Source organism: Podarcis pityusensis (genome assembly GCF_964106645.2).
Source record: "Podarcis pityusensis genome assembly, chromosome: 3".
Taxonomy (NCBI): domain Eukaryota; kingdom Metazoa; phylum Chordata; class Lepidosauria; order Squamata; family Lacertidae; genus Podarcis; species Podarcis pityusensis.
Window position 1 is genome coordinate 58,560,914 of NC_138026.1, and position 106,483 is coordinate 58,667,396.

At 40.3% G+C, this 106,483-nt stretch overlaps 2 protein-coding genes and 2 long non-coding RNA genes across 14 annotated transcripts; 2 read left to right on the top strand and 2 right to left on the bottom strand.

Moving 5' to 3' along the window:
- Positions 1-4,716: 4,716 nt before the first annotated feature.
- LOC308473900 lies at positions 4,717-17,102 on the top strand. Of its 3 annotated transcripts, XR_013984373.1 has the most exons (5): positions 4,717-4,877; positions 6,603-6,719; positions 12,288-12,461; positions 13,666-13,861; positions 16,966-17,074. It is a non-coding gene; the product is annotated as an uncharacterized lncRNA (long non-coding RNA). The 3 variants fall into 3 exon arrangements; XR_013984372.1 differs by lacking the exon at positions 13,666-13,861 and having other exon boundaries at positions 16,966-17,102; XR_013984374.1 differs by lacking the exons at positions 13,666-13,861; positions 16,966-17,074 and having other exon boundaries at positions 12,288-13,276.
- On the bottom strand, positions 7,625-88,186 carry EPB41L2 (erythrocyte membrane protein band 4.1 like 2). 9 transcript variants are annotated; one of them, XM_080999550.1, is made up of 22 exons: positions 88,028-88,133; positions 68,640-68,722; positions 65,515-65,966; positions 63,313-63,516; positions 51,387-51,491; positions 48,890-48,932; positions 46,205-46,280; positions 45,201-45,419; positions 42,261-42,348; positions 40,185-40,337; positions 37,245-37,342; positions 32,710-32,882; positions 31,845-32,014; positions 25,845-25,907; positions 23,471-23,617; positions 17,822-17,875; positions 17,075-17,620; positions 15,013-15,135; positions 14,544-14,636; positions 13,737-13,817; positions 10,660-10,765; positions 7,625-8,806 (listed from the first exon to the last, which is right to left on the bottom strand). In XM_080999550.1, the coding sequence occupies exons 3-21, from the start codon at positions 65,950-65,952 to the stop codon at positions 10,661-10,663; spliced, it is 2,979 nt and encodes a 992-aa protein (XP_080855676.1). In that variant the 5' UTR covers positions 65,953-65,966; positions 68,640-68,722; positions 88,028-88,133; the 3' UTR covers positions 7,625-8,806; position 10,660. The 9 variants fall into 9 exon arrangements, with proteins under 9 accessions (XP_080855676.1, XP_080855675.1, XP_080855674.1 ...); XM_080999549.1 differs by lacking the exon at positions 68,640-68,722 and having other exon boundaries at positions 88,028-88,186; XM_080999548.1 differs by lacking the exons at positions 68,640-68,722; positions 88,028-88,133 and adding an exon at positions 87,932-87,951.
- On the bottom strand, positions 28,985-30,709 carry LOC308473017 (uncharacterized protein; the record flags this gene model as incomplete). The annotated part of the gene is made up of 1 exon (XM_080998265.1): positions 28,985-30,709. A coding segment is annotated over one exon (789 nt), but the record flags the coding sequence as incomplete, so codon positions are not given.
- A 62-nt stretch (positions 88,187-88,248) lies between the features above and the next one.
- Positions 88,249-93,741, top strand: LOC308473923. Its single transcript, XR_013984406.1, has 4 exons — positions 88,249-89,115; positions 90,894-91,009; positions 92,511-92,602; positions 93,656-93,741. It is a non-coding gene; the product is annotated as an uncharacterized lncRNA (long non-coding RNA).
- The last annotated feature ends 12,742 nt before the right edge of the window (positions 93,742-106,483 follow it).

A 106,483-nucleotide genomic window follows, 5' to 3' on the forward strand; every position in this document is an offset into this window, starting at 1 on the left:
ATAAATGACTCATTGGATCAGCTTCACAGGAAAATGGACATGATAAATGCGAAAGTGGATGTTTCAGTTGTTGAGGTTGACCTGAATGCAGGGAGTATGGACAATACCAATACAGAAACCACCCAAGGATTGATGCAGGAACCTATTTTGATGTGGCAGGCTGTGGAGGAGGTCAGGGAGGGAGCTGTTGCTGCTGAGGGTAGAGTGACACAACTGGAGAGAAAGAGAAAGAGAGCCCCAGCCCTACAGAGGCAATTTGATGAACATAAGTTGACGCTTGCTATGACTGAACTTAAAGAAAAACAGACGAATTTGAGGACCTTTGGTGGACATGCCCAAGGATTAAGACACTCTGGGAGATGATTCATAACAAAATTAAAAAGGGATTTAAATATACCCTTTTGAAGAAACCAGCGGCCTTTCTCCTGGGCATGGTCGGCCAATTGGTGTTAAAGAAGGATAGAATTTGTTTCGTGTATGCAACAATAGCAGCAAGAATACTCATTGTGAAGTACTGGAAGACACAAGATTTATCCATTCGGGAAGAATGGCAGATGAAGTTGATGGACTATATGGAATTGGCGGAAACGACTGGCAGAAATCCGAGACCAGGGAGAAGAGCTGGTGGAAGAAGACTGGAAAAAGTTTAAGACTATTTATAGAAACACTGTAAAAATATTGAATGTTAGAAAAATGTTGGAATGAAGTTATATGGCTTTAGTAGAAATGTTATAAGGAATCAAGTATAAATGGATTAATAGTGTATTAAAGGGAAAATAAGGCTAGAATATGTTAAAATAATTATAGGATAGAAAACAGAGGAAGATGGAAAGGAATTGCTGAAATAATTAATAGAAGTGGAAAACAAAAAGGGAGGTGTGAGGAGGTCATGGAAATAAGGGAATGAAAGATAAGACATTGAAATTAGTTCTGTGTTTGAAATGGTTTGTGTTTTGCTTTGTTAGTTTTATGTTTTTCTCTTTTTTCTTTTTTTGTTCTTCTTTTTTGTCTTTCTGTTTTGTTGTGTTTAAATGGTTGAAAATTAATAAATATTATTTTTTTAAAAAATAATGATTACCTACTGCCATATAAGTATGCCTGCTTTATTTACTATGTAATTTTAGAACTTGCCACTGACCCGTCTTACTGTGCTAATGTATTATTTGTTTGTAGTGTTAAATTGCTTGTTGGTACTGAATTATTTTTCTGGTGCTGCTGTGTGCATTTACTACTGTATGCTAAGATAACAAACTGGCAGCGTGGAAGCTCCCATATGGACACCCTAGATAACAACAACAGACAACACTTGTCCTAAAAGTTAACAAAGCCCTAAGCACAGCATGCTTTCTTAATGATTCTTTGAAAGTGAAGGGCAGTCATTTTTAGTTTCGACCAATACGGAGTTCTTTATCGGATTTGGGGTGGATAAAATACTACACTATCCAAAAATAAAATCAATGTTATTGCCAAATCAGAAGGCCAAAGTAAACAGGAGAAATCTGTTTCATAGCATGGACTTTCTGCACCAAGCAATGGAAGAATGTCAGATCATCTGTTATATGGCTGACTCAAACACACCAGCTTTTCACACTAATGTGGTGCTGTATTTTGTTGATGACCCACATTTCTTCCCTGCCAACTGGTATCACTCTCTTGTTTACTCTAGCTCAGTCTCAGGAAACCAATGGATTACCCCACACAGTTGTGGATTGAAATGTGAGGAGGTTTCATGCCTTACCCAAACTCCACTGCAAAATCTAAAATTATTCTGAGCCCTGCAAACACCATCATTTCTGCAAACACCCGCTCTTCTTATATCACACACATCTTAGAGAGGCCACTGAGGAAATGGTTGGATGCTCAGTTTTTCTTCATTTCATTTTTTTTTTAAGCCTGAAATTTCTGTTGGCGGAACAATGCACTCTGAACATGTGCAGAGGTACTCTCAGTGTACGATTGTTCCACTGGTCCATAGTTGAACCCTGGCTTTTGAGAGTGCTGAGCGCTGACTGAACATTATGCAGTGGGGGGTGTTTCCCCTGTACAGGGCACCGAGCTAAATGGGGCTCATAATTATAATATTTATATGAGTGCCTGCTGAGAAGATTCATAAAGGCAACTGTACTAAGAGGAATTATTGTGAAAATAAGAATTTTTGAGGGGAGGGGAGGGAATTTTGTCCTTGCTCAGGGAGCCATATTACCTAAGTCCATCCGTGCTTTATCTTCATGTAACTGAAATTCAGAGGGTTGCATCCAATGCTCGGTGTGTGTTCAGCTCCCCTGGTGCAATAGCACTTCTGTTTCCTCTTCTTCCCCTGCCCATCCCCTCATACTGCTCCAAAGGGCCCCAATCATTCACAGGACTGCAAGGGGAGAAGCGGTTCTGTTGCGGGTGCAGAAGTCCATTGTGGCAGCCAAGCTGCAGTGTTGGATACCACCCACAATATCCCAACTTTCTTATTAAAATCTCATAAAAAGGAAGGACAAATGCTTCCCCGCAGTTTGTTAATCTTTCCTGTTCACTGTTGGTATTGGTCCTTGTGCCCATGTTGTCATTTGATGACACTCATTCATTTTCTGGCCTTGTCTCCTCTGCCACCACCATTTTCATGATCCAACACCTTTGCTACATACTTCTGAGCATTGTTCACTCAGTCGAGGATGCAACAACAATGTTGTTGTTTAGTCATTTAGTCGTGCCCGACTCTTCGTGACTCCATGGACCAGAGCACGCCAGGTACTCCTGTCTTCCACTGCCTCCCGCAGTTTGGTCAGACTCATGCTGGTAGCTTCGAGAACACTATCCAACCATCTCGTCCTCTGTCGTCCCCTTTTCCTTGTGCCCTCCATCTTTCCCAACATCAGGGTCTTTTCCAGGGAGTCTTCTCTTCTCATGAGGTGGCCAAAGTATTGGAGTCTCAGCTTCAGGATCTGTCCTTCCAGTGAGCACTCAGGGCTGATTTCCTTAAGAATGCATACGTTTGATCTTCTTGCAGTCCATGGGACTCTCAATAGTCTCCTCCAGCACCATAATTCAAAAGCATCAATTCTTCGGCGATCAGCCTTCTTTATGGTCTCTCCAGCTCTCACTTCCATACATCACTACTGGGAAAACCATAGCTTTTACTATACGGACCTTTGTCAGCAAGGTGATGTCTCTGCTTTTTAAGATGCTGTCTAGGTTTGTCATTGCTTTTCTCCCAAGAAGCAGGTGTATTTTAATTTCGTGGCTGCTGTCACCATCTGCAGTGATCATGGAGCCCAAGAAACAACAATAGAAGAAGCCAAATAGACTATTATCCACATAGTACTTTACAGAGTAATTTAAGAAAGCAGGGTGCTGCTCACTCAGAGAGCGTAAGTTATACGTAGATCAGTGTATATATGTGCATATGTTTGTTCAGTCCTAGCCCTCTTTATTAATATTCCCTCTGCAGCTTCCAGTGTCACATTCTGTGTTGTTCCAGGGCTTCCCCAACCTGCCAGAGATTTTTCTTTTTTGGGTGGGTGTGGGTTATTGCTTCTGTCTGCAGGTTTTCACAGCTGGATCAGAGCCATCTGCAGATGGAAGGAGTCTTTCTGTTAGCCGGAGGCTAACTCTAGACAGAGTTGAGTGTGAGGGTAGGAAGAAAGAGACAAATGCAGCAGCAGCAGCAGCAGAGAGAGGGATAACAAGATGAACATGAGTAAATACAGTGGTGTATCCTCAGGCTTCATTTAGGTTGCAGGCGAGGCTTGAGTATCACAGAAAGCAGGTTTTGAGAAATGCTTTGAATAAAGGAGGATTCAGGAAAGTGTTCGGGAAAGGGGATTTTGTGTATAAAGGAGTAGCTTGCCACCAACATTCATACACATGAGAATTCAGGTCCAATGCATCAAATCTATCACTTCTAAGTCTTCTATACATTCATTTGTGTGATCAGGAAGGGCATTATTCCTGACATGGCCGGATTGTTTTGTATTCTACAGTCTGAGAATTGGCAAAGAATTGATCTCAGCTTAGTAAGCAGGAGCACAATTGATGTGATGATTTTTAATAGTTGCTCGTCTGCAACTGGACTTAACTGTCAGGGGTCCTTTACAAAATATAGACACCAGCTTGCATCATTTCTCATTGGCAAAGAGCCTTTAACTAGGAGACTAGAGGAATTTAGAGGATGGGACACAAGAGATTTTATCCTGGGGTGAGGAACCTGCTGCCCTCCAGTTGTTGCTGGATTCCAACTCCCTGACCATTAGCTGGAGACCAGCACCAAACCTTAAACTCACATCCTTGATAATATTCTAGGGCTGCAAGATCCCCACACTTTGGGAACCATGGGAGAGACAGACATTCTCCCCACTTTCCTGTGCATCATGCAAAGCAAATTTAACACAACGCAAGTGCGGAAGAATAAAACAGAAATGCCTGAAATCCTTTATATATCATCTCTTAGCCTCCTGGCATGCAGGTGTTTCAAATAAAGAGTTGACTAGAGAAATGATAAAAGCCCCTCTTATTCTCAGTTTCGCTGCAGTCAAAGCCGTTATGTGCCATTTCAATCTGCCCTTCTAAACTTTGCAGCCGAGTTAGCTCTGTTAACGTGGTGGCCCTCACATTAGAAATCACAGGCTTGTGCAAACAAAGCAAAGTCCAGAAGGAAAAGAAGTTAATATGGGCCGAGCAAAGGCCATGCGGCAGGAGCAACAAAATACAGAGGAGAACAAGGTACACAGCTACACAAAGCCTACTTGCGATGGGTCAGGCTGTGGTGTACACCCTGACAGCTTTTGTCAGGGAGCTGCCTGGATGGCTTCTCTTCATGGGAATTTTCCTGCCAGTGATTCTGCTCCTGCTCCTGCTCATTGCCTACCTGAGGGTTATGCTACGACAGGGTGAGTCAGCCACTACAGGGCTCTGAAAGGTGGGCAGGTAGGCAGAACTAATAATAAAGCAGAACGCTCTGAATTTAACCTATATAGTAATTAGGACTAGTTGTTCCTTCGAAACAACACCTAATCTCCTGCTGTACTGTAAGAAACTGATATTATCCTCAGTGCACTTCCCCAGGCAAAGGCCAGTAAATATATTTGATTGTGTAATTGGCAGTATTGAAAGGGTACTGGTGGGTGGGATACAGCACTGCTTCAGAACCAGTCCCCCCCCCACCAAAAAAAATCAAATAGAGCTGAACAGATCTGAGCATCAAGCAGTAAGACAATGGCAAGCAATAGCTGTGTGTGCGTGTGTGTGTGTGTGTGTGTGTGTGTGTGTGTGTGTGTGTTTTTAATAAGAAAGGAACAGGATTTCTATGTCTTGGGTCTCCCACTCAGCCTGGCTTGATTTTGTCCAGCTCTATTTCAAGTTTGACACACAATTTTATCGATGCATTTGAAATGAAATTGCTTTGGGAAAGTCCATAAATCAGCACCGAAAGCTATCCGGCTCTTGCCCAATTTCACTGTTGCATTTAGATATGGTTATTTCTTTCTTTCTTGTGCTTACATATCACTCCTCAGGAGGCCCCCACAAAGTGGTTCCCCGAAGGTTATGACAACAATAAGCATCCGGTTTTTTTAATTACAGAAGAAGGTAAAAGGCAGCTTGCTTAGACAAACCTGTTACTCTTTCTTGTTCCCTCAGCGCAAGATGGTCCTTCAGAGGGCCTTGGGGGTGGCAGTTGGGGGAGGGCCGATCTGGGAGCTAGATGGTGACAGTTTCTCCTTAGAGCGCAGTGATCAAGGTCTTTGTCCTAGGCAGTGAATCCTGTGAGTTTGCAAAGTTGGGATTTATTTATTTATATGCCCTGATTTCTTATCACTTGACGCTTGCTTAGATTGAATTTCATTTGCCATTTTAGTATCTAGTCACCCAGCATGGAAAGATCTCTTACAAGAGCTCCTTACAATTCCCTTTTGTTTCTGCCATTCTGATAAATTGTGTGTCATCAGCAAGCTTGGTTACTTCACTGCTCACTCTTAACTCCAGGCCACTGATGAAGTTAAAAAGCAGCTTCTGTTGGTTCAAATGGCATCACTGCCGTTGGCTTACTGCAACACATTATACATAGGGTTGCCTCTGAAGACAGTTCAGAAACTTCAACTGGTGTAGAATTTGGCAGCCTGGTTGCTCACCAGCCAAGACTGTTTGAGCCATGGGGGCTCAAACCTACCATGGGGGTAGGCAGGATTTTTGGGGGGGGGGGCAGGACCAATGTGACTGGTCAGTTGGTTAAGTATTTCTATTGTTTTACTGCCCCCCCCCGGGCTGCATCCATGCATATAACACCAATCCTGGCCAAAGTGCACTGGCTGCCAATTAGTTTTCGGGCCCAATTCAAAGTGCTGGTGCTCAGGACCACCGTACCTCAAGAACTAGCGTATTAACTGACCGAGACCCCCTGCGGTTATTATCTCAGGCCCTTCTTTGTGTGCCTCCTCCTTGAGAACGCCAGAGGGCGGGGTATAAATAAATTTATAATAGTATGAAATGTATTTTTCATTTGTGTATAAAAAAAATGAACACAAGCATGAAGCTCTACTGCTGAGAGGAAAATTTTATCTTGCTGGTCGCCTTTCAGCAGCTGCTGCAAACTAACACTGTGTGCTTATCCTTTTCAGTGGACCAGGAGCTCTACATAATGCATAATCCCCCTGATGCTGCTGCCATTGAAGCCTATGCCAAATACTACAAACGGGGAAACGGTAAAAGGAAACCAAGATCATCCTAAGAAATTGGTAACTTCCAGATACATAGTTTAACATTGGCTATTTACTCCAGAAGTTTAATAGCTGTTTAATGTTATGCAAAAACTGGGGGTAGATGTGCGAGGGAAGTTGAAACAATTTGTTCTTTTAAAAAGGTATAAATGAATGGGCTTGTTATCTAAAAATTGGATTTTAACTTTATATTAGGAATCAAAATAATTAACAGCAGAAAATGTTTTCATGCAAAAATAATTGTGCACAAAATGGAAAACTGGACTTTTCTTCCATTTCTCTACCACTTACAAAAATCTCTCTGCAGTCACAAATGTTGGAAATACAGTGAAATGTTGTTCTTGTACAAGAGAGTATAATACTGCTTGTACCTGATGACATTATTTAGACCTAATGCATTTCTTAGGGTTTGTATAGGGTTTTGTGTTTGTTTTGGAAATTGCAGATTTGCAACACTTTCAACTAAAGCAAAGAGGTTTGGTAGGAACCTTGTACTCAAAATGAATTGAAATTTGCTGGCGAAAGACAGTTCTTCTTGCTACTGAGATTTCGTCTATGATGTGATTATGGCATTGCTGCATTGAAGAACACTTGCTAATGGCATTACAGTAGCAAGATTGTTCTACGATTCTCTGTTGGGGACGCTGTAGTAGTGGAGTTTCAGGGAGCAGTTGGGGAGTTGGGCAACTTGACCTCTAGGAGGACATTCAGTTAACAGCATGACTCTTCCCCACTGGGCTGGATAGGCAGGGGGAACAAAACCAGGGTGCCTCTTGCTATAGGAATGTTATTAGGTTACATAAAATCAAGTTTTGTTTTAAAGACATCCCACCCTCCTGAAATGCTTTCAACCATGTTGAGAAAGAGGCTCAAAACTGATTTATTTATTTTTTGAGGTGTCAAAATACAAATGTGCTGAAACATTTAGAGAATAAACAAACTTTATTTTATAACAGTATTACAGAAAGCAAAATATCACTTAATACAACTTCAAGCTGCTATAAATTTAATATGGCATCTTAACTATACACAAGGTGAACAGTGAAGTACGTGGGAAAGAGACAGTTAGCAGGTTTTCATATAGACCTCCTCAGTGACTAGCAGCCTCACTCAGCAGTTGGTTCCCATACTACTTACAATGGGTCCTTGGCTGCCCCCCAGTCCCTCAATGTCCTGAAAACCTGTACAAGTTCATCAGGCGAACTACTTAAAGACAACTGCTCAACAGACGTGTCAGTTATAACAGGTAGACAATGAGTTATGTAATGCAAGCATCCTGCACATGTATTCATATAATCAAAGTGTTTGACATTTAACATGTTAAGAGAAAAGCACTAAGGTTTTAAGCTGCCTGGATTATCTTTGCCAGAAGGGAAGAGAGCAAAGTCCTTCCTATCCTGTCTGGAATGTTGCAGACCAAAGTGTCCACAAAGAAATTGAACAATGGCACTGAAGTGCAGAGAAGTTACTAAAACAGTGCTCAGTCAGTAGAAACATCTTTATAACTATCTCTTCTATAGTATACCAGCACCAGTTCCCTCCAGAAAGTGGGAGATCCTCAGAACAGACTATAAGGAGTTTGTACAACATCCATACAAATTTTAATTTATTTTCCCCACCAGGTCATAGGAAAGCTTTGTGTTTTCTTTTAATACAAGATAATGTATTTCTTATATTATTTGATGTTTTATTTACCTGAATAATCTGAAAAAAGCTGTTATCCCATTAAGAGGCTTTATTTGGAAACATTTTGAAAAGATTTAGTGAAAGATTCTTTCCTTCCTGCACTTGCTAAAGTGAAAAGTGCTTACTAAATATTTTTGTTCACTTTCATGCAATCAAGAAATCAGTTATATAAAATGTCAGGGAAACGTGGAAAAAATAATAAATCTCTAAACCTCATAAAAAGCCAAGAATGTTAAGAAGTGGTTATAAAAATAAAAGACATATATGGTAAAGGACCAGAGAAGATAAGTTTTGGTGTCGGCAGTTTGTTCTGGAAATGTCTGGTCATTGTCACCAGGCTGGTGAAGTCAGTGAAGTAGCGGTGGGGACACCGACTTGAATGATCAAAGTTCTTCGGTCACAAATCAGTCTTCAGAATTCTAAAGGAAGGCAAGCAGTTTAATGTCATTCTTTACATTTAGTCACAGATTTTGAATACTATTAAAAACACTCTCAACCATATTACAGCTTTCTTCGTGTAATGTTCCTTTTTCAAGTCAGTCACATGCTACATTTTTCTTATTTTAAGTGGCATCAGACCTCCCTCTTCAGAAGAGCAGTTTTCCTTCATTTTTCAAGGAGGTAGCTAAGGAACAAACTCTCTCTCTCTCTCTCTCTCTCTCTCTCATAATGCAAATAGCTCCTAATGCATCACCATTAGCATTCAAAAGGCCTACAGTCTCAGCCATGCCTTTCTGCTTTCCCTTTGTGCTCTTCTTCCGAACAAAACTCCAAACTGGAAGGTCCAAAACATTATACCCTAGATCTGATTCCAGACAGAATCACAAAAGATGCATTTATTTGTGGTAAAGAACATTCAAATAGGGGTTCCAGGTGCTTGGTAGCAGCAGCCAGGGCAGTCTTACAATGGCTGTGCTCTTTCCTTTCAGGTCGGGGACAGAGGGTGGCGCTAGGGGAGGAATTGTCGTCGCGGAACCCCTTGGGTCTGTGGAGTGCCACAGGGTACAATCCTCTCCCCGATGCCTTTTAATATCTTTCTGCGCCCGCTTGCCCAACTTGTTCAGAGCTTCGGGCTGGGCTGTCATCAATACACTGATGATACCCAACTTTATCTGCTGATGGATGGCCATTCTGACTCAGCCCCAGACACACTGACCAGATGTTTGGATGCGGTGGCTGGATGGCTGCGTGGGAGCCAGTTGAAGTTAAATCCTTCGAAGACAGAGGTCCTCTGGTTGGGTTGGGACGACATGGGGTTGGAGCGCCAACTCCCATCCCTTGCAGGGGCACAATTAGTACCAGCACCTTCAGTCAAGAGTCTGGGCGTAACCTTCGACGCCTCCCTCTCCATGGAGGCACAGGTCGCAGCTACAGCAAAAGCGGTATTTTTCCATCTCCGCCATGGCAAGCAGTTGGTCCCTTACCTTTCCTGCCCTGATCTTGCCACTGTGAGCCATGTGATGATTACCTCCAGGCTCAATTATTGTAATTCACTTTATGCAGGCTGGCCCAGAAACTCCAGGGGGTGCAGAATGCCACAGCGAGGCTCCTTACTGGGTCCTCGCCATGGGATCACATTCATCCAGTGCTACACCAGCTGTACTGGCTCCCAGTGGACTATAGGGCCAGGTTTAAGGTGCCGGTTTTAACCTTTAAAGTCCTATACGGCCTAGGACCCTCATACCTACAGGACGGCCTCTCCTGGTATGTCCTGTGGAGGACCTTACGGTCCACAAATAACACCTTGGCAGTCCCAGGCCTCAAGGAGGTTAGGCTGGCCTCGACCAGGGCAAGGGCCTTTTCGGCCCTGCCCCAGTCTGGTGGAACGCTCTGCCGCAAGGGACCAGGGCCCTGCGGGATTTGACATCTTTCTGCAGGGCCTGAAAGATGGAGCTGTTCCACCAGGTCTTTGGCCCAGATCCAGTCTGGGACCTTTTTTACAAGACCTTGCATGTAAAGGGCCCCTCTAACCCTTCTCACTGGCTCATATGATCAGCACAAATAGCTGGGCCTGGTAAACACTTAATGTTCCCAACCCCATAGTTATAGTTTTAATTTGTGGGTTGCCATCTGATTTTATTCAGATTGTAATCTGATTTTAAGCTGTATTTCAACCGATTGTTTGATCTTATGTTTTAATGTATTATATATTTGATGTTAGCCGCCCTGAGCCCAGTCTTGGCCGGGGAGGGCGGGATATAAATAAAATTTATTATTATTATTAACCTGGGAGGATAATAGTTTTGTATCGGGTCTTGTCTCAGGCTCTTACCTTATTCTCCTCCTTCCGGAAGATCTGTTTCCTTATGTACCACAACTCTTGTTACAGACATGTCAGGATGCTGTTCTTTGGCTTCTTTAATGGCTTGTGCCAATGCCTACATAAGTATCAAAAAGGACCCATTAAATAAAAATTATGAGGTAGTTTGGCCAGTAATGACTACCCTTCCTGGACTGGTTTTGTTCAGAAGTGACAACTGAACAGAGGAAGAATGCTGCTCCTCCATTACTGAGACAGCCAAATAAAAAGCCTAGAGAGGCTACTGGGTATTTTAAGTTATGAGCTGTAAACTATGTTTTGGTATCTTACATATTTATCTAAAGCATTTAGATCCTCCTTTTCTGGCAAACCTCACAAAGCAGTTTTTCACCAAAACATTAAGAAAGCACTAATAATAAAAACTCCAGAAAAGGTAAGAAACAGAAAAACTTTTTAAAGCACACCACATCTTTATATTGATCCACATAGTGAGCTATTTGGATCAATATAATATCTAGACAGGAATGTTTTATTGCTGCAACGACATACAAGCATTAGGAGTCCGTCTAGATCAGACCAAATGACCATCTATTTCAGTATCCTGTTCTCACAGTAGCTAATCAGATGTCTATGGGAAGCCCATAAGCAGGACATTAGCGCAACAACGTTCTCCACCACAACAACTGGCATACTGCTTCCAATACTAGAGGAGGTATTCAACACCCATCTCACTTAGCTATGTCTTAACTTCGTTAGGTTCATTAATTTCAATGGATCTGTTATGAGTAAAACTTAGCTGAATACAACCCTGGAGAAGGTTCATAATCATCATGGCTAGTAGCCACTGACAAGTCTTCTCTAACCCTCTTTCAAAGCCATCCAAGTTGGTGGCCATTACTACATCCTGTGGTACTAACTGTGACAATTTAACAATGTGTCGTGTGTATCACTTCCTTCTGTTTATCCCAAATCTTCCAACATTCAGCTTCATTAAATAACCCCAAGTTCTAGTATTATGAGAAAGGGACAGGAACTTATCTCTATTCATCTTTTCTGCCCTATACATAATTTTATCCCCCTCTATCATGTTTTATTTTCAAACCCTTTCCTAATTCCCCTCAACATGGAATCTGACTTTTCTTCACAGCTGCCACACACTAGGTTGACATTTTCATCAAGTTGTCCACCACAACGCCAAGACCTCTTTCCTGGTGGGCTGCCACTGGTGCAGTCGCAATCAGAGTAAGCGTGGAATTAGGTTTTTGTGTGTGTGTGCAACACTTTACACATGCTTTTATTTTAGCCTTGTGTTGATGCAGTGACAGGAGGCTCATTTGTGGGCACAGGTCCTTTGATATTTGGCATATATCTTGCACACAATGTTGGAAGATACCAATTCAGGTAAGAAAACCAGCTACAAGACACTGACCAGTAGCAAACCTAATTGCCAAGAACAGTAGCTTATGTATTCACCGGTGACTGAGTACATAAGACCACAGCAACACTAATGTAGGGTGGAGAGGGTGAAATTTGCTGAGGGGAATCAGTGGGCAAAGAGGATGGTGCTTAATGTTTCCCTCATTCATCAATTCTGCTTTCAAATGCCCTAACTGGCTTTTAAAATCCCCTCCTTCCCACAGAAAACCAGCTGGACTCAGAAAAGAAACCCAAACCAAGCGAAAATGACCAAGGATGGAGAAAACAATCAGTGGGCACCAGATTCCCCATCAAGTCTCCTTGACAACTGATTCTCACCCCCACCACTACCACAGTTGCTACAGCAATTGTAGGATTGGGAATATATGTTTCGCAAGGTAATGGATAGTTCTGCCAGGAGGCACCTGTCAGCTTCCTTCCACACCTTGTTGATGTGGGATGTGGAAAGTGTAAGCACTGGGCAATTAGCAACTTTTCCCTAAAGATCTTTTCAAAACACAGTTCAGAGGTAAACAAACTGAGTGGCGATTTTGCCTTGACAGATGCACACTGGAAACTCAAGACATAAACCAGAATAAATAGCGATCAGTTTTTAAATATATAACCTTTAGGGCTTAACAATAAATGGCTAAGTATATACATGCACTATTTTGCTTTCCCTATACTTTATTTAGTACTTGAGGATGGAAGAGTTATTCTTCAGAATACAGAGAAATAAAATTGAAAACAAGATCGGATAGGCAAGAAAAAAACTGGTTTTAAGAAATAATGCTTTCAAGGTTCCTAGATACGGTTTCAGCTTTGACAAATACTTTATTTCTAAGCTGTATTGAACATCATTTAGATTATATAATGAAGAATGACATATCAGGGTTGTTCAAATTGAATAATTCAGGGGTTCAAATATGAAAAATAAAAATATTTTATTCTTATCAAGTGTATTTTCCATTTTAAAGGGTTACTACAGATCCTAATTTTACTGAAATAATGCTGGAATTTACATCTGAATACGAGCACATGTTTTACATAAATTTAAAACTCAGACATTTACAAAGCTGAACAAGATCTTGTGTTACAAACAGATGCATACAATCTATCTCTAAAAAGTTTACTTTAAGGCTTTATAATATTTATCCTAAGGGGAATATACTGAGATATGAATTTTATTAAAGCAATTCTGTTGTCTGACCTTTCCAGATTCCCCAGCTGTATGTTTTTTGTTTTTTATTTTAGCATGTGCTGGGACAGACATCCCTCATGCCTAATGCTAAACAGCTCTGTCATTTAATTTCAGGCTTCAAGGAGAGATTGAACTTGTCACAAGCCACTTGCTACAGGCACATCAAAATCTGAAATTAAATTTACTCAGAGTCCTTGGTACATTACAATTAAGAAATGAAAATTAAATCCCTGTTCTGTTAAATTGTGAACCTACCATCAATTAAGAATCAGTGCAGCACCACATAGTAAAAACGGCAGATTATAATTACAGTAATTCAGTGATGGTTAGCGATTTGCATCATGAGGTGGCTGAGTTTTAAAAATATTGTTCGTGTTCTTATAATAGAACATTTTTGACAGGGGGAAAACCTCAACTGCCTTATGAGGGGCAAAATATTGGAAAGCAGAATATGATGTGTTCTGTCTCTCACCTGGTCGTGGTCAAGGTCTGCATCGCCAGTGATAACAATCCGCTTTTCAATTCTGGTTTCTGACACACCACCTTTTACTGTCTAAAGATTTCAAGAACAAGAAATGTTTTACTTAATCCTCCAATGTAAGTAGCAGCTTGTAACTGAACACAGGAAAGGCAGAAAACCTTTTTCTAGTTCTTCTAATGTTTACAGTTTAGTAACAATTCTTAAGATAAAAAAACACAGCACATTAAGGCCTTAAGACTTATTTCTATACTTTCATTATTCATATGTGTAACAGGAAAAACCACATCTGCAGCACAAAACTCAACGTTCTTCTTCACTATCTGGAAATTCCAGTACCACTCAATCAAATGTGGGTCACAATTTAAACTCAGTAAAATACAAATACGATCAACAATACTAAAAGAATATATGAAAGCCCCACCAGCACAAAATAATCAGCAGCATAAATCCATTATGCACTGCAACCTAGAGTAGCATCGAAAGACAAGGGGGGAGAGGGTTGAACAGATGGTACTAAATGGTAACGGTGTCCATGCCTTCATTTAGGATAGTCAAAACTGCTCTAAACATACTTAAAATAAATCATCCTAGGTTAAATATAATGAAAGTTCAAGGTTCCAGAAAATAAGAGAGTCACAAAATCTTGAATTCTGAATGTTTCATTAGTACATATATAATGTGCCCAGAAACTTGGAATAATATAACATTTCACAGCCGATTTTGATTAAGAGCAGTCTACTTCTGTCCTGTTTTGTTAAAACAGATGAGAACAGCAAACCTCACTGTTTTTCTTTTTACCTTTGTGATGTGTGTGGTTGTGGTTGTAGAAAGAGATTCTGAAGTGATCGTCTGTGCACTCAACAGCACACCAGCATCACCACTGCCATCAAACTGCACCATCAAGAAGAAAGAGCAATAGTCAATTTTGACAAAACAGGGAAGCCAAACTAGCAGCCTTCTTTTTAAAAAAAGTTGCCTGTTTTAGAAATGAAGACGTCAAGTGCAGTAGACAATTCTGGAACACACAATGTACTAAATGTCATTTAACATGATTCAGTCATTATTAACCCCTTCTCAGGCAGGTGAGGTCAAGATGGCATCTGAATGATGTTCTCAGATAAAGAAGTCCATTAGTTCATTGTCCTAGTATAAGCAGTGTATGTATATAGATATTATTTCCACAAGGAGATACGGCAACTTTTCCTCTCCCAACAAGCTTACAATATTGTATCCCAAAAAGGCATTCTAAATTATACAACACCTGTACCTGGGGAGATTCATATGTGATCGTTTTAGTTTCTGTCTGAACAATTGGTACTTCCTTGGTGGATATTTCAGTTCTCTGTGAAGCATCTGAAATGGTCACCATCTCAGTTTTAACCACTGGAGGCTAGTGTTTAGAAAGACACAGAAGAGTATGAATTTTGAAGTACATGGTATACAGCAGTCTATGAACTGGCTTCAGGCAACAAGATCCCAGATTCACTTTTTAAACATTCCTTAGAAGAACTTCTAAACCCAAGTCTGAAAATCATGAACACACAAGAAATGTTAAGTGTTCTGTCTACTAAATATAAGAAAGCACTTGAAAATCACCATAGTATATTTCCTATGCTAGATAGGAATATAAATTTAAATCAGTAGCATATATAAAAGTGGTTAATAAATTAACATACAATCAGATTGGTAAGATTTAAAGCTTTTAAAATATCAGGGTATACGAGCGATCTATACAGTGGTGAGCCCATGGCCAATCACAGCTTTCCATTGTTTGAACCCATAGCTTACATCTGATTTAAAAGCTGGCTTTTTTAAACTTCATGCACATAATATATACTCACTGTAGGTGAGCCACAAATGGCCACAGCATTTATGTGTTTCTGTCTTGTACACCATGTTAACAAGATATGTAACTACTTCAAACTTTATAGTTTGAGCAAGTACATCATAAAATTCTTCTGAAACAGCCCTTACGAACAGTTTGAATCATTATTTATTAAGCTTGTCAATATATCTTCAATGATCTCGTTGGTATGACCTACCCTTATAGAGCCAATAGATGTCACCCCAAAACCAACTCCATACACTAATTCCTGAGTGTCACAAACTTGCTACAACTCCTTATATGGCAATGTTTAATAAAATGCATAAATGCATTTTGAGACAGTTTAAAACTTGACAAATCCTGCCAATGCGGACAAGATTGACCTAGATGGCCCTGACCATCATTACGAATCTTCTGTTTCCATATTTAATAACCTTGGGGGTGGAAATGCCCTCAGCCACTCCAGTATAACTATGGTGCTCCACACACATTTCTCTAGCTGGATGAGGAATTGCACATGCAAGTGGCTCTGGGAATCCTCCTCCAGTCCAGCTGCTATGTGCACCATTCTGGTCTTTTTGAAACACACACACAACGACGACAACAGCAGCAGCAGCAGCAGCAGCAGCAGCAGCAGCACAGATCAGCTTTGGGGGGGATGGATGGATGGAGGCAGAATGGGTTTAGTCTTTCCTTCCAGAAATATCAGCTGATTAACACAGCTGCTGTGCTCCCAAGTTGCTGTTTGCCAGGACCACACACACACACACACACACACACACACACACACTTGGATTGGAACCTTTAACCTGTGCTTCATTTACCATCTCTCAGGCTCTTCATTATGCTGCATGTTCTTAGAGAAAATAAATTTGATTTAGCATCTACTGAGTAAGTTCATGCCTCTCGAGGACTACAAGTGGCTAGCATAAAATAATAACTATCTGCAAAGGACTTTGGTTAAGAGTAGTAAATATGGTATGTGTGTCTCATGGTGATTTATAGAATGCACCAACTGTGCGTTCCTACAAATTCTGGCTATTTGTGTTTTAGTATTTAGATAGGAGGTTTCATAAAATAGGTAGGGTTTTTCAATTAAAAAAATACTTGGGTTTTAAGACTATTACATCAAATGCATAAAATGCGTTTTCATCTCATGCCCAAGAAAGGTAACATCACAATTCCAATTAAAACTTATCGAAGGATAATAAAAATCAAACTAGACAGGACAAGACTCAAACAAATTAACACATGCAAAACAAACAGAACATGAGAAAGTAAAAAGATGGCATAATCCCAGGCAAGTTCGCTCTTCTGGGTAACCAAACTAGTAAAAAATTCAGAAGCCTTAACCAAAGGCAGAATTTGACTACACATCCATTTTCCACTTTCCAGATCTGAATCTTTATGAAAACCTGAAGAGGACAGAGAAGAAGAAAGGCAGAGATATTGAACCCTAGGACGATGTGCCTGATAAAGGATCCCTTACTCTTCTACCATTTACCTCGGAGCAACAAATTATTTGCTGTGAAACATCAATGTCACTATGCGATGCCTCTCCATTTACTTTGAGCTGCTCTTCCACCCTCTCTTCTTTCAGGGCTTGCTTATCCAGTTTTGCCGGGTGTCCCTCTCCGGGTGTCTTGGTGGATACTTCATTCGCCTGGACCAATGTTTCTGTCACTGGTGTGTGCGTAACTGTTACTTGAACTGGACTGGCTTCTTGTGAAATTTCTGCACACACTGTTGCCTGTGCATTGTGTTCTCCCTCCTCTATAACTTCATTTTCTTCTATTTCTTCTTTTATGGCACCCTGAGTCATCCGTTGGTGTGGCTGATATTCTCCTACTTCATCTTCACTCTCACTACTGCTGCTACTTGATGACAGTGATGAAGAATCCTTCTTTGATAGGTGCTCCATCTTCTGAGTTTGCCCACCACCAGAGACAAGTTGTGTTTTGCCTCTGTTGGTATCGGCAGTGACTACTGTCTCTTCTATCCCAACCTCTGCCTGCTTCTTCTCCACTACGTTCAGAGTCTCATGCGAACTCTGCACAAAACAAATGGATGAGGAAAAACAAAAAGTAGAAAACATGAATAAATAAAATAGTGAACATAAAACTATGTGATGGGTGGTTCAGGTCACATGAAGAACAAAGATGACTGTAATGGTTAAATGAAAAAAGGAAGGAAGGAAGAATGAAGATTCTGAAATGTCAAAGCTCAATGGACTATGGCAAAATAGTAGAACCTTAATCGTTCTGCTGGCTCCAATGGAAGGCTCTTCTGTTTGGGGAGTAAATTTCTGTGAAACAAGAAGCAACCAGAAGACAAACATAAATACAAGTTTCAACATCTCTTGACACAAACATCTGATTTTATCATTTCACAAACAGCACAGAGGGACTGATTGCACACTCACACATGTACAGCACAATTTGTTAAATTAGCACAGATCAAGTGCACAGCAATAAGCACACTGAAAATATGCAATATTTTTTAGTCCAGAGTGCTGTAAAACTTTCTACTTATGAAAGCTCCAAAGTTGGCATTTGGTAAATCTGGATTCTTTAGGGGGTTTTATTTCACTTGATTTATCTGAACAGGATACATCTCTATTTGAAACTTGCACTCTCTTGGCTTGGGACAGGTTAAACTCTGAAATAAATATTCTACTTTAATAACTATCATCATCATCATCATCATTATATTTGTAAAACAATGTTATGAAGTGCCAAACAAGGCTAACATTAACTGGCCAGCTATGTTCATGTACATGCAGATTTTTCTAACAAACCTAATGTATATTAGCGAATACTGACACCCTTGAAAGGGCTGCTACAAGTTCTGCCAGATGTTCCTATTTCACAGATATTAAGTATCTGAACTCACATACATTTCCTTGTTTTAGACCCTTGATTAGCTGGGCACCTTTGAGGATATATGAAATTTGCCTGTACATATGTAATATCTCAAATGGAGAAGTGTGTTTGGCATATAAGCATGTAAGGAACAGCATTTTAAAAGCCCATACTGTCATATGATCCTCAAGGAAATAGTACTGTGCCACTTGTTATGACCTAGAGTCAGGACAAACTGACGTATGTAGATCTTAAAAGCTAAGAGATGACACACATACACATACACACAAGGGACAGTACAAAAAAGTGAAAGGAAAAATGTAACAGTACCATTACTATAATAATTAATCCTATGACAGCAGCTGTGATTTAATTTTGGTTTCAAATTAAAGTTTAAGACTAGATTTATCTATGGCTGCCAGATAATTTCAATTATAAATGGAACAGAAAAACAATATATAGTACTATTTCTTTTGAAGATCTATGTCTACAAAACATTTAGAATGGGCAAGATAAGCTTTTAGCTTGCGCTTGCCTTTCATTTTTTCATTCAAAATAATTTTACTTCTAACTTTTAAAAAAGCGCAATGGTGCAATATGTAACTCTCCGTTCCCACTTCCTGCATGGAGTTGGCACTTCTACATGCAAGTCACTGGTAAAACCAATTCATGCAGGCATTTTGCATACACACCAGCCATTTCAAATAGCTTTATTTTAGGCTCTGCATTTTTCTCTATCCTAATTTCATCTTACAATCTTTTAATCACTGGGACACAATTTCATCTGACATGAAACCCCACTGTCTTCATATATAGTTTTATGGTGGAAAAAGTAAATGTGGAAAAGCACCTCAGGCAGCTGAGAGAAGGGCGAGGCAGAAAGCTTTTCAGAAGGTACATTATCTTTCACAACAGTGCCCTCTGCTGTCCACAAGGTAGCTGAAGTGAAGGCAGATTTCATGCTAGTGGAAAAACCCTCCTTACTAAATAAAATTGATGCTATCTCCTCTTCTAGGCTCTAGACAAGTTAGAAAATGGAAAGTAACGAATTAAACAGCAGAAGACAAAACAGCAGTGACCTACAAAATAAAGGAAAGCATCAGGCAAGAAAAGAAAAAGGACAGGAAAGGAAAAAAAGCACACAAACACAAGAAAAAGTACATTCAAATGTGTTTCCCTACAAGGTACAGCTCCATCTATTTTCATAATACTCTTTTTTTAACCCATTACGGATAGGATTTGAAGATGATCAAGGGGTTTCCCTGGCTTCCCACGCCCCCCCCCCATACTGCAGATCATGGCATCTTCCTAAATCCATTTCTGTAGGGCAACAGACCCTCTCAAAATGTGTGTGATGAAGCAGGTGGGGTGGCTAGAGTAGGATAAGAAATTCGAGGATTTTAGCAGAGCTGCCTTGGATAATTGGAAGGGCTTTCTGGCTCACGCAAGACATCTCTGGATCTAACCCATCCATCGAGAAAATTGTGCAACTCTGTTCTCACAATCTTGCTCCTTCCTGAAACGTCCATTATTAAGTTGAAACCTACATGTACCCTCATGTGCAAACCTATTATGTATCGTGGCCATTAAAACTAGCTTATATTTCAAACTTTTATTTTCAGGCTTTTGTGCAATCCATTTTTTTCTTCATTAATATTCCATTTTCCCTAGGACATTAATTATGAAAGGAAGGTTAGGCAAGATAGCACATTTAAAGCTGAACTATAAAATGTGTGCAATAAACCCAAATTATAACTCAAATGTGGGCTAAATGATTTTGTGAGCTTACTTGGAGGAATTGTTGATTGTCAAAGCACATGGCTGTGAAGGCAAACACTCATTTTATAATATAAATTTATGCTGAAGTGCAATTTGGCGCACAGGAATGTTGAAAAGAGGAGAAGTGCCCTCCACTTTTCAGTATCAATTGCTGCCTATAAAGCTACTTTTGTAGAAAACTCCCACCCACCCCAATCTATGTACATGAAGAGTTTCATACAGTCCAAAAGTCAGTAACAGTTGATCCCACAAGGCACCATGATTTTCTTTTCTGGCTGTTAAAATCCAGCACCTTCCACTGAGTAATATTCACAATAGTTACTGATAATGGCTTGTATTTAAAGCAGTGCTAGTGAAGTTCTGCTGGTGCCATGGAACCTCTGTTTCCTTCGCTCGCATGCTCACAAAATCTTCTCTATAGGGTCCCTCTGCCCTCCAGAGCTGATTCTGAGGACACATGGGGGGCTGCAGGGGTGAGAATGGGAAAGTTCCATTCCACTAGTGCAAGTCTCTTGGATAGCGGCTAATATTTCCGCAGTCTAAATGTTTCATTTGTGTCCTACTACTCTGCCCCTGCAACAGTGAAGAACTTAAGGAAACAATTTATTAGTACTACTATTATGTCAAAACATAGCACTATTCTTAAATAGGCTGCTAGCTCTAACATGTTCAGAATGCGTACAAAAAATTGATGGGGAAAAGAAGGAAAAAAGCAAGACAGTGATGCATACTTAAACCTGTAGCATAGTCCTGAATCTGAAGGAACTAATACAACCTTTCAAGAAATGACTAATTTCACTGATAAAATTTAAACTCTCTAGTACACAGGTATTATATAAATTGGCAAGGGCACTGCAACTATAATAACACTACTGTTATTCTCACTAATTTGAAGTGGATTATCAATTTCTTGCTCAGCTTGCCATGTATTTTGCTTATACAGTACCAACTATTGGAAACTTAAAACTGTGGCGTATTTCTTATTCTATTAACTAGTTATTATTGACAAGATGTCCTTGGACAAAGACATGCAACACATTAAGAAATATGAAATTGGCTCCCTATGCTGTGCTAGGGAACAGTGGTATGAAAACTTAACTGAAGGTAACACCAAAGGATGCACATCCCTCTTTGAGGCTGAATTTGGAGAAAAGTCAAGCTCTATTCAAAAAGCACAAATCTGCCACTGCATAGGGTATATGACAGATACACCTTGAACTGGCACCTGAGCTTATAATATTCGATATGCGTATCAGGCAACATCATTTAAAGCCTTATTTCTTAATACACAAAAAAGAATACAGCCTTATCAACAGCTAAATACCCTTTGGAACAAGAGAAGGCTCTATTTAGGAGGATCCCATTCTTTGACATTACTGATCTGCAGAACAGTTTTAATTGATGTCAATATACATTCGGAGAAATATAGTTGAGTCTTCATTTTCAAATAGCTTGAGTGTGGCACATTCGCTAGCTAATCCATTTTGTATTTTACTTTATATTTTACTGATGTTGGCTATGCTGAGCACATTTGATGAAAAGGCAGAATACAAATTTAATAAACTGCAGAAGAGATAACAGCCACAGTAAACAGCGAACACGACAGGCAGAATGCTAAAAGAAACAAATACATCCACGCAGTGCTTTTTATGCTAGGACAACTGGCATAAAAACAGGCAGAGAATTCCTGTGTCACTGGCATAATCAACAATGCTTTCTGCACAGACATCTGGTATACACTATCATGCATGGAGTACTCTCTGAATTATCTCTCCCCAAGTACACAGGATGGGAAATGCTACAGGTTCAGCTCTTCAGTGGACCCATGTCTATGTACTGGGTATTATTTGTGCTAAACAGAGATTAAAAACCACACATATGGTTGGGTCATTAAATACTGAAAAGCCCAAAAGTTGTTTTATTTTTAAGGCAAAAGCATTTTATGATGGAGTCTAGTCATGTCAGTGAGTTACTCTGGAGACACTGATTTCAGAATCTGTCTCAATAGAGATAAAAACCACAAATAAATGTTCTGAAGTAAATACCTGGCCTACTGGCTCATTCTGGATTTCCGTAATTAATCTGTGTTGTTTGTATGGAAATGGTTCACAAAGCAACCTAAGAGGTAAACTTCAAAAGTGCTGAACAAAAAGTGCATTTCATTCCTGAAAGCATGCCATACATTGGCACATCTATGGCATTTGGTTTTCTTTTTTTAAAGGACACACACATTGAAAACTGTAAATAGAAGACTGGAGCTTACTGATACTGGAATTTAAATCCTATTAACATTCTCAATACTATATAAATACATTTGAATGTCATTTTAGCATTATACATTTTATGATAATGGCCAAGTTGAATTTTCTGAATCTGCTTTTTAGTTGCCTGACAGAGGTTCACTCAAAATGCATTAGGCATAACACCACTAAATTGGAGTGCATTCAAGAATAACTTTTTCTGTAGTACCTTTTTTGGAGGGAGGGTTGTGAATTGTTTTTCCCTTACCCCTTTTCCTCCTGTTGAAGTACTTCCGCCTCCAAATTACTGTAAATGGTGAGGCAACGAAACGACTTAGGGACTTGGAGTGAATATACTTGGAGCTGCACTGTAAACTGACATTCCACACTCTTTATCTAAAACTCTCAAATTATATTATTAATAAGTACAGTGGTGCCTCGCAAGACGAAATTAATTCGTTCTGCGAGTTTTTCGTCTTGCGAGTTTTTTCGTCTTGCGAAGCACAGTTTCAATTTTTTCAAAAAAATCTTCAAAAACCTCAAAAAAGGCTACCACACTGCGTGCTATGTTGCTCCCCGAAGTCAAGTCGCAACTGCACTTCTTCAAGCAATGCACCCTGTATTACTGTAACGGTTTTAAGAAAAAGGAAACAAACTTGCAAGACGTTTCCGTCTTGCGAAGCAAGCCCATAGGGAAATTTGTCTCGCGAAGCAACTCCAAAAATGAAAAACTCTTTCGTCTTGCGAGTTTTTCGTCTTGAGAGGCATTCGTCTTGCGAGGTACCACTGTACTTCATTCTTGCTTTATCAACCTAAAAAGTAATGTAGTTACTTTGAAATTTTTGCAAACAGAAAGCAACAGATGCACACAATGTTAATGTGTTAGCAGCAAACAAATATCACATTAGCAACAAAGAAACACCCCATATCTTCCTTGTTAATACTGAAACACAATGTATAGTTTAACTATTTCCTTAATTTTGTGGCTATGCATGCTGACAAGGGTCTTCAGTGACATACCCCTTGTGTCTGTAGAGACAGAGGTGTGATACGCCGCTTTTCCCATTCATTAGGGCGTGGCTCAGGAGTGGATTCCATAAAATTGCGCTTGAGTTCACTAATGCTAGCCTGATGCTTCAGTAATTCATCCTGGGTCTTATCCAGGTCCTAAGCAACGTGTAATGTAAAAAAGGTAGGACAACATGTGACAAACATAAACCATTTTTTTAAAAAAAACACCATGAAAAGTGCCTGGGATATCCAGATTGAGTAATTTACTTATTTAAAGTATTCTCTTTTCTTACTATGTTATTATGTGCTTTTTCTTTTCTTAATCTTTACAGTATTATCAAATTGAGCTACAAGGCAGTTTCTGAGATGTAGAACACTTAGTCACAGAGCAAATGTTTATTTTTGTCACTATAAGAGCAAAATACCCATAATTATGACGCACTCCCTAAAAGTGAAGACCAGGCCACCCAGTCTCTAGATGAAAAGCAGGGTTTGCCTTCACCCCAATAATATCCAGGATAAACATGCCATCTTTTGCCCACAAAAGTACATGGCACTATATACTGTGAGAGGATGGGGATCAAGCATTCTATTAATGTACACTTAGCTTTGAGAGCATAGTTTGCCCGCTCCCCACCACCATGGACACCAGTGACTCTCACGTGAGAAGATGGTAGGTAAAGAATTGTGGCTTCAACTGTTTCTGTGTTGCAAAGTACAGCAACCATGAGCTTACCCACTCTGTAGGGAAAAGCAGTACAACACACAGGAAATGCTGCGTGACCAGAAATAATTTAGGCATCTTGCTTTATAATTTATTTAAACAAACATAGTGAAAGCTTGCACTTCCCAATTCTCCAGCTACAATTCTCTGAAGTTCCTTTGAAGCAGTTTGTCATTCTTAAGACATGGGTGTGGGTCGGTCGGTCGGTCTCTCTCTCTCTCTCTCTCTCTCTCTCTCTCTCTCTGTGTGTGTGTGTGTGCTGGGGCTAGAATCCACGCTGCAACTAATTTTCAAACCACATCTGAAGGCACCATAAAATAATATGCCATTATGCCCAATGACATAATTCAATCATGCTGAAAGCTGGCTTTCAGATATAACCTTGTACTAGAGGGGCAATAAGATAGCATGCATATCAAGAAGAGGGAAGGAAGAAAAAGAGTGTCTGGAATATTGGGTTGGGAAGCAGGCTCTGGGATAGAAGAAACACTGGCAAGGGGAGAGAGATAAGTGACAAGGACAGCATGGAGGAAGGACATTTTTCCATAGTCTGTTGGGGGAGGAGGACAACTGGAGGTTTTTCGTGTTGGCATTTAATTAGCCAAAATATTGCCCTCCAGACTTCCATGTGTATGGCACTATGAGCTTTGAAAGTGTAAAAGCAGCAAAAACTTCCAAGGGGTACAACTAGTACCTTTAGTAACAATCTAAGTAACAAAAAAAAAAACACAACCAATTGGTAGAGATTTATCACAGTTTGAGTCAATAGAGTATTTTCAAAAAGAATGTTGGGTTGAGACCAGGCACATTTCTTGGATTTGTTCAATGCAACGTTATGCAGTACACTTTACAGTGTTTTAGTAAAATTATACAAAGTATGTATTTAGTTATCGGAAGCTGCCAAAAAGCAACATAACATATTAGTAAGGTTACTGTAAATCTGAAGATTTTAATGTAATGTTTTTGCATGTATACAAATAATTGACATCATCTAAATCTAACAGTGCAAATAGCCCAATTTGGATGACAAAGCTTGCACTTCTGGATCCAGAGTTTTGTTACTTTGAATGACTGTTTGGATGTAATAGATAAACAATGTTTACTCAATATGGCTGCCAAAAGAATCTACCATTCATAATTTCATTCCAAAGGCAATATAGTGCCTCCTGGTATCACAACAAATAAAGCACGAATTACTTCACGGTGTAAGTATTATTTTACTATAGAATTAGATTCTCTAGGATTCCAGGAAGAGAACAAAGAACTTCCTGGTTCTAATTTTACTGCATCATTTTTTAAATAGCATTCATTGCCTCACATTTCCAGTTATGCATAGGAAATGGAAAAGGAAACATGCATTTGAATTCTAGATGGTGCATCCTCAACCATTTTGGCAAGTCTTTAAAAAACCAATTTCCTCCAAATATTAACATCTAAACAGGGCTATAAGTTCTACTTGCCATTCCAATATGTATTAACAGCTGCATACTTAAATTCATTCACTTACAATGACTAAGATTGGTTTTCAACATGCATGTCCAAGTCGAACACCCCCATGCATTTCATGCACTGTGCCTAGAACAGCCTGCAAGTGACCTCCAATCTCATGCAGCCTGGCAGCCCATGAGGACAGAAAAGTACTCCTTAGATTATACAAACCTCCAACATTAAATTGCTATGTCTGACATAAATATTTTCCCCATCTATTCTCAAGGAAAAGGTCTGTAAAATTAAAGCACACACAAAAGAAGACACGGAAAAACAACAACCCATGATCATCAACACAACAAAAAAGTGTTTAAAAGTTCAATAAACGGGGCTTTTAAAATAAAACAGGGGTAGCCACTATGCAAACATAATCAACGGCAGCCTCAAGCACTGATAATAGCAGGCAACAACCAGGTGTAATTGAAAATATCCACCTCCTTGCGAATTTCCTCCTCTTCTATCTCTGCCTATGTAGAGGAACCACCCAGAGGTCAGCAAAAGAAAACACTCATTAGTGTAGACACTGAAGTAGCACATGGTCTTTTGTTTAGAAATACTACAAACAATGTGCTCTATTTACAAACCTTTATTGTTTTTGCCTCGGATGCTGCTCAAGTTATTAAACCACTGCAGTCTTCCACCTACAACACTGTAGAAATGGCTGAAGTAATTTTTGGTATAGGTGAAATGGAAAATGGAAGATTTGTCTGTCTCTCTACAACCATTGTGTTCGCTTATTTTTCTCCACAGTTTGAAATAATTTTTTTAAATCTGAAGGTGAAGAGATCAGCTTGAATTCTGAACACTGAAGAAGAGCGATTGCAATACCAACACAGAATATATCTGTAGTACATTCTTACTGTTAAAAACTATACAGGGGAAATTACATTTGTATTGTTAAATGCTGAAAGATACCACGAGCTTTATTTGAATGGTTTGTTTTATGCTTTTCGGGATATCACATAAAAATATATATTGCAGACTTCAGGTATAACATTAAACCATCGTTTTGGGCTCTGTGAATGAGCCAAATGCTTGTGCACTCCCTTCTCCTCCCCACACACTCCAGTTTAATAACTTGCTCTTTAGTTCAAACTAAAGTTTGCTGTTACTTACAAACCATCAGGATTATAAATCACAGTTTGTAGATGAATGCTAGTTCTTGTTTGGAGGGAAAGCACAAACCACAGTTCAGTGCTCTGGATGCAACAGAAAATTATGGTTTGCACTAAAGAGGAAGTAACAAACCCAAGTGAAGCATAAGATGAGAAGAGGAAATGCAGTACATGAGCAGAAGCTTTGTTCATGTAGTATCGAATTATGGCTTGGTGTTATAGGTTAGCTAACTAAGAGTGACTTGCAAGAGGCATCTGAAATACAATTTTAATCAAAGTATTTATGTCCCCACAAAATAAAAATGAATCAATATATGAATTGCCAGATATTAAACCAACCTCTGTTGGTTTAAGATCATTGTTTTAATAACTATTTTACTTTTATCACACACATCTCTTACTAGTAACTATATGAAAGGGAAAGTATAGTGTGTACCAAATACATTATCAGGATATATTTATCCCAGTCCCACCTTTATCTGAGGTTTTTGGAATTCTTGCTGCAATGTAGTATCAAAAGTGTTTAATCGATTAAATGAGCAAATAGTCACCATAATAAACAAATTGGCATATTAGATTACACTGAAATTAGGGATACAAGTATCGCACTGAACACAGCTGTATATAGCTGTCTGGCCCAGTCCTGTCTGTGTCTGGTTGGCAACAGGTCTCCAGGTTCTCAGTGCAGTTATGCACGCTATTTTGGGGTTTCTATAAATGTTTCCCATCTTGCTGTCTGACTTTCTTCAGAAACTGTACAATCATTTCTGTCTGATATATATTTACAATTCTGGTATTATCAACCACAGGCAGCTAGCTCACCGCAAGGATTTCCCTGCTTGAGAGGCTACAATTTTCTGCTTTAAATCTTCATAGTATGCTTTTTTAAAATACTGCAATTGCATCTGCCCTATGGAATGCAGACAGTGTTACCCAGTCAAAGCATATGGACATAGTCAAGAGGTTTAACTTATCAACATTAACATTAAAGTATAGCTTTTTAAAAATCCATGCATATATAAATTGCATTCAAAGTAATCCTGACAATTTTAGCCAAGTAGGAGTATGCTAGACTAAGGTAGATTAAGATAATTTTGTACCTGACAATGTTAAAATTGTACTGGTTAAAATTCAAGACCCTCGTTAAAAACTAAAACAAAAAAACTTCTCTCTCCACCCTCTCTACCTACTACCCAAAAAGCTAAACTGAATTTCAGAACTGACACATGGTCAAGTTCAGATGTGATGAGAAACAATGATTTTATTGAACATATATAAGCCTTTGGCTTCCTATTCTCTCAATTAACCACAATTTATCATTATGCCCAAACCCTAAACTATTATTAACCCTAACTCAGACCTTGGAGCCGAAATTGCATGCCTGATGCACTTTTCTACTGCAGATTTTATGCAGAACTGAACACACTAGTAAGCAACGGCCCCAAATTTCAATCACTTAATTTTTTTCCAACTATATCATTTACAGGTTTCTTTCAGTACATGCATGCACTGAAAAGGTACCACAAAGAGTTTATTGATTGAGCTATGTACTTTTTTCACCCACAAATCTTAAAATATTGGGGCACTTTCCTCCCTTCCCATTAAAATCTGATCTGGTGATGCAGATAAAAGTACTCCGAAAGTTTCATTTTTTAAAAATAATCATTGGGGCAAAAAAATGCTTTTTTTGTTCCAGCTTATGTTAATACATTGGAAAAAAATTTAAATCTCATTTAAAGAGAAAAAAACTGACATTTTTTTACATCAGAACTTTTGGCCGTGGAATATTTTACTTCACTGGAATGTAGGTTGGAGTAGAAAAGGCACCACTTAAAACATTTTGTTAAGTTTTAGTATACATCTGGGTTACTAGTTCATGGAAATAAGCCAGCAAACCATGGTTTGAAGTTCATTTGCTTCTTTTCTACTATAGTTTACTAACTTGGTTGGGATGTACCACCACTTAATCGTAGCTACCAAAAAAATGGAAATGAATGCTTCCAATATCTCTGTGGGTGTAGCAAATGACAAGCACACAAGTTCAAGGCTCACATACTTATTCTCAAAATGATAAACAGTTGCTGAACTTGTTCCTTGAACAAGGAATTTCAAGTACTTGTCAGTGCTAGAGAAGAACTAAAAAGTAGGAGAAGAATATGGATTATGGGAAGGCAATTAAGAAATCATTTTCTTCCCCTCAATAAATGCTAAGCTGTGCTGCAAAGTACTGTGTCTAACAGTTAGCTGATATTTTTGGCAGATCCCATGTGAGCGTACCTATCCAGGAGTGTACCTAAGGGTTAATGTTGGCCCATGCCAACCGTGTAGGCTGAGGCTTAGAATCTGCCTGCCCATCTGCATGCTCCCTGGGCCATTCCTCCACTGCTCTGGGCGGCCAAGCAAACACACAGGCTCCTCTGACAAGGGCACAAGGTACAGCGGGGGTGGGGTATACTTATCCTTGCCATGGGGGGAAAGGAGCCTGAGATTGCCTCTGATCATATCCAGAAATGTGTGGACTCAGTGGGTTCTGACAGACATTTTGTAAGGAACAGCACCTCCATATGAGGGATGTACACAGGGCTGTTGTGAGATCGCTGTATCCCTTTTTCAGAATGGCTGCAGTGAAACTGTACACAGCTCTTCGCAAAGATAGTACACTGGAACCTTGGGTCCTGAATGGCTTAGTTGCGGAACAAATCTGCTCCCAAATGCCACAAACCCAGAAATAACTGTTCTGGTTTGCGAACGTTTTTTGGAAGCCGAACATCCGATGCTGCTTCCGCTTGAGTGCAGGATTTTTGAACGGTTTCGAGAGTCAAATGGACTCCCGGAACAGATTAAGTTCAAGAACCTAGGTACCGCTGTATAGAGCACCTAACTATGGTCTCTCAATACCACTGGGATATAAGCAGTATATGTATGAGAAGGTCCTTAAAAGGACCGTATGAAGTGAAAAAATTGTGAATGCTTTTTAAAAACACTAGATTTTATGAAGATAGATGCGTAAATATCTGCAGAAGGAATTCTTTTTTTAAAAAAAAAAAAGGGAGTCTGCAGCCTCATGCTGAAAGGATGAAGGTTGAACTTCTCTCTTAGTACACCCAAACAAATCTACAGGCAAGTGGCAATTTAGACAACAAAGTTACACACCTCCTCTTCCTCAGCTTTGTCTTTTAGAGCAGTGTCATTAGAGGTGGTCAGAGAAATTGCCTTAGGCTCCAGGTAGCAGAGGGACAGAGCAACAGGAAGGGACAATGTGAGTGAGAAAGGAATAGAGTGGATGGTACAGAGAAGCAGCACAAAGATGAGGAAGAAGGAGGGAATGAATGAGGGAGAAGTAATGGGAATATAATGCTGAATATAAGGTGGGAGGAACGAGATGCAAACTTCTGGAAGGCTAGGAAAGCTAATGTAACCATTCTCATCAAGCAGAGAAGGGAAATTGAAAGGAAAAGGTTTGCTTGCACTAACTGGAAAATGAGACACAGAATCTTCATGATCAGTATTTTTATGAGCAGCTCTCTCTATAGCAAGAGGGAGACAATGGTCAGCCACCAAAATATCCATAAGTTCCAAGTGATTAGTTGGGAACTTCTGTTCATTTATACCATGAACTGGTGTTTCTTTCACAGGGCTGCAGACTATGGTATCTGGGGGTGTATACATGGGTTTACCAAGATGATCATCCTCTGAAATGTCTGAAAATATATCCATTTCAGGGATAGCAGGTAGGTTTTGGGAACAAAATGAATAAGAATGATTGGGAAGTGAAAGCTGATGTGTGTATGTTGACTGGAGGAGGGGGAGAGTCCAGTCCCAGATGCAGATGAGAGACCATGATATAAATGCACATTTGAGGGGCAGAAGGAATGCACAAAAGAGGGAGGAGGGAAGAAACTTGTTAGTGAGAACATTTATTCAGAAGTAGGGACAGCACTACCATTACAATATGGATGCCACAAACATTCATTAGCCCCAATTGTATTCAAATACAACAACATATAATCCAAATACCTGGATTATATCAACTCAAAAAAAATTTTTATTTTTATTTTTGCCACCTTGTAAGGCTGTGAAGAATTCTGTAGTTTGGAACTGTAGTAGTGCAGTCACAATAGATGAAAGCAGACAGACATTCAAAGCTTCTACAGAAGGTGGGCAGGGGAGAGACATCAGCATGAGGACAATGTTTCCAACTACAGGTTTTCCTTTGAAAGGGCTAAATTTAAAAGTGTAACCGTCAAAATACAAATATTCCACAGATAATTCAGTGGATTACAACCTTAAAAAAAAAAAGATTGAATCAAATCTCAAAGTATTCTTAGTAAGGTGATTCAACGCTGTGTGTGCCAGAAAAAGCTCAAATTAATGTATGTTTATAACCTGTCAATATGGAAATGAAAAGAAAGTTTAAATGTCCATATCTCACATTGATTCACCTCACATTATAAAATAAATTTCCTAGTATTGTGCTTCAAGCACACAAATGATAAAAGCTAGTATAAAACATGTGTGTTACACTTAATTATGTTTTCTTCTGCACAGAGTTATTCATAGAAGATGGCAGCTGTGGTTGCATAATGTAACTATAGGTAGCACAAGTATGAATAAATCATAAAATGAATTATATATGCAAATTGATTTCACTTTCACACAACTGAATGGAGCTAGTTGCAGGGAGTTCTGAAGCAAATATATTAGCTCTGCTCCAGAGCAGCTTATTACCAAATAAGATGCCCTTGGGCAAGATTGCAGGATTTTACCTGCTCTTTCCACAACTAGGAGGTGATGAACACAATCCGTCTCTTTTTGGTGCCAGGTACACTAATCTAGGGAAGAGTTACTGCCTTCTAGAAAAACTGCTCTTTAGCAGCTTTCACCAGTTTATATGGGTGCCTTAAGACCTGCCCCTATATAGGTGGGTCATCCTGTGCAAAAAAAACCAGCCACAAAATTATTAGCTGAAGTGCAGCTCCACTAATGCAGCAGTTGGTTTTAATACATTTCCAAAATCAATTATTTCCACAAAGCTGAAAAACATCAGCAATCTTACCTTTCCATCTCCTAATTGTGGCATTTTACTTATGCCTCCATCCTCATCTCTACCTTCCCCATCTTTTGATTTGAACTGTCCGGAAGCTTCAAAGATCCTATCACCAGCAGGCCCCATAGCTGTAGCAGAAAAGTCCTTAAGCAGGCTCTGGTCTGCAATACCCACTGGAGCTACAAAAAAATAGGTTTAGTTAATTCAACTATGTTTGAGAGAAATATTCCACAGTACCTTGCTCTTTATGAGACAAGTATTGTCTATTGTTTAAGGTTCCAGTGTATTCTGTTTTTAGTCAGAAAATCAACAGAAAAAAAACTGGGTACAGTAAACAGTTTGGGTGAAAAAAACTTTGGAACATTTTTAAATATAGTGACTAAATGTTAAAGAAAGTGATTTGTTTGTTTGTTTGTTATAGAAAGTTGTGAGGTGCTAAAGGTCAGCTATAAAGGTATATTGGCAAATGATAACATCAAACAAATATCACCGAACAATTTTCATACATTCAGGAATGAGGAGATAAATCAAAAGATCACGCATAATGTTAATGCTATATTGACAATATTTAGTATCCACCAGGAGGAGGGGCTCTAAGACAAAGCAGCTGTGGTGTTGTAAAAATGAGACACATTCTGATAACTCAGGTCTATGAATGTGTTTCGATACAAAAATGTTTCAATATCTTAAATTCCATCCTGGTACATAAACATAATGGTTTTATACCCTCTGTAAGTGCTGGCCCTAAATGCTTTACTAAGCACTATACACTAAGTTCAAATAAGAAGTTTATCTGAATATTCAGTTTTGATTTCTCTGAAGAACCTATGTGTGGCACATATTAGGAGTTTACTAGTTTTGGTTAGACTCTTACCACCATCAAGACTCCTGGAAACACGTTTGCTTGAGGTCCGTTCAAAGTACGGAGCAGGTCTGTCTATGAGAGTGCTAGCCTGCCGTGTCTGTGCTTGAGTACGCCCACTGTAGCGGAACTTGGAGCCTAGTGTCAGGAACTTGGCCTTGGCAGGCTGCTCTGGAGATACAAGTCTATAACCCCCAAAAGAAAAAGGAAACAAGTCACCATATTCAAAGGTATTTCAAAACTATAAAAAGATCCATATTCCAAAAGCATGTCAGATACCTGCTCAGGCATTGTTGCTCTTAGAGCAATGTGGGAGCAGGGCCAAATAAGCAGCCTTGCAGCTTACATTGCATATGCAAAGTAGTCCTTTACTCAGTGTCCACACATGGGCTCATGAGCCAAACTGGACTGCCTGGCAGGCCAGAGTTCCTCCACCCCTGTCTAATAAACATGGGGTTAAAACATGGAGGTGGCCTTCAAGAAGTGGTAGCTACAGCCATGCACTCGTCTGAGGTTAACCTTCTTGCAGGCCCACATAGGGCTAGTGGGAATAGCCAATCCCAGTATATAAAAAAAGGACCAAAGTTGTCCATGATTTTTGACTTTTGATCCTGTTGAAGACATTAATTAAGAACACTTTTCTTTTAAAAAAATGGGTTGAAGAGCATTTTAAAAAATGTTTCTTTTAGTACTGCATGGTTACATGCCACATGCACAGTGGAAAAATGTGAATCGTTTTTCATTTACAGACATAGCTCTCCTCTTGCTATAGCAATAATTTCTGTTTTTAATTCTCTACCCTGCTGAGATAAACTTTTAATCTCTTAATAAGAGAAAAACCTAATTACTTCCTTATTTGGGATATTTTCAAGGATGCTTTAATTTACCAATCTTGGTTATACAAAGAACTGAAAAGTATGGGTACAAAATATTCTCCAAATCACACAGAATATTAGGTATCTCAAACATTAAAAACAATCACCAAGAAGCACTATATAAAAGTAAATTAAAAACTTTCATAAAAATCTTATAGTACAACCCTTACAGACCAGTACTGTTTTAGAATACAAATGAGAGACTGCATGTTTCCCAAGTCACACTACTTCCTGCAAAGGGAGATAACATATAAGAAAGAACATTTGAACCTAGTCTTCTCTTCCTAACAAGCTATCTGTAAATCTGAAATGCAAGTTTTGCATTAGATCTACCGTATTTTTCGTCCTATAGGGCACACCGGCCCATAGGACGCACCTCGTTTTTTTGGGGGGGGGGGGAATGAATAAAAATAATTTATTCCCCCCACCCGCCGCAGCTGCCGCCCCAAGCCTTGCGCACACCTGCCCGAAGCACGGGGCACCCTCTGGAGGGCTCCCCGTGCTTCGGGCTGCAGGCTGCCGCCCCAAGCCTTGCGTGCCCGGTGGGACCTCCCACCGGGCGCGCGAGGCTTGCAGACACTCGCCCGAAGCACGGGGAGCCCTCCGGAGGGCTCCGCATGCTTCGGGCTGCAGGCTGCCGCCCCAAGCCTCGCGCGCTCGGCGGGACCTCCTGCCGGGCGCGCAAGGCTTGCGGACACTCGCCGGGGCTGCAGGCTGCTGCCCGCAAGCCTTGTGAGCCCGCGGGAACTCCCGCCGGGCTTGCAAGGCTTGCGGATAGCTTCCTGAAGCCTGGAGAGCGAGAGGGGTCGGTGCGCACCGATGCCTCTCGTTCTCCAGGCTTCAGCGAAAGCCTGCATTCGCCCCATAGGACGCACACACATTTCCCCTTCATTTTTGGAGGGGAAAAAGTGCATCCTATGGGGCGAAAAATACGGTATGTTATTATTGACACCCTGTCTTCAGATGGCAAGCAAAAGGAAATGGATATGTAATATATATTTAATCATCTCTATTTACCCTAAAAATCGTGTATGCATACAAGCATCCAGCACTTTCCCCAAAACAAGAACAAAAAAGTTGGGTGCATACATACTAACCTCAAAATTCTGTGTTCCAACATCTGAAGCCAAATACAAGTACTAACCACAGGCCTGGCTTAAGCAGAAAAAGGTAGCATCTGTCAGCTTTCCCCATCAACATGCCCTATTAGACCCCATGCCTATTTTCTCCAGGTAAAGGAGGAAAACTACAGGGTTCTGTAGATTCCATGAAACAGTTCCATCCAAGATTTCCCAGGCCCCATGAAGGTTAGTCAACTGCTAATACTAATAAACTACTCCACTATGGGAACCTTCTGGTCTGAATCTCCTTCTACAATGGTAACAATGGCAGCTAAAATTGCTGCATTCTTTTGCCAATCAACTCCTTAGAGTCAGCTGGCAAAGCCATTAACAAGATGACTATGGGAAAATGACTAACTAAAAGCAATGGGAAGATAAGCCCCTGGTGGTGATGCTACCGAGTGTCCATTTATTCAAAAGGGATCTGCATGGAACCCCTGCACAGTATTTCCAGTGAAATGAATAGCAGTGATAGAACAGTATTTGCCCTATCCCCATACGTCATCTAAGGGGCGGGTGTGGGTGTGGGTAATAAATACGACCTTTCTAAAAAGACAGATTTAACTATTAGAATTACACTTGCTGCAACAGTTATATTGCTCGTGTTTATGTGAATAGTCTTTCAAAGTCTTGCTGGCATAGCTTTTTTCTTGGAACACACAGAAGCCAGATTATTTTTAAATCAGGATGATTTAAATCTGCGGATTTTCTGCATGGTGACCATCAGTAGGAACAGGATTTGATACATGCAGTACATTCTCCCTCCTTACCCAAACAGCTATTTCTGATTGGAATAGAATCCAATTAAATTGTATTCTATGAAAATGTCACAGAATAAATCTGTAACTTGAAATGGTCTAAAAAGAGGCTGACCGGACAGCAAATAATATTTTTTTCCTATTTAGAGAATGTTTTAAAAGTCAGATCATACTTTATTCATTTATTTAGAAGTAAAATGGAAATATATTCCTGAATAAATCTGTTTAGGATTACAGCAAAATCCATCGAAAGAATACAAAATCATGCTTCCCACTGCCAGCTATGAAAGGAGAACCACCACCTTGAATGCCTGCAGAGCCTCTTCTGCTACAGTCAGTAGTTGGAGGCTTTTGATTCGTGACCAAAACATTAATCTAGCCTTTGGAAACCCAAAGAGCATTTTACCAACTTTGGTTGATGCACTAGCTGGACCCCTTCCTGAATAACAAGTAATTCCTATTCTGAGCATATTCATTGAGATTACTAAAATGTGCTGCATGTGGGGCTGCCTGTTAAAGGCATCAGATACGTCAGTTCAAAATACTGCAGTGAGATTACCGACTTGTTGCAAAAACAGAATCATATACATGTTTAAACTACGCCGGCTTCCAGTCTGTTTCTGGACAGTATTCATACTGCTGGCATTAACCTAGAAAATCCTAAATGGCTTCTGATCAGGGCATCTGAAGAATGGTTTTCACCTGTATTAACCTGGCAGTCTATGGAGAACATAAGCCCAATAGTCTGACTATTGGTGGTTGAGTGGATGACTACTGGAGACAGAGCTTCTTGTTGTGACATTCTTAATATAGAATACTTTTCAAAGATGTCGCTTGGCAACTGTGTTGCTTTCCTTCATGGACCAGGTAAAAACTTGGTCTATGTGTTTTCTATTCAGTTTGAGTTTTAATACTGTTACTTTTATTGCTTCTACTGTATGAGCTTTAAATTATGTTAAAGTTTGCTGTTTTAATGACTCTTTTTAAATGAAGATAAGCAAATCAAGCAAATGAACGACCAAATTGCCATTAGAAGTACAAAATGGCCTTTGTCATCTAGGTATTGCTCCTGGTCCACTCAACTTCCTGGACCTGCATTAAATGCATTATTTATGTTAATTAATGAAGGTACTTTCATCTTATTATGATATACATCCATAATCTGAGTGGTGATCCTGCTGCAGAATCATTTTTATTTAAAACTTATATCCTGCCTTTAGTTCACAAAACACTTTCTTATGACTTCTTTCCCAACATCCCAATTCCCCCCCCCCCCCTTAAGCATCACACTCAGAGGAAATCCATTATTCTTGTTTGCAGGTGAAGAGTACAAACTACATATAAAGATGTCATGGGTACATACAATCAATCTGAAATACTGTAGTTTCATATTTGCCAGTTTGAGCTCTATGAAAATACTACAGCAGTAACATGGTTCATGATTAAAGAGAACATCATATAATCTCAGAAGTGAGAAAAAAATACTCTAAAAGTTGTTGTGTTTTTTAGTAATAGTGGAAAATTTGCAGAGTTGGTTTTACTCAGCAAATATAGTTAGAAATTTGATGGTTCATGTATTAGGATGCAGGATATTACCAAGGCAAAATAAAACAGAATGTGGGACTTCCTAAAGTTTGTTTGCTTTTAACAGATTGCAAATTTCATTGAAACAGTGGCAGGGGAAGGGTGTCCTCAACCCACAGGCCATTTTCAATCAAAACTGCCCTCTCAAAGCTGCTATTCTCCCCAGAGGATATGGTAATCCCATAACTAAGGAAAATTTTAAAAATTACCTATAAAATGTATGATGCTCCACACAAACCTTCCATAATTTCTTCGCAGCCCGATGGTTCGGCAGCTTAAACCCAATAGTACTCTCGAACTGTTCCAACTATAAAGATTACAAACACCAAAATTAGTACAAATTCTAGAAATCACTGTTGTCTAGTCTTACAATTTAAGAGTGCAGTTATTTCAACTACAGCATATCTCCCTTCTCAAGATTAGAAATACTCCGGAGTTTTCATATTTCTAACATAACAGCACTGCTTGAATTGCATACAGTAATAACTACACTTTTCCCCCAAAGAGAGAATGAATACATTCACAAGCAACTCTATAGGTAGTAGCCATATTTTTCCAAGATCCAAAAAAAGGCAAGCTCTTTCTAAACTAAAGCTTGCTTGCTGTGACAGCAGAAATTGTTGCATGTGTGCTTTGGCTGTGTCTCCGTGCATATATAACATGCTAGTATCATGGTCTATTATAGTAAATTTCCATCAAAAACATGCAAATTGTTTTACTTGCAATATAAAATGCTGCTTACATAGGAATTAATGAAATCCATGGCACTAGCACAAAGATTTAATTAAAAACCAGAGTAAATGAATGAAAAGCAAGACTAGTTAAATATCAGACTAGATAGTAGGATTATAATTTCTTTCAAGTATTGTCCAGAGTTTCTCAGCTTTGTACATAGTTCAAGCAGGCTCGAAACTACCATGCTATTTTTAAAACTAAATGTTTCCACATTTCTCAATGTTAGTTCCAAACGGAACTGACATTTGTTTTTGAAATCAGTAGCAGTTAACTCTCAGAAGCTGAACTGCATGTTATGGGAAAAACCTACTCAAATGGTAGAGTGTTCTTAAACCACATCATGAGCTTCCCTAAATATACCGTATTTTTCGCTCCATAGGACGCACCTGACCAAAAGACGCACCAAGTTTTTAGAGCAGGAAAATAAGAAGAAAAAATCTGACTCAAATGTTGTACTAAACTATTTAAAACAGCAAAGTGGGTGGCTCCTGTCCACTTTGCTGCTTTAAAGCGAGCCACGATATATAATGAAGAGAATGGAAAAAGGACAGACATTCCATTATAATGTAGCTGTTTTCATTATCACTGGGAAGTCAGTATTGGCAGCAGTCACAAAAATTAAAATTTGAGCATTTTACTGTTATTAATCAAGAATATTAATAGTCAGGGAGAGAAACCAGGGCTGTGCAAATGAGAAGTGCTTGGAGTATGGAGGAACAGCAAAGAGATCAAATGATTGTGCTCCAGTTCCTAAATCTCTGAAGTTTTCTCAAAACAGGCATGGTTGTTTTGAAAGGAAGATTCAAAATGGTGTGACTGAGCAAAGAACAGAGGAGGAAAAGAGGGCAGATAAATAGCTTCCATTCAATAACAAGAGAACACAATGTTTTTGGTTTGGTATAGGTGGACTGTACTTGTAAGAATTTGTATAATGAATTATAGATTTGGAGTAGAATATCAGTGCCTCTTTTCAGCAATAAAGATTAGCTGCTAGGAACATGGTCCACACACAAACACACAGGATGTCTGGTTATAGTTGTGTAGTTTAAACTGTTACTGAGCCAGATGCCTGCTCAGTTTTAGCTGAGCTCACTAATACTGGATTGTGGAAATGCTTTGCATGTATTTATGACTATTTCTGCAAAACTGCTACTTGAAGAAATCCCCAAACTTAATATTTTTAAAGTTCAAATGGAGCTCAGAATCCGGTTAGGCAATCCTTTGCAGTTGAATTAGGAGGCACTGAGAGACAGCGATTTGCTGCTCCCCACCCCCACGAGCACCCCAGGAACACACAGCCTTCCCTCTGCTTGCAAACCTTGTCCGGGCTTCAGGGGAAAGCAGAAGCTGCCGGCAGAGCCGCTTGGCTCCTCCCCCCCACCCCCAAAGAGCAGCCCAGGAGCTCACAGCCTTCCCTCTGCTTGCAAATGTTGCAGGGGCTTCAGGGGAATGCAAAAGCTATAGGCAGAGCAATGTGGCTTCCCCCCCCCCACCCCCAAAGAGCAGCCCAGGAACGCAGGGCAAAGGCGCACAGCCTTCCCTCTGCTTGCAAACCTTGTCCGGGCTTCAGGGGAAAGCAAAGGCTGGAGGCAGAGCAGTCTGGCTCCTCCCCCCACCCCCAAAGAGCACCCCAGGAACACACAGCCTTCCCTCTGCTTGCAAACCTTGTCGGAGCTTCAGGGGAATGCAAAAGCTGCCGGCAGAGCCGCTTGGCTCCTCCCCCCCACCCCCAAAGAGCACCCCAGGAACACACAGCCTTCCCTCTGCTTGCAAACCTTGTCGGAGCTTCAGGGGAATGCAAAAGCTGCCGGCAGAGCCGCTTGGCTCCTCCCCCCCACCCCCAAAGAGCACCCCAGGAACGCACAGCCTTCCCGCTGCTTGCAAACGTTGCCGGGGCTTCAGGGGAAAGCGGAGGCTGCCGGCAGAGCACCGTGGCTCCTCCCACCACCACCAAAGAGCACCCCAGCAGCGCAGGGCAACAGCGATTTGGCTCCAGGGACCACACATTCGCTCCATAAGACGCACAGACATTTTCCCTTCCTTTTTAGGAGGAAAAAAGTGCGTCCAATGGTGCGAAAAATACGGTAATTCAAACCACTCCAGTGAGACCAAATCACATAAACTAAGAGCTGAATAATGGCAAATGTGAGAACATGGCAACCTTCCACTACAGTAAGGAAATTTACAGGGCAGGAGTGTGTCCAATCATCAGAAAGCACACTGCGGACATACTGAAACCTTAATTATCTATGCTACCAGGGATGAAACTGTATTTGCTAAAAAACTATACCAAATGGACATATTCCTACATTATTCAAAATGCAAATCGCTGTAAGATTGGACCTATTTTCAAAGAACTTCTGAGCTGAAAGTTATAACAACAGAGTGGCAAATTATGCCAGTCAAATGCTTACCTCAGTTGGTCGGACTTTAATATAGAAGTTACTGCGTTTGTAAGAAATCTTCAGTATTTTGGGCCAGGCAAAACGATTGATTCGGAGTCTGTCCTTATAAATGAGAAGCCCATTGGCACATACCCCTAGCATGATGTCAACGCCTTCAGAATCCTATCAAGACAATTGTAAAAGTAATTTCTATTGGAATATTGAAGGAATGTGGAAAGAAGAAGACAAAAGAGCAGGAAGGTATGCTAAGCTCATCCAAATAACACTTGGAAAATCAAGGAGCACTGTATCGTAGGCAGAAAAAAGTCTTAAATAAAGGCTTAAGAAATAGAAGTTTAAAAACCAGAAAAAATATAATATTGAACTAATACATTTTGTGGTTATGAGCTGAAAAATAACTTATTCTGGAAATATAGAGATAAATAACAAGATTTTATGAGAGGCTGGATACAAGAGAGTAATAAAAGCAGGTTTATCAAAGACTATTATTATTATTATTATATTTAAATACTGCCTTTAATCCAAAGATCACAGGGCAGTGATCTTTGACAGATCCCTTAAGACTAATGGAGTAGCAAAGACAAAATGTAACCTTTTAAAGAGTCAGCAGGAAGTGATGAGAGATTGAAGCTAAGAAAAAAACAGCGATAGAAAAATCTAAACTTTCTAAAGAATAAATCAGTGGTTTTCAACCAGTATGCCATGGCACCATGGGGTGCCTTGAATGATGATCAGGGGTGCTGTGAGCAATACTGGCCTCTGTCCCTCTTTCCTTCCCTCCCTCCTTCGATGCCCTCTGGTGTCTCTGCCTCCTTAAGGCTTGCATAGCTGTTTGCTGCAGCAGCCCTGGCTACAAGCTTCTCAGGCAAATGGTGCCTCTGGGGCTGGCCAGGGGGTGCTTCCAGGCCCCTGTAGGGCCGTGTGAGAAGACATCTTTCTTTGGGGCGGGGGGGGGGGGCAGCTCAAAGACCAGGGGTAGCAGCAGTGGCTGCCTAGAGGACTCCCAAGGAGAGGGGAGAAGAGGCTGAGGGAACACTACAAAAGGGAGTGTGTTCGAAAAGTGATAAACGGCTGCCAGTTCTGCAGGCAAGGGGTGACATAATTGGGCCCCTAAGCCCCACAGGGGTGCCGCAGAAAAAATGTTGTTGCTCAAGGGAGCCGTGGACTCAAAAAGGTTGTAAAACTCTAAAATAAATAGAGGCTAGATGGATACGATCAGTATTAAATGCAAAAGAGAACAGAAACCTTAATAGTTCAACAGAAATCCCATTAAGGCATTGAGTTGTAGCACAACCCTATGTATGTTTAATTCTTGAGTGTCATGTTTTCCCTCCAGTGGCTTAGCCTGCCTTTAACACATTCTAGAATCAGTTCTGGTTCTGGCTTCATCTCAAGTGCATTATTCTGGGCACTGTATGATTCACAGAAGGGAAGAGAGGAGATGTAGAGAATTAGGTTTGTATGCAGACAACACAGAAATGACCAGGAGAAAGAAGGAGGCAAAAGTAAAACTGCAGTCTGAAAACTACAGCATGTTGCAGAGGTATGTGCACATGCATGGCAGAAAAGAAGAGAGGATGTACAGAGACCGGGGGGGGGGGGAGTGATTGAGATGGGGATAGAAAAGGTAAAGAGAGATATAAACTGTCAGGAGTTTAAGCCCTATTTTCTAAAATACAAGCTGGGGAAAAGTCTGTATGGAGCATCTGTTTACTTAAGAGGATTTTTTAAAAAAGAAAAAAAGAAAAGGGAAAAGCTTATTTTTAAAATGCAATGCGATTGGTTCAATGCAAATGATTTTGTGTGAGGCATGTGCAACATAAAGAAAATGAATGATTGAAGATGGTACATGCTTGTATGTAGATGTATGAAAGGGTGTGAATAGGTGGAGTACGTGTGGATAGCTGGGTATAAATGGAATGTGTATGCTGCTTTGGCCCTGCACAATTTTGGCTTTGGTCCCACCAACTGATGGCATGTGTCCTCAGAAAGTTATTCAGCCTGAATGCCACATTCCCTTGTGGATAAGGTTCCACACCCCTCTGTTCCAAATGAAATGTCATCTATAGAAATGCTGGCCAATACCTTAGCATGATGTAAATCCACTCCGTACATGGAAAGTCTCTTGGCATTTTCTAAGAATTGGGAATCTGCCTGTGCTGGAGTCAAGCCTCTGGAATGATTGACAGAAGAAAATTCATGGCAAAAATGAGTATCAAGAACAACATAAGCCTTCCTGCATCAGATCCATGTCCCTACAACAGCCTGTTTCTAGCAGTAGCCTTTTGAGGGTTTAATTTGGTTGATTATTCCATTTATCCCAAGCATCTGGCCCTCAACAGCACCTTGTTTCAGCTACACATTCAATCCTAGCAGTCACTGACCCTCGCATCTATAGAAAAGCACTGAAACTAAATGACAGGATACTAGTTAAATGGCATGGCAGATATTATTTAAACAGCAACACCGCACCAAGTCTCTGATAAACATTTTGGTTAAAAAATTAATGGCAGAAGCTCAAACTATGCAAGCCAAGGTCTTAGCAAGTCTGCCAAGTCTCCAAGTAAGTTAAAGAAGCAACAGAACCTGAATCTTCAAACAGTACTCTCTCATGTTTGGGTAAGTAATCAGGGAGTTATCCTCACCTGGCATCTATCTCCTATGGAAAAGGCTGCAAAGGTGCAACATGTTATAGAAAAAGAGATTTGCTATGTTGGAGATTGCTTTTAGAACCATTTTTAGTGGGGGGAAACCAGGGATTTTCTTAACACAGCTGTCCTGTTCTGGGGAGAATGGGTGGGGGCATTTGGGAATCTTTGGGTTTCCCCCTCCCACCGGTATGTGACAGCAGCTCCATACTCTTTGACCAAAACCATCTCTAAAATTTACTAGCTGCTGTTGAACTACCTGAAAGGTACTGGTGGAGTGGTTGGGGCCAACATAATTTAGACCAGCATTTCTCAATCTTGAATCCCTAGACAACAACTCCCACCATTCCTATCCAGCATAGCTAGTAGTCAGAGATGATGGGAATTGCTGTTCAATAATATATGGGACCCAAGGTTGGGAAAGGCTGGTCTTGGTCAATGCAGTTCCTTCAACATATACTTCAAGCCCGACCACTATTCACCCCACAACACTCCTGCCCACACTTCAGCAGAGCCCTTCACAGACCCCACCTTCTACTAATGGAACACTCACCCTCTTTATCAGGGAACTCCCTAAATGTGGGAAGAGATTTTTTTTTTTTAATTTGGCTTAGAATGAACCTTATTGAAAGATTTGTCAAGCCTCCTTTCAACATGAACCTTACAGAACAAAAGGGGCAACTTCTGCACACATGCGTATCTAAACTGCTTGCAGGAGCATTACACAATAAAGAAGAAAACAAATAAGAAATTCTTTGAAGAACAGAGTATCGGGAAATTTGATCTAAACTTGTTGCTATTGCAGTGATATCGTTGCCTCTGTCACCAAGAAATCTAGGTCATAAGCATTTGCTTGTGACATTCTTAAATGTTAAGCCGACAGTAGGAAACTCTTGCCCCAACTGTCACAAATTAGCTGCTACTCTCCTTCTTCTATAACAAAGGTATATTACCCATAAGTGCTAAGGCTGGAACACATCTAATATCTGATATTTTTTATATTGCAATTTTAATGTTGTGAACCACCCTGAGATGCCACGACGGGCATAGGACAGTATAATAATTTTGGCTACAACTGTTACACAGTAGTTCACTGTTGCCTAAAACAGTAACATTTTGCCCAATCATGGCTTTCTCTATCTGCAAATGGCCAACTGGACAGATTTAAGTTTCCTTGCTGAGATTATGGATCATATTGAAATGTATCTGTTTATGTTGCAATCACCATGGGTTTGTGGGTGGGGAGAGAAGCAAAACAACTTGAATGCAAGTAAATCACAGAGCGGGGAAGTCTTTTTAAAACATATACACAAGGTTCCAATTACTTGCAAAATGTATAAGTCTGACTAATTATATTTTGTAGATTCCTTCTGTGAAACCTTCCTCTTCCCTCATGTGATGCAAAATGTTCAGTTCCTCACAAAGCTAACTACATGAAGTACCCAATGATTTCAGCAAAACACACACTTTGCTGGAGGCACAGTCAAGTTAAAATTACTTGCTTTAGTCCTACTAATTTCAATGACAAGTGAAGCGTATGCTACCCACCACTAGTCAGAACTTAAATTGCTTGGTTTTGGCTGGATGATGCCCGGTGTTCAACAACGCAACCTTAAAATATGGATGACAAGAGTAAGCTTATGCTGTTGCCACTGAGTGCAGTGGTGGGAGAGGATAAAGAAGTTATCCCCTGTCACAACAGTATTATACCACATACTAGCAGTAATAAAATGGAGAGATAACTACAGAAGTTGCCTGCTCACCGGAATGGCGCAGCTCTAGCATTATATAATCTCACAAAACATTTTTTGCTGGATTGGAAAAATAATAAAAGTAATTTATGAGTGAAAAAAATCTGATGATGTTTTTCTCTAGATGATTAAGCCTACACTGAAAACAATCTACCTCTCCCCATTACATCATTCTTGTACACAATCGCTGGGGAATATTGAGGATTTATTGGTTTGAAAAATGTTACCATACTATTCAAATATACTTGGATATTAACTCCAGAACAAGTGAAAAAGAAAAACAAAAGTAGCTCAGATATGAAGCGCTGTAGTCATAACTGCAAAAGTTCATGATGAGGACAGATGATCATCAACTGTGGTTTCAATTTACAAATGTAATTTCAATCTAATTTTTTCCATCAGAAGTTTGTTACTGTTTTTACTGGCTAAGTCAATGGACACACCTTTGGCTGATTTTCCAAATCTTTAAGAACAAAAAACTCTTAAGCTTGAGCTTGCTTGTGATATTCCAAATTAAGGTTATAAAGAAATACAAAGGCATTCTAGGTATTAGGATTCTGCATGAAATCCAGTTCTACCCACTACTAGGAAAGGGAACAGAACTCAAAGGTTCAGAAATGACCCACCTGTGTGTTTTGTGCAACTCTACTACTTTCTCTTCCATTTCTTTTGTCTGGTTAGGTGCAAACTGAAATTCCCCTATGTAATCACTGTTGTGTTCCTCTGGATCATAGTCACCTAGTTCTGCTTGTAGAGTATATGAACCAAGGAGAGCATGGGTCACAAAAGAACATGGTAGGCGGCCAGAAGCAATATCCTGACGAAGCTGCAAACATAGGAAGTACCTGAACAGAGAAAATGTCATCAGACAAATATTTCTTATTTATTTTGACATGTTAAGAAAACTAAAAAGATAAATATCTTTATTAAAGCAAAGTGTTTTTGTTTTTAAAAAAAAAATGCCACAAAAATACCTTTTAAAGGACATAGGATTCCAAGTGCAACCTGTTCTTCATATATATCCACCAATAAATGTATGTGTGTAAATTGATATCCATTAACAGATATACACTTGTGAAATCCTAGCACCAATATTCTGATTTCTAGTACAAATGGATTATAGTTAAAATTCACTGCAAATATATTTTAGTTCACAATCAAAACATCCTTACTGAAACTTTATTTCGTATGGAATTGGTTTACACCCAATTACTCGGGTGTTTGAATATTTCTTATTGATTCACTGCTAATTTTGTTCCTGTCTCATTGTCCCATATACCCTATAGCCCTCTCTCCACAACAGAAAGCTTCAGGTTATGCCAGTCCCTGCTCCCCAAAATTCATCTAAAGGAATCTATAAGCCATATACATTTTCACTTGTTATCTTAACTTTTACACTATCAGAGATCCAAGAGAAATATTTCAGAATCCTGATTCAGGATAAGTTGCTAGCAGCAAGCAGGTGCAAGATGTCTCCAGACATTACCGAGCTCTGAGCCAAAAACTATTTGTTGTGTTTTCTATCTTGGTCATGTTCTCCTAAGCTTACAGACTTAAACTTTACATAGCATTCCAAGGAAATATGAAAAACACAGGATTCAAAGTCAAGTAGTAATGCTTCATGACATACCTGGTGATGTCTTCTGTTAACTGTGAGGGATCCGGGGGATAAAACTTCACATTAAATGTAAATAGCCAGGGCAAATCTAAATTGGGAAATTCCAAAAGGCCGGGAAATGTATTGGTGGGAGGATAGGAAGACAAAAGCACGTACACTGAAGTCTACTACTTATACACTTGGGGAATAGTGTACACTAAAAACTAGAACATGATACTTTCAAAGCACTTTTAAAAGTTGAACATATTTTACATATTCTTCAGTTCTCTTGCAAAGCTACTACTATAACTCCTTGGGATCTTAACCGTTTCTATTTTGTCCCTCGTGCTATTTAACATCTACATGAAACCACTGTGCTAAGTCAAGTCATCCAAAGATTTGAGGTGAGATGCCATCAACATATACATGAGGAACCGGTTGACCCTCCAGAAGATGTTGGACTACACTTTTGATATATGCATTCATGCAAACTTTTTTTAATTGGAGAATGGCATTGCAGAACTCAGATAGGAGTGAATTTCAAAGGGTAACTGCATTTTGGAAATGAGAATTAGGTAGGCTCACATCAAAATGTGAACCAAATTGAATTACTCTCCCATCCCTAAGCACAACTAAACCACTGCATTCAGCACAAAAGAGCAAGGCAGCAGGCAGTTGATATTAGGAAGAGAACTCAGCGTCCTGGGAAATCTCAGCTCATTCTCTTCATCGCCTTTTTTATAAAGCTTACTTCTAGTCCCCTACCTGTGAATATTGTCTTTAGCTTGTGTGGACAATGAAATTAATAAAATATCAGAAGCCAAGAGTGGTGCAGCCAAGTAATATTCCCATTGGCTAGTGGCCTGACACTTTCTGCCCCTTTCATAATAAACAAGAATATATACACAACAAGTATATGCAAATTTGTACAACTATAGAATTTGGCTATTATGCTGACATAGAAGCCTGATTTAAAAAGAAAAATAAATGCAAAACATTTTTTTAAGTTACATGCATTTATTTTAAGAAATATGAGATTTAATCAACATACATAGAACCTTACCATTATAATTAGTGTTATTTAATTAAGCTTACTGTCTACATTTTAAAATTGAAACTGTTAGTCCTACTTTTGTTTTTGTTTTTAATTATCAATTGAAACCATAAATAAGGTTGACTGTTTCTTCATTTAATCCTAAATTGCAGTGCAATCCCAGGCATGTTAACTCCAATGTAAAAGAGAGATAATGTGTATGTAACCCTGAACGTACAAATAGTTGAAACATTCGATGATCTCTTGCAAAGTGTACTATTGTCAAGTAGGTAGAAAATAATCAACTAGATTTCTTGTATGACTGCAAAAATAAGTTTAGTTTTAGTTATGATCTGGAATCCAGCATTGTAGGCTGCACAGTAACCTTTACAGGCATTCTTCATTCTATTCATGAATCTGTGTATGTATAGGCTGCAAATCTGACCTTTCACGACTGTAGGTTGCATGCCAAATGAATAATTGTTTAGTGTAAAGTGCAAATCTCTGCAGTGTTGCACTTCAGACTCAAACGTTACTGTTCTTTGAAGGAATATTCTGGCTATCATGAACACAAGCCACCAATACATTAAGTGTGCCTTATTTTCAGAAGCTAAGATAATGCTACTGAATAAAAATCATAGAATCATAAAACTGTATGGTACTGATATTTGTGGTACCATATTGAAGCAAAGGACTTCACAAAACTTAGAATGTAGCCTGAGAATTTCCTCGTGTATCAAATTACTAAGAAGCTACTTCCCAATTTTAGTGAGCATGTCTCATCAGAAATACTTCATTGTCTCTCATCCACTGATCCTCCTCCCCGCCCCATTTCCCTGTTTTTCTCTGTACAAATGAAAAGGTGACACCCTATGAGCACAATGAGGAAGTACTTGGTAGAACTCTTTTCCAGCTTCTATTTAAGCTAACTCACCAAGGCCCTTAACCATGTGTAGGGTAGGAACATGAAAACCTTCCTGTAATGATCCTTCCCATAATGGTTATATACTGTTTGGCCATACAAATGTACGGCCAAACATACAAATGTAAAAGAGATGTTTTTTACCATACCTGACACTGTTCAAAGTCTTTTGCTACTGATACTAAAGTTAAACAAAAAGAACAAGCATATTTGCAAATGCCAAAGAAGGGAAGCAAGGCTACGCGATCTGCTATGCTCAAAAAACTAGCTGTCTTTGGTTTCCCATCTCTCTGAACTGTTTCCACCCCAGCTGGTTGGTATAATAACTTAGAAACTTTAAAACTACTGTACAGGTTTGTCATTTTCCTCCTCCCATCCTATCCTTTTACTTTTTGTGTTGGGTATTTTAAATTGCAAGTTTTGTGAGGGCAGAAATCTAAGTGCATTTTGAGAAGCCTTTCCAGCAGAAAAATGGGATGGTGGTGCTTAAAATGAATAAAAGTTGCACACTGCTTGGTGGCAAAGGTTACTCTTAAAAACAGCAGTGTGTGAGAAAATTTCTGAAGTGGATATACATAGTCTTAGACACTAAAGAGATAGTGCTGCCTTGCAGTTGACAGGTCTCCAACCTTCTTGGGCTTCGGTCTGATGCAGACAAATGCATTGCAATTAGTTTCTGAAAGACTAACTAAATGAAACTCAAGAACCAACAGAAATGTACTGCTCAGTTGTGAAATAATTTTAAAACCTGCTTAATACTTACTGCGAATTTGCCTCTTTATTTCCTTTGAAGGATCAAGCCAATTCTAAAAAAGAAAAGAAAAAAGGAATAATAAGGAATTGCACAAGATTGATGCAGTTGGAAGAAAAGCACGGGATACTTAAAGACACATTTTATATACAGCTCTGTGAAACTGTAAGTTATTGCTATTCTTTCAAAATCAGCCTGCAGTTTCTTTGACAGCAAGTCTACTTCAGATATCAAGCTATAGTGATTTTCTTCCTTCTCTTTGCATATATTTGCACCTGACAGGAAGATGACTTTAGCAAAAATAGATAATAATAACAATAATATAATAAATGTTTTTGAAAAACTATCCCGGGCCATCTATCTCATCCACCTGCATTTAAAGAAGGCAAAGATCAGAATGGATTGCAATATCTCTCACTATATATTTGCCAACCACTCAAGAAAAGGCTACTGGATATGCAATATCTTTGTCTTATTCCACACAAAAGACAGACTGTCTCTTCATTATACAGCAGTTGTAAATGATACAAAAAAGCAAAAAAAGAAAAATGTAATCTAATCAGAAAGCTGAACATATTCTACATCTTATCCTCAGTGTGATTTTGTTCACAAAATCTATGGTCTGATGTTTCAAAACAGAGAGCACTAAACTGTCTACAAGGATATGTAAGGTGCTTCCCCACAAATATTTAGATGCTTTAATGTTGGAATCAGAGAAGCACTACTTGCCACAATTCATAATGAAATCAGAGTAGAATGGTGCAAATAAATCACTTGGGCATTTATGATAGCATGTATACTTTTCAACAAAATATTTTTGTGCTGTCTGTAAATATCATTAAGTTGTCAAAAATCGTGCAGACTTATGCCACAGTTAACTACCTAGATCTCCTTTCCAAAGTACCTTGGAGCTTCATTAGGGACCACATCTAGTTCTCTGCTGAGAAGAAAGAGCCTGGCATTCAGTTTCTACATTCTGCAGCTGCAGTCTAGTGCAACAGCTGGCTCATAAATGGGTGGCTATGATGAGTGTACAAGAATAAGAAAACACACATCATTCAGCATTTACTGGGCTGTAGGTCAGAGATTTTTGTGGCATTTTAATCTGAGGAGGCAATGGCCACAGTAGGAAAAAATGAATTAGGTTACATGGGTGCCAAGATGAGAACTATTCCATCTTAAGCTTTTTAAATTTGAGGGACGGCAGAGGTAACAGTAGCAAAACTCAGTTGATAAAATCTGTAAGAGGCTTCAGTAATGTGTATTCCTTATTATAAAATTCAAAAAACAACATGGCAAGGTAAGGAGAAACAATATAAACAAATATGATTTCTGTGTCCACTTGTGTCATCATTACAAGCTGTCATTTTATATATTTATCATTTTCTTTGGTGCAGATCACTAATTTCTCAATTTTGACAACATTTTCTCATCTGGTCCAGTCGAGAAAGATAAAATAGCTTTTTAAAAACTGTTGTTGAATGTCTTGAGCATAATGTCAAAATTAAGTTCAATTATTGACATTTTGCCTCAGAGCCTAGCTGCTGATAAACAGCTACATAAAATATCCAGGAGTTCTCATGCCAACACCCTGGTTAGCAGAATTCTTCTTGATTTGATGAGCTTGGTATGGCTTTGCTCTTTCCTATCTCTTTCTTTTTGTCTTTCATGTAAATGCAGACAAGACCCTCCTCAGAAAAAGAGAAAGACTGTGTCTTGTCAACAGATGATCCTTATCAGTCCCCAATGCAAAAATTATTGCTCCGTTTCCCTCCTTAGTAAACAGGAAAACAATAAAGCGGGGTGATGAATGTTTGAGCTGAAACGCCAAATGCAAGAGAAGTCCTCACAGCTTTAAATCAAGCCTTGCTGCAGTGTTGTAGGCTACCATGGGGAAAACACCAATGGGTGTTGCATTTCTGGGTTATCATGATGGAGCCATCTCCTTGCTGTTGATGTTTTTCCTGGCATTGTTTTAATTTTTCCTAGGTTTTGTAATTTTTAGGCTTTGTCGAGAAAATTGCTTTACATGCATATTTGTCCACTAGGAACAGAAGAGCAGGAAGGACAAGAGTGAGCATGGCTTGTGTGCTGAATCTCATGACAGTGAGATTGGCCATAGAGATTCACCCTAACCATGACAGCAAGCCTCAGGCATAGGTTTCTTGCCTCCTTCTCATCCAAGGGGAGATTATGATTTGCTGCTAAGTAGCTTCTAATCTTCTCCCCTCACATGAAGAAGAGAAGGACTGCACATGAATCTGAGGTTCCCCACTGCTCGTTTCAAATCCTTCAGGAGAATTATCTGAATGAACCTAGGGAGTGGAGCCAATGCTACTGGCACTGATATTCTTCCTCAATTTGAAATATGTTACTTGTTAAAAGTTTACCACCAACTAGGACCAAACATGCTAGTCATAAGAGCTCTCTGAAGTTTGAGGCTCTGAAGTAGGATGGAGAAGTCTGAAAACATTAAACAAATGTTATTAATGCAAAATTTAGTACTTGCCTTCTGATCAGCATGGTCTTGAAACAGTAAACCAAAGTAGTCCTTTTCCAATAAGTTAAGCTGTCCACACACCTTATCAAATAGCACATGGCCTTTAGCCTTTTTCTAAGGAGAAAGAACACTACTGTCAAGTAACAGGATAGACTATTAAAACATTTATTTCAAACTATAAAAATGTTACAACTTTTTAAGGCGTCTCACTTCAACATACTAACAAAGAAAAAATGTCCAAAATTTGTTCCTCCTTATTTTCCTTTATTTATTAGAAGAAAGAACCCAACAGCTGTACTTGAAACCTGCAATTGGTAAATAGGAAACCCCTGTTAAGAGATGCCCCCCCCCCCCGTATTTAAGTAATTGAAATATACTCTTAAACAGAACAAAAAGCTACATACAATTCCTAATAGTAAGCTTGAAGTCTTCCAATAATAGCATTGTGTCACACAAAAATATCAAAGAGTAAGCAATGTAATTTAAGATTTGCATCCTTTAATCCAAGAACATATAGGTTTTGAAAGAGGAATCTGTTTGAATTTAGTAAAATGGTTCCACAACAGAAATGTCAATCTGGAATATAAATTCATTAGGTTGTGTCCATTACTAGTCCTACTCCGAGGAGACCCATTGAAATAAATTAACATGACAAATTTAATTCCATTAATTTTAGTGGGTCTACCCTGAGTAGGACTAGCACTGAATGTAACCAGTCTTTGCTAGACAGCCACATAATACTTGGAATCACTGTTAGTCTTTTACCAAAATGCCAGGCCCAGGGGATGGGGACAAGTGACTCCAGCACCAACACATAGTAATGTTAAGGTCCAAAGAGCGTTTTATGTGCTCCACCAGAACCTAGGGCAGTTCCACTCCAGGTTTACAAAAGAAGTTGCAACGGTCCAAAGGAAATACATGGTCCAGCATGTCAAGAAAGAAAATGAAAGAAATAATGCATTTTCTCTTCTCTTCTCTTCCCCTCCCCTTCCCTCAATCCTTAGCATAATTATGTTATTTTCTTAATTCCATTATCTTTTAATGTGGGTGAACTGTTACAGGAAATGTGCTCCCCATTTTTTGCCATCCCTATCTTCCCCATCAATTTAAAAACTAGTATAAGTAAAATAAACAAACAACACCCCCTTTTTTTTACAAACAAGAGACTCACCATGTGTCCAGTGTAGCTCACTCACATAAATGGTAGGTGGGGGAGGGGGTTAGAATAAAACAACAAAGCTGATCAGGGACGTTGGGCCCTAAGCTTTGCTTCTGCGTAGGTGTGGCCTTAAAGCAAACAGCTCTGAGCATGCTCAGAACAGATGTACTGGCTTCTGGGTCATTCAGAACAGCAGACCTGCAAATGTGGCTGGATTGCCAACATGTCAACAGAAAAGAGGGGGAAACTGCACAACAAGGGCTAAAAGTGCTGGAAGTTCCATTAACATACAAATTTACTATCACGATGTTTTTCGGTATGGAGACAGATGGGTAGGACCTCCTGGCCATAGCAATACTTTTGGACTGAGATTGGCTGTGTGGTGCAGAGAGCTGGTCAGAGAATGGAAGATTGACAGATCAGTCTCTCCAAGTGTCTCAAATGGATTGTGGAAGGATGTATGGCTCTGAGATTTTAGGGAAATTTTTGCATTTTACTTGGTAGGGATAAGCACTAGTTGGCCTGGATGGCCTAAAGGACCAGCCTCCGCTGACTTTAATCAGGAAGTAGGAGGAATGAAAAGCAGAAACAGCAACAGCTAATCATCATCATCATCATCATCATCAACATCATCAGCAATGGCAATCCATTGTTTTAGTCACGTTTCATAAGGATCCTCTCAGATAACAATATATGCTAAGAATTTGGGGCACCCTTTGTCACATGGGGCCCTAATTCTGTGCATACTGTGCAGACCTATCAATCTGCCACTGACTACACTTGGTTCAGCTGAGGCCATTCTGCTGTACTCCTCTCTCCCATCATGCAGATGAATTAGTGCTCCATCCTGTTCCTTCCAGCACAGGTGGACCCACACATGGTCTCCTCAGGAGTCATTGCTTGGCGGTAGAGACTGGGGCTTACTTAAATTGCAAGGTGTTAGCAAAGGACCCAAAAGCCCCTGAGGCTTATCACACTGATATTTGGAAATTCTTTGAGAAACTGCAATTTCTCTTTGGCACAATTGGAGAGGATGAGCATGCTGCCTTATACTTCAAGCAAGTCCCACGTCCTTACTCTGCTATTTATGGCATTTGGTAAAGCAGCCATAATATGACATTTTTGAGACCTGGCAGTTGAAAGGCATTTTTGCAATTGCTTATCCTGCAGATTTCACTAGACGCCACTGCAATTCCAAAGGAACTCCATCAACTGCCTATGTGTAGGCTCCTGCGACACTGAAGTTATTGTGCCTAGCAGCCAGAGATAGAAAGCTCAAAACTGAACAAGCCTGCTATGCTCTGTGAGCTATGCACTACACAGTAGTTGTGAGCTATACTGTACAAATACAAAGGACAAGGGGGAAAAGGTATGCAGTGCAACTACCAAGCACAATAAATACATTGTTTGTTTGTTTCAAAAGGAATCAAAGCACATTCATACAGGACTGGACTGCTCAATTTAGATCCCAGTATTTACAGTTTTAGCTAGATCCTTCAATGCAGCATCTCATCCGTTGAAACACAAGGAACAATATGTAGTTAACGTATATCAACAAATACATCAGAGAATAAGCAAGATTATGGGAAAATATATATTCAGGTACAACACACACACACACACATTTCCTAACTTGTGGCTGATATTATGGGAGGCCTTTACTAACTGCCTCCTGCCCAAGGTAGCTTAAAAAACAACTTTAAAAAACTTTTAACCAAAGAATAAAAAAATGCAGTTGTAACAAGCTCCTTTTACAAACAGCCTGATTTAAAATGAAATTGAAATAAAATACAAACAATTTTCCATTTTATATACTTAACATTTCTTTAGAATGAGTCATGACCATCTATCAAACAGACTGAGTTGAAGGAAGGTTATGTAAAAGAAAAGGACACATGAGGATAGGAATAGCTCATTTCAGTAGTTAAGTACTATAAAAGGACACAAATTTGGTATTGTACTTACAGTGGTTCCTCGCAAGACGAAATTAATTCATTCTGCGAGTTTTTTGTCTTGCAAATTTTTCGTCTTGCGAAGCACGGTTTCCCAAAGTCTTCAAAATCACCAAAGTCTTCAAAAACCTCAAAAAAGGCTACCACACCGCGTGCTATGAGTTGCTCCTCGAAGTCACCCTGGGTATTAACGGTTTTAAGAAAAAGGAAACAAACTTGCAAGACGTTTTCGTTTTTTTCGTTTTTCGTCTTGCGAAGCAAGCCCATAGGGAAATTCGTCTTGCGAAGCAACTCAAAAAACCAAAAACTCTTTCGTCTTGCGAGTTTTTCGTCTTCCGAGGCATTCGTCTTGTGAGGTACCACTGTATTGTTGTGCTTTACTACTGGGCTTAAGGAGTAGTAAATTCTCAAAAGGAGTATAAACCCAGATGTTATTGAGCATTCTATCAGGTTCATCCATGACGTGACGTCCATGAATGAACCTCTATCTTCAGTGCTCAGATTATGAATAAGCAAGACTTTACTGATCAAATCTGATTGTTTACTAGTTTGCACAGTGATGTCTAATAAAACATTCCTGTCCAATCCTATTAATATTTATTCAGAAGTGCTAGTAGACTCTTGGTATAGTGGAGGGGGTCTGGGGAAGTTTTTAGGCTGTGATTTTATTTTATTATAAAACTAATGAAATAAAAATATTTACTCAAAAGTAAATCCCACTCTGTTCAGACCAACTCCCAAGTAAGCATGAACAGTATTCTAACCTTATTTCATTTATAAATTGCTTCCTATGGAGCACCTCTAAGCAATTCCACAATACAATAAAAACATATATAAAAGAACTGCACATATAAAAATAATTTAAAATCCAATTCAGATAACAACTGCAGCCTTACTTTCAAGTAAGTAATCTCATTTAGCATGTTGGTCACAAAATCTGCCTCTTGTCTCTAAGCAGTCATTCTGTAGTATACATGGGCTACATGACCATTACTCCCATGCTGTATAAAAGCTTATACCAACTGATTATTTGTATTAGTATAATTTCTATACCAGTCTTCATTCAAAAATTACATAGTTTACAATATAAAAAGACAAAAGTACATACATACACATAAAATGCATCCCCCAACACAGTACTATTGGTTGGCATGGGAAGTATCAATCTTTGTTTTTAGTAATTTACATTATCTACTATGTATCTTAGAAAGTTGTTTGTCTATTCACTATGCATTTGGACTTAAACTACTGTAACCTAATTTTGTGTGGCAATTCCTGAGATTAAGGAGCAGGTTTTTGTATATGTTTGGATTCAATCTGATGCCATTTTGAATCAAGATGATGAACTGAAACTTTCAAAAAATGCATTGATTTTAACTATTTCAAAAACAAACTGATTTTTTCGTTTCTAAGGTAACAGCCTGCTAATGATTTATAATCAAATATATCCCTCTACATCCATCCAGCATCATGGCCCAGATATAGTCATCCATATCTTTCCCTGTGGGGTGGGGAGGTGATTTTTAATTAAGAAATTGAAGGAAAGAATTATCAGCTTCGATAACATGCATGCCTTTTACTCACACCAAATCCCCAGAGCTGCATTTTGTTAAAAAAGTAATGTGGGGGAAACTACAAGCAACTGGATGTCACATGTAGCTTGTGTCTTTATTTTGTTTTCTGCCCTTCTTTGGGAAAGGGTCCAGGGGCCCTCAGTCTAAACTAGACTAGTATAATAAGTTTTGCTTCTAAATCTAAGTGTCTGATCAGAAATCAATAGAATAAACATGCAGCTTAGGGAACAATTCTAAGCTCCCTGCGAGGATGGCTCATTAGCCATTGATGTTGCAGACTTCCCTTCCTGCCAGTTGAGAGGGAGGCCTGAAATCTTGGCCAGGTGCTACCGGTTAGTGTGGACGAGGCACGTCTAACAGGTAGATCGTGATCTACCGGTAGATCACTGGGTATCTGTGGTAGATTACTGGTAGATCACTGGCTCCCCCCAAAGAAGCTCAACAACTTTGGCTCCCCTAAAAGAAGCTCGGCATTTTTGCCCTGCACCCCCCAAAACAGGACTTTCCTTCCTTAAAAAAGCTCAATAACTTTGACCTGAAGCCCCCAAAGGGGGTAGATCACTGCCAGCTTTTAACTCTGTGAGTAGATTGCAGTCTCTTGGGAGCTGGCCACCCCTGGTGTAGACTATACTGAGCTAGATGGGCCAGTGGTCTGGCTCAGTGTAAATCAGCTTCCTATGAGGTCCACCACAAGATGCCTCCTCAGTGTGGTGGTGGAAAGTGCCATTGTTAGTGTGGTGGTGGAAAGTGCCATTGTTAGTGCTCTGACAGAGGTGGGAAAATAAATGGGGAGTCTTAGGGTTATTGTCAGGGTGGACTAGGGACAGCATAACATTTGCAGGATCCAGTGCCTTTTGATTTCCCCAACATGGGAAAAACTTATGCTATTCTGGGAGCTGGTATAGTTCTCTTCCCTCCCTTTAAGCAAATGGGAGGGGGCAAAGTGAACAATGAAGAGGAGGAATGCATCCCACCACATTCCGGCCTAGCAAGCAAAAGTCCAGCAGGATGTAGCAAAGTGGTGATTTATTTATTTACATTTATATCTCATCTTTCTTCTATTAGGGAACCCATGGCAGCATATACATGGAACACAGACTGTCATTCATCTAGGCACTGACCAGACCTGCTTAGGAAGCCTTCACATGCCTTCTGACCACACCCTGGGACTGCCGCAGGCTGTCCCCTACCCCCATAGCATTAATCTTTGTTATTAATATAATTCTGGAGTGTTTCTTTGAAACAGATAGACAAGATGGACAATATGCACAGCTTTTGTTACAACTGATTTAAGTAAATATTGTTCATGGTTCAAAACACACTTTCCTACATTTTAGAAATATCATGAGTTCACTAATAAATCATAGGTCATGTGGTATTTGAAAGTTTAATTCCTCCTATGGTAGCAAGTGCACACATCTATTTCATCTAAGCAAACTGTACAAAACCATTAAAAACTTATGTCAGCTTCAATATGCTTCAGTTGTTCAGACGTGCATAAAATATGGTCATGCAGCCATCTTTTAAATGCCTTTTGTCATAAAAGTTTAATTAGAACAGCACCCTGCGTAGAAAGCCTCCAATGTAATTCTCATTTGTGCTGTATGAAGAGGAAGTACTAAGCCAGCTTTTTATATCATTTGCATTATTTAGACAAGATAAGTATTCAAAAAACAATTAAAGCTGTTAAAATTATTCACAATACAGCTTCTCTCTTTTTCTACACCAGAACTACATCAACTGAAACATATAGACGTTTTAATTAAAGTAGCAGAATGTGTACTTTATATGTGTGTAGTTCAACAAAATATTGTTACTCATTTGGAGAGACTATGCCTAGTATTCCACTGAAATCCAAATGTGAGCAGTGAAACTCTTTTTTATTCTCTTAACATAGTATTTACTCCCCCTTCCATGAGACTGGTGGGAAGACAGCTTTCAGGGGGTGGGGGTGGGAAAAAGCTGTGGATAGAGGGCTCATTAGGCACAGCATAAGAAGTTAAGGCAAGACTGAGAAAGCACACCTGTGCAATCCCTTATCAGTAAAGAGATCCTTGCCCATTTCTAATGCACCATCCTCTTATAGCTCTCAGGGGACCAGCAGGACAGTACTTTAAGGTTCCCCTGGCATGAAGAAGAAGAGAAAGATAGTACTCACCTCAAACCCAATAAAACTTGGTAGACGGCAACGCTACACAAGATGGAAAACATAAAAAATGCTACCAAGATGAATTATTTCTCTGCTTTCAGTTACAGAATTTGGATGAGAAAAGACCTGTTTTGTTAGATAGCTGTTCAGTGACCATAAATTACCCCTCTTACACTTTTCAGCATTCACAGAAGATATCCTGAGTATCATATTCTAAAGGCATTTTAAGACGTTATATAACAGCAGTAGGTCAGACTTAAAACTATACATAACTACTTGATGCACTTCACTATGTGAAGTTCAAATACCTGCATGCAAAGAAATAAATAAATAAAATCAAACTTTGGCACCACTGGCACTATGGCCAACAGAAACTGGTTTTGAAATGAAGCGATTTTAGCTGTTGCTATTGTCAAACAGCAAAATCTACAAGCCTACTGCAATTCATTGAGAGATCTACCAGTAGGTCCCAATCTGCCTTTGATCTACATAATTTAGTAAAATGTTTCTGTTCATAAATGGATAAACTTTTGACCATTCTATGTAAACAGAACAATGCCAAACAGGATTTAGGAAGCCAGCTTCAAAACATCAATATTTTAAGTAGAACGTTTAGAGTCTTAAAACAAATTCTAAAATAAGATTGTGTGCATACTGCAATCAAGCTACATTAACATAATTACAACTGTTTAATAATTTATATGACTGCATCAAACTACTTTCTACTATTGCTATTTCTCCTGTTAATTTTCATGGGAAACAGTTATTTTTGCAAGCAAAGTCCTGTCATAATATACAGCACATCAAATTTTGTTCTCATAGTAGCTATTTTATATAAACACAGCCTCTGGCAAATTTGAGGTAAGATTACTTTTGACTCCATTGCTTTGTTTAATGAATACAGTGTGTAACATTGTACACTCTCAATGTAACAGCTACTGTTGAAGACCATCAAGATAGGTCACTTAACATATTTGGCAGCACATAGTAGCATATCTAGCACAAGCCTCATGATATGTATCCATCCAGCAAGTCCAGTCTCCATAAGATAATACAATCCATATTTCTTAGTTTGTTCAACTTTTAAACCACCCTTCATGCAGGATCCCGTGGCTATTTACAAAATACTAATTAAGACACCAACCATAAAAGCAAGTTAAACATGATAAAATATTAAAATAATCAAAAAAATTAAATCAGTACACGGTATAAATACAGCAGCACTTGGACCTTGAACAATTAATTTCCTCCAATTGTCACAGTGACATCAGAAGCCCAGTAAATCAGCACCCATCTCGCTTCAGGCCAAGGGAGCCGGCGTTTGTCTGCAGACAGCTATCTGGGTCATGTGGCCAACATGACTAAACTGCTTCTGGCACAATGGAACACCGTGATGGAAACCAGAGCGCACAGAAACACTGTTTACCTTCCCGCCACAGCGGTACCTATTTATCTACTTGCACTGATACGCTTTCAAACTGCTAGGTTAGCAGAAACTGGGAAAGAGCAGTGGGAGCTCACCCCATGGCGCGGATTCAAACTGCACCGATCAGAAAGCCCAAGAAGCTCAGTGGTTTAGACCACAGCGCCATGCAGCTAGTAGTTGTGTCTGAATCTAAAGACATCTTACCTTTAGATAGAAAGGTAATTGGGATGTGCTACTAATTCTCTGACACCATAAAATTTCCTCAGCCAACATGAGGTCGGCATTTATACGATTCAGGAGACAATGGAGGAATGTGCCTTTTGGGTTGAGGTCAAACTGCTGGAAGGTTGCAGCACCTACTGTGGCTGTAGAGACCGATGCAGGAGTAACATGTTTTGTTGCAGTTGGGGCATATGAAGGCATCCAACATGAATTATATTCTTTGTAAGCAACAACTCAACTGCTAATACACAGCTTTACTTCAGACCTTGGGTTTCAAACTTCTACTCAGTGCTTATTATAAAGCATATGTTTTGACACCCAAACAGCACAATCCTATGCATGTATATTCAGAACCCCAAGGAACCATAACTTGAAGAACTATACTATGTTTGAGAACAGTGTATATTATAGTAATCAGAATAATTTATCTAACTATAAAGCTGAACAGAAAAAAATGTTGCGTAGTACAGAGTATTATTTTCTTCCATTCATTCATAAACCCACCTCCTCAGGCCTTTTTTTTCCCACACACCAACCATTCATTGATGAGCACTGGCTCAACATAGAAACACTAAAAGCTTTTCTGACTGCAAAAGGGTATATATTGACAATAATGTCCCTGAGCGCTGGCAGAGAACAGTGCTAGTCCACCTACTATTCAACCAGCACACACTCCAAATTCAGCCACTCTATTTTTGCAAAATTTTAAGCAGTATAGTTACAGTATGCCCTGTTCTATAAAAAAAAAAATCATAACTAAACCATTTAAAATCTATGTAATAAAAAAAAAGGAGAGGGAGGAATTACAGCTGTTTTAATCCAGAGTACATCACTTCTAATCTCTTAGTCATAGTTAAGGGCTTGGGAGCCAGCTTAGAGCAACACAATCCCTTCATCTCCCAGTTTCCCCATTCCTCCTATGATCTTCCCACCAGTCTTATGTGTAATGTAAGTGTTGCATCAGCACTGTGGTTAACAATGGTTAGCATCAACTAGTCAGTGCAAATCATTATTGGGTGTGAATGAATTTCCCACTATTACAGATAACACTACTTTTTCTTCAAGTACAATGCTATTGGAGGATAATTTTGAAGAGGAACAGCTACAAGGGGACAACGTAGCAGTCTATTTACTTCTAAACATTAAGATTTCTCTGTTTTATTTGCAGAAAGCTGTCCCATCTATCTCTAGTAGGTACAATACTGGCAAAAAACATATCTAGACAATGTGGGAGGTGTCAAGGATTAAAGCAGAGAAAATATAGAAAAAATGAAAAGATATGATCCACTCAAGTCAGTGAAAAAACTGGCCTAAAACTGCCATTTCCTAGCAGATGAGAGCTACCTTGGCATATGTCCTGAATTAGGAAAAATGTAAAAATCAGGCTGACCCTGGCTCTGTTATTTGATCACCAGATGGCATCTATGATCAAGAGTACTTCTTCCAACTTTAGTTGGTTCACCAGCTGCCCAGTCTTTTCTAAAGATGATCTGGTGACAGGTGTACAAGTAGCTTCTAAACTGGACTATTAAGGTCAGTGTGTGGAACTGACCTTGAGAACATTTTGAAACTAGTATTAACATTTTCTGAGCACAGCAGGGGTAGCTAACTGGCACTCTATAAGCAATATCTGCCCCCCCCCCAAATAGATCCCTCCAAAATGTGTGGGACCCATTTTGAGAGTCAATGTTTTTAGTGTTTTAAAAAGATTGACTCTCAAAATGGGTCCTACACTGTGATGCCGTGATGTCAAAATTTGAGCCACCCCGCAATCCATTTTAATATTTTAAATTTTTTTTCCTGACTGCTCCCATAGATACTACACTATGATTTAGTAATAGCAAAGGATTTTTATTAGCCCCCTAAAATTCTCCAAAATTTGTACTTAAACAAAAAACAAAAAAACTTAAACATCAGCCACACACACGTTTACTTTGACATGGATCCCAAGGAAGTTTAGTAATTGTTCAATGTGGCCCGTGATTACCCACCCTTACTAAAGTCTTGGGTCACTGAAGAACTGTCTCCTCCCATACAAACAGCCCAGATGCCCAATGGCCATCAGGGAACCCTGCTCCAGATACCTGGTTCTGCCAAACTCTGCATCTTGTTTCTGAATTCCAAATAGTGATGACTAACTGGAAAATGGTATTCTCATGTGCCCAACTTCCTAGAGACATCTCATTACATTCCTCCAGAAGCTCAGGACAGTGCTCATGCTTTTCATGCGTCAGTTTTGTCCTGCTCACAACCCTTTGATGTGTGTTTGATTGCAAGGGAAGACTAGCCCATGGTCATCCAATAAGCTTCACCAGCATCTCCTCCCTCCTATCACTGTGCTGCCCCTCCTGGCTCCCATCATTCACTGCCCCCCAACTTACCAAGCACAGGCAAGAAGAGTTTCCATTTTTATATTTTTGCTTAGAGGACAGCTGAGAGCACCACAAAGTAGAGCACCAGACGGACTCTAGCCATCCACCATCTTTTTTTAAAAATATTTTATTAAGGATTTCCTTGTTTTACAGAAGTAAGTGTAATGCCTCGTATTTTTTTTTCTTCCGTGTAACATTTTTACAAATCCATTTCATTTGTTGAGGCATTAGGGGGAGAAGAAAAAAAGGAAAAAAGAAAGGGGGGGTGGAGAGAGGGAAGATGGATGGGGGTGGGGTCGGGTGGCGGTGTTTCTATTATGTTTAATGTATGTAGAGTTTGGTGTCAGCGTTGCTTGTGTTGTTCACTTGTGTTCCTTTGGTGGTGAGAGAGGTTGGGGTTGGCCTAGGGTGTGATTGTTTGCTTGTGATTGGCTGTGGTGATCTTTGTTTTCGTGTGTGAGTGAGGTGGGTGGGTGTTTTGGATCAGGTTAGCCATATTGATTTGTATGCTGTTGGTGGAAGCCATCCACCATCTTAAATTTTCCATGATTTTCTCTGGGCAAATTCAGGTGACTGGGGTCTCACCAGCATTGCAAGTGGCAGTGTCACCAGCTTCCCTTAAAGCAGAGTTTTAAAAATGTTAGAAGATTCAGGAACCAGAACAAAAGACCTGGGACTTGGGACATTGGATCAGTTCCACACAATGCAGTTGTACTGCTACTGAGAGGGGCCTATATCAGACTAAGCGGAGAGGGTGCATTTTGAGACTCATGAACCCATGCATAAAATAGCTTCAATAGTGAACTTTATTTATGATCTGTAAACCAAGGGTTAAAACAGAAGATAATACATTTGCACTTGCAGTTTTGATAGTTATAGTAAAGTTCACAGTACACTTTAGGGATGTGTTGTAATAAGCTAAAGGCATGGCTCATTACTACCCATTAGCCATAGTGATATGAATACCATAATGAACACATTAGATTCATAAAAATGTGTTCATTAGCTTCCATTTCAATAAAAGCATACTGCACTCACTGCTTTCTTTCAACAGAAAAGGTCTTAAGGCTCACTGGCTTACCTCAAGGTCACAGCTGTATTCTGTCCCATCCAAAAGAACCACTTTACATTGGACAGTTCTGGTCCTCTTAGGAGTTTTTGGAAGAACTCTCTCAATTCTTATTTCACCTGTCTGCACCTCTTTGGACTCCCTTTGGCCTTCCTCTGAATCCTGTTTGTCTTCTTTTACTTCAAAAACAATTTCTTTACTGTCTTCTTTAGCAGGCTGCACAAGAAAGTTGAAAATGGATATTAATGAACATCAAGGCAATTTTAATGCAAAGTAATAAAATGTGATATATTACAATAAAGGATTATCATCACCTACCCCATAAATTTAGAAGAAAAACCAATATATTCTTATGAATCAATACCCATTTAAGGAATCTACTAGAAAACCACTTAGCCCTCCCATCAGATGTCAAGGAAATAAACAACTATCCAACTTTTAGAAGACATCTGAAGGAAGCCCTGTTTAGGGAAGGTTTTAATGAATGATGTTTTAATGTATTTTTTATATTTTGTTGGCGGAAACCCAGCCAGATGGGCAGGATATATTATTATTATTATTATTATTATTATTAATTATTATTATTAATTATTATTATTATTATTATTATTTCTTCTTCTTCTTCTCCTCCTCCTCCTCCTCCTCCTCCTCCTACTACAGGTTGGTAATTGATATCTTAAGATCCAGCTTATATTTTTGAGACTCTTTGGGTTGATGGCTAGGCCCTCTATGCACATCTGCTCATTACATGGATCATTATCAGCAGAGAAGAAGACCTGCCCATCAGTTACTGAAATTAATTTAATTAGGTGCTTTATATTAGTCTTAAAGTGACTTACAACAATAAAACTCATACAAATACAACATTTAAAATCAGTAACACAGCAAAAGTGATAATCCACAAATAATAATTAATAAACCAAGACACATTTTCCCCCATGTAACGCAGGGAATTTTTTAATTTTTTTAAAGTATTCATTTTCCTCCTTGAAGATGTCAGTGTTAGTGACAGCTACACTTCTCTGGGGAGAGCATTCAACTAATTGGGTGGAACTTGCACTAAAAAATCTAAGTTGCTCACTGCCACCTTCCCAGCTTCTCCTGAATTGGGCACACAGAGAGGGACCTTTGATGAGGAACTTAGGGTCTTTGTAGGCTTACACGGGGAAAGGTAAGCTGTGTGGGCTTACACTGGGGTCCTTAGAAGTTAGAATCAGCACTTTGGGTTAGGCTTAACAATGGATGAATACAGAATGGAGGGGTAGCTTCTATGAATTCACAGTAAATGGACTTTTTCTAGACAAGAAAATGAATGGATATATGAATGTCAGACAAGCAAACATCTGTCACATTCTTGTCTCTCCTCTCTTCTCTAAATTGCCCCCAGACAACTAGCAAAACTAACCTACAGCCTCCAATTTACTCTAGCAGGAGTATAGTCTTTAAAACAAATGAACTGCACATTATTTACTACAGGGCAAATCCTTGTACAGAATTTCCCAATAGCATCCTGCTTTATTTTACAAATGAGATTTTTCCATTTGTTTCTCTCACACTGTACTGGAAGCAAGAGTAGATCTGCTCTTAGCTGCTTTAATGTTGTTTACTTGCCAGAAGATTGAATCACTCACTGTGAAAGCCCTACATTAACTACCCTTCTAAACGAAGAAGCTGCTGCTAGGAAGAAACTGGAATTTTGTGTACAGCTAATCCTAGAGTTTGAGCAGCCAGAGGGGGGAATACCTTTCTGTGCTTCAGGTGCTAGTCTAGTAGTGTGTTTTTTTGTGAACTTGTTCACAAAGAAGGTTTTCTATGCAAATTGTGACATTTTGTAGATGATTGTTTTTTGGTAGGTATAGCAGCCCTCCAGGTTTCACTGGGCTACAGTGGTCCCCATCCCTAACCAATGGTTGTATTGGCCTGGGTTGACAGTAGCTATAGCCGAACAGCATCTGGAAGTCCACACATTTCCCACACACTGAAGAATTCTGCTGCAACAAAATGCAAACATATAAAAACAGCATTTTGTGAAAGCAGCAGATGATGTCTGAATGTGGAAAAAAATATTAGGCTGGTCTCTGGAGGCATATTTCTTATAAACATATAACAGCCCATTTAACACTTCGTTATGTGCTGGGTATAGTGTTAAGCAGCTAGGTAATTAACATGCATGGACTTTAAAGTGTTTCATTTTTCTTCCTTTCAAGAGCATACCTGTGTCTCAGCACTACTAACAGAATGTTTTTCCTCTCTGTCATCTGCTTTAGCTTCTTGCCGAATCTCAGCAATGTCCTCCAGTTTTCCCTTAGTCTGGGCTGCCTCCTCTGGAAGATGGCATTCACCCTCCCCTGCTCCCATTTCTTCTTCTGCTGCTGATGGCTGTTTTTTCTTTGTTTCATCTTTGGGTTCTTCCAAGCTGTATGATTTTTGTTTCTTAAGCCAGGGGGGGATGAAGCGAGAAATTCCCTTTCCTCCGGAGCGACTGGGGCTACTTTGACTAGCTGGCACCTGTGAAGTGGGAGAACTCTCTTTCATTTCAGATGTCTGCTCTTTTTGACTATCTGATGCATCCCCAGCATCTTCCTTTGCTGTATTTGATCCCAGGTTCTCCGATTCCTTTACTTCCGTGTCTGAACCAACTTCAGTCGTCATGGTCACAGGATGCACTAGAAATAAGATACATATATTTGCTTTTAGAACGTACTTTTTAGACTGCTTGTGGACCTACCCAACTCCTAGCACAAGGTCTTATGCTTTAGCAACCACTGAAGTTGAAACTATTTGGTTTACTAAACTTACACTGTAGACATATTATTCAAAGTGACCAACAAAATTTTCAAATCCAAGCAGCCAACACAGCACAGAGCTAGAAAATATATCAAATTAATCAAATCTCTATAAGTCTATGTGGTCATAGACTTTCTCAGGTGTAATTAAAAGAAGTAACTTCATCCTTTCAATTGGACATACTATAATGACTTTCTAATTCCATCAGTGCTGCAGTGAAGTCTGGAAGACAGACACTTATGAACCTATTTGCATTAACCATCTTGCTTTCAGGTCTGAGAGTTTGGGTGGCATAAAACTAGACTTCAATGGTTGGTTTCTACTGAACAAGTATAATAAATTTATATAGCAATATATATCTTACAATAATAATTACTGAATAGTAAATTCAACACCCTGTTTTGAGTCCAGAATAAGATTTTGGAATAGCATATAAAAATAATTTCCTAATTTATTAGGATACGCTTCAATAATGTATCAAGTTCTATAAAACACTAACAAAAATATTTGCTTAATCTTAAAATAATTGGATGGTTTAAAGCAAATATTTAATTATTAAATTATGTTAGGTCAGCATTTAAGCTGCTACAAGTCAAGTCAAATTTTACTAATGATTCCTATTTTTGAAACAGGAAAGAATAATTTAAGGAGACTAAATCAGCCATTGTGGGATTCTTTCAAAAGTGGTGTTAGTGGAAGAGGTTTGTTCTAAATTATAGCAATCCTGGAGTAGTCATTGCTCAAGCACATAACTTTCTTTGATGTTTACTGTTCAGTAAAATTTCTCTCCCAAAGAGGCAATCAGTCCCAAAGTATAGGTTTGTCTCTTCAGGAATGGGGGCTGCTGCAAAGACAGCTTTAACAGAAAGTCTAGCTATGCACACAATAACCTTACATGTAACGGAAATTACTTCTTTGTATAACAGTCTATATGAACTAAAGAATTAGAACTGAGTGCCTAGGAATCAACAGTGTAGCGTCAATAATGCTTGTTTTGCTTGCCAGACTGAACAATCTCTCCTCCCCTCTGCCCCTCCGTACAGTGTTCTGGAAGTTTGCCAAATTGCAGGTGAGGGCTCAGAGTGCAAATGGGGTGGGGGTGGGGAGATGAGGAGAGAAACGCCTGTTGCACTGGCTCCCACTAGCACAACTATTTAGTTGTGTGAGTGGTAACTGTAGTACCCCTACTCCCAAAAAAATCAATGCTTAAATGTCAGGTTGTAAAGTTTTTGAGAGGGGTATTTCCATACAGATTACTCTCATGAAAAAAATACTCTTTAATCATGCATTCTGCTATTGCTCTTGGAAACCTATAATAGTAATACACCTGAATAGTTATGTCATCCCGAAATTTTCAAATTCCTGATAAATTATGTCAAAGGACACTATGCTTGATTCAGTATTTAAATCTGTAACCACAACAATGCTACTCTTTTCTTTCTGCCAACAGAAAATATACAGAACAAGTACAAAGGCTACTTAGTAATTTAGCTATCTGATTTTGATCAGTAATAACATTTCTAAAACTCTATCATTCTTCAAAAGCAGAAATGCTACATTAACCAATACTCTTTAAGGTGTAGTACTTTTACAGCTCAGTCTTATGCAGAATTAGATGTACGCAAGCCTACTGAAATCAATGGATAAGATATAAATCATTCAGCACTGAATTGCAGCCTTAGTTTTGGAAAGTAATAAGTAGCAACACACTATCCAGATGGTGACAGTATTTTACAGAGCATTAGTATTCAACTAGTGAGTAACGCTCTAAGGAGATTCACAACAGCAGCAACACCAACACCAACGAAATGTATAGTAAAAAAATAAGTATGTACCAAACTACTGCTACAAAAGGTACAAAACTAATACAGGATTAGATAAAATGGCTATATGAACAATCTAGATGTTTTCAGATACAATGTTCTGTCAAATGCACTCACCATTAGCACCTGTAACTGGAGATTTTCCATTTTTATAAACACAAATCAAATATTTTCCACTACTAATATCTGTAGTATAAATTTTGTAACCCTACGGAAGAGGTGCAAAAGAACATACACTGCTTTACAATCCCTAAAAGTTTAAATACAGTTATAGAATGAAAGCACCACAAAAATTGTCTAACAGGTACAAAATACTACTCCTTGTTTAAAGGGAAATTAGATACCATTATTGGGATAAAAAAATATAGCCACAAAAGTGTTGCAGTGAAAAGATCCAGACAATCCCCTAAAAGTATTCCAACCAATACAACAAAATAGCAATGTCATCTACTTGAATGTTCGCAGCTACATACACCCACAAAATTGCCTAGTGTTATTCTTGCAGCATTAAAGTACAGAGCATCCCATTTCAGAGTTAAAAGTCCTTTTTATTGTCGCATTTTCTAAACTACTTGCTTCAATATTCACTCACAGACCAACTAACATGATTGTCATTTAGTACTTGGTGCCACTCCTATACTGACACCAGATTGCGATCAAACTATCCACATATTTTTCTACACACACATGTACTTGTTTTTATTTTCTAATAAACCGAAATCAACTCACCCTTTTCACTTGCTTGTCTAAGGTAACTTGAATCTCATTTGCTTTTGCATATCATACTTTGCATATTGATGAGCAATTAAGGTCTACAACAGCAATTAAAAAGAAGTTAAAGGTAAAGGTAAAGGTACCCCTGCCCGTACGGGCCAGTCGTGTCCGACTCTAGGGTTGTGCGCCCATCTCACTTAAGAGGCCGGGGGCCAGCGCTGTCCAGAGACACTTCCGGGTCACGTGGCCAGCGTGACGAAGCTGCTCTGGTGAGCCAGCACCAGCACAGCACACGGAAACGCCATTTACCTTCCCGCTATAAAGCGGTACCTGTTTATCTACTTGCACTTAGGGGTGCTTTCGAACTGCTAGGTGGGCAGGAGCTGAGACCGAAAGACGGGAGCTCACCCCGCCGCGGGGATTCGAACCGCCGACCATACGATCGGCAAGTCCTAGGCACTGAGGTTTTACCCACAGCGCCACCTGCGTCCCTAAAGAGAAGTTACATGCATATAATTTTTGTTATGCATATCAAACCAAAGCTATGCAGCCAGCTTATAAAAATCTAACAGGCTCTTTGTGCAGCTTAATGAATAAGTCTCGCCCCACCCAAGTCCCAACTCTGCTGGAGAAAGGCATGCCCAGTGGAAAAGTTGAACTTGGTTCCAACTCACTTCATTTCTGCAGCCAGAAAATGCAAATGAGTCAAAGAGACAGCTCTGTTTTCCTGTTATCGCTCCTACAAAGTAAGAGATGCATTGTAAAAGCTCTGCTAGGTTAGCATGAGACATCTGCCACTTTAGGATAGGGCTTTTATTTGAACTTATTGTTGAAGGTAGTATAATTTGTTCTGAGCAACTCAGAATATTAATACCACTTACATAGCTGGTTAGTCTTAGCTGTGGGTTCAGGGAGACCATATTTCACCATTAAAAGATAATGCTCATTTTATGGGAGATTGCTCTAACAGAACAGTTTCACCAAAACAAACAAAACAGATCAGTACAGCTACAAAAAAATACAAAGGGGGAGGTGGTAAAAACTATATAGAAAAGGAATCTTAACATGGTTTGAGTAAAAAAGTTTTTAAGGGAAATTGCCTTTATAGACAATAAATGCTGTTAATCTCCTCAGCCTCTCAATGCTCATGGCTTAAAAAATGTTACTTTAAAATTTCTGGCACACCTTCCTGCCAAAGTGGTCTTAAGTGCTTTCACATTATTTCAAACACAAGGCAAAAATATCAGAACAAACAAGAACAAAATCCGTCATAAACACCTAACACTGCAGTAATAAATATCTATCAAAATGGAGAAGTGCATCCCTAGTTTCTGATAAAGCCTCCAGGAAACAAGGAAAAACATCTGGTACCTACATAATAGCATGCCCGAAGAGTATTTTCAACAGGTGGGCATCACAGCAGAGGTACCTGGAGCCAAGCCATATTTTACTCCCTCCACGAATGGCCAGATTCATGTAGGATGAGGTGCTCCTTCACATACCCTGGCCATTTAAAGCTTCATGGGTTAACACAGGGCCACCAACAAGAGGTACAGGGGATACAAATGTGCCAGGCCTCGTGCCAACAAGGGTCACACATTATTAGTTTTCATTTTTTAAAAAAAGTCTATTGGACATTTCTTAAGAAAGTCATAACAGAAATCTTGAAGACTAAGGCTTCAGCACTCAATGTGCAATGCTATTGCTAAGAAAGCTTAATCACTGTTGCTAACAAAGTCCGCTTTCTTTACAGAATAATGCACCATTAACTGGCTTTGGTATGGTACACCCAGAAGTAACTCCCTTGAAATCAACCTACTGAGAAAAAATGTTGATACATCCAGGTCCCATTTAATGAACAAAAGCATTCCCTGGAAATCATTCGTTAGGCAAGCGTTCACATAATGAGTCCATGATTTCCATTATTTCCTAGTGAAATTTTCCTTATGTGGGATTTGTCCAATAACTTTCCCCTCTTTCTCCATGGTTTCTTCCTGGTCATGTCAAAATCATACACAACTGCAAGAAAGCAGAACAAGTAGGCTGAAACAGCATATTTCCTATGAATGCCAATAGAAGGGCACATGTGTATTGCATCCCCACTCTAAAATTCATCTGCATCCACTGCTTAGCCCTGAAAATGCAGCAGTAAATCTAAACCAAACTACATCAAGTAGTGTCTGACAGAAAAACTGAACACACAGAGCAAATTGAAGAGAGTTCAAGGTCAGAAAGTGGGAAATGACTAACAGACTCCATTTGGTTTTGGTATTTCCCTCCTACTCAGTTCCACAAGGTTTTTTCACGAGACAAATCTAACCTTCCAAAGTACTATATGTTATTTCCAAATCAGTTTTGTCATGACAGACAAATGAGACTTAATTTTTAGATGTTCCTCAGTAAATGTTGTAATGGTGTCCAGAATTTACTACATTTGTTAACTGCCCTTTGAGGTAATTTGCATCTCATGCTTATTTAACATACACACTCGCAGCTTTACATGCGTCTCCAAAAAATAATTTAAAATGACACAAAAATGGTGAACACAGGGGAAACGGGGGCAGGAAACCAGGAAAAAACCAGCCAGTAATCCCAGCAGCCTTCATGAGAGTGGGTGGAGAAGAGGCCGTTGGAAAGGGTGATCAGAGGCCAGAGAGACTTGCAGATGGTTTGAAGAGACAACAGCATTCTGTTGCAAAAATGCTGGAAGCAGGTACCCATCTCTGCTGTTCCTCCCCGCTATACTGCCATCTTTTTCTTTGTACCTTCAGAAAGAAGCTATGGGGCTGAAATTGGAAATATGTATGCCTTCAATAACACAATGAAACTGGGAGGAGTGAGTGTACCTTTTTTCAACTGCAGATTGGCCTGTGCGTCTAAAAGGCAGAAAGAATAAGCTTTCTGCATTTTGGAAAGGAACTCACAGTGCTCTTTACAATAATGACTTAGTAGTTCCTCAGGATTTTTTAAAGGGTTATGAGTACACAATGCACAGTTTTATCCCTTTAACCAAGGTGAATTTTTCCTAGTTGCCTGGAAGCATTTCTTTCTTGCCACAGTTGGCAAGACAAGTAGTAGATTCTAATCCTTGTGGGGGGCTTTATGTAAAGTGGGGGACAGGGTATGGAAAAAACAATAAATAATCCACTATGACAGAAGGTACAGAAGCAAGCAAGAATGAAGTGAGCAAGGTTTAATGGTGTTTTTCTTTTCTTTTAAGGATTTGCATGTTAAAAATGCAGATGACTTCCATAATATTGTTAAATTCTGAGTATTACTTTCTCAGCTGAATTTACTATAGCAACAAGTATGCTTTGTGTATTTAGCTGCTGCATCATCAATTGAAAATTGAGTTTTATGATACAAGAGGGTATACTGACTAAAATGGTGATGCTGAAAGACAGCTTCTCTGTATATTGTAATGGGTTCGAGATGTTTTTATGCATGGGTAGGCAAACTAAGGCCCGGGGGCTGGTTCCGACCCAATCACCTTCTAAATCCGGCCCACGGACGGCCCAGGAATCAACGTGTTTTTACATGAGTAGAATGTGTCCTTTTATTTAAAATGCATCTCTGAGTTATTTGTGGGGCATAGGAATTCATTCATTTCCCCCCCCAAAAAAATACAGTCTGGCCCCCCACATGGTCTGAGGGACAGTGGACCGGCCCCCTGCTGAAAATTTTTGCTGACCCCTGGTTTTTTGCAATGTGTTCAGTACTGGACTTTTTATTTAGTATGCTCTCCACTTATCTTAAAGCATAAAAAATGTTAATAGCCATATATGAACAGCAATGGAGGTAGATCTAGTATGTCCATCATTTCTGCCTCCCTTACATGTTTACTGAATTCCTGAAAAGGACGACATTCAATCATATATCTAGGTTTCTTAAATGATGTAACAACCTGTGAACCGCCCTGAGACCCCCAGGTATAGGGTGGTATGTAAATTCTATAAATAATAAATAATAATAACCCACATCACATATTTGTTCTGTTCAGATGCACCACTATCTCACGGCTTCATGCTTCATGGACAAATCTCAGATCCATGAATTTTCTCCTTCTCTTATGAAATGCAATCTTCTTTCTCCATCCCTGCTTTGTTATGTGAACTGGCAAATGACGAATTACATTTGCCCTGTAGATCAGTGCAGCAAATAATCCAAAATTTGCAGGGCAAGCCCAAATGATACTTTGCCAGTTAGAGTATACTGCAATGACAAAATTGGAAAGAAGGGACCAAGTGCAGAAACTTAAAGCTCATTCTAGGTTCATTCATGTAGCATGAAACAAGTTTGATATTACAGCCATCACTGCCACAATAGTAGTGTGTCAATCATAGTCAGAACTATCAGAACTGTTTCAATCAAACTTATGTAAACTATAAATTCCTGCCTCCATAGAAAACAAGTTCTGTTATAACACAAGTGGAGGGGCAACAGGTTTTGTTTGGTCTTGGTAGCCAAAAAAAAAAGTTTGTGGTCACCTGGATCCTACTATTCCCTTAAGTTAGAGTCCTGTCCCTGTGCTCCAAAGCTCAGTATAAAGTCAAGGATAATCCCTGCTCCTTTACCCAGACTGGGTCTGGGAGGGGAGATATTGCTCACATACAGATTGCAAAGAATTTATTTGTAGTTCTTCTGCCAAACAAGTCTTAGGAAGTCTGCCCTTAAATGAAAGATCAAGTCTGACCCACTAATTAAATTCATATGGACTTTAATCACAACGTGCAAGATTCTATATCAGTTCCCCATAAAAGCCACAGGAGTGCCTTTTGCAGCTCCCAACATCAAACTAAAAACTCAGTTTTTTAATCCTTCCAGATCCAATGTGCCACAATGCCCCATATTTCCTTTTCAGGGAATATCTGTGGATATAAAGCAGACTTCTACATTTTCATTCATCACAGCAAGTATAACCAGCACCTAGACTTCCTCACACCTTTAAATTGGCAGAGGTGGATGATAATCATACCAACAGCTGCCCTGTGATCTCCAACTCTAAGGATGAGAGGAAGTCTAAGGATTGCTTATGTGCATGGGATCTGCCTCGGCCCAGTATACCTGAAGGAGTGTCTCCACCCCCATCGTTCTGCCCAGACACTGAGGTCCAGCTCCGAGGGTCTTCTGGTGGTTCCCTCACTGTGAGAAGTGAGGTTACAGGGAACCAGGCAGAGGGCCTTCTCGGTAGTGGTGCCCACCCTGGGGAATGCCCTCCCATCAGATGTCAAGGAAATAAACAACTATCCGACTTTTAGAAGACATCTGAAGGTAGCCCTTTTAGGGAAGTTTTTAATGTTTGAAGTTTCACTGTTTTTAATGTTCTGTTGAAAGCCGCCCAGAGTGGCTGGAGAAACCCAGCCAGATGGGCGGGGTATAAATAAATTATTATTATTTCCTCCAAGCAGTCAAACTATTAAGCAATCTGGCTTCCTTCCTTTGAGTGGTGACCATGTAACTTCCTTGGTTGCTTGGAAGTGAGACACATTTAGGAAGACTACATCTTCTTGTTTTTGAGGTTGAAAGAATTTGAAGCTAATCTTGGGCATGACACTACTACCCAGATCCTCAGTTCTCTTGTATTATACACAATATAAAGGCAGCATGAATTAAATCATATTATTAAACAGAAGATTAATTCCAGGACAGCTGTTACCTATGGTCACATTCTAAAATCCTAGGGTTACAGAACTCAAAAGAATAATCAGCATTGTAGCTTGATGGAATCTGAACAGATAATCCATTCTGAAAACACAGTAACAGAAAGAACAGACCAAATAAAAACCCACACTACAAAAATACTGGAGCAGCGGTTTATTCTTCTCTAACTGATCAGGAGCAAAGCAATAACTATTTAATTGCAACATTCAGAAAAAAGAGATAAATAGATTTATAGATCTAGGTAAAAATAAACAAGTTGCTACTACCCAGCAAAACTTTGCTACTGTATTGATTGCCCTTTTCCATAGTCAAAGAGATGCAAGCTAACGCATGTCGTCTGGAAAAATTACACAGGATGAAACAGTTTGGCTATTACTACTTAAAGATATCTGCAGAAATGAGGATGAGGAATGCCATGACGTCTGATGGTACAATTAGAGGAGCATACAGGTGTGTTTCAGGTATCACTCAAAAGGTTGCATTCAGACACATTAAACCAGTTTAGTGCTACATAAATAAGCCTCAAGCCCTGACAAAACTCCTTTTCCATTTGCCCTCCATCAATAGTTTTATTTAATTAATAATTTGTTACATTAGATTGATACACTGAAGTGTATATACATTTATATACATTTACGATAACTTTACAATAACTACAGAGCGTCACATGATGTACATGGACTTGACATTTGTTATTCCAAAATATTAGGAAAATAGTCAAATAGTTTTACGGAAAAGTTTTCTGATTATTTAGTAAACAGGAGTGGAAAATATTTGTACCCTGAAGAACAGCAAACAGAGACATTTCCTCCTCTCTCCATACCCCCATCAGTACACAAGGATGAGGAGGTGAAGCTTCCCTTCCTAATTCTCCCCCTTCTTTCTTCTCCCCTCTTACTGGCACTAGGAACAGCTAAGAACGATTTGACTGTAAAAAGGTCAGGGAGTTGCTTTTCTACAGTACATATAAGCGAGACAACTTAGAATGTAATGACAAAGCAGCTCTCTTCCTACAGAGAATTTCAGAATAAGACCTTGTGACTAATGAGGAATCCAAGCAATTTACAGACTTGCTCTTTAATTTTAAATTTAGAAACTGCTGATATCTTGGTACATTATGTCAAGTCATAACCATCACATGAGGAATGGTTAGAAACTACACTTAAGATTCTGATTATTAATTATCTCTATTGTAAAGCTTTGCTTTCAAGATATTGAGGAAGGAGAGTAAGTCTTTAGAAAATGTCCCTCTCCTTCCACAATACAGTGGTGCCTCGCAAGACGAAATTAATTCGTTCTGCGAGTTTTTTCGTCTTGCAAGTTTTTTCATCTTGCGAAGCACGGTTTCAATTTTTTCAAAAAAATCTTCAGAAACCTCAAAAAAGGCTACCACACCGTGTGCTATGAGTTGCTCCCCGAAGTCAAGTCGCAACTGCACCTCTTCAAGCAATGCACCCTGTATTACTGTAACGGTTTTAAGAAAAAGGAAACAAACTTGCAAGACGTTTCCATCTTGCGAAGCAAGCCCATAGGGAAATTCGTCTCGCGAAGCAACTCAAAAAACCAAAAACTCTTTCGACTTGCGAGTTTTTCGTCTTGAGAGGCATTCGTCTTGCGAGGTACCACTGTACCATGAAATCCAGAATCTAGATAGTCACTGATCAACAGTAATGCCTTGCTTGTGTGACAGGACAGGAATTCAAGCAAAAGCAGTAACATTTCTTTAAATCAGACAACCTAGAGTTGCAATGGGAACTGTTAATTTAAGAAGGCATAGCATTTTAGCTATGAAGTACTGAAGATTGAGCTAATATTTTTTAAAAAATTATTAAATTATATCCCACCATTTCCCCCAAAAAAACACAGCATGGGACTCCTCAAAACTACCTGCTTATCCATACTTGCTGGCACAAAGCTTACATGAAGGTTAAACTATGGACAGTCTTTACTGAAAATTCATTGTGTTTTGTTTGGGGGCAGTTATATGACAATGAGCATTCATCCTAATTTGTATACAAGGTGCTTGTATATCACAGAATCATAGAGTTAGAAAGGACCCAAGGGTCATCTAGTCCAACCCCCTGCAATGCAGGAATCTCAGCTAAAGCAACCATGACAGATAGATGGATCTTTCCACTAATCATTTGTTTACCCTACACTTTTCAGTGCATTACCCTGTTACTTTCCTAATTGCAAGAAGTCAAAATTTTAAAGTGGATTGGTTGTGTGAGGATGATAGAAAGAAAAATGTAGCTGGCTGCTGCAGGAGGACTGCAGCAGGAGGACAAAAGCTTGCAAAAAATTCTGCAGGCCAGTAATTTTTATAAACCTACCCACAAGGCCGTTTTGCTGACTTGCAGTTTGGCTGCATCTTCCTAACGTTACCACTATCAACAGAAAAGCCTCAAATGAAGGCTAAGAGTCAGACTTTAGAGCCAAACAAATATATTTCTCAAAAACAGTGCTAAAGTAATGTGAAATCCAAACAAAAGGCTAGGAGACAAAATCCAACATAGGGAAACATGGGGAAACAGGCTGTAAATGAAAATTCTTCTAGTAGACTATTGATATAAAGCATATTACCTGCTTGGCTAGTATGGTGTGACAGATTTCATTTTAAGTTCTTAAGCTTCTTTGGGAGCTCTATGAAGACAGCATGAGATTTTTGAAGTATATTTTGTACACAAGGCTAGCTTTCTACCGCTTACAAAACTTTAAATCAAGAACATAAGAACATACCAAAAACGTAAGAGTTTAAGATGAGCCTGCTGAATCAGTCCAATGGTCTGTCCAGCATCCTGTTCTTACAGTGGCCAACAAGATGCTTGTGGAAAGACTGCAAGCTGCTCCACCGGCGATTCCCAGCAACTGGTATTTGAGACATGACACCTCAAACAGTGGATGCAGAATATAGCACTAATCAATGACCACTAGCCACAATGGCTAGGTCCAGGGGTCAGCAAACTTTTTCATCAGGGGTCCGGTCCACTGTCCCTCAGACCTTGTGGGGGGGCCGGACTATATTTTGAAAAATTTAAATACCATGCAAGCCGGTCCAACAGCTGCCTCCGGACCTAGATGAGGAACACACTCTGCATGCACTCAGGAGCGCATCTCGGCACCGCCCACTCACTGGCGTTGTTGATGAGCAGCAGCCGCTCCATTGTCCCGTCGCTGCAGAGCTCCTAGGTGGCGCACACCATGCGCTGCGGCCCATCATTCGAGGTCAGGTCGGCAGGCAGGCACACACAGAGCGCTGGGCAGGCGGCGCACAGCTCGCCCTCCAACTGCTCCGGTGGCCGCTGAGCGTGCCACCAGCAGCAGCGCCAAGCCGGGCGCCAGGCTGAAGCCCCGCAACGCACCTGTCACAATGCCCATGGCGCGGCCCACACCCGCCACCCGCCTGCCTCTCCATCTGTGGCCATGCCAGGTTTACCTCAACACATGGGCGGCAAGGAACTTCCTGCAGCCAATCCGAAGCCCCACCAGCGTCACCACATGCCCAGAGGCATCCGCGGCTTTGGATTGGCAGCAGGAGCTTCCCGCAGCCAATCCGAAGTGGTGCCAGCATCGCAAAAGTCAGTCTCCACACAGCGAGGCATCCACAGATTCTTTTCAAGTTTAGCTCAGCGCGGGGACTGACCGAGCGGACGGCAGGGTCTGTGGGCCGGATTTACAAGCCTGGTGGGCCGCATCCGGCCCCCGGACCATAGTTTGCCGACCCCTGGCTAGGTCAAAAGTTTGAATTATGTTTCAATTGTAGCTTAAAATGAACTTAAGTATGTTCCAGTATTTTCAGAAGCAGTATTAAGGGGTGATACGAGGTCGTTTGACCACATGTCCATGTTTTCATACATCTTCCCCGAGTAAAGTTCCAGTCCTTGGATTTTGCTGTGTTGAGCTGCTGTTTTTTAATAGCTCTTTGTCCGATATCTATCCAAAGCAGCACTGAACAGCCTTTGGCCTTTCAGATCATATTGTTGGATTCCAACTCTCATTAGCCCCTATTAGCATGGCCATTGATCAATGACATAGCACAGCTACATGTGGAGGGCCACATATTTCCTACCCTTGATCCAAGGGAAGCAAAAGTGACCATAGTGTTAGCAATTCCATCAACAAAATACGAACATGTTCCCATGAGTTCTGAAAGGAGTGAAGGTATTTTAAGTAAAAATGGTTAACTCCTGATTTAACTCCAGCATTTTGCCTTTATGGCGGAAGAGGCTCAGCACGCCATACAGATTAACATCCATAGTATTTTCAACACTGGGCTCCCGCAAAATGAAACCATACATTGGTAGTTACTCTAAAGCTCTCATATATAATACAATATCTAGGCATTTTCAAGACTTTTCCATGTATTTTATAATATATTACACCTTTGAAATGAGATGAACCAAAACTGTTTCCATCTAAGAATCAAGCATTTTTCTCCTCAAATATTTAGAACACAATCTCTTGCAAACCTATGAGAAAATATATCACTCCTGCAATTCAAAATCTTGCAATGTATCCTTATTTTTGCATATCAAAATGCAAATTGATCAGTAAGTTGTTTCTTTAGATGCTCTCAGACTTGCACATACACTGTCCAACATGCATTGTTACTTCCAACACTTACTGAACAGTAAAAATAAATAAAAAATAATCATGATACATTAACAACATTTCTCAAGTGTTTGAGAAAAAACTACTTACGCAAGTAAAAGGAAATGAAAAAACTATTGACAGGAAACAAGAGAACAGTATACTGATCATACAGCACTATGCTGACAACTGTCTGATGCTGCAGTTTAGATAACAAATGAAGAGTCAAAAGGTTGAATTGCAAACCCAGTGCTTTGTTTCCTGAAGCAACATGCTTTATCCTTGCATTCAGAGTCTATCTGCTTCACAGCCATGGGGAGGGATTAAAATTACACTCTCCATTTATCACAATGGTACATACAGAATGGGAAAGGATCATGCAAAAACTTGTAGTATAGCATATATACCTACTAGATTTGGAGTTGAGAGACCAAAGTTCAGGTTCCCTACACAAACATGAAACACACTGGGTGACATTAGTCTACTCACTCTCAACCAGGTGGTGGTTGTTTTTTTAAGCTACCTAAAACAGTGTTCAGTGGAACTTGCTCCAGAATAAGTCTGAATAGGGCTGCAGCCTAAGTTACAACAAGTACACTCTTAGCAGAACCCACCCCCCTTTCTGAAGAGAACACATGTTAAATAAAATTACTGTACTAAGGTGATTTAAATGTTATCATATCTACTGAAACTATGTAGGAAAATCCTATTTTATTACATTTACATCACATTTACTCAGCTACAAACAACTTCAACAAAGCACAGAACCTGAATACCAATATTCATTACTACTTGCTATTTTAGAAATCTAAAAAAAAAAACAACCCACCAAAAACTTCTAAACTGCCACTTGACTTAACTGCAAAAGACAAGGAGTGCTGAGAAAGTAAGGGTTGGGTGAGAATTCATTTAATAATGATTTTTCTTTCAAGCTGCTTCTCATACATATCAGGAGGTACACACAAATCTCTTATAGCATTCATTCACTACTAATTTATAAAGAAAATATTAAAGCAATTCCAAACAGTTATATATAAAACTGCTACATATATAACTTTACATGGTATGTAAGTTGCAGGACAATTTTATATATACCCCAATTACCAGCAAAACCACCTAATGCCTGCACCACTAGGAGGTCTGATCCAGCTAAGCAACTTGAAGTCTTAAAGTGAGGACCATTTAGTACAGATTAACTAAAATTGATTGCAATCGGTGGGCATCTACCCCCAAAGTAGATCCTGAAAAACTGAAATCAGTCTGCTAGTGTGAGGCACTCTAAAAGTATTGACTTTACTAATGCTGCATTAGCCAAAACACAAAGAAAAAAGGCTACCCCCGCATAAACAGCAAAGTGATTTTAATACTGCTCCCTAAGCATAAAGCTTTCAAATAGGAAGATAGCAGCATTGAAGCCTACAAAACATAAACCACTTTAAACATTACCTGGAGCACATGAAAACATAAAGGTAAAAAATCACAAGCACAGAAGCTTTTTTCTCTTCTCAAAGCTCATGAGAAATATCCAGAGAGACGATAATAACACCAAGTCATGCAAAAATATGAAGTGGCTTTTATTAAAAGGATTTATTTAAGGGTAAAACAACCTATTGTGACTAAATTTCCACAGTAGCAAAACAGAAAACAATGGGTGTGCCACATTTTTTAACTGTAAGAGAAGCATTTTTTAATATTCCATATGCACACTTTGAGACTTCCTAACAAACTTATATAGACTTTTTTTATATATAAAAAATGCCAAAGTATCCTTTCATTCTACTCAGTATCTAACGCAAAATATCTGCAGAGAAAAAATACCATATTTTTTGCTCTATAAGACTCACTCTTTCCCTCCTAAAAAGTAAGGGGAAATGTGTGTGCGTCTTATGGAGCGAATGCAGGCTGCGCAGCTATCCCAGAAGCCAGAACAGCAAGAGGGATTGCTGCTTTCACTGCGCAGCGACCCCTCTTGCTGTTCTGGCTTCTGAGATTCAGAATATTTTTTTTCTTGTTTTCCTCCTCCAAAAACTAGGTGCGTCTTGTGGTCTGGTGCGTCTTATAGAGCGAAAAATACGGTAACTCGTTTCTATTAAATAACGTATTTTCAACACTGAAACATGAGTTTTTCCCAATTAAATAGCTAAGCAGCATTTTCATTTGAAACAGTAATCCAAATGGTAGAGATTCATCGAATCATAGAGTTGGAATGAACCCAATGCAGTGCAAGAATAACAGCTAAACAATCCCCAAGAGATGACCATCCAGCTGTTTAAAAACTTCCCGCTTCCAAGGCAGTATGTTCCACTGTCAAACAGCTCTTACTGTCAGAAGTTTCCTAATGTTTAGTAAGAAACTCCTTTCTTGTAATTTGAATCCACTGGTTTGGGTGCTACCCTCTGGAGCAGCAGAAAACAAGCCTGCTCCATTTTACATGTGAAAGCACTTCAGATATTTGAAGACTGATAACCTAGCAGTTCGAAAGCACGTCAAAGTGCAAGTAGATAAATAGGTACCGCTCTGGTGGGAAGGTAAACGGCGTTTCCGTGCGCTGCTCTGGTTTTGCCAGAAGCAGCTTAGTCATGCTGGCCACATGACCTGGAAAAACTGTCTGCGGACAAACGCTGGCTCCCTCGGCCAGTAAAGCAAGATGAAAACCACAACCCCAGAGTCGTTCACGACTGGACCTAACTGTCAGGGGTCCTTTACCTTTAACATATCACCTCTACCTTCTCTTCACCAAGCTAAGCCCACCCAGCTCCCTCAACTTTTCCTCATAAAGCTTGGTTTCCAGACCCTTAATCATCTTGGTTGCCCTCTTCTGCACACATTCTAGCTTGTCGATATCCTTTTAAAGCTGTGGTGCTCAGAGCTGGACACAGTACTCCAGGTGGGGTCCAACCAAGGCAGATTAGATTGGTACTATTACTTTCCTGGATATGGGCACTGCGCTTTTGCTGCTGCATCCTAGAATTGAATTAGCCTCTTTTCTTTTTCTTTTTTCTTTTTTCTTTTTTTTTGCTGCTGCATAACACTGTAGCCTCATGTTAGGCTTATGGTCTACTAAGAGCCTTAGATCCTTTTCACATGTACTGTGTTAAGCCAGGTGTCTCCTATCCTATATTTGTGCATCTGATTATTCCTGCCTAAGTGCAGAACCTTACGTTTGTCCCAGGAGATATGATTAAGTATTCACTTTAAACAAACTGAAGTACAACAAAGCTACTTAACTGGGGGGAAAAAAATTATTACAATGCGGGCCTCAAGTAGAAAGATATTTCAAGTCTGTTTTTTAAGGAGTGGGGGAAACTACATCGCACTGCAGTCTAAATCATTGTCGTTCTGATATTTCTGTGTTCAAATACCATCTGAGCATGTAATGCACAAGAAGTTAATGTTTTAGGCTTCAAAGAAATCACAGCCTAAATTACAGCTAGAAATTTAGTGCCTCTGAAACTGAGCCACTAGGTCACATTCAATTGGTCACATTCCAGAAGCACTACACTGCCACGTATGCAGCATGTCTTATGTTCAATAACTCTTATTGTAAACAGAGTCAGCAGCTGGATAATTTTATAGTAAATTAGATGCTTCATGGCACTTGTTGCCTAGTTAATGTGCTTAAATATAAAGACTGTAAATAGATTTATTTTATTATGCATGGAAACCACGGGTATGTCAGAATTAGACATACTAATAAATGGCTTTTTTAAAAAAAAAAACCTCAATGACCCATAATCCATTAAACACACTGAAACTGTTTCACTTTTAGTAAATGTAGTTGGGGGTGTTTGAATTTGCAAAAGGGCACCGGAACAACTTCAAAAAAGAGAAACAAAAATTGTGCTATGAAAAAAAATGACAAAACTTCCTAGTTTTTCCTGGGATGTGCTGGCTTTAAAATCTGCTTTTGCTCATGGTTTTGCTAAACAAGAGAACAATCTTAATAATTCAGTGACTGACACAGAAATTTACAGAAGCTAAATCTCAAAGTATAGTGAGTGACTCTGGACTCCCCTCTTCCAGGTTATCCACTGTGAATGTGCACACTCTCCCTACTTTGAGGCAATGTCTTTTTTGCTTAAAAAAAAAAGTGTTTAGGGGTACAGTGGTACCTCGGGTTAAGTACTTAATTCGTTCCAGAGGTGCGTTCTTAACCTGAAACTATTCTTAACCTGAAGCACCACTTTAGCTAATGGGGCCTCCTGCTGCCGCAGCGCCACTGGAGCACGATTTCTGTTCTCATCCTGAAGCAAAGTTCTTAACCTGAAGCACTGTTTCTGGGTTAGCGGAGTCTGTTACCTGAAGAGCATGTTACCTGAAGACTATGTTACCCAAGGTACCATTGTACTCTCATTTTCCTACTCATATTGAAATGCTGCCCTTTAATGAGGCCAAACTTAGATTCACAAAATGTTTAGGGGTATGCGGACCCCTAGAAAAAAGCAATGCTTTGAGGTATGTGCAAAGCACAGAACTTGGGGAAAGGGGGACTAGTAACGTTTATGGTGGTTCATTTGTGACCTAGCAGTCCCATTTGTTTATTTACGTACTTCTTGGCCCACATTTTTACATTAAACATCTTTGAAAATGTTTACCATAGAACTCTAATACCATAGAAGTTAGTTCAAAGTCACAATCAGAAACTCAATTTCCTTTCCATGATATATATTAACACACAATTTATCATTAGCACATGGGCGCACACACACATGTACTACTCTTATGAATGTAGTCAATAACTTTTAAAATAATTAGGGACATAATTGTAAAACTGTCATTCTCTGAACTACACATCCCTTTTTCTGTTCCACATATTCTCTGGTCACACTAGTTTTGCAGGTTTCTACAGTGCTCCAAGATATACCTGAAAAAAGGGAAAACAGCTCCTAGCAATGTGAACAGCAATGCTGCAATGCATGTGTACATTTTGGTATGGCTGTCATGACCATCCACTGAATAATGCCCCTGACAATTAACAACTTTTCCAGACCCACCCAAAGCAATTTTGGAAATGTTTATGCTAAGACTTTGACCTTTTTTCCAGTGCATACCAATTCATTCCAGAAGATATTACCCACACTGATCAAACTCAAAAACTGCAAAGTGAAAACACACAGATGAACAAGACCAAGCAAAGGCAAATATAGTTTATTCTGTACTTTTTTAATGTGTGAGCAATAAGAACATGGACACAAAACAACTACTATTACCCAGAAATGCATGGTGACTAATGATCAATAGATCTAGGCCAGGCCAACGCCTGGATGGATGACCAGATGGGAACAACATGTAAGGTGCCTTGCGTTCCATGACAGAAGGGAGGTAGTATACAAGTGTAAATGAAATGAAATGAAAAAACTAAAATAATATATGGCACAGTAACTGAAGTGTGGTATTGCTGACACTAGGAAGCTAGGGAAACAGGCTATCTCCTATCAAACCTTATCTATATTGATTTATAAGAGAACTTAATTTTTCAAGATCAGAAAATGTAGCTTAATTTCTGGCAGGGAAAGCCAATGTGGTATCTTCAGGTTTGTGCCTTACAACACCCTTCATCCATGAGCATGGGAATGCTGGCAGTTGTAGTACAAAGTTATTTGGAGAGCCTGATTTATGGTATCCACCTTTAAACACATAATGCCTATATACAGAGATATTCACCCAAAAACCATTCTACTAGACACCCACAACAGAAACTACAGGCACTTATAAGCAAGAGTGACTATTCCACAGAGCATGAACCAGCAGATAAATGTGGGGTAGAAAACTGTGATGGAAAGGGGGTGGGACACTAGTTCTGTCCATGGTTCTCAGAAGCCCACCTTCTGAAATGAAATACCATTCGCTCCTCCTGGGCAAAAGCTTCACCTCTTAACTGCAGTGCACTTTGCCCACAGAAATTCTTTAAGATCATCTTTTCTACAGTCCCCTCTCACAGCCCGCCCAACTCCTTCCATGGAGTTGACCGGAATAGCAGACTTCATATGCCTGTCAAATATCTAAAGCACCAGCATTGTGATGTCTGGCAGTCATCTCTATCCCACTTCTCACCTTCTAGAGGGAAATGAGTGTTAGTCACCTCCAACATCCTTGACTAAGTCCCTCCTTCCTTAGTCTAGCTGTTAATCATTATCACCACAATCAAATTGCATAAAAAGTGATATTATGCCCACATACTTTCTTCCTTGCCTTCCCACCAACTTCAGAGGTTACCCAGGGCAAAGATGACCATAAGAATAAGTTTTGCTATGTTAGGTTTTCCTAATACAGTATAGGATTAAATACAAAAATATTATTTAGTGTTTTCCTTTTGATTTCACCTACTTACGGTTCCTCCTCCAGCTTTTAATAAACACACTGCTCAATTTGACTTCTGTACTGCTTCCCAAACACACCCAAAGGCTGTTAGTTACACACACACACCATTGCTTGAACCACTTGAGCTACACTACTGGGCTAAACTGCATGAGAAACTAGGAGAGGGATCAAATAGAAATGTCAAGCAGCAGACTTTAACTAGCAGTCTCCTACTCCCAGTAGACTTCATAAGTCAGTGGAATCACTCAGCTTCTGATCTAGGTAATAAGCAGGTGATGGCAAGAAAGAGAAGTAACAGTGCACTCCTTGCCAGTAGGTTACATTCATTTTCCCACCATCCTCTCTAGAAGGTGGCACTAGCCTCTTTAGAACTGCCTCACTTTCGTTGTCAAGCTCCAAACAAAGCTTCTTACTTACAGATCATACTATCCAGATCACCAGCAAAGCTACAAGTTTAACAAATCCACATGCAACTCTTATCTCAAACTCTTTATCCAAAATTACCCCTCACATGTTGGAGCATCCTAGCCTCAAAGACCTAACAAAACAAAACGTCAAAATCACATCCATATTTTTTAGCTTATCATGACCAATATTTTTTAAAAAGAGAATATGGCTATGCTATGCTAGGCAGACACCTAAGACAAGTGGAAATGAATTCTTTCCATAGTTGCCAAATCATATTCTAAAAAGCACATGGGCACTTGAGTTATGGTGAGCAGAGGTTAATAGTATTTTATAAACAGCCTTTTAGCATTTCCAATTTGTGGGAGATGAAGTGGACTTCTTCCTCAAATGTACAACAGAGAAAACTTTACCACTCCACCTCTAGAATTAGATGGAAACTTACTATTGCTGAATGGAATGGTACTGTTTACATGAACAAGTATTGTCACAGCCCTATTGTAAAAGCCCTATTACAGCTTTTGGATTTGTCATAATGGGCCAACACAATATGTGTATGTGTATATTGAGGAATACCAAATTTAGCCATCCAGCAATCTTAAAACTGAAGGAGGTGTGAGGAGTGTTTCTACCATATAAAGATAATACTTGAGGGGGGCATACACCCTAACTCCACCCTATTTTGCTTCAAGTGATCAATGAACATACTCAGCACACCTTAAAATTAGAGCATGCTGTCTTTAGAACAGCTTTGAGTAACCATGACGTTTGTGGTGTTTTCAAAAGGGAATAGGGATAAACGGGCTTCAATGCAAGCATGTCAAAAGATCGTTTCGGGGGGCCTAATCCGGCCCGCGGGTCGGTTTAATCCAGCCCCTGTGGCAGCTTATTTCCTGGGGTAAAAAACTCAACAACTTCAACCCTAATAAAAGCTCAACAACTTGGTTGGCCCTCACTTCATCAAATCTGGCCCTCTTTGAAAAAAGTTTGGACACCACTGCTTCAATGCAACCCATTTGCAACCTACCACATTCTAATCTAATTAAGTCTGCATAATACCTCCTGCGTCCATTTTAAGCTTTTTCATCATGTCCACTTTCCCCACCCCACTCGCTACTTCGCTTCGCATCCCATTTGCTCTGAATAACCTTTCTCGGTATACCAAAATCAGTACGCTGTGACTTTTTAGTTGGTGCCGATAAAGCTATCACCCACCGGCAAGAGCTTTAGTTCTTCCCACTAAATGGGCCAGGGCTCCCCGCCCACCAATCACCGCAAACACGGGAGACGAGGCTACACATAAACACATCGCGTTACGACGCAGGTCACAACAGTCCCGGCGGCCTGCAGGGGGCTTCCAGGACAGCGAATACGTCGGGACTCTCGGCCAGGAATCGGCATCCCAGAGCCTGGCGCTCATTCCCGCCCCCACGCGGATCACATTCTCGCGTCGTGGCGCGCGCGTGGGAGGGAATGTAAACGAGGGAAATTTGAACAAAAGGTGGAGACTGACGGCTTCCCGGGGGAGGGGGGCGGCTCAGCTGAACCCTCGGCAGGAAGGAGGAGAAAACCGCTGCTGGGATTAAAAACCTGCGGAGGGAAAGAGGGCTTCCCTCTCCCGCCCCGCTAGGCAGGATGCCACACGCTGCGCACACCCCACGCTTTGGAGAGGGGCAGGAACACGCGGTGCAGCGCCGTTTCCCTGCTTTGCTTTTGCATCCTGCTCCCTCCTCAGCGCCACAGTCCCTTCCCCTCGCGCTGAGGGAGGGCAGCGGATTTCCCCAGGAGGAAGGCGGCGGCGGCGGCAGCCCCAGCGGACGTGCATCTTCGCCTCAGAGCTGCTCTTCCCCCCACCCGCGCTATCGTCGTCGTCTTCGCCGCCGCCTCTCCTCCCTACCGGGGCTGCAGGCAGAGGAGGCTTGAAACCCCCCCCCAAAAAAATCCCCCCCCCTACTCCAACCGCGAGGCGACTCCAGCTGGAGCCCCACATCACCAGGGGCTGAGAGGAGGCGGCGGAGCGGGAAGAGCAGGAACCCGCGCCGTCGTCGCCGCCTCCCTGCCGGCCGCCCCCCGGGGAGCAACTCCGCCGGAACTGAAAGCCAAACGGCGGCCGGGAGAAGGGCGGCTCGGGGGTGGGGGGGGCAGAGCAAAAGCCAGGCCGAGTGTCTATGAGGAGAAAACGGGGGAAGGCTGACCCGGCTCCGTCAAGAGAGCAGCTGCTGCGCTTCGCCTACTTCCCCCTCAGGCTCACTCCGCGTCCCTTTCGCTCGCTCGCAGCCGAGGAGAGGAAGGGAAGCGGCGGCGGCGGCGGCTCCCCAGCGCCGCCTCACTCGCTCTCGGTTACGACAGCGAAGCCCGCCAAAAACAACCCAGCGCTGCTACGTCCCGCACCAACTTTGCCGGCGGCGCCTGTAGCGCTTTCCTACCTCCTCGGCTGGCTTCCTCCTCCTCCTGCCTCTCGCTTCCCCGTCTGGCCGCTGCGCCACCGCCTCCCTCAGCCTCATTCGAAATTGAAATTCCCTGGCCAAGGCCGTCAGCGCGGCTCCAGCCCCCCTCCCCGCGTCCCGGCCTCCGCCTGCAGCCCCGCCCCCGGTTTTGACCCTCGGCCAATCGCAGGCATCAGAACGACGGACAGCCCCACCTATTCCCTCTTGGGTGTTGTGATTTTCCTCCCCTCTCGCGCTCTGCCCATCAATCGGCGGCCTCTGTTTCTCTTGCTCAGCCACCCTCCCTTCGTCCCGCTCTTTCTAGCCACGCCCACAATGGTCTTCAGGCGGCTTGTAGTTCCGAGCTGCCCCGCCTTTGCGCTCCTTCGCTGTTGCATAGACGAGGCTGGCCCAGGAAAAGAAATGAAAAGAAAAGAAAAACTGCGAGCTGATATGGGCAGGGATTGGTTTGGTGCATGTGAAATCAGTGTATTTTTAGCGGTGCTAGAAATACGTTTCGCATTAAAGAAAAGCCGCAGACGGAGATTTGGGTGGAAGTAAAGGGCTTCTTGTGTCTTTTATGTGATCCATCATGTTACAGGTTAAGGATTTCTTGCTTGCCTGGCATTTTGAAGGAGCTGCCTTTTGTTGACCTGCAGTTTTTATTCTTTTATGATCGCTACTATTCACTTTTTGGTTTTATAATGGTTTGTGTTTTGCTTTTATTGTGGTTGTTATACATCTCTCTGAGGTCTGTTTGCTGGACTTACTTTTATGTAAGCCTGCAATCTTATACATATTTAAGGCTAATGAAATTTAGTAGAGCTGCTGAGTGAAGAGCAGTGCCTAGGATTTCAGGCTGGAATCCAGTCCTAGATAAGGACAAATAATCAGCAATGCTGTAGTTGAGCAGGGGATGTTTAAGATTCTATTTTAATACAGTGTTGATTTATATAACATTAGCAGCCCAAACATTCAGTGGTGCCACAGGTTAAAACAAATTCATCATGCAAGTCATCACATATTCACGTCAATCCAAAAGATGGAGGGATAGCTTCATTGGTGCCCTCCAGAATCCCAACCAGGATGTCAGGGAATAATGAAATACAATTTAATATTAACTGTTTTTAAGCACTACATTCTATACAAAGGTGATACTATTTCAGACAGCCCCTGCCTTCCAATTCACAGTCTAAATCAGATGAGTGTTATGGGAAAGGGAAGGGAGATTAAAAACAGGATGTGATATGCTGAGTCCAAAAGAGCAGATATCAGCTAGGGAAAGCTTGAGAAAAGTTCTATCTGGGAAGCAGGAATGCAGCTTTTAACAATTCTTGGTCCTCTGGACTCGCTATCACCAGGTTGCTTTGCCTTCACTTTTGCAGTCACAGAGCACTTTATAGTTGTAGAATTCACACTCCAGACAGTGGAAGCTCCAAGAACAGTTTATCCTCTGGCTGATAATCAGGAACAGGTTATCTTTCCCCATGTTTGTGTGTAGTTTCAAGAGAATTGACCCTCATAGAAACTTGCTCGTATTTCACTTTACCTACTCCATGAAATATAACCATACCTTACCCTGACCGTTAAGTCCAGTCACGGACGACTCTGGAGTTGTGGTGCTCATCTCGCTTTACTGGGCGAGGGAGCCAGCGCTTGTCCGCAGACAGTTTTTCTGGGTCATGTGGCCAGCATGCCTGGCGAAACCAGAGCAGCACATGGAAACGCCGTTTACCTTTCCGCCGGAGCAGTACCTATTTATCTACTTGCACTTTGATGTGCTTTCAAACTTCTTTACCTTACTTGTCAGCAAACATCTTTGCTGAACCGAGTTAATGTTTTAGCTATAACTATAGATTAGGGCACACTGCTTAATGCCAATTTACTTCTCTGAGATTATAACCTTAGCAAAACATGAAAACTGAGCATATCTTTTTCACCTGAAGCAAAATTTTGTTCTGTCATCATTTCACTAATGGGGAGGCTGATCCTAGGAAAAAGAAGGCTGGGTTAATAGGATGCTCATTCTGTTGGTTCCTGAAGGGGACCATCAGTGGCCTAAAGGAACTGTTCCTTTTAAGGAAATGCAGAAGATTCAGAAGATAAAGTATGTATTTACGTAGCACATAGTTAAACTATGAAACCTGCTCCCGCAGGAGGAAGTGATGGCCACCAACTTGGATGGCTTTAAAAAAGAGGATTGGAAAAATGAATGAAGGATAAGGTTGCTAGCCATGATGGATATGCTATGCCTTCATGGCTGGAGACAGGTGCATTCCAAGGAACAGCCCATAGTATTGCCCAATGAGTGCAAGGTCTCCCGTGGGCAAGGAGATCAACAAATGATGCCTATAGGTACAAGCTCTGGAGCATCACCCAGATGCTCCAGTCTTCTGGTAGATAAAGCAGCAGAAACCTATAAGCAGCCCCTGTTTGCCAGGGAAATGTCTGATCCAGAATGGGAAGAGAGGACTGCAGTTCTACTCGCAAGCAGTGCCAAAAGAACATAAGAGCCCTACTGGATCTGACTACAGGTACATGCATATGTGCTGACCAGCCCATGAGAAGCCCACAAGCAGAGCCTGAGTGCAACAGCCTTCCGTTTCATCTTACCCGTGGCTGATGGGATATCATGGTGTACCCTCCAAAGCTACATGTCGTTTCTCACAGTTGGCCTTGAAACTGAATTAAGTGCTGTGCTCTGCACATTAATCCTACTTTGAGCACAACTGTGTCTTTTGAATTGAAGAAGAGTAAAGTGATTACTTCTGAATGGGCCTCCTACAGTAATACTTGGCACAGTTTGCACTTGTGGTTGTGTCAACACAGCCTATGTGTTTTGTCTCCACATTTCTGTTTTCCCCAGAGCTTGAAGAAGCTCAGGAAAAATGGCAGGAATGTTCTACAGCTCTGGCCCTGATTGTCTCCAGAAGCAGCAGAAGCAGCAGCTCTTTCTCCTTCAGCGATCATGAACTTTTGAAGGTATGAAAGGAGAAAAGTCCCACCCTGATCTTTTCCTCTTATAGCTGCTTTGCTGCGCTGCGCTGCTGCAGCTGCTGATGTTTTTAACAGCATCAGCCTGAGCAAGTTTAATTGGCGTAGGGTTATAAACAACTGGAGCTGGGGGACCCTTCTTTCAATTAAATCTCCCAAGCATAGTGACAAAAGCAAGATGTTTTTCCTGGATTAGGCAAGGCCAGAAAGAAAAGGAAGCATCTTTACAATTCTCTTCCCTCTCTTTCCTCAACCAACTGTCCTCCTTAACAGTGTGCAAAGAGTCCTGGGCTTCAACTGTGCCTTCTACATCCAACAGCCAATTTTTACTCCCTTTCCTTGTGTTTTTTAGGCTGTTTGGCTAGGCTGTGACTGTGACCCCTGGCTTATGTAAAGGGGGAAAAGAACCACGGCAGAAAAGTAAACAGTCTAGCTGTCAGCATTGTTGGTTTAAATGACAATGCTGTCTCCATTCTCTTCCACGGGTCTCATTTATGCTTCAAAAATGAGGAATTTATGAGCTGTAAAGGGAGTTTCTGGTGAATGCTCTTTCCTCACAACGCACACCACAAGAAAACATTTAAGCTGTAGCTCTATGAAATTGTTATCTGGACACATTTTGTTTGAATCCAGTGTGACTTTGCTCTTGAGTTTTCAGGGTGGACAAAATGAGAATAATAATTCCAAACGTCCTTGAGCTATGAAATTCTATTATTTTTTGAAAGTATTGGGTTTTGAATGGATTTTTTTAAAAAAATCTAACGGTGATATTCAACTAAATGGAGGGTAAAAAGTAAAGGTAAAGGGACCCCTGACCATTAGGTCCAGTCGTGACTGACTCTGGGGTTGCAGCGCTCATCTCGCTTTACTGGCCAAGGGAGCCGGCATACAGCTTCCAGGTCATGTGGCCAGCATGACTAAGCTGCTTCTGGCGAACCAGAGCAGCACACGGAAATGCCGTTTACCTTCCCGCTGGAGCAGTACCTATTTATCTACTTGCACTTTGACATGTTTTTGAACTGCTAGGTTGGCAGGAGCAGGGACTGAGCAACGGGAGCTCACCCCGTTGCGGGGATTCGAACCACCAACCTTCTGATCAGCAAGTCCTAGGCTCTGTGGTTTAACCAACAGCGCCACCTGTGTCCCTAAAATGGAGGGTAGACCCACTGAAATTAATGAACGTCACTAACTTTGATTCATTAATTTCAATAGGTATACTATGAGTAAAACTTTGTTGAATACAGCCCTATATTTATACCTCTGGGTTTTGTTTTAAATGTTCCTAAGCAGCTGGATTGTATGCTGTGCTTTATCCTTCACCAAACTAGTATCCTTCCAACGTTTTGGACTACCAATTCCCATCATCTTCCATCCAGCAACAACCTATTTAATGGTTCCGAAAATTGGTAGGGCAAGCTGTCTGCTTACACAGCGAAAGGTGTGCTTCCTTTTCACAAGATCAGATTCCTTACTTTGTTTCTTATACTAGGTCAAGCAACCTCTGCCTGGGCTTAGATAGGCATTGGTATCAGAGAACCGATGCCCTCCATTAACCAACCATACAGGCTGGAGATATGAAGGGTGAGCAGACAAGTACTATTTTACCAGACGAATGCAAGATCCTCAGTGTGTCTTTTCCCAGCTCCGCCAGTTGTTCTGTGGCTTTCCCCCTGAGGGGTTCTCCAGGAATTGGGGTGAAGTTCCTTCCAGTTCCAGTGGGAGTTTTATTTCTTTTTCAGCCCAATAGCTGGGTGAAGGGGGTGGGATTTTCATCTGGATCATGATCCCTCTCTGTGTGCTGGCAATAAATATTTATTTATTATTAAATAAATAAATAAATAAATAAATAAATAAATAAATAAAATGCAGCTGCAGTTGCATGCTACATGTTTAGCATTACACATATTTTGGCCCTCCCTCTCCTTTTGAGTGTCCACCTCTCTTGCTATGCCATGGTGACCCATACTTTTGCTCCCTGGGCTTCACCAGCTTCGGGCTTACAGCCCATCAACTGCTTGGGGCTGGGCCCATCAACGGCCCAGCCGTTCCCATGGCTCCCAGCTACAATTTGCCTCTGTTGTCTTATACGGTTCTATCTCAGCCATGCAACCTACTCTTCCGTTTTTCTCTCAGGCCTCGGAAAACTTTTGGGCAACCCTGGGTCAAATGTAACTGTCTTTGTGGGACTCCTTCCCATTTCCACACAGCTAATTATTATTAATAGCTGTACTCATATTATGACAGCAACAAATGAGCATTTGCAGCTATTAAGCATTGCTCATGGCAGTGTTGGATGCTAGTAAATTGTGCACGAGAAGTTCAAGGTGCTGTTTTGACTTGTAAAGCCTGTGTAAGTGGTTTTTAAAACGGGTCATATGATACAGTGCTTTCTCCCAGCAAAGCTTAAAAGAGCCGATTTGTGGAGAGAGGGTTTTTTTCTTAAAAGAGAAACAGATGGCAGGGTGTCTTGATGTTAGAAATTCCATCCTATTCTTACCCATGTATTGAAGTCCAAGTTAACCGTCATAATATTCCACAGGATTGGAGGGAGCGTATGGAAATCAAAGGCATTTAAAAAGGAAAAAAGTTTCAATTTTTGTCCTGTTTTAAGGCTTTGCTTTTTTTCTTTTACAGACACCCAGAATAGTCACCAAATCAAATTGCAATAAAATGGTGGACCACCACTTACAGCAGTTCTGTCAACAAGGCTCATAAAGCAACACCACAAAATAAAAATTAAAAATTAAATACCGTAGTTTTCCTTGTATTGGACGAGGTTTTTTGACACAAAAATCATGTCAAAAAACTGGAGTCGTCCAATACACGGATAGTGGCATGGGGGGGGGAGAGATGCTGGTGCGCTCAGGGAGCGATCTGAGGGTGCTGGCTGGCGGCACGCAGCTTCCACCGATGCCACTGCGTGTGGGAAGCACTCCCTGGATCATTTCCCACGCACAGCGGTATGGGGGGGGGGCTCAACAACTTTGGGCCATCTCCCCTCATTTTCTTAAAATTGAGTCCCCAAAAAGCGGGGAGGGGGTGTCTAATAGACGGAAAAGTACAGTACTTCACACTATTTGCAGCACCACATTGCCAACCCTGTAGCTCCCTGCAACCAACATTTTGAAGAGCTTCCAGCTACCATCTTAGCTTACCTGCTCTTTAAAATCTTCAGTAGATGCTGATTTCTCTCCCCCTCCCCACCTGTTGCAAGGTTAGATGAACAAAGATGGTCTCCCCCAAACCTGCACATTTTGGTTTTTTTTTAATTAATATTTATTAAAGTTTCAGAAAAAATAAAATCACATTAATAAACAAGAGAAATTTGAGAAGAAAAAAGAAAAATACACAATAGAAAATACAAAATACAAAATAAAGAAAAAAAAACAGTTAAAAACAATTCCGTCTTTTCATAACTTCCTTTACATTTACTTGTTTCCCGGACTTCCTCATACCTCCCTCTTTTGTATTCCAATTCCGGTTGTTAATCCAGCAATTTCTTTCCCTCCTTTTTAATCCCAATCCTTAATCTTAATATATTATGACATTAGATTTTTACCTATTTGAAACCAATTTTTCCATTCTTTTAACTTTTTTAATCCTAATCCTTAATCTTAATATATTTATAGCTTTAAAACCTATACAGCTAGAAGCCATTTAACTTCAATCCAACATCATTCTAACATTCATTAATTTTGCAATGTTTCTGTAAATAATCTTTGAATTTCTTCCAATCTTCTTCCACCGACTCTTCTCCCTGGTTACGGATTCTGCCAGTCATTTCCGCCAATTCCATGTAGTCCATCATTTTCATCTGCCATTCCTCCAGTGTGGGTAACTCTTGTGTCTTCCAATACTTTGCGATAAGTATTCTTGCTGCTGTTGTAGCATACATAAAGAAAGTTCTATCCTTTTTTAACACTGATTGGCCGACTATGCCCAGGAGAAAGGCCTCTGGTTTCTTCAAGAAGGTATATTTAAATACCTTTTTTAGTTCATTATATATCATCTCCCAGAAAGCCTTAATCTTTGGGCACATCCACCAAAGGTGAAAAAATGTACCTTCAGTTTCTTTACATTTCCAACATTTATTATCAGGCAAACAAACCTGCACATTTTGGAATCGTTTCCCAGAAGTCAATTGTTTGATGCCTGCTTTGTTAAGTTTTAGGCATCACATAAAACCAGTCCTATTTTCCTGAGTTATTGTTACTGCTAGTTAATGTTTGTATGGATATTACTGCTATTATTCCTTTTATTCTTGTTGGTTCTTTATTGCTGCTTTACGGCAGCAAGGTTTTGTTATCTAATTTGATAGCTGTTAATGTTAAAAGCTTTTATTGAAAGGGTTTATTCTGAAAGTTGGGGTTTAGGTCCAAAGTTTCAATATTTTCGTACCCAGGACTCAAATTGACCCCAAACATGCATCTGGGGACCCATTTCTTAATTTCTTACCATATATTTATATGTGGTTGTCCCACTTGAAGACCCAGTGCTTTAGGGTTGCTGTTTTACAAAAACCATGCTTCCTTGCCTTTTTTTACAGCAAATGATTTGAAATTGTTGTGTGAAATTACACCACATTCCTGCAAGTATTTTTTTTTCTAACATAACAGCTGTATGTACTTATTATATGTACTTATAACACTCAACAAGATAGCTCAGTCGGTAGAGCATGAGACTCTTAAACTTAAGTTCATGAGTTCAAGCCTCACGTTGGGCAAAAGGATTCCTGCTTTGCAAGGGGTTGGCCTCGATGTCCTTATAACTCTATTATTCTATGACTATGATCCCGTCTAACTCTTCTTATTCTAAGACTATATAATATATAATTATATACAGTGGTACCTCGGATTTTGAACGTCTCCGTCGACGAACATTTCGGAACTCAAAAGCCGAAAATCCAGAAGTAAATGCTTCCGTTTTTGCACCTCAGAACAGCTTTCACTGTGTGTTTCTCAATTTTCTCAATTACATTTGCAGACCACCCTTTGTGCCTTGGTTTTCGAACATTTTGGAACTCAAACGGTCTTCAGGAACAGATTCCGTTCAAAAACCAAGGTACCACTGTATATCATAACTAATACAGAATCAAAGGTATGTGACGTTTCAAGTGCTATGAGTAAATAGTTACTTGTTTTAAGCATGGTGAATGGTTGTGCGTGACCTCATATGTACTTCATAATAAGTCAGAAGGAGATCAGTATGATTTATTCTCAGGTAAGTGTGTAAAGGACTGCAGCCATTTGCCATTTTTCAACTAATAGTTCAGAATCCAGATCGGCCATTTTTTCCACCGTCCTACAATACACACAAACACTGGTTGTTTTGAAAATGGTTGTTTATTTGGAAAACCTCTCATTTTCTTTTCTTTTTTTTTAAATTTCCCCCTTCCATTTTGAGCCCCATTATTATTGGATGGAAGCAAAGTATAAGCTATTGTTGAAAATAGTCTCTGTCCCTAACTGTGGAGGAAAAACGAAGGAACACCGAGGCATCATCACACCACATCATATGCAGACTTTTATTTTAGGGGAAATACTTTGCAGCATTTGAATGTTCATTTCCCCCCACAGATCAGGAAGGCTAAGAGTAGTAACATTAACATCATGATTCTATATATGTCTACTCGGATGTGAACCCATTTGAGTTCAATGGGACTTACTCTCAGGTAAGCAAAAGAAGGATACACACCCCCCCCTAACACTTAAAGAGGTTTCCTGATTCTGTAACTGCACATATTATTCTGAGCAGCTTGTATGACGGAAAGTACAGCACAGGCTTAGAAGCTGCTTGTCCTTCGGTGCCTGCATTAACACCATTATCTGCTTCCCAATCGATGTTGCGCACATTAGCTTGGCTTAGGGGTCTGTTTACACTGCTACATATTTAAATAACTTCACTAAATCAGCCTGGAATGACTGGGTCAGTTGCTGTGAAGAATGATGGCTGATATTTTATATGTAAGGCAGCTCGTCTCGCTTTAAGAAGAGAAGTGCAAAACCAGGAGCATATGTCAAACCAGGGGGCTCACAGCTGCTTTTTCTTCAGAGTTAAAGAGGCCAGTTTAAGCATGTATTTTTGAAAGCGGGAATTATGTAACACGTAGCTTGGCCCTAAGAACGGGTGAGTGAGCCAAGCGATGATGGCTTCAACATAACATTCAGCAATAGAGGCAAGTTGAGCTTGCAGTTCACAAAAGGCTGCCTTGCAGTTCCAGCTGTGGCAAGCCAGAGAGACAGAGAGGATGCATGCCACCCCAAAGGCCATGTAACCACTACGAACCAACATGCTGGCTACTTAGGCCAAGGCATTCACAATCATCCTATCCGGTGCTTTGGATTTGCAGATTTTCTAGGAGTTGTTTCTTGGCAGCTGCTCTGGGCAGACGCAGCAGCATTACTGGACTCTAGATATGTCTCAGCTTTTCAGGGACAGGGCGGAGAAGAATATTGTATCAAGCCTAACAGGTTTGCTGGCTGCATCCTCTTAGAGGGGGACGGGAAAGGGCAAACATCATTTGACAAAATCCATTATTCTTGCTCTGTTTTGGATTGTAGTCTTGTTTTGCACAACGCTTTTGCACACTCTGCCATCTTGTTTGGTGCCTGAGGAAAATTCTAGCATTCACCATAAAATGGTTACCTGAATAGAGTTCCATGGACTCCAGTGTGATTTTTATTCCAGTTTTCAGGTTTGGCGCTTCGCTATGCAAGTTAATAAGCTGTCATAATAAATAGTGTTACGGAGTCTCAGAGCAAAAAGGTGAGACTAGGGTGTAAAAAGCCTCCTCGGTCGGTTGTATTTATAATGCTGTTTGTCTGACATCTTTTACACATTGCAAGTGATGTTGCAGCCCTGGTGAGGCAGTGTCATGCCTGACCTCACCTGCACTAGCCAGGATCTTGCATCCTAATCCCCAAAACGTCACTTAATCCGCACAAGGGATTCCCTGCATTACCATGGATTAGCCTGCAAAGTTTTACTATACATGTGTTACGAATCTGGCAGGCTTGATAATTGGGGACTGTTGACAAAGGGATGTTTAATGTTCTGGCTGTAAACTTTATGACGATAGCTGCCTTTAGCACAATAAACAGAAACATAATGGGGGGCGTTGTGGACCCCAGTAAAGATTTCCTTGGGCGGAAATTTGGTTTGAGCCATGCTCGGGATCCAACTGATCTTTGTATGATGTCATTAATTTGGTTTGGTTGTCAGTTGTTTTGGATTGCCTTGAGCAAGATAAAGTGACTAACAAATTTAATAAATTATAATAATAAATTTTCCTGAATGTATTCTGATCAAACCTTCAAACATGAAAACTAGTTATCTGCATAAAATAAGAGGAGAGACTACAGTAGTACCTTGGTTTTCAAACTTAATCTGTCCTGAAGTCCGTTCCAAAACCGAAGCGTTCCAAAACCAAGGCACGCTTTCCCATAGAAAGTAATGCAAAACGGATTAATCCGTTCCAGACTTTTAAAAACAACTCCTAAAACAGCAATTTAACATGAATTTTACTATTTAACGAGGCCATTGATCCATAAAATGAAAGCAATAAGCAATGTACACAATCAGTCAGTAGCTGAAATGGGTTCCACACAGTCACAAAAACAAAAGAAGCAAAAATGCAAAACAAATAGCAAAAACAGACAGACCTCAGTGTAACACTCAAAACGGAAGTGTGTCACTCAAAACAGAGCACGTTTGGCTTCCAAAAAAGGTTTGCAAACCGGAACACTTACTTCTGGGTTTGCAGTGTTTGGGTTTCAAGTTGTTTGAGTACCAAGGCGTTTGAGAACCAATTACCACTGTATATTAAGTAAAATGAGCACGTAAGTTTGGCTCTCTTGTTTTTTCCCTTTCTCTCTAATGAACTAGTTGGAATCATGTCCTAATTGCCTGCATTCATTGATTCTTTTATTGCTCTGTTCAAGAAAGCACAGCTGTCTTTGTCCGGTATCTTTATTACGTATGCTCATGCCACTGGCAAAGCTTGGCCCGTTTGCCTTTGATGTCTCTAATGCAACCCCTTAAAATATTTAATACGCAACTATCACCAGTCTTGTTAATTTAACTTTGCCACTAACCTCATACTTTGAAGTGAGCAGCACGGAAGAGCACAAAGGATGTTCCCATTGATCTGTACCAAATCACTTTGATCCTATGTCTGCTCATATTTAACCTGTGTGTCCCATTCTTTCACTGGGTGCTCTCTTGATTTCTGTATTTCAGAAGAAGCAGTTGCTCTTCATCTTCAGTATGAAAAGAAAATAGTATACTGGAAAGCGAACATCATATCCATTTAGAAAATTATGGGAATTGTATGAGTAGTAAGTGGTTCAATGGAGCAGGGAGGGGGGGGTTGTTCTTAGGCTGCAATCCTACACCTAATTACCTGGGGGTAAGTCCCACTGAACTTATGGAAACTTCATTCTAAGTAGACCTTACTAGGATTGCACATTTATTCAAATAGCCCAGAAACACACTGAAATCTGTTTTCTCGTGAGTGTTCTTCAAACTTACTTCTCACAACTTCCTTAAAATTAGGGACTTGGACTAATGACACATCAGTTGTATTTCACTCCTTATTTGAAAGTAGATTAATATTAATTGTTCCCAAAGTATGCATCATGTGAGGTCTACTACACTCATGTGAGATCAAAATTGTGTAACCACGCTAAAATATGTTTCACTAAGTCAGGGAAACTTGCTGTATGTTGAACAAATTAAAATGGGAGAAATGATATTTTCCATACTCTGTTCTGACTCTCCTATATAATTTCACCTGCTTGCTTTTTTGTTTAAAAAAATAAGATGAAGTCCTATATATCTCAAAGCTTGACCACAACACTACATACATTGTTTGGGTCTATTTACAGTATTATTTTACTATTGCTGTGATTTTTATTAAATGCTGTTTATTTTCTGTGGTATAAGGATTAAAGAAAAATCTTGCACAATGGATTCCACTTCTCATTACTTTAATTACTTCAAATTGTGCTCCTGATTTTGTGCAGTCCCCTGGAAATGTAAAGAAGGAAACCCAGCCAGATGAGCGATTATTATTATTATTATTATTATTATTATTATTTCTGGCTCAATGAGCAGTACATACTGGCTGAAAGCCCTTCTCCATCTTTCTGAGAACCTGCCCCAAAGCTGTACCACAACTTGAAGTTAAATACTTATCATGAGGATTCTTCCTGGACTTTAGTGTCAGTCTAGAGAGCAGACACAGTTGAGCAGTGTTCAGTTACAAGTGTAAAAGTCCCTAATTGACTGGGCTAGAATCTCACAATTAGCAACACTGGTTACTATAGCGACAGGATTGCAGAAAATAAACTGCGTCCCTATTTGCAATTTGTATAATTGGATAAAATAATTTGAAACGGGTCAGTTTTGATGTATGGATGCTGAGCCTTTTATATTTTTACATAATATATAAATAATTTAACCGAGCCCTCTGCCACTAAGAAAGCATGTGCAGAGGCATTGTTTGCCCATCTGTTTCAAATGTAAAGCAGTCCACAATAGTTTAATTACAGATTATTGCTGAATCAAAGGCCACACTCATAGGACTCATTAGCATGTTTAGCCTGCTTAACATATCTAAGTACCCATTAGTGCTGTATTTGTCACTTCAATTACATGGCAGGGCTGGTGTGCAATAAAAGAACTCTTTACAGACCTCCAGCATGGGTGGGGTGGGGTGGGGGTGGATCTATGGTTAAATATATTCTCCATGAATATTGAATATTTTGGTTGGACATAAAAATATCCCTGACTGTATGAGGTAAAGTAGTTAAAATGAGAGACAGTGGGGGTCAAATCTGCCTAGAAGCTGCACCCTGGAAATATTGCTCCTGCTCCCACATGTACACCAGATACTTCTGATCACTAAACAATGAAGGAATGACACTCTACACATACATGCATTTTTAGAAGTGGTTACCACGGCTTAGGCCCAGTATACCTGAAGGAGCATCTACAGCCCCATCCTTCAGCCTGGACATTGAGGTCCAGCTCCAAGGGCCTTCTGACAGTTCCCTCACTGTGAGAAGTGAGGTCACAGGGAACCAGGCAGAGGACCTTCTCAGTAGTGGTACCTGCCCTATGGAATGGCCTCCCACCAGATGTCAAGGAAATAAACAACTATATGACATTTAGAAGACATCTGAAGGCAGCCCTGCATCGGGAAGCTTTTAATATCTGATGTTTTGGTGTGTTCCTTTACACTTTGTTGGAAGCCGCCCAGAGTGCCTGGGGCAACCCAGTCAGATGGGCAGGCAATAATAATAATAATAATAATAATAATAATAATAATAAGTAATTACATTTATTAACCCTAAAAGGTGGGTGGCCCCAATAGCTCAGAGGTCATTTTGGAGAGAGATCCAGTTACAGTATTCACTCTTGTATTTGCAGAGTCTATTTATGTTTCCTCCTAAACATGTATGGTGAGGTATGCAGGAAACTGTAGCATTTACAAACTCAGGTACCATGGTTTAGTTTTAATTGTGTTCCCTTGTTGTTTTTGTTCCGTTGAATTACTACATTTACCTTTGTATCTCAGAAAAGTGAAAAAATAATCTTTTTTTTTAAAAAAAGGAAAGATTAAATGTTGAACCCTGGCATGGTTTACAGGTTCATGAACTAAGCCCTAGTCAGCCCTGGCTGTTTTGTTGTGACATTAGCCTTCTTATGAAATCTGTTGAGGAGAGTGAACGACTGCTGTTGAGAAATTCACAGTGCCAAACTTAAATGCCAACCCAATGATGTCTTCTGCATATGGGGTCAGGACTTAAGCGTACAGCAGGCTCTTGATTTCAGATCCTAGGGACATCTGGCCGTATACCACTATCAAGCTCCAACCAGGAAACATAAGGAAATAACTCAGTCAATAAGTAAAGTTTATTCATAGCAATGTGCCAGAGAAGGTCTTGGTATGGCCTGACCCCTATAAAATATCCCAGGCTAGGTTGATTTAGCAAGATGAGGACCGTGTTCCCTGTGGGAGACTACCTTTACCTTCCATTCACCATTCAACGCAACTAGGTGGATGTGAACAAATAAAGGCGGCGCTTTCTTGTCCTGAACTGCTTTCCAATTAACTTCACTGGAGAGAGGCAAATCACTCATACAGCAGGAATACATACGTGGACCAGCTTTTCTAGTGAAATGCATGAAGATGACAACACACAAATGCACGAGGCCAGAGAACAGATGGCATTCAGGAGTGGGGTGGATGCATGCAGTCCACCGGGCTCTATTTACAGTGCAGCAGCCTTCATGTCAACAAGCATGTATATATGCTTTCCTAAGTCACAAACACCCATTAGCATATCTGACTAATCTGATTAAGTGGGGAAAGCGCTGAAAAGACACCGAGAATTAAAAACCAACCACTCAACAAAACATCAAGACGGTAATTTTGCTCCAGAGGTCCTCTTCTTTGTACTGCTGTTTAATTATGCACATCTCTCTCCCTAGGCACTTTCTTTGTAAATCTGTCAACTTTGCTGTCACACCGAAAAATCATCACAATTCTCTCTGTACTAATAGCAATCTCAGTTCTCTCTGAGTGCCAGTCGTGCTGTAGCCAAAATAAAGTTAGAGAAGGGAAACCTTCTCAAGGGCCTGGTGGAAACCCCCAAGTGATCTAATAAAGGCGTCCGATGGAGATGGAACGCTGACTTATGGGGGGGGGGAGGTCCTTGCATTTGGAAATGGAGAAACTGCTGGCCCTCATCACAAAATGACTCTTATCGTCCTGCCTTCTTCTTTGTGGTTTAAATCAACCTGTCCTGTAAGCCATGTTGACAAGGTAATAGAAAAGGGGGGGGGATCCAGAGTGTCATTAAAAACAAATCAGGAAGAGCAAGGGGGCTCAGGAATGGAGTATCCTGAACAGGAGCATGCCACATGATAGCATGTTGGTGCCAGTTTCACTCATTCCCATTATCTCTGCTGTTCAGGTAGGGAGTGCTGTAGCTTTTGTAGCCAAGCACCAGCCACACACAAGAGGGTTTGGGAAACTGAAATATACTCAGAGTCAAGTGTGAATTTCATGCTCTTTATTCAGCTCATAGTAGCAATGAAAGAAACTTCCCCCAAAATGTCTAGCTATATATACATTATTTACACAATGGGCCCTGTGTGATTGGCTATTTTCGGGCTCCTCCTGTAGGCCAATCAGGTTGCAGATTCACTTCCTCCAGAAGCCTGATTGGCTGCTCCTGCAGGCCAATCAGGTCGCTGATTCACTTCCACCTGGAGCTGGATTGGGTGGCTTCTGCGGACCAATTGGACTGCTGCATTCTGGATCCTATTATTCTAGGATTCAGCTCAGTACATAACAGGAATGCTGAGGTTTGCAGGGGTTGTTGTTGTTTCAGAAGCATAACCTAAAAGGGGAAAGCAACCTGCTGAACAACACATTCAGCATGCGCAGTGGTTACAGAATCAGACTGATAGAGGACCCGGAGGGTGGATGGGTGGAAGCTGGAACGGAGTAGCTGCTGAATCCTGAATTGGGAGCAGTGTGCCACGCTTCAGGTTCAACTTGTTTGATTGAATCCAGGACAACAATTGCATCATAGTAATGAACTCCTGCACATTTAGACTTTCTTCCTGGTCAAAACAGAAGGGGAATCCCCTCTTCCTTTCAAGAGTTGTCTAGTTTGGGAAGGAAGGGGAGAGAATTTTAGCTAATGTGTACATATGGAAATATATTCCAGTGGCATTTGCAGTGTGTGGCTGTGTGTGTGTGTGTGCGCGCGCGCGTGCGTCCGCGCTGTGTGTATCTCCAAATCTCAAAGCACTACTGCAGAGAGTTTCTAAGTGATTAGTGCAGAGCATTACTGCTCCCCACCATCTGGCTGACTGATATAGAAACAACATTAAAGAAATCAAGTGAGCTATAGACATCTCTGTGTGGTAGACAGGGCACCCTGTCGTGCAGTCACAAAATGAAAGCAAAGCCCAGGCCACCTCACAATGTGAAATATTTTGAAATGTAGCTTGCAAGCAAATGTTCTTTCTCCCCATTTCCAGTTTAATGACTTGAACGCTTATTATTGCCATATACATCACTCTTGATACATCTCAGTATTCAAAGGCAGCCTGCATATTCAGCATGCTAGGAGACCAAAGTGTTAACTCTGCTTTTAACCAGGGCTGCTCCATGTCTGACCTCACAGCAGCTAGTTCATGTCTCTAGTGGATTTCTGAACACGGAGCTATCCTTGTTTTGAAGCCTTTTTTTTTTCAATTTTCGGATGAAAGCGAAATGAAAGAAGCGTCACAAATGCAAAATATGACAGCTTTGCATTCTGCTCCATCCATTCACTTGCAAATGGTATGCTGTATATATCCTTGTGAGTAAAATATCCCTTTATAAGCAAGAACAAAAGATACGCTTCTCCGCTCTAGTAATGTGACCCAGAATAAAGAGCCTCAGAAAGCCTCCAGACCACAGAATACAAGCTTGTGTTGGCAGAGAAGAGTGAAAGTCTATCCACTTTCCTCCATATGTCTTGTGCGGATGCCGTGCCAGGGAAGGCAATCAGGAGTTACACTCAAATATCTGCACAAGGGAAAGCAAAAGTGTGCTCCTTTTGCCCAGAGTGAGCTTGACCAACTTGAAAGAAAGGAGAAGAGCTCTGTGATGTGAAGTGTTTCTCCTGCCAAGATTCCTCATCACTGCGAGTAGGAAACTTGCGTCTAGACCATTGGTTTTCCCCTCAGAAGCCTCTGAGATGACTCACAGCAATGCAAAATGGTGAATTGTGCCACTGCAGCTTGAAGTCACATCATATCACTGGGAAGGGCACAGAACCGTGGAGTTCTGCTCTGTCACAATTTCCGTCCTGACTAAATGACTTAGTAAGGACTCTCAAAACAATGCCTAAAACTCCTTACTATGAAAATCCACAGGGCGGAGGTGTCATATTGGATTAGTCATGTTTTGTATCATGCTGTTAAATGTTAACGCTTGGTTCAGTTTGTGCCTTTATGGGCCTCAGTTAGTAAGGGGCCCAATGGCATGTTGCTACTTTTTGCTGTTAATTGTTGTCCACAGATAACAGGCATTTGTCCAATGCTCCCAGTTATGCCAACTGCCGCCACTGAATTTCCCCCTCTCACTTAAGCCCCTTGTTCCTCAGCACAAGATTTTGCAGTTTCCCAACCCCTTTACTAAAAGTTTATTAGGGGCAGAGTAGGAAGGAGGGGGGTTGACGCTAGGATGGGGAACCTGTGGCTCTCCAGATGCTGTTTGGCTCCCACTCCTGTCAATCTCAGCCAGTGTGGCCAATGGGCAGGGGTGACAGAAACTGTAGTCCAACAACATCTTGAGGGCCACTTGTTCTTCACCTCTGCTTTCCAGCAATGTCTACTTCATAGTCTGAGAACTCTGGTCCTAATAAAAACTCAGGTCTGTGGGGAATTCTGGGGGCCTTTTGGCAGGTTAACACTTAAAATATACATAGCCTCCAAGTGATTCAAATGCACTTGTGGCTAAGATTGATTCAAATATCATTTGCTTAATAGGCATTGGTTACTGAAGTTGTGAATTTCACCCAACACGTAGGATTATTCCCTGGCCAATTTAGCCTCAAATATCACACGGCTCAGCAATGCAAAGGATGAAAGATGTATACTGTAAGATGTCAGAGGACATCACAATGGCTCTCACCTACAATTTGATTGTTGTTTATGTGCTCCAAGGCATTTGCTTTAGCTTTCTGTGCCTACTTTTTGTCGTTGTCATCCATTTGTCTTGAGAGATAACGGAATGTGCCTTCAGGTGTGAAACCAAACCACTGCATTAGCAGTACCCAAGTGACCTCCTCGAGGCACAAGCTTGGGCAGCGTGCATGGAGGTCCTGGGTTGCCCAGATGACAAGACCCTCTTCCTCAGCCTCGCTGATATGGTCCAAAGGAAAGCAGAGCAATACATTTGGCACCAGCTTGGCTGCAGGAGTTGCCAGAAGGAGGTGTACAAGGTGCTGTCCAACCATCTTAGGGACTCCACTCCAAATTTGTGTAGGGTTTTATTCTCCCGAAGATGTCCCGCAAGGCAGCAGAGGTTTAGGATCAGAGTTTTTCTTCTCCTAGATGGGCTACCTTCCTGGGTTGATGAGCCCCATCTTCCCCTCACTTTGGCATGTGCAGAAATTGCCATCTTGCCTGTTGGACCCACAATTGGTCTCATCCACTCAATCTGTCCACCGGAGCCTGTCTTTGCATGCAGGAGAAGTCCCTAACTCTCTGAGGGTTTGAGAACCATAGGCTACCCTCACCTGGTTTAACCATCCAGTTGAAGTCATTCTCAGGGTGCAGCCACTGTTGCATGCTGACAGCTTCTAGGAGCCACTGAGTGCAGAGTGAGGAGCAAAGTTGGACAAACCACCCCAGAAGGAGCATGGCATGTCCCCCACCAGAGGCACTACCCCT

Bases quoted from the DNA above. Each gene is read 5' to 3' on its own strand.
- EPB41L2 (XM_080999548.1), bottom strand. The intron at 32,015-32,709 runs GTAAGAGTCTAA...ATTTTTTTGTAG, and splicing joins TTCCAGGAGTCTTGATGGTG to CTCCAGTGGGTATTGCAGAC. The intron at 25,908-31,844 runs GTAAGATTGCTG...TTAATTTTACAG, and splicing joins CACAATTAGGAGATGGAAAG to ACCTTTTCCTTGAGAATAGA.